Source organism: Pituophis catenifer, unplaced genomic scaffold (assembly GCF_029215685.1).
Source record: "Pituophis catenifer annectens isolate HBS135680 unplaced genomic scaffold, rPitCat1.0.hap2 SCAF_1, whole genome shotgun sequence".
NCBI lineage: Eukaryota > Metazoa > Chordata > Lepidosauria > Squamata > Colubridae > Pituophis > Pituophis catenifer.
The window spans coordinates 80,710,544-80,854,722 of NW_027256881.1; the positions used below are offsets into that span (position 1 = coordinate 80,710,544).

Genomic DNA, 144,179 nt, shown 5'->3' on the forward strand with positions numbered 1-144,179 from the left:
AAAATGCTTTTAAAAGCCTCTGACGATCCCAGCTGAGCCGCGCGAACATCAGAGGCTTTTTTTTTTTACTTTTTAAAAGCATTTTTTCGGCCGAAGAAGTTGTAGAAAAAATGCTTTTAAAAGTAAAATAAAAACCTCTGATGGTTGTGTGGCTCAGCTGGGTGGTGGTGGGGGGGGGCAGGGATTTTTGCTACCGGTTCTCCGAACCACCCGCCTCCATCGCTACCGGATCGGGCGATCTGGTCCAAACCGGGAGCATTTCACCCCTGATCTTATCAGATGTAAATTTTAAAAATAAGAAGTTGGCTCTGAATAACTTATAGAAAGTCTTCCCATTTGATTCAACAGGGAGGCATCAGAAGTCAGTGTGGATATTTTTTTTTTTAACCCCATAGATATTGCTGTTATACTGTGCTTTTTACATTTTCCATGCTTCTGATAATTTTTATACTGTGTGTTACTCTTGAGCACATTTCTCATATAAACACACAAAACTGGCACTGACTGGAACATTTGCATTTGCAGTCAGTGCCAACTATACATTTGCAATTCTGAAATGTATAGTGAATTCTCTTTCTTTTGCATTTGCTAAATTTTGCTCTATGATTCAATGGCCTAATTTCCTGTGCCAAGTTTCAGTGCAATTTCTCTCTTTACATTTGTTTGCTAGCTCTTACAAACTCATCTGATTTTCTTTTATGGGAGAATTCACAAAACCATGTGGAGAATCCACTCTGAAAAGTCTGGATTCTCCATCCTTGTTACTGAGCAACTTCCATCAGTAACCACCTTACGTCTCCTTTTTTTACTAATCGCATGAGTAACACTTGGCAAGTTGAGAATTTAAAACTGGAGAGTACAGAGTACAGTATATTTTTCACATGCAAAGTAATTGTTTCTTATTCATATCAGATTGCATGTTATTATAACAGCTTCAATCCTTTGGAAGATTATTTGTTTTTCACTTGCAATTATGATCTGCCCTTTGTAAGTGGAATTAAGTTTAAGAGAGGAATATTTACTTTTACATATTAGAGCTGTTGTCCAATTGTCCAAATACTGTAGTATGAACGTAGGTTGCCCTCTTTGGTACTCTCCCAATACAACATCTTTCCGATATTTCCTTCTCTTTCCCAGAATGCATTATTTTCTCCTTTTTAGATTTAGTTCCATTTCTTCTTTAGCCTTGTCCTACTTTATTTTCTCATGGTTCTTTTCTCATCAGTCTGGATATGGTCTGGAGAACCCTTCAAGTTGAAAAATGGCCTTTTATGCCGAAATCCTGTTCAGGCTTCTGGCCAACCAGGAAGCCTTGTCATAACTCTTGCAGTATCCTATCCCATTTTTCTCCTTCAGTTCTGTGGCTGCAAAACATGTTCAGTCTTCCTTGGGTGGGTCGCTTGTATTTTTATAACCTTAGCTTTTGCTTTTTAAAGGTAGCTTTTCTACTTCAGCCACTGTTGGAAGTTCCTCTTTTTTCTTTTTCAGCGTCTAGCATTTCATTTATAAATTTACTAGTGTTGGTCTCCTAAAGCAGCGGTCACCAACTGATGGTCCGTGGACCACTGGTGGTCCAAGAGAAATTTTTGGTGGTCCCCAGAAAAATTATTTGCATTTTTTATATTGCACTAAATCAGGAGTCCTCAAACTATGGCCCCTGTGCTGGATACGTGCAATGAACATTTGTGTTGCTGCAGAGTCTCCCCCTTCGGGGTCTTTTTGTGTGGGTCGGAGGGGGGCAGAAATTCCGACTTGGGGTCTGCTTCAGCCTCCTGGTGTGGGGCTTTGGGCTGGAGGGAAGCGCTGCTGATGGTGAAGAGCCAGAGGGCCTTGTTCCAGTGGGACTGCATCATGGCCTGGAGCTGGCTGATCATCTGAGCCCGCTGAGCCTCCAGGCACCCGTATCTGGCCTTGCACTTCCGCAGGTCTTCCCTCTGCTTGGAAAGCCTATGCGCGTAGTCCTCAGTGAGGTGCTTCTGCTGAGCCTCCTTCTCGGCCAGATCCCATTTGAACTGAGCTGTTTTGCCAACTCTTTCTCATGGTGGCTGCTTAGCTCCAGCAACTGCTTCCTGTTGGGGCCCTAAGGAGCCCGGGTGGGCAGGCGAGGAGTAGTGAGTAGAGGCTGGCAAGGTGCCCCTCAACGTGAGTGACATTGAGTTGGCCACGCCCACCCAGTCACATGACCACCTTGCCACGCCCACCCATCTGGTCATTAGGCAGATTATATTAGTGGTCTGTGGGATTGAAAATTATGGATTTAGTGGTCCCTGAGGACTGAAAGGTTGGTGACCCTGTCCTAAAGTATTTAACGAGAAAACCATTTAACCAAGAATGAGCCTTCCTTCCCATTAACAGAGAGTTTTGAAGACTAGTTTTGTTTTTGTGGTTAGCTGTTCACTTTTTATTTTAAGTGAATAGGTGGACTACTGATTTCCTCTTTGTTAATTTTTTTTTTTTTTTGTAACAAAGTAAACATAGTTTTTTAGTAAACATAGATGGGAAAATAATAATAGTTGTAGACCTGTTATTGCAAGGGGAGAGGGAATGTATCCGATATTTGAGATCTATTTTCCAGCATTCAATCAGGGTGGACATTTTATATTGATGGTTAATGTTCATGGTATATTTGTTATTTATTATTGTTTTTTTATTTCATTGGTGTTTTCTTTCTACTTGATGTCTTCTTTTTTCTTTTTATTGCAGGATCCAATTTGGATCAGTCACTGGAACTAGAAGTTTACTCTTTCAAACTTTTGGACTCATGCTCAGGGAATTTGTGTCTACAGAAATGTGTTCATTAGGCTATTCTATGCATCGTATTTATGTAGTGCCTGGTTAGGTGTGGCTTCCTATTGATTGATTGGTGGCCCACTAGTGGCTGTTATTTTCTTCTGCTACCAAATCCTCAAGGCCTAAGTACCTGATAAATCGATGTAAATCAACACTCCTATTGATTGACAAGGGGCTTCAATAATTTCTCTGCTATCTTTGCACCTGCTCAACCAACAATCTTAGTAGCTGCAAAAATGAATGTATGTCCTTGTTTACTGCAATGTGAGGGTATAATTTTTTAAAAAAAAAGATTGATCCAACTTTCCTCAAATCTTCAATGCTTATTCTCCTTGCAAATCCCCATAATGTTATTTCAGTCTTCTCTGAGGTGGCATTTACTTTTTACATTTTTCCCAGATTCATCCATATTTCTCTTCCCCCTACTTGCATCTTGCTTTTCTATTCATTTGCAGCAATCATTGTGGTTTATAAAGGTTTCTTTGTGAGGTAAAATTCATACATAACTTTTTAACATTCAGAATATTTCAATTGAATGAAATTTAAAAAAAGATGATAACTGGCCCAGTGGTGGGTTGCTCCCAGTTCGGTCCGGTTCTATAGAACTGGTAGTAAAACAGGTGGGAGGCTCTGCCCACCCGCCACGATGTCATCATGGGTGATCTGTGCATGCACGCTCCCATTGCGAACTGGTAGTAAAGGTAAGTAGAACCCACCCATGAACTGGCCTACTTGGCCTATTGGCTCTACCAACTTTAATTAATGTAAAAGAATTTTAAAATAGTTTGTAATGCTACCTATAAAAAGCAGATCTCTGGATGGGTCTCATAAATTTTTGATTGTCTTCTCCAGCCCAAGTCCTTATTTATATGACCTGTACTTGATTATATATTTCAGGGGCCATCCAAGCACAATGACTCCGAGTAGCTTAAAAATATAAGAAATAAAACAGAATAGCTTCTGACAACATAAAGAATCTCCATATACATAAGATCATTTCAGTAATAATGATCTCTTGTGTTCCCCCAACAGCATGGAATAGAAATAAGGGGGTTCAGAAAGTATAGCAAAATAATAAATATCCAGCACCCCAAATTTCATTGCTACTGAATCATCTCCCCATCAAATTATTCTTGAGGGATTGTGGCCCTTGATAAATAAATAGTTGCATAGCCATGATTTATTTCTGTGTATTCCTTTGATGAATATAAATATTTGTGAAGAAAGAAGATAATTCCTCTTTTGAGCTAAGTGTCTGAAAATGGACAGGCCCTTGAGAATATCAAAATTCTCAGCATGGTAGAACCCCAAAGCCATAAATCATGAGTTCACTGTAGGTTTCTATCAACATGGTGGGTTGAAATGTTTTTTTCAGATTGGATGCAATCCAACTGAGAGCTAAATAATCTTCCTGCCTCTTCTTATACATAACTTTTCTCCGTGTATCAGTAGATGAGCTCACTGCTTGCATCTTCCCCTGTTGACCCCTTCTTGATTTCTACCAAGTGCAGCAAGTTTCAGTTTTGGGAACAGTATTACAAAAATCGAAATTTACAATTCCTATGTAATAACCTACAATTGGTCTCAGAATGACAAGTGAAAACATTTTCACAGAAGATAAAAGCAATATTATTTATTAGCTCATAAAATGGATGGATGTGAATGCACCAGTGAAGAATTGTCATTAAAGATCTTTTAAAATAGGCAGGTGGGAAAATAGATTTGGTTTTATATAGGTTTTTAACCTATTCTTTAAGCAAGTTCACAAACACAAGGAAGAATTGGAACAATAACTTTCCAGACATGGCTGATCTCAAGAACTAACTGAAGACTATGGGTTAAACTGGGGATTTAACTAAAACTCTTTTGGTTACACATAGATTTTTAACTTTACTAGATAGGGATGCTGAATCCAAATTTGTACCATGTATCTGAATCTATCACTTAATATTCCAAATACACAATTAAGATATTAGGAACTTTTGTACATTAAGTTGTCCCTCTCATTCATTCCCACCACCACCAAGGCTACTGTCCATTTGACAGCTGCCCACCAAGATCTCTTGTCCAGTCCTGCTACTTCATCCCTTTTACAGAGAATTGTAATAGATTTAAACTGGGAAAGTCTGTGTTCTACCAACAAGAATATTTTGCCTGTAATGTAAAGTGACATCTAATCTAGTCATAAGCATGATTAACACCTAACTTCTGTTGGGCATAATTTGCAGTGCAACATTTGTTTAAGTGGTCTATCCAACATGTAAATTTTTGGAGCGTACAAGTAGTGCCTTGAGTCTTAACAGTCTTAACAGACAAATGGAGGCTATAATTCATAGTGATTGTTCACCACCAATGCATAATGCTACAAAGTTTGCATAAGAAAGACTATATACCATTGCTTTCCCTGGAGCTCTACATTAGTTGGTCAAATATTATGGTCTCATGGCTACTTAAACACAATCAGCCCATCAGACTTCTGAAAAACATCTCATAGGATTAAAAGGTCAATGTGTCACAATGTGTTCCAGTAGAAAACTATGGTGCAGGTTTGAACTGTGGGGTCCTTGGTGCTTACTGAGTTTTGTTGTTTTTTTGCAGACATTTCATTATCCAGTAGGTAAGATTATCAGTGCTAAGGTCCTAGCAGTGATGTTATTACACTGATGATGTTACATAGATGGGTAATGAAATGTCTGATACAGGTTACTGGAACTCCTTCAGTTCATCCCAATTATATTGTATACTCAAGGAGGCATCAGATAAGCAACCATTTCTTCACCTACTCTCTGCAATATATCTGCAAATCCAGCTGCATCACCAGTCTGGCACTGCATTATCATCCTTTCTTGCCTGCCAGATTCAATGAAAGAAGATGAATAGCTTAATTTACTATTATGAAGTGCATTTTTTGGAATGCAATTTCTACTATAAATCATTTTCTTGATAGATCAGATCCTGATATTGCATGGTAAGTTTTGTTAGATACGTTGCCCAACTCGAACAAAATTTTGGACAAAAAGTATACTTGCTTATGACGATTTGAATTTGGTGTTTGTTAATTCATAGCTGTTAGGGACGCAGTGACTCAGTGGCTAAGACGCTCAGCTTGTCGATCGAAAGGTCGGCAGTTCAGCAGTTCGAATCCCTAGTGCCGCGTAATGGGATGAGCTCCCGTTACTTGTCCCAACTTCTGCCAACCTAGCAGTTCAAAAGCACATAAAAAATGCAAGTAGAAAAATAGGGACCACCTTTGGTGGGAAGGTAACAGCATTCCATGCGCCTTTGGCATTTAGTCATGCCAGCCACATGATCACGGAGATGTCTTTGGACTGCGCTGGCTCTTTGGCTTTGAAACGGAGATGAGCACTGTCCCCTAGAGTCAGGAACGACTAGCACATATGTGCAAGGGGAACCTTTACCTTTACCTTAATTCATAGCTGCATTATTTGTCAATGTCTTGCATAATGTTACACTCTTCTTTTTATTTAGTTAGATGGGGTCTTGTATTTTTGTTTTTTATTGTAGTTGCCATGACATTCTGGCTAAGACAATAAAAAATATATTCTGATAACTGAATCACAATCTGTTGAATCTGTGCTTTGGTGTGAGACAGGAAACATAGTTTTATTATTTGTAGACTGACGCTTCAAAAATTAAAATGGATTTTCTATTGGAAATACTGCTTTGGGATTTTCAGACCAAAACTTGTGTAATTAACTGTCTGCCACCCTATCTCCTGACAGATTGTAGCTTTCTTTTAAATTGGTTGGGATTTCTTTCTCCAACAATCCAAGGGAGATTTAATAAACAAGTAGGAGACGTGTAAAGATGACTACACATTCTTCTGTTTTCCTGCTTTTTGCATAATCCTTTGAAAATGCAGATTTTTTTGTGCTTTTCCCTACAGATGGTATGACCAGTACTACACAAGTACTCTTAGAGAACTTCCATTATCTTTACAAATTTGAACTGAATCATTTCTTAGCAAAATAAGGATTAGTCTCTCTTCAGGAGATCCCACCTCTGTAGAACCAACTAGAGGTAAATGAGGGTTACTCTGTTCTTTATAGTGAAATTGGAGGGAATTTTCCAAGCCTCGAGAGAGAAGGAGATAGTTCCCATAATTCTGTATTTTTTTCACACAAGGGCCCAAAACAATATGTAGGTAGTCCTCAACCTACGTCCATTGGTTTAGCAATTATTCAAAGTTATGACAAAAGTGACTTACAACCAGTCTTTGCACTTACAACCATTGAAGCTTCCCCATGGCCAAGTGAATAAAATTCAGGCTCTTGGAAACCGGCATGTATTTACGAGAGTTGCTGCACCCCAAGATCACACGATCACCCTTTGCCAGGGGGCTTCCCATAAGCAAAGTCAATGGGGGAAACCAGACTGGCTTAACTATTGCATGACTTGCTTAATGACCATGATGATTTCCTTAACAACTGTGGCAAAAACGACTGTAAAATTGAGAATGGCTTATTCACACCAAATTTGTGAGGCATTCCAAAGTATGGGGAACAATTTTACAATAATTATTTCTAGCAATAGTCATTGAAGAATAACAAATACAAAAAGCCATGAATAGCCAATTAAGAGCAATAAATACCTTGAGATGCAAAGGTGGGATTCTTGAATTTAGATGCATTTAAGTTCATGTTTCCAGGCCCTTTCTAGAAGGTTAAGGTATTCATACTCTCTAGAGAAGTGAGGACAGAGGAATGGAAAAGAAAGAGTCCAAGTAATCTGCAAGGCAATCCTTGATTCACAACCACAATTGGGACTGGAACTTGATAATGTGGTTGTTAAGTGAGTCATTTTTTGTATGATAATATATTGAGTAAGCTGGATACTTACTTTTCTACACACAGGGCATACAACTTTTGATTTTGGTATTATTATCTGAATTTACATCATAATGCAAAAACATTTTAAAATTTATTACCACAAAAAAGGCAATTCCCTTCTGAACTTCTCTTTGTCATGGGAAATCCACAAAGAACTGTGCTTTCAATTAATTTCTTTTTGTTTTTATTTCTTAATAGAGTTGGGTAAAATTTGGAAGCCAATCTAAGAGAAGAAAGCAGAGGATCTTCTGAAATGTAAATATGCAGCTGGGTAATAGCCTCCTTTAAATGTGGATGAAATAATTAACTTTTATAAATTTGAGACAGACTGATTTGCATGTTTGCTCTTTTTTATGGCTATTCTGTCTGTGTAAGGGAACTTTTTATGGTTTGGAGATGAATAAATCTATTTATCTGAAAACAGCCAACACTGCAGATGTGTCTTATGATTGAAAAATGTGCCAAATAACAGAAAGAAATGCAGAAGTTTTTTTGCCAGCTTCCAGTGAACTTGGTTTGGGCTGAGAGGGATGGCACAAAAAAATTAACTTCTCCCACTCTCGAACTGAAGTGATATGAGCTGCTAGTTAACTGCAGCTAGCAAGCTGTTTCATAGACTGTCATAGCAAGAAAAAATATCTGGAATTTGAACTGGAAAGCTATTACAAAGGAAAAGTCCCAAGAAGGGTTGTCCACAAACATCAGTTTCATTTATGTCCATGGTTTTAAGTTTGGTGAGAGCCAAGAGAGAATACCAAACCTTGTGTCAAGCACAAAAAAAGAGACACTTAACTGAATATGGACTTTTTCATGAGAAATGGAGATAAAGGAAGACTGGCAAACATAAACAACCTGATGCAAACTTTAAACTTCTTCAGGTTGGAACTTTCCAAGCATAATTTCCCTCATACCCAACCAAATGTTCAGAACCCAATAAGGGAGCACCATTGAGTATGAGGGTTCTATACCCTCAACTAAGCAAACTAGACATCTATTTTTCAAAATGCTAATCAGGACTGTCCAGCAAAGGAATTAATTCACAAATCCAGAGTTAATCTCCTCACCCGTTATAGGCCCAGCAATAAACTTTCATGGGCAAGACCACTTTCCCAGTTAATAAATTTTGAAGATTGGGAGATGGTTTGATGACATTGTCAAGGTTCCAACTAACACCCCCAATGAAAAAAGACTCCGAGGCTTGAATTTCCTCAAAGTTCCATTTTATTAGAGATGTCATATTGGCACATCTGGGAAAACCCGAATCTGAAAGTTTCCAGGTTTTCTCCACCCAAAAGAAAGTTCAAGTCCCTGCCTAGCACCCACATGTCCATCACATGGTCCAATCAGGCACCACCCAAAACTGGAGATGCCTCCTAGCCACCTCATTGCAGCTGCAGGGCAAGGTGGCCTTGACTCTCTGAGAAAAGAATGTTATTTTGACTATGTATCACCCATGCTATATGCAATCCCCCCCCCTCTCATTTTCCCACAGTAGAAAATGTGGCAGACCTGAAGGCCCAAATGTAAAAGATGGCTTCCAGGTCTGACAGACATCTAAACCAAATTGTGTGGTCTAGAAAAAAGGTTAAAATTACAAGACATCTGTTTCAAATGTTACCCTTTGCAAGAGGGAGCAGGGGAACACTCTGTTCATGATGTCACGTAAATGCTGTGACTTACATCTTTGTACAAGAACTCAGAATGCTAATAATAATAGTGAAATCTGTATGAAGACACGATTGCATGCATCATTCAGTCAGTCAGTCAGTGCTGTGGACCCTGCTGACTGGAGTGAGATTACTTGCTCTGAGCAGATGCAAAACAATCCAAATAAGAACATATAAACATGAAAAAACATAGCATCAGCATATAACAAGGATGGCACTCATTCTGTTTCCAGGTTTATCCTGGGATTCAGCAGGAGTTGAGATTTACTTTCAAGAACACCAGCTGGTCCACCAGGTCCTAGGGAGATGGATTCAAATCACACATTCTGCTGCATAACTTTTCACCTGCAATACTGGCTGATGGACATGTGTCAACAGTGATTAGTAAAGCATCTGTGATAAGATTTAAATAACAAATTCTTGCAAGTCTGAAAGTACCTCTTACGTTTATTCTCCCAAAAATGAAGGAGAGTCCCTTCTGAGATATTTTCTCCACTCTTACCCAGGGGTGAAATCTACTTACCTTCCCTACTGGTTCAGAAATGCGCACTCTGTGCGCGCTCTACTCATGTGCGCATGTCACATGTGATTTTGGACCCTCTGCACATGTTAAAACCAGGAAGTAACAACGTCCGGGCGGGTGGGCAGCGCTTTGTGCTGCCGCCGCTACCAGTTCGCTGAACCACACATTGCTGCCACCAGTTCGCATGAACCGGTGCAAACCGGTAGCATTTCACCCCAGTTCCTATCCCTCTTTCAGGCTCAGGTTTTGTTTATCAGAACATTGCCCAGGTGACTCTTTCTCCTGTCCTTCAGTGTCATTCCCTCCTACCATTACAACATGATAGGTGTTTCTGGACAGTTCCTTCAGCAGATTCAGTACTTTAAGGGAGTTCCCCAGAGACTTTTATGCTTCTTCTCATAAGTAGGTGGCATGAGATATCTCAGCATTATTAACTATCCTTGGTTGCCTACACTAAACCCCCACCAAGGATTACAACCCCTTCTACTTTCAGTGAGGACTCTGGGAAAGGAGGTTGTCAGCTGCTACTACTAAAGAACTCTGCAGCCTTTGGCTACTACTAGAAATTGCTACTAGGAATCTGCTGAGGACTTGCTATTAGGGCCCTTCTACTCTTGTGTGCTGCCAACTCTGTATATTCTAAGCTGATCTGATCAATTTATCCTTCCATTGTCTTGGCATACTGTTGCCATACAAGCTCCTTATATACATGGCATTAATTTATCCTGTCATATTGCATTACTGTCTGGTTTGGAAGCATTACTGCTTCAGCCAGGAAGGTGGTGAAGAGTAGTGGTGAAATCCTCCCTGGTTTGCCACCGGGTTGCTGCCCGCACATGTGTGGTGCACGCCAAATGTGTGCTGTGTACATTCAAGTTTCAAGTTTATTAGATTTCTATACCGCCCTTCTCCCGAAGGACTCAGGGCAGTGTACAGCCATATTAAAACACATAGATTTATAAAATTTAAAACCAATTAAAATTGAATATAAAATTTGGCCAGTGAATTAAAACACAGATACACCCATTTTAAAATTCGTACTAGGCCAGTTCAGCTTGCTGGAACAGAAGGGTCTTAAGGGCATGGCGAAAAGTACGCAGATCGGGGCTAAGACGAAGCTCTAGGGGCAGCTAATTCCAGAGGGCTGGTGCCCCCACAGAGAAGGCTCTCCCCCTGGGTGTCGCCAGTCAGCATTGTTTGGCCGACGGCACCCTGAGGAGCCCCTTTCTGTGGGAGCGTATTGGCTGGTGGGAGGTTGTTGATGGCAGAAGGCGGTCTCGTATATACCCCAATCCTAAGCCATGGAACGCTTTAAAGGTGGTGACCAACACCTTGAATCGCACCCGGAAGACCACCGGGAGCCAGTGCAGCTCGCGCAGGAGGGGTGTTTTGTGGGTGCGCCGAGTCGCACCTATAACCACCCACGTGGCCGCATTCTGGACCAGTTGGAGCCTTCGAGCGCTCTTCAAGGGGAGCCCCATGTAAAGAGCGTTGCAGTAGTCCAGACGGGACGTGACAAGGGCATGAGTGACCATGCACAAGGCATCCTGGTCCAGAAAGGGACGCAACTGGTGCATCAGGCGAACCCGATAGAAAGCTCCCCTGGCCACGGCCGTCATGTGATCTTCCAAAGACAGCCATGCATCCAGGAGAACACCCAAATTGCGAGCCCTCTCTGAGGGGGCCAAGGACTCGCCCCCAATAGTCAGCAATGGAAGCAGCTGACTATACCGGGACACCGGGAGCCACAGCCACTCGGTCTTGGAGGGGTTGAGTTTGAGCTTGTTTCTCCCCATCCAGATCCGCACAGCCTCCAGGCACTGGGACATCACGTCAAGGGCATCATTGGGGTGGTCCGGGGTGGAGATGTACAGCTGAGTATCGTCAGCATACTGGTGGAACCTCACCCCGAAACCATGGATGATCTCGCCCAGCGGCTTCACATAAATGTTGAACAGAAGGGGCGAGAGGACTGACCCTTGCAGCACCCCACATACAAGGCACCTCGAGGTTGACCTCTGCCCTCCTGCCAACACAAACTGTGTTGCCAAACAGTGCATGCCAAACGCACGCTGTGCGCATATGCATAATACAAACCGAACATGCACTTCACACAGAAAAAGGAGGCTTGGGAAGGTAAGTAGAACAACGAGGGAGGGGCTGTGCAATTTAGATTCGCTATAAAGCAGGATTTCTTGCTTTTTTAGCTAATTTAAATTGTGCAGCACAGCTGATCATCAGAAATACCGGTTCAGATGAACCGGTAGCTTTTTCTACTACCAGTTCGCCCAAATCGGTAGCTTTTATCACTATCGGTTCGCCCGAACTGGTGTGAACCAGTAGCATTTCACCATTGGTGCAGACCGTGGTAAGGACTGCAGAAAAGATTGTTTTGTTTTGTTTTGTTCCATATAGCATCAACCTTGTGAACTCTCAAGTTTCCTCTTTCGCTACATATTCAAAATGGACAGTGATTTAGTGTCTCTGTGTGTGCGTGCACAAACATACGTACACATGTATGTATATGTATGTATGTATTGTGCAGGTATATATTTATGTATGTATATAGCATGTGTATATGTATGTGTTTGGGTATTTATACACTTTCTCTAGAGAGCAGGCAACATTAAGAATTTTATTTTTAATGTGGGCCAGTGTGCTCGCAGTAAAAAAGACAATAAAGTTGTCTGTCTGTCTATCTGTTTGTCCGTCCATCCGTCCATCCATCCATCCATCCATCCATCCATCCATCCATCCATCTATCTATCTATCTATCTATCTATCTATCTATCTATCTATCTATCTATCCATATGGTAGTCAAACCTTAAATCCCTTCTCAGATACAGTCATTCAATAGAGATAGTTACTGTATACAGTAGACAAAAGGACTTTTGCTGGGGTGGAGTGCGAAGAACTAAAGGAAAGATGAAAGACCAAGATGAAGGAACTGAAAGAATTGTGATTAGAGAGACATAAGCAAAACCTGGGGATTAGGTCAGAGTGAGATGGGATTTTAATAAGATGTAGATTTGTAAAAAGATACAATCACACATAAGACAAACCAAGAAAGTAAAAGCTACAGAGGATTATAGTTCTTTTTTTTATTGAAAAAGTTTTCAAATACAAATTTTCCCCCCCTTTTTTTCCCCCCCTCCCCCCTCCCTAACCCCCCCTCCCCACCCATCCCCCCCTGTGACTTCTTCGTAACAAAAAAACCCTAATTCATAACAGATTACTTACTCCCTCCTCAAAATACTGACCTTTACTTACTAAAAATATTATAAATATTATAACCTCCCCCTTTATCCATACATTTCAGAAAAGAAGAAAAAAAAACCATTATACTATAACTATTATAAAATAACTTCTAATTTAGCATAATAGTGTTTTATATCTATATATTATTACAACAATTCAAAACCACCTTCCACTTTAAAACTATACGATAAGTCCTACTTTAATATTTAATCTTCTATATATATTACTATAACATTTCAAAGCGGCCTCCCCATAAAATCTAATTTAACATTTATTCCACTCTATCCATTTCCTCCACTCCCCTAAATGTATCACTTAAAAATCCCTTTTCTTAAACTAATCAGTCTGTAGCTAGCTTATTCACCCACTGTCCTGCAAATTTACCATACACAACAATTCTTAATATCTTTAATTCACTGCCCACACTACTTAAATATATATATATATATATTCCATTATATCTAAATAAAAAAAAAGAAAAGACAATGACTTTAAATTTATAGTCCATATAATATCTTCTTTGAGGTCTTTCCACTGGATTGTTAAAACCAACATCCATAATAGGGTAACATAGCTTGCTGATGCAACAGTTTATTCAAGATCTTCAATCATATCTGCCCCCATCAGTAGTAAATATCTTCTTATATGTATAAAAGTAAAAACAACCACCCGAGTGACATTATAATTATATTCCATATAATAATAATTGTGGGTTTCATCAGGATTATTAATTTCCATCATCGTAGTGGGTAACAACCGGATCTTCTGCATGCCCCAGCATGATTCTCTTGCCTTATGATTCAAGATAATTATAATATATTTATCAACACAAAAAGAAATTTCAAAGTGGATAATTCAAATCCATCAGTTTGAGGCTCTTTCCACGTCCCAAAATTACGGCAATGCAGAGATCTGCCACTATCCTCAGGATGATATTAACCAATATGTCGCCTCCTCTATGTTTTCACATAATCATTCATATTTTAAAGTCACTGGCTTCACTGTTGCTTGAGTTAGAAATTTCTATTTTTATACAACCTATTTCTTTTTTTTTTTTGTTTTCTTTTTGTGGGTTTGACTTCCATCCTGGTTTCCTTTCTACAGATTGTGTGTCAACTGGTCGGTTTTCATTCTGCTTTGTAGATTGGTCTTGTTGATTTTGTTTTTGTGTCTTGCCTTGATAAGTCATCACATTAAAATCAGATGGCACTTCTCTCAAATTTGTAGATAATCCAGCTGGGGTGTCCGATAAATCCAAAGGCAATTTATCTGGTACAGTCTCTGTAATTCGATATTTTCCCTTTATTTCCAGCTCCTTCTGCTTATCCTGTATTATACCTGAAGATGTTAAATTCATGTTCAACCTATTTTGATAAAATTCTTCCGCTCTTTCAATAGTATTTAACTGATATCTTTCTCCTTGATGTCTCAGTATAATACCAACTGGGGCGTTCCACCTATATGGGATATTTCTCTTTTTAAACTCAGACACCAGAAAACCAAATTTCTTCCTTTCTGTTAATATCTTAGGTGGGAGTTCCTTGTAGATCCATATCTTTCTTCCATACAATTGCAAATTAGAATTGAAGGAATTTTGCACAATATTATTCCTAATTTCCTTGTCCGTAAAATAAATCACCACATCTCTAGGCAGTTGCCTTTGCTTAGCAATCCAGGAATTTATTCTGAAAACTCTGTCAATCCTACAAAACACTTCCTCAGGTTGAACCTTTAAAATCCCAGCTAGAATTTCAGAAGATATTTTCCTTAAATCATCTCTATTATTTTCCTGCAAACCTCTCAGTCTTATCGCATATTCTGTAAAATTATATTGTACCATTAGAACCTCTTTTTCAATCCTCTGTTGCAGATTTTCTACATTACCAGACTTTTGGTCAGCATCCATTTTAGGTTTTTCTTCTGAGCTATTATCCTGAGTGTTTATCAAATCATTTTCAATTTTTTGAATTCTATTGTCCAATTTATCTTGAATTTCATCCATTTTAGACTCTAGTAAATTAGTATTTGTATCCAACTGTATCATAAATTCTGAAAAACCATTAACCACTTTTAAAATTTTTCGCTCCAAAAAATCAAACTTAGATTTTACCAATTCTTTAATTTCCTGCTTAAATTTTTCAAGATGCTGATTCACAATCTCATCCCTTCTTTCAATCTCCTCTAAGAGAAATTCTATTATATTAAAATCAGGTTTCTGAGACTGAAGAGTTAAAACTTGTTCCTTTAAATTGTTGGTGGGGGAATCCCCCCCCCTACTTGTTTATCTGACTTTGTAAGTCTCAGTGCCATGTTTCCGCCCAGGCAGGCTTTGTTAAAAAGAAAAAAAAAAAAACAAGAAGAAAGACTTCTTTCCAATCAACAACAATATCAAGTCTCCAGGAAAAAAAAGAAAGAAAAACACAGGAGCGAAGTTTTGTCTACAAATGTAGCCAGTGGTATTTATTCCGCTACATTGTAATAATAGAAAACGGAAGGACTTTTCCTTTCTGCCTCTTCTCCAGCTGCTGCAAGCGCCATTTTAAAAGGCTTTTTCCCCCCCTTTCCTTTCCTCTTTTCTCTTAAGTAATTTTTTTAAAAGATAAGTAAAATACTTGCGGTTCAGTATTACAGATCCAGCTCACATTTTCTTTGAGTAATCTGTTAGATTCACAGGCTTGCTCTTGACGCCTGGCTCTGCATTAGCAGAGGTCTCCCAAAGCCCGGAGCAGCGGCTGGGGATATGGGGCATCTCATCCGCTCCGTCCCAAAAGAAAAAGAAAAACTTTTGGGACTCTGCAGAGAGTTCTACCCACCCCTGCCGGCTCTATCTCCGTTTCCTCATGGAAACTGAGTTTTTTCGAGCCGCCGTTCCGTTGTGAAGGCGGCTCTGACAGGCAGTGGAAGCTGACGATCCCAAAGGAACGTCTGGCGGCGGCCAGCAGCAAACAGGAAGTCCGATTATAGTTCTTCTCTGTTCCCTTCCCCCCCACTCCAGGCTGAATAAAATGCAGAGAAAGGAAATCCTAGTAGGTAGAATGAAAAAAGATAAGGGAGAAGAGAGACAAACCAAGGGGGGAAAATTCTGATAGGCAGGAACTCAATAAAGTGATAAACCTTATTGGCCAGCTACTCAAGAGAATGATGGAATGCATATTACACCACTCAGCTTGCTCCTAGCCTTCTCTATCTGGGTATCAGAGCTGCAATACAGTATCTTGTCTAGCAAAATCTAGCAAGAAGCAACATAATGGCACTGAATCCCCAAAGCACTTCTGAGCCACCTGATTTAATGTGTTGCTTTGAAGCAGCACCTGCTTTAATTGAGAAATCTAGTTTGAAAGGATCAATTCATTTAAGCTTTATTGACCTAGATTAGCCATATAAAGTTAGCATAGTCCATGTAGGCAGGAAGGGCCATGAAAAGAAGATATGGACTATCTTCGTGACTATTTCAATATTAAAGAGGTGAATTGGATAATTCATAATCTTGTTCACTTACCATATTCTTTCCAAAGGCAACATCTTTGTTTATGGTTGAAAGCCAAAGTCATACAAATACATATAACAAAGAATACGATTAAAACTGAGTGTTTTACACTGTTACAGCACTGATAAAAAAAATACTAATTCTGGCACTAGATCCAGATCTTCCTTATGATAGTTACCACCAAGCAAAACTTGGCAACCTTCTGAGATATTTCAAGAGAGTCATGTGCTTACAAGAAACAAACTTCTTCCTTATTCTGCTAACTAACCCAATCAGCCAGCCAAGGGCTTCCACATCAGTGTAGAGCAGGGCTGTCTGTTGTGGTCCACCAGCAGCCTGCAGAGCTGGCAGCGGAGTCGGACAACGATGAGGCTGAGGAAGAACAAGGGCCAGTCCTGGAGGCTGGGGAAGGCCCGGATGAGGGCTACTGAACTGTTTAGACAAGGATGCTTCCTTACTCAGATGCAGCTTCATTTTGTTTTGACCATATGAAGGACCAGAGTTACAGTGGGGTATCCTAAAGTTCACTTTGCAGTGAAAGGATGAGCCTACAGAGTAACAGGCTGGAGGCTACAAACCTCCTCTCGCCGAGTTTGCCTTGATCTAAGCATCCTGATCTGCTTCCCAATTTGGTTTCATTGTTGGTAATTACTGCTGCCACCAACTACCTTTCAAATGGTCCTTCATTTAACAGAGATAGGGCTCCCATACCTTGTCCTATCCTTTGGACAAATGAAAGAAGTTATATAAAAGGAGTTAAATGAATGGAGAAAAACAAAATTAAACTTTGAAAACAAAAACAACAACCTTAAAATATAAGATATATGAAATTTGATATGCAAAGGTAAATGCACAAGTTTTGGCAGACCATAATATAATGCTGGCCCTCTATAATTAATGAGCTAGGCAGGATCTCTGCTTCCAAATTAAATTCCAGAGGACAAGAATTTAATAAAAAACACAATAAAATATATTTGCCATGTCCAAACATTACTCAGAATATTCTTACCTGTGCAGAGAAAAAAAACAAAACCAAGGTACAGTAAGATATAACTAGCACCTGTACACAAAGAAAGATTAAAATGTCCTGGCTAGTCATAATTACTTCCTAAACAGGACCCTTTCATAGCAAATGATTTCTTCTTGTTCTTCTGATAGATAGATGTAGGCTTTATTGATTAGCCTATGGGCCATATCAAAGCACAAAGTTCAAACTAAAATCCTATACAAATAATTTAAAATAAGAGTAGAGTAAAATACAATAGTTATAGGATAAGATACAATATAATTTAATACATAAATATATAAAATAGAATAAAATGACGTAAAATTATATTTTGGTATCACCCTTACAATCTACCCCAGTGTTTCCCAAACTTTTGACATATGTGTACCCCTTCTATAATTTTCGTAACGCTGAGTACCCCTCATAAAAAACATATGGTACCCCTGGGGGTACGCGTACCACACTTTGGGAAACACTTAGATAACACTGCAATTCTCCGGCGTTTAAACAGCTCCGCGGCTCAACATCAACTGTTAATGTTCCCACAGTTTAAAAATGGCCGAACCCAAGCTGCGCGAAGGATGCACAGAAGTTCCCGCCATAATGAGTTGCGATACGATGTACGATGGCCCCAGTTCCCGTGTAAAAACTGTGATACGCGCCTATTTCTTTCCTTGTTCTGTGGGCGCAGCTAAGCACGGTGCAGTGGATATTCCCACGTGATCCCCACCAAACTCCGGTGCAACGCGTACCCCCACCAAACTCTTCCCGTATCCCTGGGGGTACGCGTACCACACTTTAGGAAACACTGATCTACCCCAATCAGTCCCACGTATGCAGATCTCAACCGAACCATTTTGTTTAAGTACTGTGCTGTGTTAAATGTTATTTTCAGGTTCTGGCCACACATAAAGTAAGTTGTTTTGATATGAGGATCCCAATGGGTCATTCGTTTGGTATATGGACCAAGTTACCTGTCTCTCACCCCCTTATACAAACAACAATCAAATAGGATGTGAGCCAGTTCTTCTACCTCTGCCGCTCCGCAAATGCAGAGATGCTTATTGTAGGGTATAGAATGGAATCTCCCATATCTGACCATTCTTGTTCTTCTGGATCTTCTTACGCTTCTTGAGGAAACTCCAGCCATTAGTCAGAGCTATGAGGGCATGGTAGACCCCACTCACTTTCCCATTTCAGGCACAGCAATGTGTTGCTCTATTTCTCTTCAAGTTCTTAAAAGAATACTTCTTTTTAAAATCCAGGAGAGGGAGTTAGGATGATATCTAACTAGGCCTACATGCCAGTTCTCCTGCCTAAGGGACAAAGGACAAATTTCCTTCTTAAATGTGTATTGCAGTTCAAATGCTGGCTGCTGGCCAGCCAACTCATCAATAAAAGTAGGGTTGCAGCATGTACATATGTAATATGTGTGTTACATATAGATATTGAACCCACACATAGGTGACAAATTGGTGTTTCTCAATCATGGTCACTTTAAGATGTCTGCACTCATTCCCAAAGAGTTGAACACCACACATCTCAGAGAGGCCAAGTTTAAGAAATACTAATTTAAAGAAAGGTGTTTCATTTATCGCCATCTAAGCCTTTCAAATTCAACAAAAATAGTTCTTATATTTACATCGTGTCCTTTCCTTTGGAGCTCTAGGGTGGCATACGTGATCTCTGCTAATTTTATCCATATTGTTCTCTGAGGGAGTTTAGATGGAAAGAAAGTGTCTTGAGCAAAGTCATCCAGTGATGAAGGTGAACTTAGATTTCTTATGTCAAGGTCCAAAGCTACAACCACTACTTGATGCCGGTGGTGTATATTACAGATATCTTTCCAAATATATTTAAAAGATATGTGAACAGTGATGAATGATGCTCTTGTATGCAATTAGTTTTCTGCAGCAAGGGCCTTTGGGGAAAAAAAAAAGACTGACCTTCAGGGAAGAAATGGAAAGCTGAATAAAGCTCTACTAGAAGCAATGCAGCAGTTTCCAATGGATTTAGAGTAATGGGGAGACATCAATCTTGCTCAAACCATAGCTGGCACCTTTGAAAGGCCACTGGGTTCATATACTTCCTTTTCGAATCTCTTGTGATTAGAAATGTTGGTCCAGAAAGTTTAGCAGTGGACTTTGGGTCCATATAAATTTGAAATAGGATTTTGGAATTAACTATAAAGAATCCTCCCCATGGGAAAATGCTTTTGTTTTGAATTCTTAATAAGAATTTAAAAATTGAACACTAGAGGGAACTAGAAGGACTTCAGGGTTACAATTAAAGAAGAAAAACATTCAATCTTAACTTACAAATACAGAATTTAATTAAATTTAATTAATTAAATTTATATGCCGCCCCTCTCCAAAGACTCAGAATGAAGAAAAATATTTCAAGCATGTTGAAGAATATGTTTAAACAATGGGCCCAGAAGTTAATTTTAAGAGTGTCTGCCTCTATAGGTCACCCTGTATTTAAAAGATATTAAGGAAAAGGAACAAGTTTTACCTGACAAGATTTAGACTGATTTGAAAGTGGATTTAAAAGTATCAGGCTAGAAGAATGACCTGGAAAAAGATGTTATACTGGACATACAAAGGAAATTGACTGATATTTTAATAATAAAAAAGGATATAAATAAATAACAAAAGAAAAATATAACCTGGATAATTTTCCTATATTGGATTTACCAAAGCTTACTTATTTAAAGCTTTGAAGAATTTTCCCTAAACTCCACTGAAGATGTTACCTAGCCTGATAATGAAACGTTTGGAAACCAACCCACAAGCTTGGAGAATGAACCTTTCCACCTAAGAAATCCAATTCTAGAAAATTATTTGAGATAATATGAGATAAAATCAAGATTAGAAGAAGTAAAATGAAAGAATACAAAGTTGGCTTATTTGATCAAGGGTAAAACAGATCTGTTGTTATCGTTAGTAATCAATGGACTTTTGCTGACATCAGGACTAATGATGAGGCTTTAAGGATTTGTTTATAAATAAGAGTTGGGACATGGGAAAAAGAAGACCATTTGTTGAATTTTAAGACAAGATATAACTTACTAAAACTGTTTGTTTGTTATGATGAACAAGGCGGAAGTCATTTCTTTATATATTTCTTTTTTTCTTTACTATATTTTTAGTTTTTCTTTCTTTTCTATTGTTTTCCTTTTTATCTTTTCTGCACTTTTTATTTTTTGTTTGTATTACTTTTAATAATATTATTATAAAAACAACTCACCAACATGTGTCTAGGAGGAAATTTCCATTTCAGATTATTAACATTACTTTTTATTCCATCCTTCCTATGCAGATCTCATAGTAATATCTTTACTCTGCACAACAACACTTGAATGGTTGAACTAAGGTTTGAACTCAAGAGGAACTAAATTTCTTTTCATGTTGACATTAATAGTTATACTACAGGACTCAGAATTAGTAATATAAAATTATTCTACATGAAAAACATTGTAACAAAGTGTTTTTCTCATTTTAAAAAAAATATTGAGTCTCAGATGCATTTTAAGGCACATTAGTCTATTGATCTTTGCTCCATTTGAAATTCTGTAAGTATGATGAAGCTGATGGAGAGTTAAATACTAGAGGGAAAAAGGAAAGCTGGAGAAGCAACTTCAGAAAACAGGACAGTAGAATCCAATTACCTTCACTGTTTTGTCCTTTCACTCTGAGAAGCAACGATTTGTTTACAGCCATCTTTGATTGCTAAGATCCAATATCTTTCCAAATGATGTTGTTATTTATAACTCAGAAAATAAGTGGGTACGCCTGGAAGATTGAATGCTCATTTTCCCACTCAGTAGACTCACTGTTTGGTTCTGAAACAACAGTAAACATTCGTTATTCCTTCTTGCTGGATTTAAATCTTTGTACCACAAATACAACAGCAGATAAGCACATGACTGATATATGCGGATGACCAGAAATCTTGGAGTTGATCATGATTCTGTGGGATATTTATTTATCTTCTTGTTTACTTACTTATCGTGTTTCAAGACCGCCCATTTCCCTCAAAAAGAGAGCTCTTCATTTCCATAAGAATCCACTTCTTCTTAGTGGAAGGGACTACATTTGAACCAGTCATAACAATAGTGCAGGCTAATATTACAAGAGATATTGTCTTTGGGGGAAAAAACCTGAATGATGTTCCTTCATAGAATACAGCAACACTACCCAGCCTAGCATTTTCCCGATAAACCACACTATCATCCCCCCTTTTATCCAATTACCCCACCTCACAGGCAATTAGCAATCTTCATTCATAGAAAACTTCAATCTAGGCTTTCAACCTGTCCTTATGTCATGGCTGTATAATGGACATCAGTTGTCCATGCTATGGCCATAGCAGCCTCAGGACTTTGCCTAGGGCAGTGATGGCTAATCTTTTTCGGACCGAGTACCCAAAACGTGCAAGTGTGTGCGCGAATGTGAACACGTGCACCCAAACCCCAAAATACAATGTGCGCATGGGCCCCGTGCACGCACCTTGCCTGTGCATGCACTTGCCCCCCCTGCATGTGCCCCGCACATGCGTGTGCCCCCATATGCCCCCCATGCATGCACACCTTCCCACATGCGCCCCCCATGCATGCATGGCAGAGACCCAACAACCAGTTGTCCAGTGGGAGGCGCACATTCATGCGCGGCAGAGCTGAACTGGGGCGAGGGCTTGCGTGCCCACAGAGAGGGCACTGTGTGCCACCTGTAGCAAACGTGCCAGAGGTTCACCATCATGGGCCTAGGGCAAGAGGAATTAATGTTTGCTTCTTTTCTCTTTATACAAGTTAGATTAAGAGATCTGTCCCAAACACTAGGCAGAATGGATCCAGTAGGGAGGTGAGGGGGAGAATGGAATGTGTTCCTTCTTGATGAATGAGACTGCAGCAGTCTAGGATGGAGTTAAAATATTATGTTAAACCATTTTAGTTTGGGGCTAGTGAACACTATAGAAGCACTATGGTTTATAAACCATGGCTCTTGGCTTAACAATAAACCAGCAATAATCAAACCATGTGTCAATCTTGTCTAGGAAAGAGTAAAAGCGCAAACACAAGGCAGAGCTTCAAAACAAAAACTACTGAATTCTTGAAGGCATTCTAAAGCCTGCCTTAGTCATTTTACTTAGCCTGCACACAATCATTTTAAGTATTAAATGAAATGTGATTGTGAAAATGTTATGGTTAGAGTTACAGGCACATATAACTAGTTGCTTGACTGTATCCCTTTGTGCTTGCAAATAAAGCATCAGAGGGTGTGTTAAATTCATCTTCACACTCAGGTATTTTCTAATTTTAAAGTCAATTCACATGTGAGAACAGTAAATGATTTGTAATTTCATTTGGTTTCCTGTGCTCCTGATAACTTGGGTCAAATGGACAATAAACTAATTACCTTGGAAATGAAAAATTAAGTTAGTTCTTGGAGAAGTATTCTTAATCTTAATGTGAAATTTAATTCTTTTAGAATGTAAGGCCACACTACTATCGGTATTAAAATTACATGATTATTGCCTTCAGAAGTTGTAGGTGCTTCATCAGGAGGTTTTTAAGAAAAGACTGGACAGCCACCGGTTTGAAATGGTACAGGGCCGTGATGGTGAACCTATGGCACGCGTGCCCAAAGTGGCACACGGATCCATGTCACCTGGCACGCACGGTGTTGCTCGTTCCTCTTCCGGGTTTCTGGTTGCACATGCGCACACAATAATCAGCTGGCCTTTGTGCATGTGGCAGTGCTGGAAACCAGAAGAGCTGGTCTTCCGTTTTCTGGGGTAAGCATGCGTGCCGGCTAGCTGATCAGCGCATGTGCATGCGTGGCAGTAACTGGAAGACTTGCTTACCAGCACACGCATGACCCCTGGGCAGCTCCTCTTCCTGGTTGCGGCCCTGAGTTAAAAAACTCAGCTTGGATCGTCAGAGGCATTTAAAAGAAAAAAACCCAAATGCCTCTGACAATCCCAGCTGAGTTGCCTGATGGGCAGAGGCTTTTTTAAAAAGCCTCTGCCGATCAGGCAACTCAGCTGGGATCGTCAGAACCTTTTGAAAGCATTTTTTTACAACCTCTTCAGAGGTTGTAGAAAAAATGCTTTTAAAAGTAAAAAAAAAAAAATTAGCCACGCCCACCGTCACATTACCCCCCCTCCATCAAGCCACGCCCACAGAACCGGTAGTAACGAATTTTAGATTTCACCACTGCTCCAAGGTCCCTTCCAGCTCAATTCTGATTGTTTGATTGATTGGTATTTTATGTGATGATGTATATATGGTTATTTACCATATAAGATTTAATTTATAAGATTTAAAAATGATCATGCAGGTTGTCAGGTATAACATTCTCAACTTTATGTATAGTACAGTTCTTATGGTTCACTTCTGAATAAAGCATGTCAGATCAAGACTCTTTTTATCTTAAAAAAAAGTCTTAGAATGTGAGTCTTAGAATCACATTTAATCCTTGATTAAGAAGTTTTTAAATCAAAGTTGTATTGATTTTGCATTTAAAATTTACACACGACAAGCACTTTTTTTAATGTTTTAATTAAAATTTATTTTATGTACATTTCCCAAACCTAAGTCAGGGACGAAAACTCACAGCATTGAACTTGACATATTCACCAATCCTTTTGTGCAATAAGCTTAATGTTGCATTCATAACATTATAAAAAGAAAGGAGCAGAGTTAGCTGTCACATCAAACAAAAATACAGAGGATACAATGTGTGGGGGAAATGTGATTAACCACATTATATTTCTGGCTTCCAAGAAGCTGCCTTCATCTATCGATATCCATATGTTCAATACGTGATCTGCATTTTATTTAATTAATTACCGTATTTTTCGGAGTATAAGATGCTCTGGACTATAAGACGCACCTACCTTTTTTGGTGAGGAAAACAAGAAAAAGAAATCTGCCTCTGCCTCCCAGCAATTTTGCCTCATTGCAGCAACTAGCAAACAACCTGCTTTACTTTCATTTTCGTTTTCAGCATAGCTTGATTAGCACAAGAAAAAAAAATCTGCTCCCCACAATTTACCTCCCTGCAGCAAGCAGCAGAGGCCTGCGCAAAACAGCTGAGAGCAAAACAGCTGAGTCAGGAGGCCGATCTAATCAACTTGTGCTAATTAGGCTGTGCTGAAGCTGAAACGAGCTCTTTCTTCTTGCTGCTTGCTGCTGGGAAGCAAAGGCCAAAGGGTGGGGGCCAGTGGATGGGCGGGGCTACATTCGGTGTATTTTATTTATTTATTTATTTATTTATTTATTTATTTATTTATTTATTTATTAAATTTATATAAATACTTATATTTATATATTATATTTATATATAATATACACCTAAATTTTCACCCCCCTTTTAGGTGGGAAAAAGGTGTGTCTTATACTCCAAAAAGTATGGTAGTTGCCCATCTCGGTATACATTCTTAAAAGTTGCACACTCTTTGAGGATCAACCAGGAAAGAGGTAAGCAGTAAGAACTTGCTTACACAGGTTGAAAAATATCTTACTTACTATTCTGGAGAGCTGTACCAGGGAGAACATCTCTGATTTGTCCCCAGGATTTTTTTTCCTTCCTGGTCAGATTGTTTCAAGTCTCTTCTCTACCGAAAAATAACCCTTTCTCCCTGAACAGAACAGCAATCTGACAATGAAGGAAAATCTCTTCCTTCTTTTTTTGTGGGATGTGGACTACAATCTGGATATCAATCAATCTTATTATCAATCTTGATAATAAGAGGAAATTGATACTAATAACCCTAGACCCGTGATGGCGAACCTATGGCACGCGTGCCACAGGTGGCACACGTAGCCATATCGGTGGGCACGCGAGCTCAGCTCCGGTGCACATGCGCGCCCCAGCCACTTGATTTTCTGGACTTTTGTGCCCACCGGAAGTTGGCAAACAGGCCATTTCCAGCCTCCAGAGGGCCTGTGGGGGGTGGGGAAGGCCATTTTCACCCTCCCCAGGCTCTTAGAAAGACTCTGGAGGCTGGGGAGAGCAAAAAACAGGCCTTCTGGTCCCACTGGAAGCTGGCAAATGGGCCATTTCCAGACTCTGGAGGGCCTCTGGGGGAGTGGGAAAGGCTGTTTTCGCCCTCCCCAAGCTCCTAGAAAGGCTCTGGAGCCTGGGGAGAAAGAAAAACGGGCCTACCGGGCCATCACGTGCCTGGAGTGGGGGGGAGGAGGACGAATGCGCAGTGCGGGGTGCATAGAATTATAGGTGTAGGCATGTATGCACGCGACTCCCCCTTCTTCCCGCACTCCTGGCACGCGATGGCAAAAAGGTTAGCCATCACTGGCCTAGGCCAGTGATCTGATTCAGTAAAGGCAATGTTGAACACAGAACCAAGGACTTCATGGACCCCACAACCTAGCAGTCATATACTGTTCCTTTCCGGATGCTTGTTCAACTTTCCAGTTGAGCCTGAACTTAGACTTAAAATAACTTTATGGTTGCTTTGAATGTACACTAATCGGCATACATTAAAATGAAATTTCATTGCATACAGCTCCTCAAAGGGCATCCACCTCTAATATACACTACATAAACATGACAAAATAAACACAAAATTATGCATATATTATATGCACATATGTTATATGACATGGAGAAACAACACAGTCTAGTTCAGATGTACACATGTACATGGTGAGAGAAACAAATCTTGTAAATTTACCAGACGGATGGCATAGGGAACAAAGCTGTTACAGAATCCTGCTAGAAATACTTCCGAAATCTCCTCCCAGAGGGTTGGAAGACTGGATTATATCCCTGCAGAGCACTAACCGGGCCTGATCCTGCTTAGCTTCTCAGCACAGAGAAAACACCCCTGAGCAAGCCACCTATCTCAACTTCCACCTTCCCCATCCCTTCTCTTTCCCGGGATAAAAGGGCATTCAGCTTTCTCTGGAGTCAAAACAAGCTTGTGGTGGCTCTGTTCTATGGGGCTGTGCTAGTTTCTCTTCAAATCTCCCTGGGTGGACACATCCCATTCTAAAAACCTGTAGTACAGTGGACTAAGCACTGTTATTAACAACTGCTGCTTGCAATTACTGCAGGGTTCGAATCTCGCCAAGGCTCAAGGTTGACTCAGCCTTCCATCCTTTCTAAGGTAGGTGAAATGAGGACCCAGATTGTGGGGACAATAAACTGACTTTGTATAAAATATACAAAAGAATGAAGGCTATTGCTTAACGCATTGTAAGCCGCCCTGAGTCTCCGGAGAAGGGCGGCATATAAATTAAAGCAAAAAAACAAAAAAAACAAAAACAAACTCAAGTCTGTTGCAAGCATTGATTAGATCGCGCTCCATTAGTTTTAAACATTTTTTTTAAAGGCCCTCTGTTAGCGTGGGCGGCATCACGCTCAGATTCCCTGCCTCTCCGCTGTCCAACCTAAAGTACCGTGGAAACCCTGTTGGCCTCTATGGCAGCGTTGGGTTCCCTTCCGCAGCATCTGCCTGCCGCTTGTCACCCGCCGCTCACCTGTACGCGAGAGCCCGCATCCCACTAAAAACACGTGGCCAGGCGCCCCGCCACGCAGAGGCTTGCTAGAGAGAGCCGGAGATCTGCCAGCTCCTTCCCCCACGTCTCCTCCCCGCGGATCCTGAGGGCCGGCTGCCCTCCTTCGCCGAATTTTGCCTAGATCGCTCCCGCTTGCCTTCGCCCCCCACTTCCTCCGTGGAATCTCCGGGGGCAAGGAAGAAGCCGAGGGAAATTGGGGAGGGGGACGCGGAATGAGTCACGCTTGAGCGAAGCAGGGAAACTCCAGCTCCTCCGCCGAGGCCAACGCTATTAAAGAGCGCATGCGCGCCCGGAGCCTCTGCTCTGCTCTGCTCCCCACCCTCTCTTCCTCGCTTTCCCCTCTCCCTCCTTTCCTTCCTCCCTCCCTCCTTCCTTCCCTCCCTCCCTCCCTCTCTCTCTCTCTCTCTCTCTTTTTCTCTCGCTCTCTCTGTCTTTCCCTGCCGGCTGGGTGCTGAAGTTGGGCGGATGGCAGCAAACCAGCTCCGCTAGGGACCAGCTGCACCAGCCTTTTCCCCGGGATCGTTCAGTGCCAAGCACACACCACCAGGCGGGGGTGGGTAAGATGGACCGCTCTTTTTTTTTTTTTCCTCCTTCTCTCTCTCTCTCTTTCTCTCTCTCCTTTCAACCCTCCGCCTTGGACAAATCGCTGGCACCAAAATGTCTGCTTTATAGACCGGTGCTTGGAGATAGACCTCGATCTCGACCAGGCGAACCGCGAGGGAGGCGAGGGGCAGGGAGGGAGGGAGGGGCTGCCTGCCTGCCTGCCTGCCTATCTGCGTGGAGTGCGAAAGCCAGAAACTGGTGGGGCTGAGGGCGGCCAGAGGTGCACGCCTGGGTTTCTTGGGTGCCCTCAGTGGGTGCGTGTGTGAGTGAGTGTGTAAGTGAGTGAGTGCGCGCGCGCGCGCGCGCGCTAGTGTGTTCGGGGTGTGTGTGTGTGTGTGGTGGGGGAAATGTTGTTTCTCTCCGGCGATGCAGAAAGGGGTGGGAGGGAGGGGAGAGGCTCGGCGTGGTGGCTTCCCTGGACCTGCCCTCCTCACGCTCAGGGCTGCCGGCGGGAAGATGCTGAAGGGCTGGAGCGAAGGATTTGAACCTGACCGAGGCAGAATGGCAGAAGAGATTGGAAGCGTTAAAAGAGGACCTTAGGAAAGGAAAAACTGAGGGGGGGGGAGAGAAAGGTGGGGAAGTAGGAGAGCAGGGGAAGCTCCGTAGAAGTACAAACGTCCTTTTGCAGATGTAAAAAGAGACATTTCCCCCCTTCTTACCAAGAAATAATACAATGTTTGGAACTTGCTTTGCCTTCCCCAATCTCTTTGGCGGCTATGAAATCATCTTCTCTTCTCTTTTCTCCTCTCCTTACTTCCTTTCCAAATTTTATCTCCTCCACCACTCTCCTTTCCACCACTCTCTGTAAGGAATTGGCATTCTTTCCTTAAAACAACCCTCTTAAAAGCATCATAGAATTGGTCAGAAGGAGAAGGGAAAGAAATGAATCCTAAAGTAGCAGTTTTGATGTGAAGAGGATACCCGCACCACACACACACACACACACACACACACACACACACACACACACGTTTATAACTGAGGAGGTGGGGGTGCAGAGCTTTTCCTTGTCATTCCTAAGGTCAGCCAAGAAAACATTTCCTGCCCTTGCCAGTCCATTGGAGTTTCTTCTGCTTGGCTGAGATCTATCTAGCTCCTTCTCCCTGACTGCTCTTCTGAGAATGCATGAAGTTGGAGGAAAGGCTTGGATCCACTTAGGAACCCAGAGATGTCAAATGTGGGGGGACAGTGGCTGCTGTAGAGACAGACAACCAACCTGATGGTTGTTTCTGATTAGGCAAGAGCGACAGGAAGGGTCTAGCGAGGTGGAGTCAAAACCTGCCACCACCCTTACCACTCATTGGAAGTGGCAACGGAAATTTTGGCTGCTTCATAGCTTGTCTTAGCAGGATTTCTGACCACCCTGCTGGTATCAAAATGCAAAGGAAGGAAGAAAGGGCCTGGTCTTTGATCGATAGCTTTTTTCCTTTCAGAATCTCCATTTTCCCCTTCAGGATATAGCAGAGTCTGATGAATCAACACGCTTTATTTGCAACTATCAACTCTGCTTCTGTTATTCCTTTTGTATTTTCAGATTGCTGTAATCTCCAGCAGGTTTAGACAGAGGTGGCTCAAAATCTTTTCTTTCAAACTAACTTTTAAAAGACGGGATCAAAAGCTACTACTTTTACGTATAGTTTCCTTATAATCTGTTGTGTTACAGATCACTCCAGAATTGCTGATACAGTACTGTTTTAAATGCATACATCAGGGATCATGTTCAGACTTAATATGGGCCAGTGGGTGTGTTTCCCCCCCCCCAAAAAAAAAGCCTATTAAGCATTCAGTTACAATATATTTTGTAAATGTCCGTCACAGAATTGTACTTTCTAATAACGATTCTTGTTATTCTAGTGTTCATAGAGGCACGTATACTCAGGGTAGCCCCTAGCAAGTCTCCAACCTGTTCTGAATTTGTTCATTTATTTTAATAGATGTTCCTATAAACAGAAAGCACTTGAGCCTTGATTCATCATGGTTTGGTTATCGTTTGATTTGGTTAATTTAATCTTATCTGTGGTTTTCATTAATTTGTGGACTTTTGCCAGGATGTTCTTTTTTCTCTTATGTATCTTTTCTTATTCTTGCGGTAGTTTTGGCATTTAACATCAAGCCCTCCTGCACTGGATGCTTCAGCCCCATCATCAAGGATGGGTCAACGTTGATACCCTGGTTTCAGTGTGGTTTTGGTTTCTACTTGCTGTTTCTATAGCAGTCAGGTTTTTATAGGGTAGGGTTGCTAACCCTATGCCTAACTCTCTTCCTTTATCCAGACTTGGGACCAGCAACAACAGCTGCTGAACTACTCAATCCATCCAGTGCCCACCGCAGGTGGAGTTATCTTCTCTTATAGAGAGTCCTTAGGGATTCAGGAGTCTATAAATGTAAATCGTCATCATCATAATATTCTATCATGTGTTTTGGTAGATAATTTACTCAGAAATGGTAACATGGCATTTATTGGGCAGTTAATATCAGTGTGGTTATTTCATTTCATTTTGTGTTATCTGAAATTTGCCTTCTGCTTCCTTTCTCCCTTCTCTTGCATATTTATTCAAATGAGCCACGCTGAGTTCAGTGAGGGTTATTTCCAGATGGATGTTCATAGGACTGCAATTTTAGATTGAAATTAGAAAAGTAGATTCCTTTATGATCCCTTTAGACAAAACAGATTAGCTAAGATGAAGCATCCATGGAAGAGTTCTCCAACGAATTGTGTTTTATATGAGTGAAAAGTATGAATAAATTTCAGTGGGTAATAGAATTCTATTGGTGTATGATCAGAAATGTTCTGTTCATGAGGGTTGGGATAGCAAAGCTTCATACAACTGTTCCTCAATTTGGCAGCCGCTTCAGCATGACTCATTGTTAAGATCTTCCTAGGTTCCACATTTTGTGTTTCTCATGCCTGTGTGACAACGTGTCACTTTTAACTACTTTGGAAATTTTGTTGAAAGGTAGTAGGTAAAATATTTATAAAAATAATAAAAAATATTTTTGAAGCTATGTGAGATATGTGGAAGTTCTCACGTTGTCCCTGCATAAATCAGATCTATTTATGATACGTATAGATGTCATCAGTGTCAAAAAGGCAAATTTTACTTTTGAGACACCAACAAAGTTAGATTTTGCCTAATTGATACTTTATCCCATTCCACTTTTTGCTAAAAGTCGGAGATTCACTTGAGTTATAATTTCACTAGGTTTACTATAGAAGTTTCATTTTTATTTTCCCCATAATTCCCATATCAAAAATGCAGAATATAGTTACAGAACATAATGCTTCTTCTAAACATAGGCAATGCCACAAAGGAAAACATTAGATATAAAAACATCAGCCTTGCCTGTCTTGCTCAATACATTTGCTCTTAGTTGGAAAAATCCAATACTTCCATTTAATTCCCAATCAGGCCGTTGACTGGGATTCTTAAATTTAAGAGATTATAAGCAAGTTGCTATTGACCCTTTGTACTAATATTCTTCTAGGTTATATTCTACTTTGAGTTTAATCAATAAAGAGAGCTTTTCTCTAAGCGCTGCTACTTACAAAGGAGCCAAATGGACTTATAGACAACTCTTGGTACTGTTCTAGGAATATGAGTGTGAATTTGAACAAACAGGATAGAAAGGTGATGCTAGACAACAATAGCAATAGCATTTAGACTTATATACCACTTCACAGTGCTCTATAGCACTCTCTAAGCAGTTTACAGAGTCAGCATATTGCCCCCAGCAATCTGGGTCCCCATCTTACTGACCTCAGAAGGATGGAAGGATGAGCCAACCTTGAGCCAGTGAGGATTGAACCCCCGGCAGTCAGCAGAATTAGTCTGCAATTCTAACCCCTGCATGACCATGGCTCCTAGGATAGTATCTCTAGAAAGGATGCAGGAATTGTATCTCCCATACAACAGGAAAAAAGCATTGATATTCTGCTTATTATTTTCATTGTCTGCATTTTTGATTGGAGTATTTTAAAGCAATAACTTCCAACCTCTATTGTCGAAACTAGAGGCAATTCATGAAAATATTGCAAGTGGCCCCTGGAAGGATACACAATAAAATTTTATGAAAAAATTAAATGGCCAAAATGTCAGAAAATTACCAAATCTTTTGAGAGGTTGAAGCATTTTGCAAAATTTCACATAGGAAACCTATTTTGAGATTTGGCAATCTCATGATATTTCAGCCTTAAAAAAATAATATGGGGCTATGGACACTGCTGAGATGGATCCTTGTGCTATGGTGCCTATAGGCATTATACTGCAATTTCTTTGGGTTATGCAATTGTCTTCAAATAATAATGGAAGGAATGGAAACATTTAGAAATTATTGTTATGGAGTCCATAACTTTTAAAGACAGTGCAGACCTCTTTCCACTTTCTTTTTTTTTCTATTATCTGAATGTGATTACATTATTTCAAAAGTTTCTTTGGAACTCTGCTATTTGACATATTTATCTGAGCCACTGGACTGTTTATCTAAACTTCTCAAAACATTTCTCAGGTTTTCTGATATCTGGTATCTCTGGGTACTACTACATTTCTTAGGGATGTCTCCCACAAGTTTAGCACAGCCGTAGCACTCCTTCCTCCATTTTTGCCACGTAACAACAACGTGAGTTAAGTTACGCTGAGAGAGGATGACTGTTGAAACTCACCAAGTGAATTTGTGTAGCTGAGGTGAACTAAGCCACAGTCCTAATCCTTACCCACGATGCTACAATGGTTCTCTTTAGCTGCTTCTGTAGAAGGAATTTCTGCTGCATAATTATGCTATATAATTACATAATTATGCCATATAAAATTGTTCTCCCTAAAAGAGATTAGGAAGACAGGGCATTAGTGTTCTTGAAACATTATGTTTCAATGACATCAAAATAGATGAAGATGAAATATACTGTATTTATAAGTGCACAGTATAAATATATTCTCTGAAAAAGAAGTGTTCTTATTTTCTGTTGGGGCATTTTACCAGCAGATTCTCAAATCAGATACTTCTTTAAAGTGGGTGTAGGAAAAGTTTTTTTAAAAAAACTCAGCAAGCAAAAGAACCACAGGAAATTGTATTGCAGCCCATTTCTTAAAGGTGCAGTAACAAACATCACATCTGCCTTTTTTCAATTCTGAAGTGTATCTGTTTTTCTTGACTTCTACAGTGTTATCAGTGCACAGTAGGTAGTTACTAAATACTTGACTCTTGGTGAAGTTCAGTCTTTACAGTTGACTCATATTGTTGCTTTTATACTTGTTAGGTAATCATATATACTCATCTTTCCAAGGCTGTTGTTTGCCACAATGGACACATGAGGCAGTTCCTCCTGAGCCTTAGTTAAGAGTGGGAAAAATGAATCTTGCATCTGATGTTTTCTAATGATTATGCTAGACTCTCAGATGTACCCATATCTAGTAAAGGTAAAGGTTCCCCTCGCACAAATGTGCTAGTTGTTCCCGACTCTAGGGGGTGGTGCTTATCTCCATTTCAAAGCCAAAGAGCCAGCGCTGTCTGAAGACGCCTCCATGGTCATGTGGCTGGCATGACTAAATGCCAAAAATGCACAGAGTGTTGTTTCCTTCCCACCAAAGGTGGTTCCTATTTTTCTACTTGCATTTTTTAACGTGCTTTCGAACTGCTAGGTTGGCAGAAGCTGGGACAAGTAACGGGAGCTCACTCCGTTACACGGCCCTAGGGATTCAAACTGCTGAACTGCTGACCTTTCGATTGACAAGCTCAGCATCTTAGCCACTGAGTCACCGCGTACCGTGATGTACCCACAGCAGCGGCCAAATCTCTTGTTGAATACCTTGTTTTTTTTCCTAAATGAGTTCTATTTGGGATAAACCCCCCTATGAATAGGATTCACAATTCATATCTTTGGAGTTTATGATCTCTGGACACCCTGAGTGGGCTGCATCTCTTTTTGTCTTCAAATGCTGATTATTATCTTGATTATGGCCTCCACTTAGTTCCTACCCAGTTTCACATTACTTTAGCGATGATATGTCTCGCGTAACTCACTTCATTGATGATAGCAGTAGCACTTAGACTTATATATTGCTTCACAGTGCTTTACAGCACTCTCTTCTTTAATGATAAACTATATTTTGTCTTTGTTGAAATACCCATTGCCAGAGGACTTTCCATCACCTTCTTTAGAAGGTCATCATGCTCTACTTTGTAGAAGCAGCAGCTATCAGATCATCATGTGCAATTCTTCGATATTTTCAAAACATTCATGGTTCTTTCCTTAAAATATTTCACTATGTTGATTTGATGACAAAAAGATAATGTAATTAAACTATGCTGTCTCAATGGGGAGTTCAGCGTGCATAGCTATGTTCATGTTACATCTAGGGATGTTTATTAATCATAATCTTTCTCATCTGGAGATGGTGAAGATATGGTGGAATGGTTTTTATTATTGGCTCCTCTGATATTTTTTTCTGCTAGTGTGGGGAATTGTTTCCCTTTGAATGCTTTGTTGAAATCATTTGGACACACCCAAGAGTTGCATACCATTTACCCATGCTAGACACCTTGTCACTCCATGCACTTCTATGCACTTCTATGTTTTTTCCATAACCCTTTAAACTACCAACGATATCAAAAGGAATTTTCCTGTATACAAATCTGTATTACATCTGTGGTTGTAATATTTTCCTGGAAAACAACCCAGTCTTAGTACACCTGAATTAAATCCCCTTTATATTCTGGCTTTGGGGTGAATTCTGGCTATATGTATCATGTGTATGACATTTATGGCAATGTGAATCATGCTGATTAAGTAGCAGCGGCTGATAGTCAATGATTATGAGGAACCTGAGGTTGGTGTCTTTTGACTTCACATGAGATATCGCAATGGCAGATGATAGTGTTTTGATAGCCCACCCTAGTTGTCAGCAGCCCCCCTGTAGCATGGTGTTTGCCTTAGAATCAATGAAGATTTGAAGCTGATCTCCAATTTTGTCTGTGTACTATACCTCACTTCACCATAAACAGTTTTGAGAGTTTATGTTGTCATTGAGCATAACCTGAGTCTATACTCTTGGTTCAGGTTAAGAACTTAGTACTGCACACTTGGGTGAAATGATTTGAACCTTTACACTTCCAACATAAAACATTACAAGCATGTTCTAGGTTGATGCATTGGTTCACAACTACATGTGATTTGACTTGTCACTAGCAGAACATTCTATTCATTTGATGGTTGACTTAGCAGAAGGATTCACTTTATCCATGTGATAGATATCTCTTGACATGCCTTTTAGCTGAGTCCAAATTAATGGCATAGGTTCTGCAAATATCCACTGCCTGTGAATTTGGGACAATGGCATCCTCAGGTCAGAAGAGAGGGTATCAAACAGGTCAGTCTAATTAAAAAGGCATGTCTCAATTGTGATATGAGCACATCTCTTTTGTGCATAAACTGGAGAATGTTGAATGTATGTCCAAAATGGGCAGTTGATAGTGTGACACTTTTATCATTCTGACAAAAGTAGCAGGAGCTTGAGGATGTGCATGTCCAAGGACAAACATAGTGATATCAGATGCAAGAAAAACCAATTTAGACATAGGTTTGGCCAGAGAGCTGATTAGTGGAATCCCATAATAAAATTTTATAGGAAGGAGGCTCAGCCATTGTTTCTAGCTGAATTTGTATCTTTCCCATACTATCAAGCTATCTTATACCTGTTTAGCAGAATCTGGGCTTTGTTGAATGATGGCAGTGATGCATACATTAAGATTCTGGACATTTCTAATGAATCATCCAAGCATCTTGTCTGTGCCATAAGAACAGTGTGAAAGGATTGAATGCTAAGATTTGTGGTTTCTAATTTTGTTTGCACTTTGCCAAAAGTAAGTAAAGCTTCTTCAGGTTGAACACATGTCTTGGTACCTTCATGTACAATTCTGACATTCCCTAGAGCACAAGTCCCCAACTCCTGTCCGTAGACTGGCACTGGTCTCCAGCATTCCAGAAACCAGGCCATGCAAACTAGCGATATCAGATATATATTGATGGTCGTGTTCATTTGGTTCTATGAGGAAGTTATTTGGTCAATACAGCTTCAGGTTCAAAAGGTTGTTTTTATTATTTACAAATATATACATATATACGATAATGAACAGGGTGTCTTGTTACATTTTTACCCTAACTGTATGACTCAAATGTTGAGAGGAGAGAGAAGTTCACGTGTTGTCTCGCTGAGAGATAGATGAGAGAGAGAGAAAAGAAAGGGGAAGATATCCAAGTGGTTTCTAGGTAAGAGTCCAATAAGAGAGTTCATTGGCTGATATAGTCACATGTGATGTCTGTAAAGACTTAACCCCTTCTAGTCTCTGGTGCATCATATGCAGGCAATATCTGACAAGCGAGGCCCCATCCGCAGGATGCAGGCAGCACGTGAAACCACACCCCCTCCGGTCCACAGAATCAGTACCTGGTGGCCAAAAGGTTGGGGGCCACTGCCCTAGAGGTACGGTAAGCTTCTCAGCCCAGACAGAATTGGTCAGGTTCCATTACGGCAGCACAAACATTTGTGATAAATACTGAATTCAACATTTCACCTTTTTTTAAAAAAATGAGAAGAACATTTTTATCTGTTGCTACTCATTAACCTAGAGGAAATAAATCATACAAAATATCCCGAAAAAATACAAAAAGGATGCAGGTTGGAGAATTCTGCTTTTATTGAAAAAGTGCCAAAGTTTGTTTTTTATATAATACTATGGAAATCGTAAAAGAAAAATATGGTTTTACATGCAATTGTCTGCATCGATGGACCTATCATGGCCCAAACAAGCAGCAGCAGCATGAAATCGCAGTTGTACCTTCTGTGGAGTGCATTAGTCTCCTTTTTCCACTTTTCTCAATTCCCAGGAGAAAAATGGTCCACACTTATCTGCCTTTTCTTGTTATGTTTGACTTAAAGCAGGCCTTTCCAGGTTATGACCTGCCAAGCTAAGGATATTGCACTTAGACTTGGTTTACTTCTTCTTTTTCCTACCTATTTGAGCTAAATGGTAAAAGCAGGAGGTTATCAAGAACGAAAAGCTAGTAACAAGGATATTTTTTTTGCCCTGACCTTGAAAACCATTAATATTTTCTAGGAAGTGAAACAGAAGCATGCTTCCAAGCCTATGAGACAATTAGTAGCTCCCACTCAAGATACATACCCTTTCTCAGAATCAATGTCAGTGGCTGAAGGACTTAATGAGAAGGATGCTACTGCAGTCATGTCCTGCTTGTAGATTTCCCTCTGTCACTGGTTGGCCTTTATGGGAAAGAAAATAATGGAATAAATATGCCTTGCCTGGCCTTTTTATGTTTTTACCGCTAATTAAATGGAAAATGTTATTGTTTCTTTTCTTTTTCAATCGTTATGCATTGTGCTACAAAGACATTTAGATGTCCTGAACCACAGTTTAGAAATGGTCCTCTAACAGTTTTTCGAGGACACATTCTCGTGATGCAGCCTTTGTCTCATCTCAGGCCATTCTTAATTCTTAGCTGTATCCAGTTTTAAAACACTGTTTTCTGTCTTTCCCAGTACAATTCTGGGTGTGTCTACAATCTTCAAAATCTTGGCCACCTATCAATTTCTGTGGGTAGGTGAGTATGAGTGAGTGTGGACGTGCCTCTTCCATTCTGTCTACTAGCCCCAACATCCATGATCTTTTTGCTTTGGATTGCAGGATATAACATCACCTACTCATTAAAGTTCTGTTCAGGTATTATGCGGGCTTCATCTATACAGGTAGTCCTTGACTTACAACAGTTCATTTAGTGACCATTCAAAGCTACAACGGCGGTGAAAGAAGTGACCTTATGACTATTTTTCACAGTTACAATCTTTACAGCATCCCCATGATCATGCGATCGAAATTCAGATGCTTGGCAACTGGTTCATATTTATGACCGCTGCTGTGTCACAGGCTCATGTGATCACCTTTTGGGACCTTCTGATAAGCAAAGTCAATGGGGAAATCAGATTTACTTAACAACTGTGTTTCTAAGTTAACAAGGGCAGCAATTCACTTAACTGGAAAGAAAGGTTGTAAAATGGAGCAAAACAAATGTCTAATTTAACAAAGAGAAATTTTGGGCTCCATTGTGGTCATAAATTAAGGACTACCTGTACTTACTGTATATGTTCTGGAAAACTGTCAGCATTGGTATTGAGGACATATTCTGTGGTTAAAAAAAGATTGTTTTAAAAGATCAAGCCATTTACACTAAGAAATGGATACATTCCTGGCCCCACCCTATTTGCATTTCATTCTGCCAAGAAGTTTTGCATAGCAATGCTTTCTGTTATTATTTTGGGAAAGGAGCAGTGTCATTTTGCCGACTCTACCATCATTTGAAATACATTATCTTTGTGAGATACATCCGGTTTTGTCAAATGCTGTTGTCAAATGCAGCCACTCATTGCTAATTCTGACATTCACTTGTAGCGTTCTTGCCAGTTTATTTATTTAGGAGCTGGGATGAAATTGTTGTGGTTTGGGGCCAGTTTCCTCTTCTAGCCCAGATGACAGAAAGTCAGTAAACCTGTCTACCTGGGATGCTGGCAAGCCTCAGACCAAGATTAGCCCAATTAGCCGGTCTGTAATGGAAGATGAATTGGGACAAAATGAAAGAAATCTTACCTTACTGATCTTCCAGAACACTGGCACAGCACACATCAATTGAGTGTTGACACTCATCAATTCTGACCCATGTTCAGCCTAAGTCATGGGCCTCCAACCTTTTGGGCACCAGGGACAGTTCTTTGGAGAAAGGTTTTTCTGCGGACTGGAGGGGCCGTGATTTCATGCGCTGCCTTCATCTCACGGATGGGGCTTTCCTTGTTTGCATGGCCCGGTTTCTGGCATGCCATGGACCGGTGCCACTCCATGGACCGGGGGTTGGGCACCCTCTGGCCTAAGTGACAGTTTACTGTTGTAGTGCATTTCTATGCTGGCAATCTGTCATAACATGAATGGTGGCTAAAGCTTGAATCCCAGGGATCTGTCCACATTCACCAAACCTCACCCACCACACTTTAGAGAAAGCAACCAACAGTTATTTTCCACAATAGCTGGGAATGCTGGGTGGGAGAGGAAACATAGCCTGAGGAATCTGCTCTGAAATTGTGGCACAGCAAAGTTGCAAAAACAGCACCCTTGAGTAGCCTCACTAGTAAAACAGAGCAGATCACATCTGTCAGCTCCCTGCAAATTGTGTTGGTGAATTTTTCGTGGACTGAAGGAACACACTTGAATTTCCTGTGAGGAAGAGCCTTTAGATTGTATCCTTTTAATTCTTGTTCTAAGGAGATGCCCCTAAGGAAGAAATTTCCAAATGTTTCTTCTAGGTTTTTTTTTGGGGGGGGGGGGATACTTACAAAGTATTCATTTTGTAAAATTTAATAGTAATTAAGTTATGAATTGATAAAGGATAAGACAAATTTAGCAGCTGGAAATTACCGTATGTTCTTCTAGAGAAATCTAGAATTTCAAAACACTTTCTAGAGAAAGTAAGTTTTTCAGATATTCTAAAATCAAAAGAATGTTAGTTTCCTTTTTATTTTTCATTCTTAATATTTATTTTCAAAGAAAAATATTTCTTCCTGAGTCAGGCTTTCAAACAATTTCAAAGTGAAAATCTGAATTTATTTGATTTTAGCTTTAAGTCCCACTAAGCATTTTCATATTTTTTCCTTACCAAACATTTTAGTTGAATTATTTATTCAGTTGAAAGTTATTTAAAATAATTTTCTAAGCATTTGCTTAGAATGCAAAATTGAATACACTTTACTAAGTTTAATTCAAATAAACTAAAGAAATTAGAAGATGTCCAGCTATACACCAGCAGATGTTTAAATTATTTTTTAAAATGCTATTGTTTTTAGTGATTCTTCTTTAATTGCTCTTTTTTGCTGTATCTTTTCTTGGAATTATATAATAATGGGCTGGAAATTCAGCTGAGAAATCTGCCACTTAGAAGTTCTTAATATTGTTCACCAGAGTGTCATATCTTTCAAGGTCTTTATGCAATTTTTTGGATGTACAGTATATGTATTAATGCTCAGATCCCTATCACAAAGCAGAATATACAACCATCTCATGCAGGGGAGCATATGTCATAGCCCTTCTACTGTTCCCCTTAGCTAAATAAATTTCATAACTAAGCTGGACTACTTAGTTCTAGTAAGTATTCAGCTGCCAATCCAATTGCTTTTATATGTAAGCACACAGTAGATAAAGGCAGAATCTTGCTGAGGCAGAAAAATGATGACCTGGTTTAACTCAGAAATTACAAACCCAAGTTATGATGCTATCTTTAAAACAATCTTCTATACCTTTCAATGGGAAATCCAAAACATCAGCCATAAAGTAACAGAATGATAGAGTTGGAAGGGACCTTGGAGAGGTCTGGAGGGGCCGTGATTTCATGCGCTGCCTTCATCTCACGGATGGGGCTTTCCTTGTTTGCATGGCCCGGTTTCTGGCATGCCATGGACCGGTGCCACTCCATGGACCGGGGGTTGGGCACCCTCTGGCCTAAGTGACAGTTTACTGTTGTAGTGCATTTCTATGCTGGCAATCTGTCATAACATGAATGGTGGCTAAAGCTTGAATCCCAGGGATCTGTCCACATTCACCAAACCTCACCCACCACACTTTAGAGAAAGCAACCAACAGTTATTTTCCACAATAGCTGGGAATGCTGGGTGGGAGAGGAAACATAGCCTGAGGAATCTGCTCTGAAATTGTGGCACAGCAAAGTTGCAAAAACAGCACCCTTGAGTAGCCTCACTAGTAAAACAGAGCAGATCACATCTGTCAGCTCCCTGCAAATTGTGTTGGTGAATTTTTCGTGGACTGAAGGAACACACTTGAATTTCCTGTGAGGAAGAGCCTTTAGATTGTATCCTTTTAATTCTTGTTCTAAGGAGATGCCCCTAAGGAAGAAATTTCCAAATGTTTCTTCTAGGTTTTTTTTTGGGGGGGGGGGATACTTACAAAGTATTCATTTTGTAAAATTTAATAGTAATTAAGTTATGAATTGATAAAGGATAAGACAAATTTAGCAGCTGGAAATTACCGTATGTTCTTCTAGAGAAATCTAGAATTTCAAAACACTTTCTAGAGAAAGTAAGTTTTTCAGATATTCTAAAATCAAAAGAATGTTAGTTTCCTTTTTATTTTTCATTCTTAATATTTATTTTCAAAGAAAAATATTTCTTCCTGAGTCAGGCTTTCAAACAATTTCAAAGTGAAAATCTGAATTTATTTGATTTTAGCTTTAAGTCCCACTAAGCATTTTCATATTTTTTCCTTACCAAACATTTTAGTTGAATTATTTATTCAGTTGAAAGTTATTTAAAATAATTTTCTAAGCATTTGCTTAGAATGCAAAATTGAATACACTTTACTAAGTTTAATTCAAATAAACTAAAGAAATTAGAAGATGTCCAGCTATACACCAGCAGATGTTTAAATTATTTTTTAAAATGCTATTGTTTTTAGTGATTCTTCTTTAATTGCTCTTTTTTGCTGTATCTTTTCTTGGAATTATATAATAATGGGCTGGAAATTCAGCTGAGAAATCTGCCACTTAGAAGTTCTTAATATTGTTCACCAGAGTGTCATATCTTTCAAGGTCTTTATGCAATTTTTTGGATGTACAGTATATGTATTAATGCTCAGATCCCTATCACAAAGCAGAATATACAACCATCTCATGCAGGGGAGCATATGTCATAGCCCTTCTACTGTTCCCCTTAGCTAAATAAATTTCATAACTAAGCTGGACTACTTAGTTCTAGTAAGTATTCAGCTGCCAATCCAATTGCTTTTATATGTAAGCACACAGTAGATAAAGGCAGAATCTTGCTGAGGCAGAAAAATGATGACCTGGTTTAACTCAGAAATTACAAACCCAAGTTATGATGCTATCTTTAAAACAATCTTCTATACCTTTCAATGGGAAATCCAAAACATCAGCCATAAAGTAACAGAATGATAGAGTTGGAAGGGACCTTGGAGATCTTCTAGTCCAACCCCCTGCTTAAGCAGGAAATACATTTCCAGATAAATGGTTGACCAATCTCTTCTTAAAAATCTCCAGTGTTGGAATACCTACAATCCTGGAGGCAAGTCATTCCACTGATTAATTGTTCTAACTGTTAGGAAATTTCTCCTTAGTTTTAAGTTAGTTCTCTCCTTGATTAATTTCCCTCCATTGCTTCTATGTTGGAACAGATTTTCCTTAGCATCTGCCTAAGATTTAGACTGCAGGGCTCTTGAACATGCATTGATACAATCAGGATGAGATTGACAGTTCAGAGTGAATGAAAAATTCAGGGTTGAGAGGCTTTTACAGTAAAAATGCCTTTTGAACTCGGAGCTGTTCATCTACTGCAGATTTTTCTTTGTCTAAAGATTATAAAGGCTTCACACTGCAGACATTGGACTGATGCTGACCTCTTTCGTTCACTGCCTAGTACTGTTCTCCACTAATTACCATCTGCAAGGTGGTATATTTAGTTCCATTCATTTAGTTCTCATGTTATATAGTCCCTTGGGGGGGGGGGAGAAATCAGTTGTTTCGTTTCATCAATTCAATAACAGGATAATTTCAGGCAGAAATAATAGAATTCTGTATGAGCTGAGAATTGCTTGCAGGGAAAGAACACACATTATTTTAAAGCTTCTGTTTAACATGATTTTGATTATCCATTTTGTAAGTGGTTTCAAATCCTTGTGATCATACTTAGTATTATATATAACTGTAGAATGTTCAGAGCAGTTCATATACACAGTATTTGGTAGATATTCAGTATCAACATAAATAGCAGTTTTATACAAGAAAATACTTCTTTGGGTCATAGGGGACATCACTATATGCTCAATTGAACCCACCACACATATAATAAGGGAGAGGAAGTGATCAAAAAGCAAAGCTCCCTGCAAAGAGACAAAAGGTTTAAAAATTAAAGCTACTATTTTTATTGTGAAAGTTTGGAACTGATGTAACTGAAAATTCCTTCCTTCCTTCCTTCCTTCCTTCCTTCCTTCCTTCCTTCCTTCCTTCCTTCCTTCCTTCCTCCCTCCCTCCCTCCCTCCCCTCCGTCCCTCCCTTTTGTGGGATAATTATGAACTCAATTCTAATATCAGAAATATAGGCAACCTTTCATATTTATTGGGTGTATTAATTTGATGAGCACATCTCTTTAGCCCTGAGTTCAAATCATCAATGAAAATGATGAGCAGACCCAAACTGGGACAGTTACTTCTTGGACCTTATTGACAATAATTACTTGATAAGTACTCCATTGATAACTACACTTTCAAAACAGCTTGTCATCACTTATATACATAAGTGATAATGGCTTCCTTCTGCCATAATACTTTCTTTTGAATTATAAAGCTGCCATATAGGAATTGATGGTGGGTATCTTAGGCTACCTTACTGCACATCATCAAGATACAACACTCCAACATAATTAAATACTTCATCTTTTCCAATCTGGTATGTCAGCTTTCAATTTACATAAATATTAGCCAGTACTTTCAACATGTCTGGATAGATGATTTGCAGATGGCTTTCTTTTTCCATTGCTCCTTCTTTTTTGAATCCCACCCTCTCTCTTTTTCCTTCCTTTCATTGCCTTCAGACAGCTTCCTTCCTCTTTCCTTTAGCTCAGTCTTTTCTTTTTTTGGAATCTCAAGCCTATGTAATTTTTTTTTCTCTTCCACCTTTCTCTCAATTTGGGATCCCCCGACCTTCATAAATTAGGCTGAAGACCACATGCCTAGATTGCCCTGGTTGTCTCGGGATTGAAGTGCAGATCGATGAGAACATAAGATGTGTTTGATCACGTTGTCAGCAACCTTGACCCCTTCTGTATTCAGTGATGTCATAACTCTTTTCAATAAATGTACTTAACTTCGGTGCCAGGAAAATAAATTTGGACACCATCCCTACATCCACTGATGCGGCTTAATTCAGTGGCACTTATTACTGAATAGATGTTATTCATACTTTTATAATGATGGTTTTCTCTTTAATTGCATATTTAGCCCACCTATCCCATTTCTTTTCATTGTCTTGTCTCTGTCTCACAAAACTCTTTTGTAATGCATTTCCTGAATGTAAGTGCTTCCACTCCCAAAATTTCAATCTTAGCTGTTATATTTTGGCTACATGTTTAAAAATGCTTCATTTTCATAACTGTATCTATGTGTAATCAACAACTGCTGAGGGGGATATGTGTTTAAGACAAGGATAGTTAGCAGTAGTGGTATTCACTTACCTTCGCTACTGGTTTGGAAATGTGAGCGCATGCGCTTTGCTCGCTCACACCACCTCTGCACATGTGTAGAGCCTTTGCGCGTGTGCAGAGATCCGTGATGACGGGCAGGTGGGTGGAGCCTCCCACCGTCGCCGCTACCAGTTTGCCCAAACCAGGTAGAACCGGTAGAATCCCACCACTGATAGTGAGTATTACAAAGTATCCAAGTTTAGTTTCTTTTACAATAAAGAATTACCTTGCCTAAATAATATTAAAAATAAAATCTAGTATTAAAAACAGATCCAGTGAACAAGTCATATCTTGCTATATTTGAATGTTTCCCACAACCTGCATAGAAACTTGCTGACTGACAATATTTGTTTCCTTTTTTATCTTAATCCACAGACCGGAAGGATATACTAGCATACTTCCTGAGCCTCGGGGGTGGGGGTGGGGGGCTTGAGCTTCCTTCTGAAATTTTATCATTTTGTGATATTTCAGTTATTACCATTCTTTGATGTGTAATTTGTTCCCACATTTATCAGTAGGATTGGACAATTGGCAACATACTTGATAAGCCTTGAAAGCTGTTTTGTCATGTCCTTGATCCTTGGTCTTGTGGACAATTCATCTTCTGAACTGATGAGTGCAGCTGATATATGTTTGCTTCAATTCCTCATGGTAATGAATCCCCAATTACCATGATTCCTTTTTAATTTTCTTATGGTGTACAGCAGTGTTACTCAATTTCAGCATCTTGAAGATAGGTGGACTTCAACTCAAGGTTGAAGCCCACCCATCTTAAAGTTGGCAAAGTTGAGAAACATGGGGTACAGCACAGGGGGCAGGTTTCAAAACCCATCACTACCAGTTTGCTCATGGGCACATGCTCGTGCACGCATCCGGGCAGGTTGGCGGAGCCTCCCGCCGCCGCTACCGGTTCGTCCGATCCGGAGCAAACCGATAGCAACCCACCACTGGTACAGCATCATTCTCTCTGGGATGCCCTAGAGCTCTGCCACCAGTCTTTCTATTCTGCGGTGCCTATTCTCTGAACGCTCAAAGACAGTTCAATCTGCAAAGCCTGTCTCTGAGTTCTAACAATGCAGAATAACTTCTATACCTCCTATGTCTGGTGATTATTTATTTATTTAGAAGTTTATGCAGCACTCACTCACTTTCAGTGGCTTTAGGTGGCTTTCAAACAATAAAAAATTACAATATAAAAAGAGTAAAAACAATAACAATGATGACAACAAGCAGTCAAACAAGCCACTTGATGGGCTCCATCCCACTCTGGGTTCCCCTGGCCTCAGCCTTGTGAAAAGATGTCAAAGTGGGGTCTGGTCTAATCTCTGCAGGAATGCTTTCCAAAGGGAGGGAGCCACTACAGGGAAGGCCCTTCTTCTGGGTCCCACCTGGTCCCTCCTTAGGGGAGGGGATGCACAACATTCCCCACCTCCCTGCTGTGTTGGTTTGGGTGGAGGTAATTGGGAAGACTGTCTTTCAGATAACACTGTTTGGCTGAGCCTCTATTTATCTTGCTTCCTTATGGAGGACCGCTTCCATTTCTCTGGTTGAAACTCCTTTTGTTGAATATGTTACCCTTTCTGATCAACTGATGTGTGGTCCTCTCACTGTTCCAGTCATTTTATATTTACCTGAAGGGCTGCAATGGCAAACCTATTTCGAGCATTTGCAGGACACAGTTTTCGATGTCTATCCCTTCGGAGGTTTTTTCTTCTTAAGAAACTACCAACAGGGAAAAAAAAATATTCTTCTTATTGTACTTTCTCAGGATCTTGTGTTAGTCAGCTATTTGACCCCAGGCAAACTGCTGTTAGCTCTCCTTGTTTGCTGGTTCAGTGAACCCACGTCCTACCGCCAGACCTGCTTATATTCCACTTCCCATCTGTGGGCTCATCTTTTAATCCTGTTTACATTAATACAGAGGCACGTCAGTAACTGATTTAAGCGACATATCCTCCATCTCCTCTTCAAATCACCATAGAAGCAGACTAAAGCTTTTTAAACTTTAAAGTTTTTTTTTTCCTTTTCTCCTGATTGAAACCTTGCAATTTGACAGTTTATGATGCTTCACTGATGATAGGATCGGTGACAAAGTTTATTTTATTTTATTTTTTTTTTTGCTTTAATTTATATGCCGCCCTTCTCCGGAGACTCAGGGCGGCTTACAATGCGTTAAGCAATAGCCTTCATACTTTTGTATATTTATACAAAGTCAGCTATTTGCCCCCACAATCTGGGTCCTCATTTCACCTACCTTTGAAAGGATGGAAGGCTGAGTCAACCTTGAGCCTGGTGAGATTTGAACTTGCAGTAATTGCAAGCAGCAGATGTTAATAATAGTGTTTAGTCCACTGTACTACAGGCTCTTTTGCCTGGGATCTGCTCCACAAACCATTAGATGCTTTAGTCTGCTGTCTTTTTAATCACTGAGCATTGCTTTTTGTGTCCATTTTGTTTTGGGGTGCAAAAAAAGACCAGAATCCTGGGTTAGTAGACCTGCTAGCAAGGATGGATGGGTAGGTGGGTGGGTGGATGGATGGATACATATAGAGGTGGACATGACAAAGATTATTGATCTCCTAGGAAATTAAAAAAAGTTAATTTGATTGGTGAGGTGTAAGAGAAACACAGGATAAAGCAGAAGACTGGCACAACAACTCGTATCTTAACTGAGTAGTCTTTCCAATACAAAACTATTTGCATGGTAGAGATATGAAGCAGAGAATTAAGGAAAAAAACAGAGGGGCAACAGAGCTGGGGAGGAGCATAAAACATTTACCTAAAGAGAAAAGATTCTGTCAAGTTAAAGATGTGGTCCCAAAGTTGCAATATTTGGTGTCAATCCTTTGCAAGGCTATAAACTCTGTGAGACTTGCATCCAAGATGTTGCTAAATTTTTCTTTTAATAAAATTTGTTACTGAAAAGGTGATAACCAAATCCCTGCTGATTATCAGTGAACTATTTACTTTCTGACATAAAGAATTAGAATTGATTTCTGATTATTAAGGAAGAGGGGGCATTTTGTTTGGGTTGGATTTTATTCTCAGGAGATTGGTAGTCCTATGAGAAGGGAAGGGAAGGGACCCATCTGCCTGATCAGTAAGGCATGCAATGTGCCAAAAAATACCCAGAGTTCCCCAATATTAATCTATCATAAATTCTAGAAAATGATTGATACTTGTTTTTATTATCTAGGTATTTGAGAATGGGGGAGGGGAGAAATGGGGAAATCCCTGTCCTCGGGCAGTCTCACATTAAAACTGCCTGCCTCCATTCCAACATTCCCTGTCTGCTTGGGTTTTAGTTGTGATTTAATTTTTCTTAAGTTCTAATTGTTTTCTATTATTCTTTTTATTATGCTGTAAGTCATCCAGAGTCTCTGTGATAGTAAGATGGATGGCATATAAATTTAATTAAATAAATAAATAAAAACTTAAAGAATCTCATCCTTGATAGGCCTCATTGGTGAGGCATGATAAGGTTCAGCCATGAGGTCAGTGTAATATGTGTTGGCATACCTTTTTGTTGACTCGAGGACTAACCTGTTCATAGGAAGTATCTAGATCAGTGATGGCTCATTTTTTCGGCACCGAGTGCCCAAAGCGTGTGCACACGTGTGAATGCGAACGCATGCGTGCAACCCCCCAAAATGCAATGTGTGCACGTCCCCTCGCATGCACCCCATGTATGCATGCACATCCCCGCACAGGCGCCCCACTCATGAGCCGCCACTCAAAGCATCCCCCGCATGCACCCTGCCCCCTGCGATTGCGCAGCAGGGACCCAAAGACCAGCTGGCCAGCAGGAGGCGTGCATGCATGCACGGCAGAGCTGAGCTGGGGTGAAGGCTCACATGCGCGCAGTGAGGGCTCTGCGTGCCACTTCTGGCACGTGTGCCATAGGTTCACCATCACAGATCTAGATTATTCAGCAAGAAGTATTCATCTAACTAAACACAGTGCACAAACAGAAAGTATCCCTTGTGTGGTCCTTGGTGCTCTCTGAGCTTGTTTGTTTTAATGCAGACATTCCATTACCCGAACTAGGTAACATTATCATGATATTACCTAGTTTGGGTAATGAAACATCTGCATTAAAACAAGCAAGCTCAGAGAGCACCAAGAACCCCTCATGTCAATCCTGAGCTACAAATATTCTCCTTGATTAGTATCGGGTGAAATGCTCCCAGTTCGGACCGGCTCAGGCGAGTAGGTAGCGATGGCGGCGGACAGTTTGGAGAACCGGTAGCAAAAATCCCTGCTCCCGCCCCCCATGCCCAGCTGAGCCGCGTGATCATCAGAGGCTTTTTTTCTTTTAAAAACCCTCTGACAATCAGGCAACTCAGCCGGGATCGTCAGAGCCTTTTGAAAGCATTTTTTTACATGGTTTTACATGTAAAAAATGGTTTTAAAAGTAAAAAAAGAAAAATTGGCCATGCCCACCCAGTCACATTACCCCCCCCAAGCCATGCCCACAGAACCGGTAGTAACAAATTTTAGATTTCACCACTGATTAGTATCCCTTGTAGACATAGTCCTTGACTTTCGACCACAATTGAGCCCAACATTTATGTTGTTGAGCGAGAATCATTAAGTGAATTTTGCCCCCTTTTGTGACCTTTCTTGACACAATTGTTAAGTGAACCTCAGCAGTTGATAAATTAGTAATCTGGTTGTTAACTGAATTAGGTTTCCCCATTGACTTTGCTTGTCAGAAGATTGCAAAAAGTGATCCCATTTCATTTCATTTTTTTTTTCATTTTATTAGATTTCTATATCGCCCTACTCCCGAGGGACTCAGGGCGGTGCACAGCCAAACAATAAAAACACATACAATACAAAATTTAAAAATAGAATAAAATCAAATTAAATAATTTTGGCCCTGACAAATTTAAAACCCCAAACTTTTAAAACCAATTTAAAATTGAATATATAAATACTAAAAGATATTTAAAATTTTAAAAATCTTTTATATGACCCTGGAATGCTGCAAGGATCATAAATATGAACCAACTGCCAAGCATCTGAATTTTGATCACATGATCATGGAGATGCTGCAAAGGTTGTAACTGTGTAAAGCGGTCATAAGTCACTATTTTCGGTGCTGTTGTAACTTTGAACGGTCACTAAATGCCAGAATGCCAGAAGTCGAGGACTACCTGTATTGAGCAGCCATTCAAGAAGATTAACTTTTCACCTTTCCCAACTCCGTGAAATGGCAGAATTCTCAAAATACAGAACTTTTCCTGTATGTTTTTCTCTTTCCATTCTGCTAAGTTTATTGTTCACAACAATGGGGGAGCCAATTGGACATCAGCTCAGATAGTTGAAGACTAGAATCTAAGCTCACCACTTTTTTTCTCTTCTGGCCATGTGACCCAGAGCAAAGCAACTGCAGCCCACTCACTCTGTGCTTCCCAGTTCACTCAAAAACATTCACACCACACAAGGGGAAAACAATAACAGACCCATCACATTCCTTTGTTCCAAGAAGATCCTTGCTTGGCCATTGCTGATAAAGCAACCTGGGAAGGATTCCAGCCTCTATATTGTGCATGCTTTCCTCACGTTGTTTATTCTTTCCAAGCCAACAGAATGTAGGAATGAAACTATGTAAAGAGGTGGGGGGGGGATCAGATCTCTGTCACCACAAAAATACTCTGAAAGCTTAACAAATGTTGCATAAGGAGGAATGGTGGGGAAAGAACAATTGAATTCAAAAATGGGGGTAACAGAGGAAAAACAAATCCGGAAATACCCCCCATGCCTTCCAGTGGGAAAGGCACTTCGGCAGCACAATGAAACAATGCTGATTCCTCCATTCGAAGCCCCTTCTGTCTTCCCCATCAAATGACCTAGAACCAAGCTATTATTAAAGGACTGGAAAGAAGTCCAGAAGCCGTGATATGCACGTGTTCCCTGACTTATTATTAACTTCCTCTGTTTCTATTCAGTAAGGCTGGGAAAAGATGCTGCACAAAGCGTGACATTGCAAATAATGCCCCTCTTTTAGAAGGGAGAGAGTAGTTAGTTGCATGCTTGCTTCGAAAGCCATTTCGTGGGGTTGCACACAAGCGCTTTGTTTTGCCAGCAGTCCAGTGGAAATAGTGTCTCTGCATGCACCCCCATGTTCAGGCACTGCAGACAAGCTTTCAAAGCAGCTGGTGAGCTTTGCAAAGGACATGCCTGCTTTAATGCTTCAACAAGAGGTGCTTTTTCACCCTGAAGTGCCTTACAAACCATCTCTTTTATATTCTGCGCAGAGCCCAACCATTCAGTCCATTTGAGAACGTTCTCAATTAAGTCTGAATATGGAATAATGGCAAGATAGGATTGCAGTAAATGCTATAATTCATAGCACTGACTAAAACCTATTTACATCTGATTTGAAAGGTACTGTGGCAAAAAGACACTTTATACTTTAAAAATGAATCCCCTATGCTATTATGCAATATAATTATTCCATTTAATTTCACAGTTTTTACACCTAATAGTCTGCCATCTTTTTCCCTATGTTTTGCTAAGTCTTCTTGGCCATATTCTGTTGCATATTGTCCACTCTTGCAGTGGGACTGACTAGTCTTGTTAGGTACCACTACAGAGTTGTGTAGGAGATCAAAATAGGAAAAGCATTCTGCTCATATCATCATGAATCAACTCTATTGCAATGACATTTTCTTTTTATAATAGTTGACAGATAGTTGGTTGATAGGTACTGTAGAGATGATAGATAGATAGATAGATAGATAGATAGATAGATAGATAGACAGACAGACAGACAGACAGACAGACAGACAGACAGACAGACAGACAGACAGCAATGGTGGGTTTTCCCCGGTTCAGACCAGTTCTATAGAACCGGTAGTAAAACCGGCAGGAGACTCCACCCACTGACCCTGACATCATCAGGACACTTCTGCGCGCGCACGGCCCCGTTGCGAACCGGTAGTAAAGGTAAGTAGAACCCACCTAGATAGATAGATAGATAGATAGATAGATAGATAGATAGATAGATAGATGATAGGTAGGTAGGTAGGTAGGTAGGTAGGTAGGTAGGTAGGTAGATAGATAGATAGATAGATAGATAGATAGATAGATAGATAGACAGAGACAGAGACAGAAAGAAAGACAGACAGACATTGATTGATAATGCAGTACACTGAAAGCCTATCTTTCATTTATCCTTTGAACGTTTTCTAAAGACTACATTTGTACTGGGCATTGAATTTCACTGAACTGGATTTCAGTTCATATAGAAAAAATGCTGGGAAAGCTATTAATAATCAAGTTTGTATATTATTAGATATCCCCTGGGATTTGGTATTATGTTACAAGTTGTCTGTTGCTTAGGGAGTGTAAGTCCCAAGAATATTTAAAGTAACCTAAATTCCAGTAAGATACAACAGTCCAATGTTTTTAGTAGCCCAAAGAATGACTTGTATAATCTATGTTTGCGTTTTCAGTCTGACCTTTCCTGGGGGAGGTGTTTTGAAAATGATAGGCTGGTTTTTCTAGGCAAAATAAATATAGATTCTACATAGAATATGAAGATATGCTAGTGCAGGTCTCTGAATTTCACTTTCTAATAAACCTCCTGATATGTCTAGAGATAATGGAAAAATACTTGTTGTGAGCATTTACCCCTAGCATATCAATATATCCTGACTTTTGAAGAGAGAGAGAAAAATTAATATCTATATTGAAATCCACAGATAGAAAAGTAAATTTCCAATGTAACTGTACTTTCAATGGAAGCTAAGATCAAACCATAGTAACAAAATCAAAATAGGAATTTGGAAATCTCTATTCTGGAAAGAACTTTCCTTCCTTCCTTCCTTCCTTCCTTCCTTCCTTCCTTCCTTCCTTCCTTCCTTCCTTCCTGTTTTTCCTTGAAAATATATAATGTTTACTTAATTATTTGCCTTAATTCCATAAAGTAAAAATGATAATTCTACAGCTTTAGTCTCCTATAGCCAAGAAATAAAGCTCAGTTTATTCCTTATACGGTATATCTGAGTTTACCTTTTAAGTATTTTAAGAATGCTTGGAAAATGCAAATATTTTTAGCATTTGCTAGTGTGTTTCTAGAAGGATTACTTCTAACATGCTAGATTAATTTTATGTTTAAACATAATCCAAATTGGAATATAAATCCTTTCACTGAGAATTTCATTGCATTCTTCAATATTAATAGAATGAACTGCGCTACCTTACAAAGAGAAAGCAATATATGCTTGAAAAAGTATCTTGAAACATATTATTCAAAACCAGACACTGTTTGAAGTAGGGGGAAAAATTCACCAACTACATTCCTTCATGTCAGTAGAGTGTACACAAGCATATAGATGTGGTCAAAAAATGCCAGTTCTTCATTGTTGTTTTCTTTTCTGTCTTATGCATCGGATCATTTTCCATTTCTTTAGACTCAACGGCACTTTCTGGTGTTTGTGGACAAGAAGAAAGTTGCAGCACATGATTTATATTACCTGGGGAACAGGTTCTAGTTCTAATCTTCTACAAAGTTAGCATCACCCTAATCCACAGCGGACCTTCTTCTTCTTCTTCTTCTTCTTCTTCTTCTTCTTCTTCTTCTTCTTCTTCTTCTTCTTCTTCTTCTTCTTCTTCTTCTTCTTCTTCTTCTTCTTCTTCTTCTTCTTCTTCTTCTTCTTCTTCTCCTCCTTCTCCTTCTCCTTCTCCTTCTCCTTCTCCTCCTCCTCCTGCTCCTGCTCCTCCTCCTCCTGATTATCAACTTTCTGCAGATGATAATTAAGTCATGAAGAGCTGGGGAAATAATGTTTTCAGATTCCTAAACTATGGCTAGGCAAAGAAGGGAGGAACAATGTCTTCCCCCACCCCAAACATATTTACCTCCCCACAAACTCCCTTCCACTCTCCTTTCTTCATGGATTTCCCTTCTCCCCCCCCCCCCCCAATTTGTTTGGAAAAACCTGTGAAAACTATTTGCCCAGGGATGAACTTCAGAGAGGAGAGGGAGTGCATCTCTGAGGTCCTTAGTATTAGAATGTTGAATCGAGGCAGGATTCCACTTGGAATGCACATGCCACTGAAAAGAATGTGGCGCAGATAGAGAAATGAGAGCCCCATACTGGAGTGTGGATCATGTTTCACAACAGAAAGCAGTTATTACTCATCCACAGCACATAACTTTCATTAAGTATGTGAGCAGATATGCACCCAACTTGACATTCTTGTCTGCCTGGCATGCAGATGATCATGAAGCTTGATTTTAGACAAAAGCAAAATGCATTATTTTGGAACCATTGAACAGTGAACACAGTAGATCAGTGTTTCTCAACCTTTTAAGATGTGTGGACTTCAACTCCCAGAATTCCCTGGCTAGCCTTGCTGGCTGGGGAATTCTGGGAGTTGAAGTCCACACATTTTAAAGTTGCCATTTAGTGAATGTCCAATCAGCTAACTCTCATTCCTTGTCTTGTCCATTTCTCTAATGCAGTGTTTCTCAACCTTGGCAACATTAAAATGTGTGGACTTCAACTCCCAGAATTCCCAGGCCAGCAAGGCCAGCTGGGGAATTCTGGGAGTTGAAGTCCACACATCTTAAAAGCTGCTAAAGTTGAGAAAACACTACATTAGAGAAATGGACAAGACAAGGAATAACAACTGATTGGGCCCAGTTATCTTCCCCATTTTGTTTCATCAAAATGAGGACAACTGTCCCATGAAGTTGTTACCAAGCTAAATTGTGTTCATTACATGATCTCAGTTTGCATCGCATCCAAAAAAAGATTGAAAAAAAAAAAAGAAATTGCATAAACAGGTGTATTTGTATATCACTGTTCTTTCAATGTGGATATCAAAATCAGAAAAATTTAGCACTAACTATTTCCAAATAGTTAAATTTGGCAGTGAAATATCAACTGTTTTTTTAAAGTATCAGTTATATCAAACTTGGAAATATTACATTTCTGTGATGAATGTTAAAATTGGCTTAGCCTATATAAAACAGTAGCAAATTAAACAGGAAAAAACTGTACACATAATCTATCACACCATTACCTTTTGGGAATAAGCAATATATTTTTTGCAAAGTGCAAAAAAGAGAAGTGGTAGTCAAAAGGTAAGGGGTGAAAAAAGAAGAAAGGAAATTAACCGGGTCCAGTTTACAATCAAGTCACTTTTTCATCACCGCTGAAATTGTAAACAGTCACTAAATGAGTTGCTTAAAGAAAGACTATTTATACTTCTTTTGGACTATTATTCCATCCTCATTCATTTATCTCCTAGCCATTCCTGATTGTATCAATTTTTGTTTTAGCACATATATTTTCTACGCAAATTGTCATCACTGCATTTTTTGAGTTTTCATATACTGGAGTCACCCTAGATGAGCCTGGAGTCACCCTAGATGAGCGCATATGCAGAAGGTAAAAAAATTACTTCCTGGTTTTAACCAGGAAGTAATGACACCCGGGCAGCAATCACTACTGGATCGCTGAACCACAGGGAAAAATCACTACCGGATCGGGCGATCTGGTCCGATCCAGGAGCATTTCACCCCTGGCCTATACTTTTATTAACTTTTATTGCTCATCATGAGCAAAGTGTTTTTCAGTAAGATGGAGAAAGAAGAAATAAACTAACTTCCTACCTTAGCCACAGCAATACCATATGCAGCATTTCTGTCAAGCGCAGGGAAAATCAGCAGATTACTTTATACTCAAATGAGTATAAAGATTTATTGCAAGCTTAAGGTCTCTACAAGAATCTGACCAACTAGTGGTCAGGGGAAATTAGTGGGAGATAAGGCAGAGATTCAAGATGGGCTAGACTTAGATCTCTTGTGGTCACGCAGGGACTCATGTCTTATGATGCATTTGGCCCCTCCCTCGGGTTCAGCCTGTTCATCTCCTACAATTTCCTGCTGTTGATAGCTGGTAGCTTTTGGCAAAAGGTAGCCAGTAAATCATAAGCACAACCACAGCTTATTTGACTCCAAGCATGCTCACATCATTCTACACAAGCTAGGATTTCTAATTTAGAGGTTATTTTTCCATCATCATTCAGTCATTTGCATTAGCCAACCAGGAAACATAGAGTATCTTGACAAATACTTGGAACTGTAGGATAAATCTATGAAATCAGAAGCTTTCCATTAAACTCACTTAAAAGAAAAAAAAAGATACCATAATCATTAGCTATAAGCATACAGATCTACAAGCAGTTTTTTCTCCCTTCTTCTTGACTTAGTTTGATACCTCTTGTGCCTACTCTTCTCTGGCCATAATCCAAATTCATGCTAGCTGTTTAAATCTCAATCCACACACTAATGCTCCTCAATCTTTTCTCCAACTGACATTCCAAAAGGATACTTTTTGTTGGTGGAACTTGCTTGACAGTCTACCTTCCTTGAACCCAAACTACGAGCAGATCCACAAAGAGGGCACACAGTGGAAGGCAGAACACACCGTACGTTTTATCTCTTACAAGTAACATGTCAATACAGAATGCTTTATCTCCTATCTTCCTTTTTATCTTCTTAAGCTGTCCGATTTATGAGTAATCTTTCTCTCACTGTAAAGCTTTGCCCCTTTTCTCTTGAGTAATCTTCCTGTGTTTTATTTTTAAGAAAAACAGAGTCTTCTTTGTTAAATTAGCTACTTCCTTTTCTTTTCCCAACCAGTCTTCCTGGCTTGATCAGGTATGGTTAGATCAGACCCCTTGGTCTATGTGCTTTCCATGTACCTAGGTCTGCATGCATGCTTTTGCACCTACAACTCCATATCTTTTGTATCTTTTGTATCTTTTTTTAAACTCTGAATTTCAACTTTGCTCCTTCCTCAGTTTCCTTCAGTCTCCTGGAATACTGGCCATCCACTTCCTTAATAATGTGAAGAGGGCTCCACAGTCCTCCTTTCAAAGGTGGGTTTCAGCAGGTTCTGATCGGTTCTGGAGAACCGGTAGCAGAAATTTTGAGTAGTTCGGAGAACCGGTAGTAAAAATTCTGACTGGCCCCGGCCCCATCTATTCTATGCCTCCCAAGTCCCAGCTGATCGGGAGGAAATGGGGATTTTGCAGTAACCTTCCCCCAGGAGTGGGGGTGGGAATGGAGATTTTGCAATATCATTCCCCTGGAGTGGGGGTGGGAATGGAGATTTTGCAGTATCCTTCCCCTGCCATGCCCACCAAGCCATGCCTGCCAAGCCATGCCATGCCACGCCCACAGAACCGGTAGTAAAAAAATTTGACACCCACCACTGTCTCCTTTGTTTAAGTTTTAACAGATCTAGACCAGGGGTGGCATTCACTTATCTTTGCTACCTGTTTGTAAATGTGAGCACGCACGCACGGCCTTCCGCGCATACGTAGAGCATCAAAAACAGGACGTGATGATGTCCGGGTGTGTGGGCGGAGCCTCCCGCAGCCGCCGCTACTGGTTTGCCCGAACCGGATAGAACCGGCTGAATACCACCACTGATCTAGACCTGATCTCCTGTTACCTTGCTCTTCTCCCTCCCCTAGTCTTTACTGTAGGACAGACATTGGTAGAAAAAGAAAACTAACCTGGAAAGCAGATTGGAAAATTTGGCCCAATCCTAAAGATAGCATTTCCAAACCAGAAATTAACTCATTTTTTTTTTTTTAATCAGTTTGGAAATGTCAAGTGTGTAGTTATTCCCAATAACCCTTTTATGAAACAAAATGCTTTATAAGAAAAGCAGGTGCACCATTATTCAAAAAGATCTTGCACTTCAAAAAGACAGGTTGTTTTTGTGGAATGTACGTCAAACAACTAATCAAAGGGTTGGCAACCATGGACCCTGGGAAAAAAATGGCCAGAGCTTTGATTGAAGAAAATTATAGATAGCTCTGCCTCTTGTCACAATGAAAGGTATCGCCTGATTATTAGTAAGACAAATAAATTATCAGTCAACTTCCCTCTGTAATTGCAGCAAATTCTTCATTTCTTTTAGAGTGCTAGAGTGATGTTTTCCCCTGTCTTTCTAGCCATTTGCTTCCCTGATCTAATGGTACTTATATTGCCCCTGCTATCAGGGTTGGTTGGAGCTTCATTTATAGCTCAGCTAGATTTTCTAGGACTTTAAGTGTAGGTTAAAAACAAAAGTTTCTCTTCCTCATTGTATTTATGCCCAGCCTAGTTTCTCACAAAGGTGCAACACAGTCAGGTCAGTTCAGTTCAGTAAGTATTAATTTAGCTAGCTCAGTTTGATCTGCCACTTATTACTCAATATTTTATTACTTGATGCTTTATAAGTCGAAACGCCAGGGACTGAACCTGAGGCCTTTTCACTGAATTATACTCTCTTTCTAAGCAATGGATTTACACTACGTTTCTTACAATTGGATGTGGCTGCATTTTGGTTGTTGTTGTTACGATCGATCAAGTCAGTTCTGACTCCTGGCGACCATAGAGACAAGTTCCTGCCGTTTTCTTAGTAAATAGTTTACCAGTATCTTTTTAGGACATAGAGAGAGACTGGCACATAGTCACCAAGCGGGCTTTTATGCCAAAGGCAGAACTAAAATTCACAGTCTCCCAGGTTCTAATCCATCACTTTTAACCAGTAGATCAAACTGGCTTCCTCTGACTCTATAGTTATTCTTTATGTTAATCTTCAGCAGGCTTCTACGTAGGTCTGCAAAAATACCCGAAAGTTTTAGGAAATTCCAGTACACTCTTCAGAGATGGACAGTGTTGAAGCATCCTCAAGCATTTGCCAAAAATTGGAAATAATTATAAAAGACATACTGTAATTTCTAGAATCATCAGAGTGTCCAGATGTGAAAGGGAGATGGAAGCTGAGCACTGAGCTCTAGTGAGGACACAATCCTAGCAATCATACACCAAGTTGATGGCATTTGAAACAAACCTGGGACTGCTTGCTTCTACTTGCTTCAGTAGTGGATTTCAAAAATTTTTACTATCAGTTCTGTGGGTGTGGCTTGGTGGGCGTGGCAGGGGAAGGATACTTTAAAATCTCCATTCTCACTCCACTCCAGGGGAAGGTTACTGCAAAATCCCAATTTCCTCCCGATCAGCTGGGACTCGGGAAGCAGAGAATAGATGGGCGCGGGGCCAGTCAGAGGTGTTATTTACTGGTTCTCCAAACTACTCAAAATTTCCGCTACCGGTTCTCCAGAACTGGTCAGAACCTGCTGAAGCCCACCTCTGACTTGCTTCTACTGTATAACTTTGACTCACTATGCCCTTTGGGGCTATTTACTATCTTACTATGTTTTCTTGACTTGAAAAACCTTTCTGCCATGTGTCTTTTGATGAATATAAATCACTGAGCCTAAAGATTGATGTTAAGATGCTGAATTCTGATAGCCCTAGCTGCTTTTGGAGCTAATTTCCTCATTTCAGATTTGAAGCCTGCCTTTGGTTCAGCTGCAAACAGCTCAAATATGTTGATTTCCCATTGAGACTGATTTATTGGAAAATCTCTGAGATAATTGGTATCCTTGTCATACTGTAGTTTATTCAGCAGTCAATGAAGGAAAGCATTCTAAAAGTATCTTGATCTTCTTTCTCCAAGTTGAATGGATTCACTGTTTCTAACAGTATTTATAATTGGAGGAAGTTCTTAATAGTTTACATAGTAATAATGCAGCTAGGGAGTTATAAATTTGTGCTAATATTCAGTATAATATCAGAGAACTGGGGATCTGACAAAATATAATATTTATGTGGTAGAATCTGAATGCATTAATAGGATTTAAAGCATGAAGCTGGGTATATATATACAACTAACTTCAACCGATTTCTAATTTTGCACCATTTCAAGAAAAAAAATCAAGCATTACATAAATTATATAAAAAATTCTTTCTTAATATGAAATTACTCACCAGTGGTACAATAATTAGAAATAGGTTAGAGTTAGTCTTTGAATTAAATCACTGGAAAACAACTTCAAGGTCCATCATTTTCTTAAATGTTTTTAGCAAAGGTAGTCTTGCATATTTTAAAACTGATTTATAAAGAAATTTGAAAGAATTCTACTGTCTGTAGTAAATTTCTGGAACAGTAAACTGGTGGATACTGATTTTTCCTGGGCTACAAAGGATTTTACTAATTTCAGCATTGAATTCATAAAATAATTAAGGAAATAAAGTATTTTCTTCGGAGTTAACCCCAATGAATTCACAAAAATGTTGATGTAGATGTGGGTATGATTAGGGCTGGCTTTAGCCAAAGAGTGCGTAGGCACTAGCCTGGAGTGCCAAAGTTGATAGGCTACCCATTCTTCAGAAATACTAAAAATTCAGATTTTTAGACCCACAGGTGTTCCATCAATGTGGCTAGGTATACCCTTATTTTACTGTGAAGCATATCACTAAATTATATACATACACAGAGTATATATATATATAATTAGGTGTGTGTGTACATATGTGTGTGTGTGTGTGTGTGTGTGTGTGTGTTCTGAGGTTTTCATGGGTGTTTGTATGTAGGTCTTTGGTTATTCGGGTTTTCTCCTGCGTAAAATTAGAAGTGTCTTGGCGACGTTTCGACAAAGTCTCATTCGTCATCTTCAGGCTGGTGTTTTCGGCTTCGTGCTTCTAGGAGCAAGCACGAAGCCAAAAATACCAGCCTGAAGATGACGAATGAGACTTCGTCGAAACGTCGCCAAGACACTTCTAATTTTATGCGGGAGAAAACCCGAATAACCAAAGACCTACGTGTGTGTGTGTGTGTGTGTGTGTGTGTGTGTATACACACATACATACACACTGTAGGTAAATGGTAAATTGTTATTTTGAAATAAGTATCAATGTGTGTAAAGGAGTTCATACTCTTCAATTTCAAAAATGGATTCATTTTTGAAGTGGGGAATATAAGGAGAGCAGATATCATCAGGTGTCATGGCTGTCAAGGTAGCTCTTATTTCCTAACATAAGAAAACCTGTTTGCTGTAGTTATTCCAGTTTGGTACAGTATAACATCTGGGTAGCATTTTTTTTTTTTTTGATAGTGTTAAAAGTAAGCTGAGATCACTCACAGTGACAAGCATGTAACTTGATCAGAGCCATCTGCGATGCTTTCTTTTGATATGTTGTTTTCTGAAAACTTTGTGCTGAAAAGATCATAGAACTTTAGTCTGTGAACAATTATACAAATCTATTCTCCTTCACATACATTAGTTCAAAGGATGAGGAAATCAGAGTCCCTTCTTGTTTGCAGCATTCATCTCAATGTTTAAATTATTTTCCAAATGAGAAAAAGCAGCAAATAAATGTACACTTGAATATGTCAACTAATTTAAGTTAAAGAGTGTCCATAACTAATGAGAATGATGTGCCATTTTTATTCTAATATGCACTTGACCATGAATGTAGGTAAAAGATAGAGTGAAAGATGCCCATTAATCAAAGGCACTGAATAGTATAACAGTCAAATTTTGGATGAATTTAGAAAATTCAGTAAATTAAAGTGAAGCTCAGGAAATAAATAGTTGAAACATTATATATGAGGGTTTCTCAAACATACATGCAGTTTTACATAGATATTTCAATAAAGGATGACTATATTTCATTGCAATGTCTATATATAATCAACATTTATAAACCACTCATTCAAATGTCATAAATGTCATCAGCTCTTCAGTCCATTAACTAACTGGGCTATGCATTTGTCTGTCCAACATTGAAAGATTAGTCTCTTAACAATAAGAAGAGACCAAGAATCCATTTCCATTGTCCGGCTGTCAGTAGGAATGTCATTCAAAAAGAATGTAAGCATCTAAATATTAAACTTTGCCTCAAAGTCAAGATATACAATTACTTCATCCCAGAGCATACAGTAATTACAATTGCATACAGATATTACAAAAACATATTTTAATGAAGTTATTCAAATAAGCCATAATTTCAGAACTGTTGAGATTTTTGGTACTGAGGGTAACAGGTTTTTTTTACAGGAACTAGGCATGGCTAGTCTAGAGAAGAGAAGGACCAGGGGAGACATGATAGCAGTGTTCCAATATTTGAGGGGCTGCCACAGAAAGGAGGGTGGTCAAGCTATTTTCCAAGGCACCCGAAGGCCAGACAAGGAATAATGGATGGAAACTGATCAAGGAGAGATTCAACCTAGAAATAAGGAGAACAATCAACCAATGGAACAGCTTGCCTTCGGAGGGTGTGGGAGCTTCATCACTGGAGGCTTTCAAGAAAAAATTGGACTGCTATTTGTCATAAATGGTGTAGGGTGTCCTGCTTGGACTAGATGACCTATAAGGTCCCTTCCAACTCTGTTAATCTGTAAAAATAAGTTTTCATGTATTAGTTAAAATAGAGATCTCCTATTCCTATTTGCATATCAAATTGATTTAACAGATATTTATAGAGATTAATCAGGGGCTTTTTTCTTGTAGTATTTAGTGATCCTTTCTAACAACTATCCTAATGTTAGGCTGGCACAGATGACAGTATTGTTTCTCTTCTTATCCTTTAGGGCTCCAAATGATTGACACTGGAGTATATCTTCCTCTTCCATGGAATATCATCCCAAGGCTTAAGAAGCCCAAGACCTCTTAAGGATACCAAGATATTTTTTTTAAAAAAAAAATAAATCTATATCCTTGATTTAATAAAAGTGTTATTGGCACTTCTGTAGAGAAATGCAAATGTTGAGAGGAGGATTAATTCAAGGAGGAGTGAAAAGAATCACACATGGTATAGAAAAAAAATCAATAAATATCTTTCCTCTCTTATTCTACTATCCGGATTATCCACAAAAACATATATGAGGCTCTTTAGAGTTTTTCTGTTTAAATCCATTTCTAGTTTCTGTGCCCACTTGCTTTCCTTGTATTTTTCTTTATAACAAGTCCATTCTTTCTTGAGTATTTTTCCCCCATAGCACTTTTTCTCTCCACTACAGTAGTATTGATTTTGGGAAAGGATATGGCAATTTTAGTCAAAAACACATACATTGTTCTTTCTATTACTAAGAGGTGGTCTTGTCACTCTAGGAATGTTGTACTGGGTTTTGTTCTTCAAAAGAGGAGAATACAAAAGTAGAAAAGAAGAATATTTGCTTCAATACTTGACTACTACCAGACAACTTTCATGATGATATTTGAACTGTTCACTTTGTAGAAAGTTAGGGTCAAAGTGGGATTCAAGGGGACAAAAAAATATTCCAGGTATAATATTGAATTAAAAGTGTTATTAAATGAACAGTGGAGAGAAATATAAAAACTGAGGGAAGCAGAAGCAAAAACAGAAAACCCAACAGATTTTTAAAGGCTATTTTCTGTCAAGGAAAAGTTTTGTGTGTATATAACTTCAAAAACTTCAAACTTCAAAAAAGAAGTCTTCTTGTTTGCCAGATGGTGCATATTTAATATTGACAAGCTTTGCTAATGGTTCTTTAGAATCTAATTGACAAAAGAGGAGAGAACTTGATTTAAAATGGTCAGAGAACAATGGCTACCCTACTGAAGTTAAATAAGTTGAGTAGGAATACTACATTTGATTGTAATCCTGGACACATTCATTAGAATTGGACTGAAGCAACTGGGATTAATCTGGAGTTAAAATAATATTACACTACCAGTCTTTGACTTCTTTGGAAAATGAATGTAATAAGGGTTGAATAGAAGATAAATGCTAAGGCTATATTCTAATGTAGATTGGTTTAGATATATTCAAGTCAAAGGTCCAATCAAATCTTCAAATCAAACCAGCTTTCTGAATTGAATTGGATAGTTGATCTGAATCATCAAATAAGATTCTATAGAATCAATTCAGATAATTTTGTATATGCAACAACAATGGCTTTTTCTAGATTAGTTTGGAAATCTTAACTAAATCAATCTAAGCTGATGGTTTGGAATGAACATCTGAATCAAATCAGTATTCACGTTGAATTTTCTCTGGTTTTTTTGCCTTTATTCGTGATTTTTTTTTCTGTTTGCATGCAGTAATTGATGCTGTTTCTGGTAAAATGATGCTATAATCAAAATACAGGTCAGGTTATATCACAGTTTTCTACAAAAGGAATTATGGGCACTGGCTGTAGAAAATAGAAGTGCATAGATCAGGATGTTTTAGATGCCACTTGCATAGTTCCTGACTATTGGAATTTATAAGAGTTGTAATTGAAATCACCTGAAGTAGGTTATCTATCCTGATGCAGAAAATCATAGAACCATAGAATTTATGAAGGTGTGGTGCAGTGCAAGAGCCATGGTGGTGGCACAGTTGTTAGAATGCAGTATTGCAAGCTAACTCACTGTTCACTGTCAGAATTTGATTCTAACTGTCTCAAGGTTGTGTCAGCCTTCCATCTTTCCGAGGTCAGTAAAATGAGGACCCAGATTGTTGGGGGCAATATGCTGACTCTGTAAACTGCTTAGAGGAGGCTGTAAAGTGTTGTGAAGCGATATATAAGCCTACTGATATTTAGTCCAATACCTGCTCAATGGAGGAACCCACTAAATAAATTTTAAAATCTTCAGAGGAATGATCCACAACTCTTCTTATCTGCTCTGTTGGGAAATATATCCTAATATCCATCCTAAATTGCCTTGCTTTCAATTTTAACCTGTTGGCCATTGTCCTGTTTTCAGTTTTAATAAAAAATTAAATCAATGATGCATCGGAACCAGATTTTTCAGCCGAAATCATGATCATCTCAAGACATTTTGCTGCTTCAGACAGAGAAATCAGCAGGATTGTGGTCTAATCCTAACTCATCTTTAGCAATAAAAAGCATCTTCCCTTGCCCCCAGAGGCAATAACTTATTTGTGTAATGAAATGGACAAGAGGGACTTTCTGGCATGCACAATTTCTCACCCTTTCGGTGAGAAAGGGTTTATGCAGTAGTGGGATTCAAGTAATTTAACAACCAGTTCTCTGCCCTAATAATTTCTTCCAACAACCCATTCACCAAACTGCTCAGAAAGTTAACAACCGGTTCTCCCAAAGTGGTGCGAACTGGCTGAATCCCACCACTGGGTTTATGGCTTCTCAGCAACTGTTATCTGAAACAATTGCTACACTCTGTCTAATTGTAGAACTGGCCCTGGCTACGGTCTTTACGCTTTACGCTTAGTCATAGAATTGTGAGTGTTAATGAGGAGGGTGGAGCATGCGTGAATATATAGGTTAACAGTGCTGGTGGCAGTCCTATAACTGTCAAGATTCCATTTCATGACATTGTTTCAAGGCCACAGGGATCGTTCCATGCTAATTACTTTTACAGGCAGAATGCAGTATGTGGAAATTAATTATTCCTAAATATGGCAGCAGGCGTCTGTGCAGCTTCTATGCAGTTTACAGTGAACTATGCTTCGTAGGGCAGCTTGCTGTTTAATTATAAAGGACCACAAAACAATCTTGGTCTATAAATGAAATTAATAATAACGTTTTCTCTAACTTGCTTCTGCTTAATGGTGTCCATCAGTGGTTCAGCTGATTGATTGCTCCTCTAAATAGAAATGACAATACCAATATTAGTGTCAACTAATAGAGGATGTTGCTGGAATAAATGATATGTGCAGTTGTGCTCTGAGAAATAGAAATTCTTGGTTGTTTCACTATCAATATGTTGCCCATAAACACTCGATCTATTCTTTGGACCCTATGCATCTAAAGTAGAAGTCATATAAAGATTTAGACTGCTGAAATAAGTAGGGTATAATTTGGGGCATAAGTACACATGGATACAAACTATAGGAAATTGTTTTATCTATTCATCCATCTATCCTTGATGGGTTTTTTAAATCATTCATAAATTTGCATAGGCTCCAGACAGCAAGTAATATATTGGATCTTCTAAATATGGTCTTCCTGTTTCCTTAAATGTTGAAGACATATATTGGACCAGACAGAAAGGAACATATGATAACGTGATATACTGAATATGGTTATTGACAAATTTCTACTGAAACCAATTAAGAGAACACTTAATTGGTTTTAACCTAGTTTAACTATTATGGATATCTCTAAAGGATATCCCAAAAAATGCAGATTTTTTTCTTTCAGACAGGAGAATCCTGCTTCATAATTTGGCGATGAGGGAGGCAGCAGGGATACTCAGCATTAAACAATGTTACCTTCATTATACAGACCTATGCATCATTCATCTGATTCATGTATAGACCACCAGAATCTGAACAAAGATCATATTCTGCCTGTAGTAATAGTAACAATGACATAGCCAAGGATTTGGCAGAACAGAGTTCCTAGATCAGGGCTGTCAAACTCTTGGCCCATGGTCCGGATGCATCACGTGCTGGCCATGCCCACACCCGGTTTAGCAAAGGAGGGGGGGGAAAGTCCTGATACATCACATGATGCTGCCGTGATGACATGAATTTGACACCCCTGTCCTAGATGGTAGAATACATCTCATTTCACATGTTATAAAGGTGAATTGTACAATGCCATAATCTCCTATATTACCTAGATATTAGATATACTCTTCTGTTGCTCATTGTCACGTTTCATGTAAACAATGCCTACATCTGGGTATCTCCAGTACAATTCTTTTTCTGAACAGAAAATGCAAAATGCTACAACAGTTTTATCACTTTGTCTTAAATATTACCTAGTGTTACATAAACTGTGAGATGCACTTCAGAAATTATGAATAAGAAAAAGAGCTCCTGAAGCTAAATGAATATTGAATAATAAGAAAGAACCTGTGAAGGATTTTAGTTAAATTCTGCAGTCTGAATCTCAAAACCTAATAATCTCACTGTCTCTGGGCCAACAATAGGCATTTGGCTCTTTTTGTTCTCACAATTGATTGCCATTGGGTGGGCTGATTAGAGTTGAAGTCCAAGATCTCTGTGGAGGACCACCTTGCCTATCCCAGCCCTGCTCTTCAAAAACATCTGGGCAGGCAAGGAAGTTTGCCATGTCACCCTTTTGCTTCTCCACCCAATCCCAATATCCACACAAAGTAATTATTTTGGGGAAGGAAGGAACCATCTTCCAAGCATCTCATGGATGGATAGAATGTCCTTAAACCTGAATTCTTGCTCTCTCGGTCTGAAGGGCAAAACTTGAATTAGGAGAAAGGTAAAACTGTCCAGTGGGTAGATAAATGCTGCCAAGTCTTATTCCCCACAGACATGAAAGTATTTGAAGAGAAAGGAAAATCTTTTGATTCCTGGAACATTTCCTTCAAGGATAGAGGTCCTTTATGATTACTACGCTGCAATTTTCCCTCCTTTTTTCTGCCAAAGGAAATCCTGCTTTATTAATTAGGGACAGCAAAACTACAGAGATTAAATTTGGCCTCTGTTAAATCTCTTAAACCCTGCTGTGGTTGATGGCATCTGTAGTTTTGAGCTTGAAGGTGGGTCTGAGCTATTGGGATGTGTTTAGCTGCATTCCCTTGATTTTCTCTTATGTCTACATTCTTGTAGCCACAGGGGTGCTGAAGTAGCTGAGATGAGAAAAAGGCAACAGTCCCAAAATGAAGGAACATCGGCTGTGTCTCAAGCTCCTGGAAACCAAAGGGCCAACAACACGTGTTGCTTCTGCTGGTGCTGTTGTTGCAGCTGTTCATGGTATGTCATGCCATCTCTTTTGTACCCTTTCCATAGGTTATATGGCAGCTCCAAACCATCAGTTGTCTGATGCAGAAACTAGTTGGGGGGAGGGGGGAGGGATGTTCTGCATATAAAAGACATTGCACAACAAGTGCTCATTTGGTGCTGATTTGTTGTGAAAAACCCCCGTATTTTCCTTAACTTTTTGTTCGTTGTGACCTTTGTGTGACTTCAAAAATGTGATTAGTTGGCAGTCCAGATACAGTAAGAGCATTGCTACCTCCAAGAATACATACATATCTGAGAAAGGAGGCTTCATTTGATGTTTTCACACTTTGTATATAACTTGGTTTTATTAATTGTTATTGTGTTAAAAATTAGATCACTTGTAAGGTGCCTTAAAACCTGAGGAATTTAATCAGTCTTCCTTCTATGATCTTCTTAATATTGCTTAATTATTTTATGTTGTCATAAAATAATTATCTGATAACTCCCACTGAGTTCTCACAAAGAAGGGGAGAAAGTTTGGGTCTATCTTAGCAAACATATGCTAAGTTTTCTGACTTTTGAAGGGATTCCAATTGTTGGAGTGCAGGTGGGGTTATGTGAGGGAATGAGGAGGAACAGAGGGAAAGCCAGTGCGTGTTGAATGAAAGGCAAATATGAGAAGGATCATCCTGTTTATTACTATTTGATAATTTGATGAATAACCTACAGAATATATTTATAGTCTGGAAACATTCAAATTCCACCGAGATTCTTCAACTGGCAAAAAGCCATCATTTTAATGGGGACGGGGCCAGGAAAATTGTTGCTACTCAGCTCTTCCTAAAAGAATCACCAGCTCAGGAAATCTGAGGCTGAAAGCAGTGTTTATTTTCTGTTTTTAAAATAACCTCAGATAATCATGTGATATTTCCAGTATGTCCAGGGTGCCTGTCACTAAAGCATATAAAACTTTAATGTAACAAGATTTATATGCGTGTGAAACAGTCTAACAACATCAACAAGGCTGCATGAATTTATACAGCTACTTCACTTGCTGAGGGGTTCCATACAGCTGACATAACCTTCTCTCTCTTTCTGTGAAATTCCATTTCCAAAATTTCTTTGCACTGGGGCTGGTAAACTGCAGCTTCTAGCATAATTTTATACAGCTCTCAGCCCAGTTTTGAAAGACCTCTGCCAAAAATCAGCTCAGAGCCCTGGCAGGAGCAATTTGTTCCTTCTCCAGCAGTTTTCTTGGTTGGGGAGGGAGGGAGCGAAGGGATTGTCAGAGAAGGGAAAAGGGAGTAAAAACTGAAGTTGGAAAATGAGAGAAAGAGAGTCAGTATGGAGTAATGGTTAAGGCACCAGGCTGGAAATTGTGTGAATTTTAGTCTCTCCTTAGGCATGAAGCTAACTGGATGACCTTTAGCCAGTCATTCTCTCTCAGTTCCAGGAAGGAGGCAATGGCAAACCACTACTGAAAAATCTTGCAAGGACAGTCACCAAAAAGTCACCAGGCATCAACACTCACTTGAGAAAAGAGAAAGAGAGGGAGAGGTGGGGGAGGGGGGGAAAATCCCAATAGTTTCTAGTTCTTCCATCTTTGCTATAAAAGAAACAAAGCACTAGATATGTGCCTAGATGAAAGAGCAAGACTGTGTAAATAGGTTTCATTCTCCATGTCTGAGGACATCAGGTCCAAAAGTATCCCAAAATATAAGTGAGTTCAACCTTCTATTTTCTCCTGACTAAATGGGAATGGAATATTTTCCTCATGGGAAACTATGGCAGTCTTCCCCAATCTGGTGCCCTCTAGATCAGGGGTGGGTTCTCTCTTTACCTTTACTACTGACTCGCATCGTGCCCGCGCATGCGCAAATCACTTCTGATGACATCCGGGTCAGTGGGCAGAGCCTCCCGCCGGTTTTACTACCAGTTCTTGCGAACCAGTCCGAACAGGAGGCAACTCACCACTGATGAGGATCCCAGAACCTCCCCAATTGTGTGCCCTCCAGCTCCCAGAACCTCCGTGAAAGAGACTTGAGACAGGAGTAGCCCAAAGCACATTCTTTTCTTTTCTACTATCTGTGAGAGTTCTGCTTCCCATCAATAAGAAACCTTTTGGAATATACATCTACTGTATATACTCGCTGTTAGAACACATTATGGGCTCCCCTTCTATAATCTTTGCTGCTCAAAATACCAGTTACGTAAAAAAAAAGAAGAATCTACTATGAGTGAAAGTTTACTTTCACATCGGTAATATTCCGTTGTTTCGTCCCTCTTCCTTGCTTGTTCTTCATGTGAAAGATGCAAATTAAGACACAGAGATGGGGTGAGGTGGGAATGGTAATTTAAGTTGCACAGTTTTTTTCCCCCTTTGGATTCAGAGGATATCAAATCCACTCTCCACATCCACATTCAGAGAATAGTGACAGTAGGTACGACCTATGGAGATTAGGCTGTCACTCTTCCGCTTAATGAAATCCCAGGTGTGAGCTGAAACACAAGATTTTGCAACGAGAGCCGAACTTTGGTGCGGCAGCTGTACTCTGTGATTGCCTAGACATGACCAGTTTATCAGCATAGGCTGTTCACGGACCATCCCACTTCTGATCAGCATTCCCCAAAGCTTTTCAAAATATGACTCCCTCCCATAAGTCTTTGGATGCAGCGGGCAGATTTCTTGTAGATGATAAATGGGGATGTAGTGCCTGATAATTGTTATGCACATGTTTTACAAGGTTTCTTCCCAGAGTTGCTTTTTCAACAATGGACTGCCTTTCTGGAAAACTGGACTTCCTATCTGACTGCATTTCAGAAGCTTCTCTAAATATGTGAATTAAGACGTAATCTGTTTCACCACAAAGCCAAACCTGATCTGGGTACCATCTCCAATACATCAACACATTGTATATCACTTATCCAAGATCGTATCAATTGTTTCTCGGAAAGGGAGTCGGGGCATAGATCATCACCTTTAAATGACAGCGAGTGATTTTTTTTTTTTAAATGCAAGATAAGTTGGGAACAAGTCCTTGACTTATGACTACAATTGAGTCCAAAATGTATGTTGGTAAGTGAGACATTTGTTAAGTGAGTTTTGCCCGATTGTGTGACCTTTCTTGCCACAGTGAATCATTGCAATTGTTAAATTAATAACACAATAGTTGAGTGAATCTGGCTTCCCCATTGACTTTGCTTGTCAGAAGGTTACAAATGATACTGGAACACTGCAACCGTCATAAATGTGAATCAGCTGCCAAGCATCTGAATTTTGATTATGTGACTGTGCGGATGCTGCAATGGTCGTAAGTCACTTTTTTCAGTGCCTTTGTAACTATGAAGAGTCACTAAACAAACAGTTGTAACTGGAGCATACCTGTGTATTCTCTTTATACTATATGATATAAGAACTGCCAAGGATTAATGGCTTAATTAAATTATATTTCCACTACTCTTTAAAAGCAGACTTAATTTATTTATGTTAATAATTCTTGACTGGGACTTTTGAAGCATGGAGTTCTTAAAGAGCTATATTGGCAAGGTTCCAAAATACCACATGTCTGTCTATATACAAACTTGCAAATATTCAGAGCTCACATACCATCATTCTTTACTTTCCTAATGCTCCAGTGTGTGTGTTTTTTGTCAACACTAATACTGTGTACATTTATACAAAATTCTTTTCAGGATTCGGACAAATCTCCGAGTGAAATTCCATGCTCTAGAAAATCAGTAGGGTAGATTCAAGGTTGTGATAGAAATACCACTGCTGACAATTCTTGGAACCAAATTGGACAAAACAGTAAAAAAAAAAAAAAAATTAAGGACAAATACCTTGGAAAACCTAAAACAAGTAGTCCTCGACTTACAACAATTTGCTTAGTGACCATTCAAAGTTACGACGACACTGAAAAAAGTGACTTATGACCATTTTCCACACTTATTGCCATTGCAGCATCCTCATGGTCATGCGATTTACATTCAGATAGTTGACAATTGACACATTTATGATGGGTACAGTGTCCCAGAGTCACGTGATTCTCTTTTGCGACCTTCCGACAAGCAAAGTCAATGGGGAAACCAGATTCATTTAACAACGGTGTTACTACTTTAACAACCGCAGTGATTCATTTAACAAACGTAGCAAGGAATGACACAAAATGGGACAAGACTCACTTAACAAATTTTTCACTTAGCAACATACATTTTGGGCTCAATTGTGGTCGTATGTCGAGGACTACCTGTAATGTTATCTTTCATCCCTAATGTTTGAGATGCAATATTTTTTTTTAGCTAAGGGATATGGTAGATTGAGAATGATACAACACAGACCTGCGAACTAAGTCCAAACATGAAAACTCAGTCTAGTTCTAAAGGCTGCTATATTTATTATGACATATACATGGCAAATTGGAAGAATAATGTATCTATAGAAACGTACAAATCTAACCCAGTTGACATTTACCAGATTGGGGAAGGCTAGTCTGATCTGTTTTAACTCTCCAACTCTGGGCTGTCCAGCTCCAGCAAAAAGGCAGCTGCTCGGGTTATTTCTGATTCGTGCAGGTGCCTACAGACCTAGCAGAAAGAATGCAGAGTTTCTGTAGCACATACAATGCTCTTGATGTACTAGAAAGACAAGGATGCCTGCAGAGTTTTGTAAAAAAAAAAAAAGTTTTAACATGGATTAAAAATCAGATGATCACACCCTCCTAGCCACTACGTTTGCTTTTGGGACCCCACCCCACGGACACCTGTGTAGAGATTGTCCCAAATATGCTTTTTCAAGAGGCAACTTGAAAAACCTGAAAGAGAAAATTTTCTGTTTTTTCTTTGAAGATGTTTCACTTCTCATCCAAGAAGCTTCTTCAGCACTGACTGGGTGGTGGGGATGACACAGAGAAACCTCCAGGTAACCTCAATGACTCTATAAAAGAATGGAAATGACCAGCTGTCTGCAAAGAGTATAAATCCTTCCATTCCCCACCATCCAGTCAGAGCTGAAGAAACTTCTTGCATGAGAAGCAAAACGTCTTCAAAGAAAAAATGGAAAGTCCAGTTGCCTCTCGAAAAAGCACCTTTGGGACAACCATGACCTGGATGACTGAGAATCTCCATAGATTGTGTAGAGATTGTATTGCACAAATAAAGGTTAGTCACTGATATCAGTCCTAATACCTTGTCGTTGGAATCTGTAGACTCCTAGCATGATTAGATCTAAAGCTGGTTTCTTGATCTGTTGTTTTGTTGTTTTAAAACCAGATGTGCCTATACTTTTTATTTTTAATTCATGTTGTTTCAGCTAAGAATATAATGATGCCAATTGAACACCATGCTTGAGTAGTCAGTCCTTCTATTGCCATCCAATGGGCATCCAGATATTTATATCAGGGGTGAAATCCAGCAGGTTCTGACAGGTTCTGGTGAACTGGTAGCAGAAATTTTGAGTAGTTCGGAGAACCGGCAAATACCAGGGGAGGGAATGGAGTTTTTGAAGTATCCTTCCTCTGGAGGGGGGTGGAAATGGAGATTTTGCAGTATCCTTTCCCTGCCATGCCCACCAAGCCATGCCCACCAAGCCACACCACGCCCACCAAGCCACGCCCACAGAACCGGTAGTAAAAAAAATTGAATTTCACCACTGATTTTATATCCTCATCAGGGTGTGTGAAATTAAGCATCAGATCTGTCCTGCCATTGGGAGGGCTTACCTGTGTATCCAAAAGCAAGCCAATCTGGATGGTTTAAGGATGTTCATGGAAGATAGTTCTGATGGGTTAAGACACATAGATTCAATGACCAAAAAAGCAAGAAAAGATAAAAGCAACTTCTTGTTGGAGCAGAATTCAAATCACCTTTCTCTATCTGGATACCCCATAAACCCCACAATTGACACAATAACTTTGAATACATCTAGAAAGTGCCATCTTGAAGAAGTTATTTCTTTGGAGTACTTCCTCTTGTCTTAATCAGTGGCAGTGGGAATTTGCAAGTTCATGTTTATTAAGGAATTGGAAAATATATTGCTAATCAGAAGACAGACTTTAATAGCTACATTTCTAGGGAACAGAGCAATACAAATGAGCCAAGGGTATGCTGAATGCTTGAGCGATCTAATTGATTCAACCTAATGCTGTATCTCTGCAGTAAACTTTTGATTGAGAGTTGGATTGGCAGAATAGAAAGAATAGTTTCACTCCAGCCACAGTTTCAGTCATAATGAGATTGAACTGTTCTATCTTTATAGTTAAATAATTCACACCTTCTTTAGTGGATGGTACCTTCATGCCATGAATGGAAATACTAGGTATGTGTGGACAGAGTTTTGCCATTTAAGGAAGCCTCTGTTTTATTCTATCTTTTAAATTGTTTTAATATTAGGAAACTATTAGACTATTTATGCAGTAAGGTACACTGAATCATGGAAGCTAAGAACAAAGCAAAAAGATGGTTTCATTTTTTAAAAAAGGCAAATAATCCTTCTTATTCATCTTCTACTGGCTGGAAAAAGTTCATTATTGAATCAAGGTTCTTCAGCATTTTTGTGGATTTAACCAACTAAGGAAGTATTACGTCTTTTGTATTTGTATTCTGTCTATATATTACCTGCACCCTCCCAACTACCAATTCACTTGGTACAATTATCTTAGAGATTTGAGGTTGAAAGTGAGAGAATGTTATGATTGACCACTTCTATACTTGTTTAACATTTCCTGACTCTGGAAAGGCAGTATATGTAGAATGAACAATGGTTCTTTTATTTCCTGTGCTGATTTGCATGTTTGACATTGTTCAATTATTCAGTCACTAAACTGGATGATGAAGTTATATCTTCATTTCCTTACCAGCTATCAGAGTATACTTTTCATACGGAGGGGTCTATCCCTAAAAATGAGGCAGAAATAATAAAAATATAAGACTTTAGTAATACAGAAATGGTGAGGAGGTGGAGACAGTGGGTAGTTTTAAATTTCTGGGCATTTATATCTCAGAGGACCTCTCATGGACTATGAATGCTAACATGCTTGTGAAGAAGGCACAGAAAAGGCTGTACTTCCTGAGAATGCTCAGGAAGATAAATCTATCTCAGCATCTACTTCTGTCCTACTATTGCAGCACCATTGAGAGTGTCCTGACATACGGCATTCTTGAAAGGTATGGGAGCAGCTCTGTAGCGGACAAAAAAGCTCTACAGAGAATCATTAAAACTGCCCAGAATGTCATCGACTCCAGCTACTAGCCCTGGACGACATCTTCGAATCTCGCTGTTTGAGAAAGTTGCATAACATTCTCAGAGACTCTTCCCATCCTGCTTACAATCTTTTTGGACTGTTGTCTTCTGGCAGAAGATAAGAACAATTAAAACTCGGACCACACATTTTCTGAATAGTTTTTATCCCAGAGCTATAATTGCACTCAACAATGAACTAAAGGGCCACCATCAGTGAGCTGTTGGACAGTATTACTTAGTCTGTTGTGTGGATGTTTGGGTGGTTTAGGGGTGGGGAATTGTGGTGGGTGGGAGTGTGTTTGGGGATTATTATGTGTATTGGACCTGGTCTTTGGGTGGTAAGTGAATTTTGTTGTATGGGTATACTGTGTATACACGTACAATGACAATAAAGTTATTTATTTTCACTGGCAGAGACTTGCAGGAGACCATGGCAGCCGAAAATGGAGCTTAGGAACCCATTTTCACTGGCAGAGTTCTCGGGCCACCACAGGCACCCCCAACACAAGTGATGTTGAGCTGTCTACACCCACCATGGCCACACTCACCCCTGCTCACTGAGGTCAAACACAACCCTAATGCAGCCCTCAATGGAATCGAGTTTGACACCCCTGAGTTAGGATGACAGCTTTAGTAGCAATTTTTTCCTCAAGGGAAGCAAGAACCTCTAAAGCAACCGCTAAAGTTGTAGCCACTCAATCAGCAACAGTATGTGGGAATGGCCTTGGGAGACAGGAGGAAAATCTACAGCTTAGACAAGTCTGATAAACAAAATCTGAAATGGAAAGAGGGATGGGGTCAGAGAAAATGTCTCAGAAGGAACCCTCCCTGGTTTTGGGAGAGTAAACTCAAGAGAGGGGGAGGGGTATTTTCCCCTCTGTTCTGATTACTGTTACTATAACCTTATAGGAAAGGTAGTTTCACCAGCTCATGCTTGGTGCTTCTTGTCTGGAGTACCTCAAAGGACTGACAGTTTTGCAAGTCTGAAGGTACCCCACCCCTCCCTTGTCTTTGTTCTCCCCTAAACTATGGAGGGTCCCTTCTGAGATGATTTCTCCAACACATTCATCCTTTGGACTCAGATTTTGTTTATCACACCATTATCTAGGCTTCCTCCTGGTCATTCCCATATACAATTACATAACATGTCATTCTGTCTGGTAACACTGCACTCATTCCTAGCTGGGGTGATGCTTAAAATCAAGAGGGAGCAAGTGAGGATGTGTTTGTCTTCCGCTTTCTTCCTGACATCGCACTAAAAAGTACAGAACAAAATGGTTCAGCCCGTATTCTACAGGTAGCCACAGGCATTAGTTGTATCATAGCTATTCCCCAACAATAACTAACTTTGGCTTAAACAACTAGATGGACAGGCCCAGGGGTGAAATCCAGCAGGTTCTGACAGGTTCTGGAGAACCGGTAGCGGAAATTTTGAGCAGTTCGGAGAACCATCAAATACCACCTCTGGCTGGCCCCAGAGTGGGGTGGGAATGGAGATTATGCAGTATCCTTCCCCCAGGAGTGGGGAGGGAATGGGGATTTTGCCGTATCCTTCCCCTGCCACACCCACCAAGCAACACCACACCCACAGAACTGGTAGTAAAAAAAATTGGATTTCACCACTGGACAGGCCATCTTCATTTCATCTTGATTAGAGAGACTCAGCTTCTTATTCCTACTGTGTGAAAAGATGTACAGCACTCCCTATTTCTCTAATGGCAAGCAGCCAACCAACGAGAAAAAGAAAGAAAAAGAAAGGCTCAAGGTTGACTCAGCCTTCCATCCTTTCTAAAGTAGATAAAATGAGGACCCAGATTATGGGGGCAATAAACTGACTTTGTATAAATATACAAAAGTATGAAGGCTATTGCTTAACGCATTGTAAGCCACCCTGAGTCTCCAGAGAAGGGCGGCATATAAATCAAATTTAAAAAAAAAAAAGGGGGGGGGAGTCCAAGATGGAAAATGTCTTCTTGTATTTTTGGCCTATGGCTGGGCCTCCTTCCTCAGCTGATGCCTTTCCTTCGCTATTCATATTGCGTTGGCCTTCCTGAACCCATGCCAACATCTAATAACCATTTTGCCTGCTCCAGGAAGAAATGACTGTGTTTCTTTGAATGAAGAGAGGAACCACTCTCAGGTAGCAAATAAGAGTTTTTGCATAAAGGTTTTGCATAAATTTTTCTCACATAATGTTTGTAGAGCTTTGCTATGATCAAAACAAAGTATTATTCAAAATCCTGAAAGGAAAAGAACTGAAAGAAGGAGAGAGGTTGACATTTAGCTGTACAATGTGAAATTGCAGTTTTTCTAAATTGGTTGAGGATCCCTAGCTTTCCAAATGACTTTTTTTTTTTAGCCAGCTTCCGGAATGGATGTTTTTGGGCCTATAACGGTAGCATACCAGTGTTGGAACTCGGGATCACAACAGCTTCCAGCAGTGAACTAAGAATTTGGAATCAGCAGCTGCCATAAAACCCAAAAATAAAAATTGATTTCTTTCCCTCACATCACTTTGGTAATCTGAAAGCACTTCTTCCTGACCTCGTTACACAAATATAAGTATTTTATTAAAAGGACTAATTTCCCTTCTATGGTTTTAACCGCAAATAAAATTACACAAAGGTACATGAGCCGTGCTTTTGTCATTATTTTTACAGCAATTTTGGGACATGTTTGACAATTATACCCAATTTTTTAAAGTTTCAGGATTTTTTTTAACAAAAGAAAAGAAAAGAATAGAGGGAGGGAGGGAGGGAGGGAGGGAGGAAGGAAGGAAGGAAGGAAGGAAGGAAGGAAGGAAGGAAACTGTGACTTCTTCACTATTTTCTTGTATTGAAATTTCACTATCTATATTAATTTTCAGGCTCCAGTATTTTATTATACTGCATGTATATGTTACATATAACTGCTGAAACCTTTGAGTTCCTTCCATATAGGTTTCATTATGATATTTTTTAAATCAAGTGAACAGGCTTTTCCAAAGCAACATCATTCAGTTGGTGCTGGTTTCCCTCAGAAACTCAAGTGTTTGTACTTCCTTGATAATGTGTATTTGCACAGATAGCCTTTATTATACAATTGCCCCAATTCAGGCATCACATTTTATTTGGGTTGAGACGTATACAGAGGTGTCACTGATATATCTATACATACAGGTTACAACACTGATGATGTCATGATGCATGTGATGTCACTTACTTCCTCAGTTTTCCATTTGGAACCCTCCCATACTTTCTCACAGCTTCTTTTAATCCGATCTGTCTCAAGGCATCCAGGGATTTAGGCCTCTTCCTCTGGCAAGAGCATGCAGTTGTGCGAATCATAAAGCAGCAGCCTGACTGGCAATTTGATAGAGAAGATGAGAAAATGCTGCTGTGATGTTGGCTGACATTTATGACTGGACATGGTGAACTGACTGCTTAGTTCTTTGATATAGTGTCCTTGGATTTCATTCAGCAAAGTTGTTCAGTGTTACCAGTTGCAAAATGAGGATGTGAATCAGGATTTGCAGCATATGTATTTACTATTCTGTAGAAACGCCTGAGGTGCAAACACATTGTACATCCCCCTACCTTTCTCTCTCTCTCTCTCTCGCTCTCTCTCTCTCTCTCTCTCACACACACACACACACACAGAGGCCAGGTTTGCTACACCCATTAAAACTAAGAACCCAACCTATTGAGCACAAACCTACTTTGAGTGAAGCAAGATTTTAGAAGAACTGAAGGAGCAATGCTTATGAATCCATTGTCAGGTGTTCACTGAACAATCATTTCCAAGGAATTTTTTCTGGTTGTAGGAGAATGACATTGTTGGTCTCACTTTTTAAAAAAACAGGTCAAGAAGCTATAAGATATGGCAGGGAACACGTTCCCTGCCTATAAAAAACAAAACCCAAACAGAGCTCCTTAAGAATTCTTTTGGTATGTTGCCATCTACAGCTTCTTTAAAGATAAGATATATTTCCAGAAACAATTGCTACTTTTCAATTATTTTCATTCGTGTGGCATTCCTAGAATCAATCAACTTAATGTGACCAAAATATTTATTTATGATTTCCTAATAAATTGAACCCATCAAACATACTGGTGGTGTTTTCTTAGGCATGAATCAGAATGATTACATTCAGAGCCAAATTTGATCTTTCTACTGAGAAACTCTCCGCAACTTGGGTGCGGTGTCCAAGGTTGATAGCCTATAAGTCATCCAACCTGTCAAATATTTACTCGGCAAATATACAATAAGTCCTGATGGAGGAACTGTTTTCTGGAAGGCATTTTTAAAATGGAGAAATCGGGCTTGGCGATAATGATTAAAATGTTAATTTATTTTGTCTGATGTGAATGATTAGTTTTTAATTTTTTGTCTTTCATGGGCACCTTTCACAATAAGACTGAAGAAATTGCATGCTGTGGTTTAAGTTCGGCAGATATCTCTGAGACATTTTTGTAAGACCAGCTATTCCAGGGGTGTCAAACTCTCATCGCCACGGCGTTGTCACATGACATATCACGACTTTCCCCCCCCTTTGCTAAACTGGGGGTGGGCGTGGCCAACATGTGATGCATCTGGCCCATGGGCCGTGAGTATGACACCCCTGAGCTATTCAAAAACATTTTGTTAGGAATCCGCAAGCAGACAGCTGTATTTGTGCTTTCTAAGCACTATCTGCATCAATTCGGAGGCCCAATCCAAAAATCCATTAGGTGCCAATTTTGCTGAAGAACCATGATTCTTGATTATCACAGTGATGGGTGGTTGTGTGGGAATTCTGTGTGTAATTGCTTAAATTCTGCAGGAATATGGAAAGTCGTAACACTTGATTACTTAAATGTTATGTCTTTTTTTGGATAGTATTATGGGATCATTTTTGCAGATCATTTATTTACTTTATTTCTATTTCATTTATATTGTTTCCAATGCCCAGAACATCTAGAAGCTTTGTCTAGAATCATAGGGCTGGAAGGCATCTCAGAGATCTTCTAGTCCAACCCCCTGATCAAGGCAAGAGCTTTATGCCATCCTGGTCAAATAGTTGTCCAGTCTATTTTTGAAAACTTCCAGTGATAGAGCACCCACAACCAGGAATCAAGCTAGTCCATTGATTAATTGCTCTCACTGTCAGAAAATTTTCTCTTTACTTCTAGGTTTAGTTTTTAATTTTTTTAAAAACAAAATTAAGTTTTTAGATTTAGTATTTTAAAACTAATTAAGATATAGTAATATAATACTCCCAACATTAAAAATCTAATGTAAACATTTTTAAATGAGAAACAGAGGGATGTACTCACAACACATGTGTGAATAGCATAATACAGCCCTAATTCTTAGGATTTTAGATGCTAATAGCAAAGCCTTAGATTCTGGTTTGTAGTTTCAGAAAGACAGCCAGTGCTCAACTTACAACCATTCGTTTAGTGACTGTTTGAAGTTACAAAGGTACTGAAAAAAGTGACTTACAACCGTTTTTCACACTTACAATTTTCAATTTAAATTTTCACACAAATTGAAATGCTTGATGAATGGCGTGTGTTTATGATGGCTGCAATATCCCAGGATCATATGATCACCTTTTGCAACCTTCTGATCAGCAAATTCAATGGGGAAGACAGATTCACTTAAAACTGTGTTACTAATTTAATAACTGCAGTGATTCACTTAACAACTATGGTAAGAAAGGTCATAAAATGGGGCAAAACTCTCTTTACCACCATCTTGCTTAGCAATGGACATTTTGGGCTCAGTTGTGGCCATAAATCAAGGACTATCTGTAATAATCTAGCATAGGGATCTGCAACCTTAAATACTCAAAGACCGGTTTCCCACAGAAAAGAAAACACCAGGAGTCACAAAACCTGGGTGGGCGTGGCCAACTCAATGTCACTCACTTCCACCAGTCACATGACCCCCCCTCAGCCACGCCTACCTAGCAGGTCATTAGGACAGAGAACCCATTGTTAAAAAACACCGGGAACCACAAAATCTTTTGACATCTCTCTCTCTCCCCTCCCTTCCTCCCTCCCTCTCTCTCTGTATCTCTCTATGTCTCTCTCTCTCCTCCTCTCTCTGTAACTTCCTGCCCTGGCTGCTTCTCCATCCCCCACCGTTGCCCTTACCTTCTCAGGCCAGGCGAGGAGTGACTAGGAGGAGAGGGCGAGGGGTGGGGCCAGCCAGTGGCGGGATCACCTGACAGGGAGCCACAGCAGAGGGCCCAAAGAGCCACATGTGGCTCTGGAGCCGCAGGTTGCTGACCCCTGACCTAACAATTTAATTCAGAAACCTGACCATGGTATTCTGTTTCTGATTACCATCTGCTTTTAAACATTTAGAGTTAAATCAGACCAGATTATCTGGTTAATATTTATTCACTGGTTTGGAGTTCTACTTATGACACTGTTTCTAAGAATTGCTTATAAAGCAGTATAAATAACAGTTCAATATTTTTAAACACTTGGAACTAGGGCACTAAATATCTGGGAGCAGGGAAGCTAGAAATCACTACTTAATAAAATAAAAGTCTTGAGTTTCATAGGGACGCACATCTGGTTTTATTGAATGGCTGAGCAGAATTTAGTGCTTAGTGCGTTATGACCAGATAAAGAAAAATTACCATCCAACCCCCTGCAGTGTAAGATGAAATATGAAACTTTTGACTAATTTATTATCTCACAGCCCAATTTCCTACTTGCAGAAGGTTTATTGTCTAACCACATATCATTCTGAATCAGCTTAATATGTCAGTTACAGCAGAAATAACAGTCTTGAATTTTGGAACTAAAGTACTATTTTGGGAAACAGTAGAATTAGGCAAGTCTTTCATGACTGCCTCTTTTCTTATACTCCAAGAAACTTATGAAATCTCTCCATTAAAAAAAAGCAATGCTGTCAGATTTTGCCCTTCTTAGAAATCTGGTAGAATAAAAATAACTCCTTTAAGGCACAGACTCAACCAGTCTGCTTAAAGAAACTTTGTCTCATATAATGTATGTTTATTTTCATTTAAGCTCCTCAGTGGCCCAGGGTTTTTTTTCTTTTTCTTTTTCTTTTTCTTTTTTTCCTTCACAGTTGCATTTGTTTCATTCATTCATTCAGTTGAATGAGTATTGGAAAGAAATTGTGTAAGAGCGTCTGTCAGTAGGAGACAATTGCAACCAGCCCCCCAAAAACATGTATTTCAACCTGTACTTACATCCCTACAATAAACACATGTCTCAGATTCGCTGCCCCGTTGCTGGGTGGGCGTGGCCATGGTGGGTATGGCCTAGTCAGATGCGTGCACCATGGGGGAGGGCATTTTTTACCCTCCCCAGGCTCCAGAGGTTTTTTTCGAGCCTCCGGGAGGGCGAAAACTGCTTCCGCCGGGGTCTGGAGGCCAGAAACAGGCCCATTTCTGGACTTCCAGAAGGCTTGTTTTTCACCCTCCCCAGGCTCCGGAGGCTTTTCTCAAGCCTCTAGGAGGGTGAAAACAGCTTCCCCCAAGGTCCAGAGGCCCTCTGGTGGCCCTGGTTTTTTTCTTCCCAGAACCTCTGTGCAGCCCCTGCACTTACCTGGAATGATGAACGGGCCGCGTGGGGACTCCTGGGAGGGGCATGGTGGGGTGGGCAGGATGGGGCAGGGCAGGGTGGGCATGGCCAGCCAGGGATGGCATTTGGGGGTTCGCTGAACCCCAGCGATCCTTGGCTAGAGGATTGCCTGAACCCTGCCAAACCCCCAGGAGCCCACCCCTATGGATACGGAAGGACAATGGGACTCCTCGTTACCTTTCTTACTGCTCAAGTACTTTCCTCATGGCCAACCTGCCAGGTTTCACAGCAGTTCCATCCCTTTCCCTTCAGGCTATGCTCCTGCTCCAAGCTTTCAACCCTGATAAAATTAATCAATTAAGGCAATCTCTTTAATTTCACAACACATGGACAGACTTTGACATAGTTTCATCTGGGGAACTGTGACCATTCTAGACTAAGCCAAGTCCAAAAATGGTACAGAAGCCTGGTACACTGACAAATTGGCCATCAATGGGCACATAGACATAAACTTTATCTACACATCATTCAAAAAAGACAATCAACAAGCCAAAAAAGGGGGAGAGGAGATCAAAACAACCTCCCATCAGTAATCAACACCCAGATAAGCAGAGATTAATGCCATGTTTAACATCAGACCAATAAATGGGAAATAAATAATATCCCAATCAAAGAACTATCGAATAAGCTAACAGTAAACAGACCAATAAAAAAAAACCCCAAGACCGTCCTCCTAATAGGGCAATAGGACCGATAGGGCAAGCCACTAAAATATAAAACAAGAGCAGACTCCACTCTCTTCCAGCACTGATGATGTTATCTAGTTTGGGTAATGAAAAGAAAACAATCTAGGCATCGTCTTTAAGGCTCAGTGGTTGGAACTGAAACTCGGGAGACTGGCAAGCCAAAATTGATCACAATTCTTGTTTCCTTTAAGCAGACCATGACTTTTCTACTACACTCTGGAAATATGTCTATTTGCCAGTCTCCTGGGAGAAGTTCAGCTAGGCCCTATCCTGTCTGGTTGTCAAAGAACAGCTTAAGATCCTGTTCAACTAGGCAGGATAACAACCGCTCCCAAACCCACCTGCCTTTTAATTGAATTTTGTTTTAAATATTTAAACAGCTAAACAGCATACTTTTTTTTTTTAACTGTAGATTATTTTATTGAATTGTTTCCGGTTTTTGCTTTTGTATACTGTTCTGGGACGTTCCCCGTTCTTCATGGGAGAAAGAGCCATAGAGTAATAAAATAAACAAAAGTATTTACCTAAGATATTACCTTCTGACAAGAAAAAGCATGGAAACACACACACACACACATTCACAAAGTGTTAACATTTAGTGTACCTGTACATTAGTGCTCAATATCTTAATCCCCCAGAAGGCAATTTTCTCAGGGAATGCCAATAGTCACAAGGTACAAGCTTCACCCAGGAAGCAGTTTCTTTACATACATTTTAACATCCATCTGCTTATAAAACAAGCATATTCATCCCTTTTTCTAAGTCAGGGGTGTCAAATTGGCAGTCCGCAGGCTGGATGCGTCATGCACAGGCCACACCCACCTCAGCTTTGCAAATGGGAAAAACATCGTGAAACGTCCCATGTCGGCAACGTGACGCCACGAGTTTCTAAGTACTTTATTTTTTCTACCTATCCCCTGTTGTTCTCAATCACTACTGCTACTTTTCACATCAATGCATCCACATCCACTTATATTTTTAAAAAATCAGCCGCAATGATAGTAGTAATCCAGACCAAGAAACATGACCAGATCAACAAACCTCAGAAGGTTGCAAACAGTGCTGAATATATTGCTATTAAATATTTTGACATATGATGCCAATTATCTGAGTTGCTTATTATAGTCCACAAATTTGGATTTTTATTCTTTCTCTTGTAATACACAGGGTGTATTATATTATCATATTATATAATATAATTGTACTTACATTATGATATAATTGTATATTATTGTATTTAGAAGTTTTCAAAGAATTCAAAGGAAAAAGCAAGTGCTTAGAAGAAAACGATAACCAATTTGAGCACTTCATGTAGTGTTTATAACACACAGTCTATAGGGTCTGATTTTTTTATACTCCTTGTACATATGAAGGTATCAGCATTCAATAAGCACTTTTCATACCATATTTCTTTATGATTAACTTATGATTTGGGCCCCAATATGTTGCCATGCTAACTATTTATTGAAGTTACAATTCTAAAAACAGATTTTTAATTTGTTTGTTCAACAACAAAATCACTCTAAATCAGGGGTCAGCAACCTGCAGCTCCGGAGCCGCATGTGGTTCTTTGGGCCCTCTGCTGTGGCTCTCTGTCAGGTGATCCCACCACTGGCTGGCCCCACCCCTTGCCCTCCCCTCCCAGTCACTCCTCACCTGGGCTGAGAAGGTAAGGGGATGGAGAAGCGGCCAGGGCAGAGACAGAGAGATACAGAGAGAGAGGAGGGAGTGGGGGGGGAGAGAGGGAGTGGAGAGAGAGATATGTCAAAAGGATTTTGTGGTTCCTGGTGTTTTTTAACAACTGGTTCTCTGCCCTAATGACCGGCTGGGTAGGCGTGGCTAGTGGGGGGTCATGTGACTGGTGGAAGTGAGTGACATCAAGTTGGCCACACCCACCCAGGTTTTGTGGCTCCCGGTGTTTTCTTTTCTGTGGGAAATGGCTCTTTGAGTATTTAAGGTTGCAGACCCCTGCTCTAAATGAATGAAACCAATTGTAATGTGTGCATTTCCCCACAGTCAAATGCATATTACCTAACATGAATGGTTGATTTCTTGAATTTGCACTATTAATCACATTATTAAAATTCTAGACCTGGAAGAAAGGGATCCATTGTGATCATCAATTCTAAACCTCTAACCAGCATAAGAATACAACTTAAAGCATTCCTATTGGGGAAGCTGTCCAACCTGCCTGAAGACATCTAATAATGTTTTCATCTCACAGTTCAAGCATCCAGTATCTATGCTCTGAATCAGTAGTGGGTTCCTCTTACCTTTGCTACCGGTTCGGATCTGGGAGCATGCGCAGCGCTTCTGCGCATGCGCCGAGCGTCCATGATGATGTCTGGGCGGGTGGGCGGAGCCTCCTGCCGCGGCCACTACCAGTTCACTCAAACCGGTAGAAACCCACTACTGCTGTGAATTATTTTTAACTTGAAATTACCACTATTTCTCCATTTTAGCTACTGCCAAGCTACACTGGTTCTCTGAGGCTGTCATGAAACCACCTTCTTTACCACATATCCCCAAAAAGGAAAGGTTAGATTACTGGATGAAAATTGTCTAATAGGGATGGCTTCTTAAGAAGGGGTGAATCAAAGCCTCCTTTAGAGATGAAGGAAAAAATCCCTCATTCAAAGAATTGATTACACTAGAACCCACTCAGGCGACACACACACACACACACACACACACACACACACACACATACGCCGCTTTAACAAGCCAGGAGGGGCATGGATCTAGAGAACCAGTGGCTGAGCTCACAGTCCTACGTTTATTGGTGAATTACTGCCAAATCTCCATTACTGCCAAAGGCCATGGCATTATGGTGTACCAACATTATGGTGCCTGGAAGGACGGAACGTGTTCAGAAAATTCATGGAACAGTAGATTCTAGCACACACAGTTCAATCACAGCATAGCACGGGTTAAAGAAAAGTTAAGAATCTTGGAATTACAGTTTACTGCGTGCACTAGACCATGATTATAATCCTCTCCAATGCATAATCTCCTCATTAGAAAATAATTCGCTATCAGGCCAAGATATTCTAAGGAGTAACAAATCCTCCATATACCCTTCACTCAAGTGCAAAATGACACAGGTGGCAGCTAAATAAAGAAATAGCTAAAGACCCCTCAAAAAAAAGAGTCATTTTCTGCCTCCTCATGATTGTCCACATAAACTAGTAGTTTTCTCGATGTTTTTTCCTCACTCTTAAAAAGTGTTGTTCATTTTCAGTTACTCTAAAGGTATTAACATGCCATCCATACATCCTGTTTGACTGTGATTTTATCTATTTGTGGAGGGCAACGTTTCCTTTGAGTTGAACTCAACTCTTTGTAACACAAAAAATGTTTCACGAGAGCTATGTTGACTCTCGGTTTTTATTAGAAATCACTTATAACAAAGAATTAGGCTTTTGGACAAAGACATTATCTTGTGAATAATATGCCCTCATATAGATATGGACCACACCACTTCCATGTTTAGCTTCTGAGAAATAAATATCTTGCTCTGGTAGACAACATTGAGGACATGTTAAGTTTTGGATCGGTTCCTTTTGGATGGTAACATTATGTTTTGTTGCTTTCATGCTTATTTTTGCTCAAATCTGTTTGGAGTGAAGTAATATAGAAATATCAATAATAAAAATATGAATATATTCAAATTATCAAGATCTAATAATGGGAAGTAGTTTATTATTAAAATAAACAAATGTGTATTGGCAAAGTTTCTGAATCAAAATGTATTCATCATTTTCATAGTATATATTGAGTACATTCTGCCAAGGAATCCTCTCATCTTAATATATACAGTATATATATCTATCTAAAAATAATTGCAGGCACCTAGAGGCATATGTTTTATTCATTTAAAATGATATATAACTTGATTAATTCTCAGGACAATGTCATTAATCATTCTCTGACAAGCTCCTCATACTGCTGAGGAAATGCTATTGTACTTTTTCCCCTTGTTTTTACTTTTTTGGAGAATAATTTAACTCCTTACAGATATACATTGAACACAATTTTAGCATTTGACACAGAGGGGATAAGTTTAGACTGGGAATGGTTTTTCTTGTCCTCAAGTCTTAACAGCTGAACCTCAACACATGTTTACATTATGTGTGGCTGGCTATTCTGTGATCTCAATTGGTTTGTTCTTCACTTTATCCTTCTGCAACATGAGTTTTCTGCTCTGGTCTTGACCTATTATGGGGATGCCACACATGGCATTTGTGTCAGTAGGGAATCTCTTCAGCAAATTTTCAACACGGAAACACTTTAACTTTCAGTTCCACCGTAGCATTAATTAAAACACTGAAGATAATTTTTCAAAATTAACACTACATCTTGAGGCAGCTGTTTCCCATCCTGCCTCCAGGATCCTCATCTCTCCCCTCTTCTCTGGATTATGGGGTTTCCAGAACGTATAAGACAGAGGTGTCAAACCCAAGGCCCACAGGCCGAATCTGGCATGCAGGGTGCTTAGATTTGCCCAGTGGGCCCGCCCTAGAAACAGCAAAGGACCGGCCCATGGTGCCTCTGCCAGCGAAAATGGAGCTCAGGAGGGCCATATGCAGGCCTCCTGGGCTCCGTTTCCGGCCATGACAGCCTCCTGCAGCCCTCTGCCAATGAAAACAGAGCTTGGGAAGGCCACATGCAGTCCTCCCAGGCTCAGTTTTCACTGGCAGAGAGCTGCAGGAAGCCGTTGTGGTCGGAAACGGAGCCTCAATGAGTGACGTCGAGCTGGCCACACCCACCCTGGCCATGCCCACCCAGTCCCCTGAGGTCAGACATAACCCTGATGCAGCCCTCAATGAAATTGTGTTTGACACGCCTGGTATAAGATAACTAATGGTACAGCACAGGGACAGTGACTCGTGTCTTAAATTGTGTTTGTCACTTCCTTATGTTATACATGCATGTCATATAAAAATACAAATTAGGCAATGTATTGTGCATAAAGGATTGGAGTTATTCAGAGGCTCGGAGCAGCTCTGAATAAAAAAAAAAAAAATCCAAGCCCCTTTCATAAAAAAAGGAAGGAAAATGTTATGACTTCAAATTTTGGAAATTATAGACCAGGGGCACTGCAACGGAAGTGCTATGAACTGACTAATAGCCTGCAAAATTAGAGCTATTAAAATATGCAAAAGATAAATAAATGCCTCAGTTAGAATTTATGGAATGGTTTTTAATTCTTCTACTCAGTCTAGAATTAAAGCATATTAAAACACCTATACCTTTTCCTTCTCAGCATGTTTCTATGCATGTGATTTTACTTAAGGCAGATAGAAAGATGTATTGGAGAGATTTAATTACCCTATTGAATGAAATGTTATGGAAATTGTACATATTTTTTTTTTATTTTAAAAACGGCATATTCTCCTTCTCTTGATCTTATGACAGTTGAGGAAATACTCTAAGTGGGAGCCTTCCAAGACCAGAGAACCTTCATATGGGGGAGTCAACCACTAGTTTGCACTTGGTCACAGAAAAGTCTCACCTTAATTCTGCCATTTCTCTTAAAGCTCTGGCTTGTCTTATATGTTTTACATTCATTACTTTACATTAATTTTCTCTAGACAAAATAAAGTGTTGTACTACATTGCAGCCTCACTGTTAGGAATGAAGACAGAGGGGACAGCACAGGAAGACCGACACACACAAGCAAACTGGAGAGCATCCAGGTCATCGAAGAGTGGTGAGTTTTTCATTTGTATTGTCTGGGGCAGGGGTCAGCAACCTGCGGCTCTGGAGCCGCATGTGGCTCTTTCACCCCTCTACTGCGGCTCCCTGTCGCTCAAAATATGCGTCACAACCGCCAATGTGCGACACCCGCCTGCATGCGATTTATTAAGCTTTTCAACCCCCGGCAGGCCAACCATGGATAAATCCAAGAAAAGAAAAGTTTCGGAAGAAAACAGAACGTTTAATTCAACTACATATGCTAGTTTTGTGGCTGTGCAAGAAATAGTCAGGCACGGGAAGGATTTTGTGGCTCTCAGTGTTTTCTTTTCTGTGGGAAACGGGTCCAAATGGCTCTTTGAGTGTTTAAGGTTGCAGACCTCTGGTCTGGGGAAAGTGCTGAGGTTCATTCTTACTTACTCTCTCCTTGTTTAGCAACTATATTCCAATTCAGTTTTTAAGTAAAATGGTCATAAGTGAACATATGACAGAGAGAGAGAGAGAGAGAGCTGGGGAGAAAGAGGATGAAGAGAGGAAGAGGAAGGGAGTGGGGGAGAGAGAAAGAGAGAGATGCTGGGGAGATCCCAGGTTGCTATTGTCTCATTCAGATAAAGTTCTCTCAACTTCTTTTTTTATTTATTTATTTATTTATTTATTTATTTATTTATTTATTTATTTATTTATTCAATTTGTATGCCGCCCCTCTCCGAAGACTCAGGGCGGCTCACAATGCATTTAAAATCATTATAAAAAAACATTTAAAAATTAAAAACATGAAAAACATTAAAACTCATTCACACCATTCATGGGCGGATCTCGCCTGATTGCAAGAGCGAGATCAATGGCCCCAGGCCTGCCGGAAAAGCCAGGTCTCCACCGCTTTTCGGAAGGCCAATTGGGTGGGGATGGTCCGGACCCTAGGAGGTAACTGGTTCCAGAGAGCTGGGGCAGCCACAGAGGAGGCCCTCCCCCGTGGGCCCGCCAGCCAGCATTGTTTAGCTGATGGGCCCGCAGGGGAAGGCCTTTATCTAAAGGAGACAAAAGCAACTTGGGATCATATCCTGTGGCTGACCTGTTTATTCACCATTTCTGTCCCCTCAAAAGGGGGAGAGCTTGCTTATATCAACTGCAGTGTCTCTTCCTGAGCTACTTTTCTCCATGGCAAAGTGCTTTCTTAAGAAATGCTAATGGGAAGTTAACAAGTTGAGCTCTGTGACCTTAATTAGTCGATTAGAACATTCCTGCCTCCCACTACTGTCTGAAACTGATCAGGCCTTAATCAGTTTCACACTGAAGGCTCTTGTCATTAATGGGCGCACTGGTTAGAAAATGATTTTTTTATTACTGTTTGCAAATAGCCACTACCTAAAGTAGTTGTAAATGAGGAGTGGCTCTATGCCTTACCTGATCTTAAATCCACAGAGATTTTACTATGCATGTGCATACATAAGAAAAAGTCATAAAATTGCCTTATGTAACTGAAATGTCCCAAACCAGAATGAGCTTTTCTTTCATAACAATAAAAGAGCAATTAAGGCATAGAAGAGGACATAGGTACTGTACCAGGAGTGAAATCCAGCAGGTTCTGACAGGTTCTGGAGAACCGGTAGCAAAAATTTTGAGCAGTTCGGAGAACCGGCAAATACCACCTCTGGCTGGTCCCAGAGTTGGGTGGGAATGGAGATTTTGCAATATCCTTCCCCCCCGGGGTGGGTTCTAAATTTTTTTTATTACCGGTTCTGTGGGCATGGCTTATTTTGTGGGCGTGGCTTGATGGTCATGTGACAATTCTTTAGGATTTAGCAGAGGTACTACCAGGCTTTTAACTGCTTGCAGAGCTGTTATGTCTACTCATTTATTTTTGCAGGCACCGGTCTACTCATTTGTTTTCTTCTAACACTGATCAGCTGTAGGGTGGCCCTTTGAAGCCCTGTGGCAAGAGTTTAAACAGTTTTTTTCCCTCTAGACGATCAGCTGGGACTCAGGAGGCAGCAATAGATTGGGGGCGGGGCCAAATAAAAGGTAAGAATAATGCAGGGGGGCAAGGGAACAGAACCGCTTCGGTGATGTCATATCGTCACCGCTACTGGCTCGGCGGAACCGGGCAGAACCAGGAGGAACCCACCACTGCTTCCCCCAGGAGTGGAGAGGGAATGGGGATTTTGCAGTATCCTTCCCCTGGAGTGGGGTGGGAATTGAGATTTTGCAGTAACCTTCCCCTGCCACGCCCACCAAGCCACACCACGCCCACCAAGCCATGCCCACAGAACCAGTAGTAAAAGAATTTAGATTTCACCACTGTACTGTACATACATACAACCACATACAATGGTTTGTTAAATAGCTTACTTTAAAATATGCCCATAAGAATGGAGGAAGTATCTACAATTCACAGAGATTTTATTTAAACGATGTTATAAGTTTTTCAGGTGAGATTTTGGGAAGGCAGGAAGCATTTATATCACTCTTGTAGCATAAAAAGTCTCAACATTTCTTCCTCAGACAGAGAATTGCTCATCATTCACTCCATTAAATTATAACAATTCTCATTTTGGTGCATTCATTTCTAATTTGTGTTTATGGGCATAATTCTGCAATATTCAGCAATATTAATATCCCTGTGATACATTTTCCAATTGTAGCTGCTTTTTTAAAGCCACTTGTCTTAAAGTGAAATTGTTGTGTGTTTACAATTTTCATTCCTAGTTTTCTCTGGCTTTGCACTCTATCACAGTGCCATCTTGTGGTCAAAGAATGTTTCTGTAATACTGTGTCTAATTTCAAAGAAGTTCCCTATTATCTACTGATTCATTTTTTTGATCCTTTATTGGATAATGTATTTCTCCACACAAATAGATGATATACATTTTCAAATGCATTCATACATATAACAGAAGTCCTGATGTAAGTGTGTGTGTGCGCGCGTGCACACGCGCATGTGTAAAGCCTCAAATCAAGCTTGACTGTAAAGACACATCCTTGCTATTTTCTTGACAGCAATAAGAAACTGATTCTCCCATGCCTCTTTTCAGGTTATTCTAACTTCTCAGTTTAAGTTACATGCCTGGAATTCCATTGTAACCTCTCATCCAAGTATGAACGAGAGTCAACTGTGTTTAGTTTCTAAATCCAAACAAATGTTAGGCAATTATTGCCACCTACTACTGTGAGACATTTTTTATAGACTGCATACTACAGCATAAATTACTAACTAAAGGAGAAGGGGATGTCAGAGGAAGAGACAGTTATATAATATCATCAACACAATGAACATGAATTTAGGCAAATTCTGGGAGACAGTGGAGGACACAGGGAGGGGGACTGGCATGCTATGGTCCATGGTATCTCAAAGAGTTGGACACGACTTAGCAACTGAACAACAGTTCTGTCTTCTTTGTTGCCAGTTTATCAGGAGAGCATTTGAGCTTCAGGTTTTTTTCTTAGAATGTTTTAAATGTTAAAATAAAAAGATTTGGATCTTCTTATATAAAAATTTTGCACTGTTTTCCTAATGTATATAAATATCCATTTCTGAAGAATTTTTTATTAAAAAAAACACAAAATGTCTCGCTTGTCCTTTGACACTTCAATTCCGCAAATAAAGACTTTAAAAATATAAATGCCCTCCAATTTAAACTATTTATAAAAGGTATATCTGCAGCTGTTTGCACACAGCCTTCATTATCATACTTTTGAAAAGATTTTTTGAACTGATTTTTGATCTGGGAACCATAAACAACAGCAAAGTCTGATGTATAAAAGCATCCAAATTCAGAAACTCATCACACTATAAATAATAGTGTGCTTTGATGTCAGTATGCCATTATAAAGTCTGATAGGAACAAAGCATACAAATTTGCTCCCAATTGAATAAATAATTATTGTTTTATGTATCTTTAAGTTCTCCTGTCCCTATCAATTGATCTGTGATATTTTTTTTCCCCAATAATTCCACTGCTAACCAACGCTAGCAATAATTGGCCAGTAGGTGCCAATAAACAGAACAAACAAAGATCAATGTGCCAAAGAAACCATAAATTATTTATTTAAAGATTTGCAATCCATATTTGGATTATAAAATTGATTTTAAAAACACGAACAACTGTAAGTATATAAAAATATATGATGAATGTTATCAAACATACATAAAGTAAATATATTGCACTTCATCAATCTTTCCACTTCTTTTAATTATAAAATATATATTTTCTCCCTAAATAAAAGGAAGATGTTTTATTTTTCATTAAAAGCCAAGATAAACAGATCAAAGCAGAGGGACACATTAAAAGATATTTGTTACAAAAACAATGTCTGAAGCATTTAGCATTAAGGAATTTCTCATCATTCCATCATGAATTCAATTGGGAATTAATCCAGGACTTTCTTGTATATCTAGTATATCTCTCTCAGGACAAATGGTAGCCGGAAAGGATCAGTGAGTCTATAAACTACACAATATGAACTAAGCCATAAGTTGCATAGATATGATTTACAGACTGGGTACAATTTTTCAAGTCGTCTTGAAGCATGCATTGGTTGGTTCTCACTGTTTCCATTATGGGTGTTAAAGCTAATCTGAATAGGGTTCCAGGTGCCTGTGCACAATAATGTTTTAAATTAGTATTCCAAGCATAGCCCAAGATGAAGGAAGGGTGCTTAATTTGAGGATGAAGTGGTGGCTCTCTAAATAAAGAGAACCATGGGGATATTGGGTCAATATAAAAAAGAAACAGCTGCATGTTAAATATTCATTATCTAACAAGTGTTTTTGGTAGCTTACTGGGATTTCTCTTTCCATTGTTATCTTTCTTTTTCTTTCTTTCTTTCTTTCTTTCTTTCTTTCTTTCTTTCTTTCTTTCTTTCTATCTCCTTCCTTCCTTCCTTCCTTCCTTCCTTCCTTCCTTCCTTCCTTCCTTCCTTCCTTCCTCTGCTGTTTCTACCACGTATTCTTGCTGAAAAGAAGTAAAAGGCAACCCATGAGGCCAAAAAGTTCTCCATTCCAAACAGCCCGTATAATGTTTCATTGGTGCATTCTTGAAAGAGAATTTGTGATTAGACTTGAACTTTGAGGCTGATGCAGGAGCAATTTCACTGATTTGATGCAAATGTATTTTGGTGGGCTTTGACTCATAATTCACAGTGCTTGGAGCATGTTTCCTGCACAGTCTATTATTTTTTAATCCAGTTGGAAGAAAGAGAAATCACTTTCAGAGCCTCTTCAAAGGAAAGTTAGAAGGTGGTTCAGGTACGAGTTCATGTCCTGCATTTCGCTGTAAAGTCTTCCAGTGCTGTTTTTTGACTTCCCATGCCCATTAAATCCCAAAGAAATATATTAGCAGGCAGCCCTTCTAATGTCTTGTGTTTTTGGCAGTCAGGCAAGTGGCGAAGTAGTGGAAAATTAGCTAATAAGAAGTAAAAAAAAAACCACTACCAACATACTCTACTGCCTCACAACAATAAAGTAAACTCAAAAATACAACTAAAAGAAATTGAAGGATAGTGAGGGATAGTGGTGAAGAATTGGACTGACAACAGGGAAATCTAGAGTCTAGTGCAGGAGAATGATGGCCCTTTTATGACTTGTGGTCTCCAACTCCCAGAATTCCTGAGCCAGCAACACAAGTCATGAAGCAACACAAGTCATGAAGCAACACAAGTCATGAAGTCCACAAGTCATAAAAAGGCCATCATTCTCCACCTCTGGTCTAGTGCATCCTCAGCCACAGAAATTCTCTGAATGACTTTGGGCCAGCCACCATCTCACTTAGCCCAATCTACCTCTCACAGGGTGATTCTTGTGGGGGAAAAATAGGAAGGAGGAGTGCTTGGAAGGCCCTGAGTTCCTGAACAAGAGGCAGAGGGATGTTTCACAAATAAATGTTTGGTAGGGAAAAATACTTTGGAGAAATTTGAAGACATTTCAATCTAGTATTATTATTATTAAACAAAATCAAATGGAAAATAAACAGCATTCAGTGAAGTTGTAGACTACACAGGGTGGCCCAGAAGATATGAATTCTAGAGAAACAAGTGAGTTGTAACTGGCTTAAACAATATGGCTACTTCAGGTCTCAGGTTTCAACGCTATGTCTACTTCATTGGGATAAATCCCATTAAACAATATAAGACCAGCTGCAAATCAAACCACTGTGTAACAATATTTGTATTGGTCTGACACTTTGGGTATTGTCTTTGTGATTGCTATTTTTTGCAGCCAAAATCCCACCCCTGATGAAATTCTATCTTGGGCTCAGAATTTTGACAAGATGATGAAAACAGCAGCCGGTAGGAATATTTTCAGAGAATTTCTTCGAACAGAGTATAGCGAAGAGAACCTCCTATTCTGGTTAGCATGTGAAGACCTGAAAAAAGAACAGAACAAGGATGCTATTGAAGAAAAATCCAGACTTATATACGAAGACTACATCTCTATACTATCGCCAAAAGAGGTAGTCTTTTAAAACCCACCAAAGAATATTGGATGTGCATAATGCTCTGTTTGCATGTACAGTGTGATACGTTTAGAATATTTCTTGCCACCAGAAATCTCTGTCAGAAAACGTTACCATAGGATGGATAGTAGGATTGGGATAATGGTTGGGATAATCCTAGATGTTAAGCTAAATTCTAAACTATCTTCAGCCATGGAAACATGTGTGTGTGTGTGTGTGTGTGTGTGTGTGTGTGTGTGTGTGTGTATTTAATATGTGTATAGTAGGATCTTTGCAATGGATCCAGAATTTCCATGAGCAAAACTCTGAAGTAAGGATAAACAATTTCAGCTAATCCTTCCTCCATCTGCCTTTAAGATAAAGGTAAAGGTTCCCCTCACACTTATGTGCTAGTCGTTCCCAACTCTAGGGGGCGGTGTTCCCAAAAACCTCTTTTATTGCAATAGCTGTGAATTACTTTCATTCACAGCTGAGTCCCAATTAGTTGCAAAAAGTCCTTCAGGAGAAGACCTTCGGGATAATCACCCACCTTTATCTCCCTTGACACGCTGCCAAAGACCTACTTGGCAAAGCCACACAGAGTCCAGAATCAAACAGAGATGCCGACTGGGAACAGAATTAACAACATTGCTTTCCTGCAAAGGGCCCACGTGCCTTTGCTCCTCTTTTAAGCCTTATGGGAGGGGCCAATCATCTCCAGGCCTTACTCCCGAATCGTCCCTTTTGTTTTAACTGTTCTTGCCTTCTGGCAGCTCTGCGCATGCACGCACTCTGCGCAGGCTCCTCCTGTTCCTCTGCCTTTCTGATGTCTGACTCGGGAGGCTCCGGAGTCTGCGCATAACTCCCAGATGGCCCGGGCCCCATCTCTGCCTCCAATGCAGAGCCCTCGTCCGAGCCTTCCCCAAACTCCAGGACTGGCCCATGTTCCTCCCCAGCCTCCTCACTGTCTAACTCCTCTGCCAGCTCCACAGGCTGCTGGCGGACCACAACAGAATCCTTGTCTTCAAATGAATATTAGTGTCTTGTTTCAGTTATGATTTCACTGAAATTTTTAAAACCTAAAGTATGGTATTTGGTACCAATGCAAATATAAACATTTTCCAATTAAAGATTCAATGGTAATTTGATTTTTGTGCCAATATAGTTTCTACACGTGTCCTGGACCTAAAGAATATTATATTTAACATCAGTGTTGTAATGACATTACACTAAGGCAAATATCTCTCTAGTCCAGACAAATTAAATTTATAGACTTAATTTTGGTTTCACTGATTTGAAGACGCCCTGGAGAATACATATGGCATACCAGTTGTAATTGGGTTTATGAAGATAATTCTTTATAGGTAAAGTCCCATTAAGTCCAGTTGTACTTAATCTAAAAATATACTGATTGATCTGCATAAGTTCTTCAAGGTGAACATTTCATTGTCTTTTCCTCTCTTCCTTAGGTTAGCTTAGATTCACGGGTGCGAGAAGTGATCAACAGAAATTTGTTGGACCCCAACTCTCATATGTATGAAGATGCTCAACTTCAAATCTACACATTAATGCACAGAGACTCTTTCCCTAGGTTTTTGAACTCTCAGATCTATAAATCTCTTCTCGAAAGTACAAGGAGCTCTACTTCTGAGACTTAAAAATAATTTGGGGGTTTGAAATCTTGATTTAGCTTTTGGGGAATGGGTGGGGTAAGGACTATTAGGATGAAGACAGACGTAAAATTTTTAAAGCAACAGGGCTGCTCTGGAAGCACCTTCACTGCATTTAGTCCAAAATGTACCCTTCCCCTCCAGAGTCAAGCTCTGGAAAAACCGGTCCTGCCCCTTGAAGCAGAATCCGGCTGTGCATGGTGCTGATTTGTGAAGCCCCACCCCCATGATGTCACCAAGAAACCTCCCCTGCAATAGCTGGAACCATTTTGCACTTTAAGAAGAGTTTCCTTTTTAAATGAAGAAGGCAGGAAATGGACAGATAAATAGTCTAATGTTCATCCGTCCTTTTGTTTTGGGTGGACAGGGGTAGGGAAAGAGACAAGACTGGAAAGCGAGCCAGTTTTTCAATTCATTGTTCTTCATGGCTGCCATTTCAGCTGCCAATTCTGATGGGAAGATGGGCTCAACCAGAGCTGAGGGATGAACCAAAAGCTCACTTTTTATATTACATCTGTCTTCACCTTAGTAGTTCAATAACACCTGGAACTGAGTTCCTGGAGAACTACAGTTTGGCACGACTCTGGCTACTGTGAAGCAAACAAATACACACAAAGGTATTTGTCTACATTTATCAATGTCTATCATTCTTGATTTTGGAAGGGAGGGAAAGTAGATTTGCCAAATCACACTTATTCAAATACTTTTACACCTGCAGTTAAGACTACAATGATGTTCTTGTCGTTTTAATGAAGACTTTCCTTGTGTATCCTCACACTGCATGTGCAAAGCAAAACTGCTTCACTTTATCACTTAGTTGTTGCAATATTTAATCCAACAACATAAATTATATCTATATTTAAGAACATTGTGTGCAATATGATCTTATGGTACACACATAGGGATTATTGGAGTGAACCAGAAAACAATCTTACTTGGGTTTAGCAATGTTATTCCCCTTGTTCTGTGGAGAAAAATCCATTGCTATATAAGACAGACAACATTTCTATGTAAGAAAACGAGCAAGAAGTGAATGTTATTTATCATCATTTATTTAAAATTCAAAACAGAGGATTCCTCTGGTTATTGACTGCCAGAATTGTGGTACTTTCATTACAGAAATGTCAAAACTAACAACAAACATCAAAGCACAAGCTACATGAAAGAAATCAAATGGAGAGACACAGTCTATAAGCTGACATTGTTTATAATTGTTACAAAAACAGATAATCAATGTACATTTCAGATGTCAGATACTGTAATGGATTTATTAAAGACTGGCTATCCAGTTATCTAAAATTGTTGTGTAATGTTATGTAATTCACAAAAGGAAAGAAGCAAAACAAAACAAAAATCTTCCATTCATAGAATCAAGTCTAGAAAAATTTATGGTTTTAATTTAAAAGATAATTTTTGAAAAATGCATAAATGTAGCATTTTGGTCAGCATTGGAGACTAGCATTTGTCTATACATTTGCTTTTCTTAAAAGTTCTGTCCTCTGAAAAAGAAAATGTCCATTTTTAAAGGAAAAGCTAAGGAAGAATGTCTTCTGGCGTTCCTAATTTGAAAGGGTTCATTTATGGGCCAGTATTGTGGAGATTTAATAAATATTAAATTCAAACTTACTGGCCCAAAAATAGTGGCAACAGTTGTTCTTTTTTTCTTTTTAAAATAAACATCTTTCTAAGCACTAGTAAAAATGAAGACAGTACGGAGTCCTCTGTTTACCTTGAGTTGAATTTGCCAAGGTCAATCTTTTGCACAAGCCATCCTATAATGAATGCGGATTTAGCCAAGAGATGTTTTTCTCTTGTGAAATTCCCATTTGCTTCAAATGTGCAATTGAAAAGTCCCTTGGAGATCCTTTCCTTTGCTGCTAGTTCAGTTTTGTAAGTAGCTACCTGAATTTTTTTCTAAAAAAATAAAATAAATAAATCCTAATTTCCCTAAGTGCTTGCTTGCATCTTTAAAAAGAAATAGCAAATTTCTAAAACAACCAAAAAAAAACAACAACCCTTGTCTTAGAACCTGTTCATTTTAATATTCAGTCTTGAGATTTTCTTTGAAGAATTGTTTAAGGTGCCACAAAACAGATACATATTGAAGGTATTATTATGAACTCTAGATTTGATGATTGGGGACATTCTATAAACCGATTCTTCTCCCTGAAGTTACCGTAACTTCTTGTGCTGTCCATGATGAAGATATGGGGTTAAACAAATAGAATCAAGTTATTTAATGTTAGCTGTTTGCCTGCAAGTTATTCCCGAGTTCATCTACATCTTAATGTGGATGCATTTGCTAAGCATGCCGAGTCTCATTCATTAAAGGGGAATTTTTGCTGGAGCAAAGTTGTAAATTTTGCCCTTTGAGGTTGCAGTGGCCAAAAGAACATAATGTATAGATAACATTAAGCACTGGATTGTTCATTCTAGTCCTAAACATCTGTGCCCCCCCCCATGCTTGCATAATACTGGAATCTCTTGATCATCTAGTGTCCTTGAGAGCTATATTTCCCCAGTGTAAGTCCTCTGTTGCTAGTAATTATGCCATTCATTTATTTTGGAAGGGACTCAATTCTTTTTCTCTTTCACTACCTCTTCACATTTAATTTATTGAACATGTGTCAAAGGGCAGAAGTATGTGCGGTTGGGAATATACCTATTACTTTACTTACAATACTTGAAATCTGTAAGCTTAAGAGGTGTGATAGGGAGACGTGGACAATTTAGCTAACCATTTCTTAAGATCTTTTGGTTTTGTAATTTATACAGAATTCAGGAGACAAGACTTTTGTAAAAATAAAATTTTTTAAAAAGGGCTATTCTTTATTCCCTATGCAACTCTTTTAACTGTTGTAGTGTTTGACAAAATGGGATTTTAAAAAAAAGGCAAAAAAAGCAAGAGAAAATTCTGCAAAGCAGAAAAAAAATAAAAGGTCTGTTTACACTGGCGTTTGCTGACTATCCTACCATACTCAGCACTTTTAAATATTGTTGTGTATGAAAATGTAGTTTAAAATGCAAGACAAATTATTTATAAAGGACATTCTTTTAATAAATACCTGTTTTATCTGAAAAGTGTTATTGTGTTATAATATACTTTATTCATGTTGGTTATTAATTTACCATTATGAATAAATTTTAAAGATATATTGATAGAATCATATCTTCGAAGATGTTTACAGCAACAACCTTTTTTTCTAAAGGAGAAGGTAGCAAGAAAATAAAAAAGCAAACAACTGCCTCCTCCTACTGTGAATTTCTCATAATGAAATAATTTAAGGCTCATTATCTGAAATAACTGTGGAATTACATATTTATAACACCGCAGTAAAAGTTTCATTTCCTATGGTACTCTGCATATATATACATATATATATCTGTCTGTACATATTTATATGACGTGGATTCTGGTTTGTTATGGTGTTTGAGATACAAGTATCTCTGGTGCACACAACTAGGTCTATGTAATTAGAAAATATTGCATGTATTCAATAATGAGACTTCATATTTTCAATGTTACTATTTGATGGTGACCTGTTAACCAGAAGCTATCTTTATAAGATACTTTTACTATAGTAAGGGAGATGTCAGTTTGAAAGGCACCTTTCCTGAGGAACCTTAACCAAATAAAAATTGTGAGGGTCTACCAATAGCCCCTAGAATTATGGTACTAGACTTCCTTTTATGAGTATTTTGGTCATGATATGGGAGGGGAAATAAAATGTCACATTTGAACTGTTTCCAAAATTACTAAGTTTGTTGTTGCAGTGAGACTATGTTACCATAAGAGCCTAAATCCTGAATTTTACTGGATTTATAGGTTGGCCTATTGAGCACTCTGTATTTTATATATACTTCCTAGGAATGAATGTATATTTTAAATCCATCTGGCAAATAGAGGTAGACACCCACACCATGTAACCCTTGTGTCATTTAAAGAGATACAAAAAACAAAGGTGGTTGTTGATGTCAACTTTCTGCAACTAAGAGGAATAGCCAAATTTATCTCATTCTACTTTTGCATACCTCAGTTTTCAGTTCTCTGAAAGGAATATTGACAGTGTTTTAAATGACAACATAATCTCATTGCTCTCAGTCAATTTGCAACATATGAGCAGTCAATGATTACACTTCTAAAATGATTATTGTGCATGTACTATACAATACTTTTAATATAAATGAATTGCTTAATTATACTTACCACAGGCAGAAATAGACTGAAGATGTATTTACTTCTTGTTTTGGGATTTTAACGAGATCACAAATATATAAAATAAATATAATGCTTTTGATTAACAGATCATTGTGACTAAGTTGTATGTACAAGTGGTCATGAAAATATCATTCAGGTCTCTCATTCATCCAAGTCCAGTTGGTGTGTCTACAAGCTATAACCCCATTGTCTTTTCCCATGTCTTCCTGGTGGGCCCTCAACCCACAAACAAGGATTTTCATGGACATCCCTTAATGGAGAAGGGAGAATTATGGTCAGTAAAATTGGGGTCTAAGTTGTAATTACTCCCTCCCTCCATACTGACGCCGCTTCATATCATATTTCTTCTCTTCCTAAATAATCATTCTGTTGTTACTAGATAAATAAAAGTCCCATCAACTTTTCTATGGATGTGGAGCAGGAATTGTTTAATTGAAGGTTTCCAATTGTTTAATTGAAGGTTTCCAATCTACCCCAATTATAAAAGAAGGGGGGGGGGGGAAATGCCCAGTGTTAGTATCTGAATGATTCCAACATAAATATAGTTGCTGTATGACAAAAAGGCAGCAACAAACCTATTTGTTTCTTATCCAACAGTTAAAGTATAGATTGTGAACCCTTTCATGAATTCATGCTTTCAGGAAAGTTTTCAGTTTAGGGGGGGGGGAATTTAAATCTTTGCAAGATTTAAAGGAGGGTATGGTTTAATAGGAACTGGAATGATGTGTGACTGAGTAATTGTTAAGTAAATAGGTTCTATATTGTTGTCATGAAAAGTCCAGGGTATGTCCAGGAAGTTACCAGGAATCATATTCTATCTGGGTTCTGAAAATGAATGAACTCCTTTTAGAATGCATTCTTCCTTTGAACTACAATATCTATAGCAGCGATGCAGTATTGCAAGATAAGAGGTTACACTTTTTCTGGAATATTTTCTGGAGAGTTGGGGGTGGGTGACTTTTTTTTTTTTTTTTTTTTAGTTTTGTGTGTCATCTGCATTCTCATAGAAGAGCTACCATTGGGGAGGGCTGCCCAATTACAAGGCCAGTCACAAAAGTCTTTAAAATAAGAGGGTCCACCCTTGGAAACTTTTAAGACCTGTGGACTTCAACTCATGCTTCATGCTGGCTAGGGATTTCTGGAAATTGAAGTCTACAGGTCTTAAAGTTGCCAAGGTTGAACACCCCTGCTGTAGAAGGCAAACTAATGAAGCTGCTCTCTGCCACCTCTTCTTGTATAGCTTTACTTTTTTTTTCTGGACAAACATATACTTCCAAAAGAATGCACTGGGCTGTAGCCACAAAACATTTTTATCTTTTAAGATCTCACAGGCCTCCCATATGCCAGGTGCTTTGCTGTGCCCATCCCAGATTTCTGATCCTTCATTGATTTTTTTTTTTCAATTAAAAGAATCTTATAACAATGAAATCAAGTGGATGAGGGAATCTGAGGAATGTCAAGACAAGTCTCTGCTGGCAATTTAATTTAATGGAACAGAAGCGGGAAAATTCTGAATGCATGGTCAAGTACCTTTTGAGACAAGCTCAATTCCTTGTTACTTCACAGTCAGACCAAGATCGTTTTCTTGGCAGTTTTCTTCTGTCCCATTCAAATAAATTGAAGTACCAACATTTCGTCTTGTTAGGAAGGAATACAAAAGGAGTTTCCCCTCTTTTCTTTCTGGGACAATTCTCACTGCCCATATTGCAATGAAATTTCATTTTAATGCATGCCAATTATTGTACATTCAAAGTGACAATAAAGTTATTCTAAGTGTATTGTCTCACACTAAAACTCCTAAGAGGTCTCTCATCCAAGTACTAACTGGAATCCACCCTGTTTAGTTTCCAAGAACAAACTAAATCAGTATCTATCTATCTATCTATCTATCTATCTATCTATCTATCTATCTATCTATCTATCTATCTATCTATCATCTATCTTCTATTTATTATCTAGCTATCTATCATCTATTTATATCTATCTATCATCTATCTATCTATCTATCTATCTATCTATCTATCTATCTATCTATCTATCTATCTATCTATTTTCTATTTATTTGCTGCCCATCTCATAGTTGGAGGTGACTCTTTAAATCCAACTTAGTTGTTATTTATTGAATATATATCCTGCCTTTTGTACATGAGCTTATGATGGCATAGGTAGTGCCCTCTCCTCCTGTTTGTGCCCACAGCAATAATCCTAGGAGATGGGTTGGCTTGAGAGAGATGACTGGCCTAACCTCATCTACTGATCTTCTGTGGCTGAGGGTATGAATCCTGTCCATTTAGGCAGCAGTCCTTCTGGCATCCAAGAGACCTAAGGACCACAAACCCAAACAGATTTCTTTGTGGTTGGAGACACATCTCCAGTCTTGAGTATCAGAAACTATCCCTATCTACAGCCCCCTAAATGATAATGGGGGGATGAAAAGATTAAGAAGCTTAAAACAGTTGCCTGGCATGTTGCAGTGATTCCTTCCTTCCTTTTGAAAGAATCTTTTCAAGTTCATTCCTGGTTTCTTTTACCTGGGCTTCTCCATTCAAGGAAAATTCTAAACAAGTAGTGAAAGGGCATAAATTATTTCCAATGATTCTATTTCTTGCAATTATCACTTGGGGGGGGGGGGAATGACTTCCCAAGGGGGAATAAGAAATACCTCTCCACTTTCACCTGCTGGTCTATAAAGAGCAGAGCACTTGTTTCCTCGGGAGCTCTGATACTGAGCCTTTCTTGAAATTTCTCTGTAAATGTTTACTGACCGAATTAGAAATCCAAATTACTTTATACACATCATGTAATCTGCTCCCATGGGGATTAAACAAGCTCAGAGTTCCCTATAGTGCATCAGAAAAAAATGGTTATTAAACTAGTCTTCTCTAAATTTCTCTAAACCAATCTAAATTCATACATGAAGTTTGTTTAAATTGTTCATATAAAAGGGAATGGTATAATCGGATTTAATTGTTCCAACTGATTATAGTTTAAGATTGCCTAGCACAGATTTACAGATGACAACACTCAAAGTATAAACAAGTTTTAATCTTCACATTTAGGTTAAATACACCGCATTCTTATCGCACTTTCTCCAAAGTAAATATGTCCTGAACTGCACAATTTGCTTAAGTCCATCAGACTTCCAGATGTTTTTGCAAAGAAAAAACAGAGGCAAAGAAAAAGCCTTGCATTTGGAAGAACTACTCAGAAAAAAACCTTGTACCCTAGGTTCTGCAAACATCTGTTTCATACTAAACAGGATAAACAATGCAAGTCTCTTGTGTTATCCCTGAGCTCAGCAGCAGAGTACCAGACAATCGCTGTTTGATTTCCCTCAGATTTTCAGCAGGAAATGAAAGAAAAGTGTCACGTTGAAGTTTTAAGGCTCTTCCTCATATCCTGGTAGGGTATCCTGCTCCTATCCTTGAGACAGGAGGAAAGAAGAAAATTGTTCTTTTACTGGACCGGGAAGAAATGCTCAGCAAACTTGCTTCCCTCACATGAAGGCTGTTGGTTTCTTCAGCAGCTGTTGGGAAAATGGGTAGAAAAGGGGAGAGTCAAATCTAGCAATCGTAATGCTGGCCTTGTGAAGTATGAGGTCAATAGTCATAAAAAAGGAAAGAAAATATTGGCTGCTGGACAAGGCTGTCTTCTCTGATAGATGAGAAAGAAATGCTCACAGACCTTCATGGTTGGATGAGAGGAGGCAGTCCTGTGGCAGGCCCAGTAGAACCACGCGGTTGCTCAACCTGCATTATATTCTCTTCCACGCAAATCGGGAAGTTTGCAGAAAGGAAAGCTTGTTCCATTCAGTTGGAAAACACTAGTTCTAAATTGCTGATAAAGCAGAATAACAATTCAATATTTTGAAACATTTTGAACTATGCAGTGGTGGGTTGCCCCCGGTTCAGACCGGTTCGCAAGAACCGGTAGTAAAACTGGCGGAAGGCTCCATCCACTGACCCGGAAGTCATCATAGGTGATCTGCGCATGCACAGAAGCTTCTGCGCATGCGCGATGCGAACCGGTAGTAAAGGTAAGTAGAACCCACCCCTGGAATTAGGGCACTAAATGTCTCAGAGCAGGAAAGCTAGAAATCACTATATAATAACATACAAGTTTCATAGGGAGATGCATCTTTTTTTTTATTGAATGATGGAACCGAATTTAGTGATTAGCACATTATAACTAGATAAAGAAAAATTATCAGCCAGCCCCCTGCAGTGAAACATGAAATAAGAAGATTACGTTAGGGAATAGAATAGAATAACAGAGTTGGAAGGGACCTTGTAGGTCATCTCGTCCAACCCGCTGATCAAGCAGAAGATACTATTTCTGACAGATAGCAGTCCAGTCTCTTCTTGAAGCTTCCAGTGATGAAATTCCCACGACGTCCAAAGACAAGCTGTTCCACTGGTTGATTGTTCTGTCAGAAAATTTATTCTTATTTCTAGGTTGAATCTCTCCTTTATGTGGGGACTGAATCAACATTAATTTGATAGCACATAAACAGTCAAGGTTTAGTGGACTTGAAAAGTATTAAGTCCAGCAGCACTTTATATTCTCTTCCATGCAAATCAGGATGTTTGAAGAAAGGAAGCTTGTTCCATTCAGATGGAAAGCACTGGTTCCCTAACAGATTGGCCTGATCCAGCTTCAGCCTTCCTAATCAGAAGAATGGCCCAAGTGGAAGCTCCAATGTGTGAGAACAGGTCCTCAATAACAGGTAAGCTGACCACTTTGGAACCCTGCAGGCGAGTCCTTACTTTATACAAACACTTTTCAGAGCGCCAGTATATTTTATCAGACACACAGAATAGATAACTGAGAAATAAACTATCATTGAGAGGGGTGGAGAAGAGCAAGATCTGCCCTTGAAGATCATTAGGAAACTTCAACTTCAGATTCGGGCTGTGCAAATAGTGTGGTGGTAAGATGCGTAGTGGCACAGTGGTTAGAATGCAGTACTGCAGGCTACTTCTGCTGACTGCCGGCTGCCAGAAGTTCGACAGTTCAATTCTCACCAGGCTCAAGGTTGACTCAGCCTTCCATCCTTCCGAAGTCGGTAAAGTGAGGACCCAGATTGTTGGGGGCAATATGCTGACTCTGTAAACTACTTAGAGAGGGCTGTAAAGCACTGTGAAGCGGTATATAAGTCTAAGTCCTATTGCTATTGCTAGAAACTGGTGCTAGATATACGGCACATATAACACCACTCCTGCATGAGTTACACTGGTGACCAGTGGGTTTCTGGGTGCAATTCAAGTGTTGGTGGTCACCTACAAAGCCCTATATGACTTGGGATCAGGGTATCTGAAGAATCGCCTTTTTTCCAGAGTTTCTACCCTCCAGCTAGATCAAACAGGATGAGCATGCTGCAGATCCTATCAGCCACAGAATGTCAGCTGAGGGGGACATTAGAAGACAAAGTTTTTCTACAGCAGTTCCTGCTCTGTGGAACATCCTCCCTTCGGAAATTAGAATAGCCCTGAGTCGACCCTCTTAGCCTTCTGTAAAGCTTTAAAGGGCTGGCTATGTTCCTGAGGCAAGGGTGATACACGGCCTCCTGGCTATAAAGTTAACAGGCCAAATGTCTTATTTGTATGTACTTGAATTAGACATTTTAATGTTTTTTTTTATTGTTTTCATGGTTTTTTCCTGTTTTAAGATGTTAAGATTTTAATTGTAATATATGATTTTGAATTGTGAGCTGCCCAGATTCCTTGGCTGAGATGGGCAGCTATAGAAATCAAATAAATAGATCTCCAACGAGGATTAAGAACATAAGAGCACATGAAGTTTTCCTTCCCTCCAGTATTAATGCCTTCTGACAGACAGGACATATTCCCTTTAAATTTATTCCTCTTAATTGTGTCACAGTTTGTTTGATTTAGAAAAAGGGGTGTATTTTTTTTAAGGACAGCTGCAACATTTCTCTGTGGTTGTACTTGGGAGAGATTTAAAGATATCTCCATGTGACTTTGACCTCTTGAGGTCCCTGAGTAATTTAATTAGTCAGTTCATTGTACCCAGCTGTTTTCCAATTCTCCCTCTTTTTCTATTATTTGTTATGGATGGAAATGATGATCATAAATGTACTAATTAAACATATTTCTTTTTTAAAAAAATAATTTTTATTAAACATTTTTTAAAAACAAAAAAGAATCTGTAACCATTTTTTCTTTCCAACAATTTCGCATGGGTAAAACATTTCTTACTTATCCATTTTTTCTCCCTTATTTCAATGTATTCTTTATACATATAATTCTAATATTAATTAATTTACATATATACAATAAATGTACACAATTTCATTTCTACAATCTTCATTTTTTCTGTTTCCTCTTATTTATTATTACATTTCTACTCCTATACCTTCCTTATTTAATCTTTCCTTGCCTTTTATCTCTCTTCTAACCACTCATACCATTTCTCCCACACTATATAATATTCTGTTTCCTCTTTTTCTTGTATCTCCTTTGTAAGTTTGTCCATTTCTGCACATTCCAAAACTTTTCTAATCAAATTATCATCAGTTGGTATATTATTGTTTTTCCAGTTCTGTGCGTGTATTATTAATTAAACATATTTCTATGCCTCTGCCTTCTATACAGACTTTCCCTGGCTTAAATAGCATCAACACAAGTTGAAACATCCACAGTAAAATTAACACAACTGCAACAATATGAAAACGAAAACCATGCCATATAAACCCAGATAAGATCTATGAAAGTAGAGTTGGCAGCAGCAGTCCCATTCAGGGAAAGTTTCTCTGAAATAGTTTGGTCTTTGTGAGTTTGTGTGACTTTCTGAAAGACCAGCAAACAGGGATGCCCAGACGCAGTTGTGGAAAAGTCTAAATCAAGCTGTAGTCCAATAGACCCCATGCCAGTAACTTCGACATTCATCCCGCTCCGGTCTCTTCCGATCCATCCAAGCCTAGTTAAAGCCAGCGCCTTTCCGATCATTGCCGAGCTAACCGTAGGTGGGTAGTCAAGCTTTGGGACTACCTTCGGCAATTTTCGGCATTTGTCGCAGTTCTTCGAGCCGGGATTACGAGCGTTAGGGAGGACCATTTTTTTTCCCCCTGGATTTTTAAATGAACTGGAATAACAAAGAGAGATGGTGATGGCACTCAAACATTATACTTCATGTTCACAAGCGAAGGGGGGGAAAAAACCCACTTTAAGAAGATTTGGGGTCTGGCTAATCTAAAGAAAAGAAGACATGATAGCAATATTTCAGTATTTGAGGGGCTGCCACAAAGAAGAGGGGAGGGGGTCCAATTATTCTCCAAAGCACCAGAGGGCAGGACAAGAAATAATAGTTGGAAACTGATCAAAGACAGAAGCAACCTGGAATTAAGGAGAAACTTCCTAACAGTGAGAACAATTAACCAGTGGGACAGCTTTGCCTTCAGAAATCGTGGACGCTCCATCACTGTATGTTTGTAAGAAGAGACTGGACAGTCACAGGTCTCAGATTGCATAGGTTCTCCTGCATGAATAGGGGGCTGGACTAGAAGACCTCCAAGGTCCCTTCCAGCTCTATTCTATTCTAAGGGGCAAATGCTACCTCTTTTGTGATATGACAGTGCCCCGCATAGAAACGCGAACTACAACCCGAACTAACTATCGTCCTCATTTGTTTCGCATTTCTTGGTATCTATCAGAGAGAGCGGAGGAAAGAGCGGCGACTTCCGACAGTCATTGCTCTAGTCTAGTCTACTCTAAGCGACGGGGACGGGAAGCGGAATCTTGGCGCTGAGTTGACCCCGGCATGTGGTGGTGCTTCGGCCGGAGTCGAGCGGCCTGGCGGAAGTTCGCCGTTTCTTTTCCCTCCGTGCCTGCTGCCCGTTCGCGATGCGGGGGGCAAACCGTGCCGCGACGTTGGCTCAGCAGCCAGCCGGATTTGCGCGAGTTGTTCGCCAGACCGGCGCTTCGGCGCTACCTGGATCAGCATTCCCGGCCAGAAGAGCAGCCCGGCGGCTTCCGTTCGGCGTTGGCAGCGCGGATTCGCCTCTTGAGAGACAAGGAAGAGGAGCTGCGTGAGACGGAGCGCTTGGCGCGAGAAGGTGAGACGTCTCCACCTGACGGACCGCCGCCTGATGGGCTGAATTGGAAGAGGGCGGTGCTCGCTGGGTGACAGCAACCGGTCCCGTCTGGCAGGGTCCCTGAACTGATCCCCAAGTACTGGCAGCCCGATTCTGACGCTGAAGTTCCCGAACGGTCTTCAAGGGCCGATCTTGCTCTTCTTCACCCCTCCCAAGGATCGTTCATTTCTTCAGTGGTCTATTCTGATAAAATATACTATATTTTATATTTATTTCTCAGTCTATTCTGATAAAACGTACTATATTTTATATCTATTTCTCGGTGGTCTATTCTGATAAAACGTACTATATTTTATATCTCTTTCTCAGTGGTCTATTCTGATAAAATAAACTATATTTTATATCTCTTTCTCGGTGGTCTATTCTGATAAAATAAACTATATTTTATATCTCTTTCTCGGTGGTCTATTCCGATAAAATAAACTATATTTTATATCTCTTTCTCGGTGGTCTATTCCGATAAAATATACTATATTTTATATCTATTTCTCAGTGGTCTATTCTGATAAAATAAACTATATTTTATATCTCTTTCTCGGTGGTCTATTCCGATAAAATATACTATATTTTATATCTCTTTCTCGGTGGTCTATTCCGATAAAATATACTATATTTTATATCTATTTCTCAGTGGTCTATTCTGATAAAATATACTATATTTTATATCTCTTTCTCGGTGGTCTATTCTGATAAAATAAACTATATTTTATATCTCTTTCTCAGTGGTCTATTCTGATAAAATAAACTATATTTTATATCTCTTTCTCGGTGGTCTATTCTGATAAAATAAACTATATTTTATATCTCTTTCTCGGTGGTCTATTCTGATAAAATAAACTATATTTTATATCTCTTTCTCGGTGGTCTATTCTGATAAAATATACTATCTTTTCTATCTCTTTCTCGGTGGTCTATTCCGATAAAATATACTATATTTTATATCTCTTTCTCGGTAGTCTATTCCGATAAAATATACTATACTTTATCTCTTTCTCGGTGGTCTATTCTGATAAAATAAACTATATTTTATATCTCTTTCTCGGTGGTCTATTCTGATAAAATATACTATATTTTATATCTCTTTCTTGGTGGTCTATTCCGATAAAATATACTATATTTTATATCTATTTCTCAGTGGCCTATTCTGATAAAATATGCTATATTTTATATCTCTCAGTGGTCTGTCTGATAAAATATACTATATTTTATATCTATTTCTCAATGGTCTATATAAAATATACTGGCGCTCCCAAAAGTGTTTGTATAAAGTAAGGACTCGCCTGCAGGGTTCCAAAGTGGTCAGCTTACCTGTTATTGAGGACCTGTTCTCACACATTGGAGCTTCCACTTGGGCCATTCTTCTGGTTAGGAAGGCTGAAGCTGGATCAGGCCAATCTGTTAGGGAACTAGTGCTTTCCAATTGAATGGAACAAGCCTTCATCCCAGTTTGCATGGAAGAGAATATAAACTGCTGCTGGGCTTTTATTACTTTTCAAGTCCACTCAGGGTTGACTGTTTTATGTGCTGTCAAGTTCGTGATGACTCAGTCCCCACATAAAGGAGAGATTCAACCTAGAAATAAGGAGAAATTTCCTGACAGTGAGAACAAGTCGCAAAAGATGATTGCATGACCTTGGTAACTGCAACTGTAATAAAATACTGCCAGTTGTCAAGCCTCTAAGTTTTGATCACATGATCATGGGGATGCCGCAACGGTTGTAAGCATGAAAAATGGTCATAAGTCACTTTTTTTTCAATGCTGTTGTAACTTTGAACTGTTACTAAATGAATAGTTGTAAGTGGAAGACTAGCTGTATACCTCCATACTTGTGGTTGATATCTGAATAGGAAAAGAGTTAAAAATACTAAATAGCCAAGAGAGAGGAAAGGAATTGTGAACCAGAGAAAAAAGATTAATAGTATTATGTTAATAGTGTGCAATCCTATTCTAGATGAAAATGAAGACTTGCGGAAGCTTGCAGAAAAGGAAGTTATTTCCTGTGAGGAAGAGGTAGAAGAATTGAGACATCAGGTAAATCACTTATTGAAGCATGACATTTAAATTCAAGACTAACTTCTCTTTTGATAAGGGACTATCAAATGCTATTATTTGGCAGTCTTCCTCTGCTGCCCCACTTCATTTCATATTTATTTTTTTTCTACATACTGCTGAATTTCTGTTCTTTTCAGGATTTAATTTCAGGGAAGAATCCCATGTATCTGGATTTGTATTTGTTATGAATAGAAGAGAGTATGTATGGTCTGGGAGTGAACTGTTGAGTTATTGATGCTTTCTGAGCTTAGTTGGGTTTTGAAGATGTTTCATCACCAGGGTACAGTTTCAATGAGTTGGTAGCGATTTGATGTTGAATCTTATGTATACTTAACTCATCTAAACCAATTCATCAACTAACACTAACCAACTGTATAGTAGGTGTATCCATTGGATTTAGGGAAAAACATTGCACAATTGTAATACATTACATAATGCTTAAAATATATGTACTGGTATTTTTTAAAAATTTCAGCACATTCTGGGCAGCATTCCTTGCTGAGGGAAATTTTATTTAAATAAAAAAGGGCTTTTTATTTATTTCAGATAGTATCCCTTTTGATTCCTTCAGAGGAAACTGACAAAAATGATCTCATCATAGAAGTGACTGCTGGAGTTGGAGGGCTGGAAGCAATGTTGTTCACTGCTGAGATGTTTGATATGTATCAACAGTACGCAGCATATAAAAATTGGACTTTTGATACTTTGACATATACTTCCAGTGTTATAGGTAAGTAACCTTTTGAAATTCTGGCAAGTACATCCAGTACTATCAGCAAGTTGTCTTGAGATAACAAATAAATTCCCAAATTCTATAGTATGTAACAGAGAACGAAGATGGAGAATCATATTATTTCAGTGCAGTTGTTTTAGAGAGCTTAAGAGTGTTAAGAATGCTAGACGTACCTCATGTAATGGCATATTTTTATGTTTATTTTACTTTGACGTTGCCTTTCTCCAGGTAGTTCACAATATAAGAACAACACAAACACAGCACAATAAATAAAAATACAATAAGGGAAATAAACAAAATACTATCAAGAACCATGTAAGGGCATTGTATATGTCAGAAGTCAGGCAAATGGGAGACACGCAAATGGGAGACATAAAGCTACATGGAAGAACAAGTATTCTTTCTTCATGAATGCCTACATCTGCATGCCCTGCCCACCTGTTAAGATGTAGACCTTCAATAAACTGCAACTAGGTGGACACTCATGAACACACATGATAGGTAGACAGACAGGCACTCTTTTTTGAATAACCTTTTTTCTGGAGACTTACACTTTGTGATTGCTTTTACTGTTTTTAAAAAATTAAGGTGGTTTAAGACATGCATCTGCCAGTATAAAAGGCCTTGAAGCATATGGACAATTTAAGTTTGAAGGAGGAGTACATCGTGTTCAGCGTGTGCCAAAGACGGAGAAGCAAGGCCGCATTCATACCAGCACAATGACTGTAGCAATACTACCACAGCCAAGTGAGGTATGTGGTTACTCTTAAGTATTTGGTTCAACATTCTGCATTCAGATAAAAGAATTCCATTCTGTTACACTTTTTTCCCTACCTATTTAGAACATGAAGACTAATTAGCATTAATAAAATCACCAAATCTTACAGTATAATTTATAGTTTGTTGCAATTAGTCTGTTGTTAGAGTGTAAGCAAAGTATTTCTTCCTGTTCCAGATAAATCTGACAATTAATCCTAAAGATTTATGTATTGAAACTAAAAGATCCAGTGGAGCTGGTGGCCAGCATGTGAATACTACTGATAGTGCCGTACGGATAGTCCATATTCCCTCAGGTATTGCAACATGACTTTCAAATGAGTGAATTTTTTAAAAAATATGCTCTCATATTTTATATGATGATGCTCAGTAACAAGATACATGCTTTATAGAAAATCTTAGCTATCAGTGTTGTCTACAATTTGGACTGAGGATGTTATTGGATATAGAACATTTCAGCATTGTAGCATAAAATCAGGAATCTAACCAAGATAAGCTGTAGTGAACTCTCATTCTGAAAATGTGTAAGGACCTGACCCAGAGACTGTTTTTTCAGTGTTGCAGTTAAGACTGGGGAACACTGGACAAAAAAAATATATATGAAAAATGTTCTTGCTTTGGAAAGGGTGATGTAATGTATAAATTAGAAAATGCTAATTTTGCATACATACTATACATATATTATGTAAAATGAGATTGTACATTGCTAACAATGCAGTCCAGTACATCTTTATGCAGAAATGTGTGTGTGTATTCTCTCTCTCTCTCTCTCTCTCTCTGTGTGTGTGTGTGTGTGTAAGACAGACAGGATTTTATTTGAGGCCTTCCCTCAACAATCTTTCAAACTTTCTTTTTTTTTAGTTGTACCTATACTACTATATTCATTTTCTTAGAACTAACAATGTAGTAGATTATATATTTCATTACATACAGATTTCTTACAAAAAAAGCCAAAGATCATTGGCTTCTGGTAGAATATATAGCACATATATAAAAATATGTAACAAAATTTGTCATTCTAATCAAGGCCTGTTCTGATTCTGCTACAGCTTCAACAGCATATTTGTTTCCAAATCCTGGCATCTTATTATTAAGTTCAAAAATATAGCAGTTGTATTGTTGAACTAAAAATGCAAAGTAATCTTCTGTACTTATTTATATCTTAACATACAAAATACATTTTTGTGCTTTACATACTTCTGATTTCTTTCTCTCTTTTTTTTTGGCCTAACTTCTACATTTCCTCTGTTGTAGGTATAGTATCCGAATGTCAACAAGAAAGATCTCAAATTAAAAATAAAGAAAAAGCTATGGAGCTTCTTCATGCTAAACTATATAGCATCAAACTTGAAGAACAAACAGCGAAGATACATACTGCCAGAAAGATTCAGGTAAAATGCGCTGCATTGTTCTTCAGATCTAAGGATGTTCTGCTGTAATAACTATGGCTGAATTTGCAGCTGAGGTGGGGGATGGAGTTAAAAGACTGGCTAGCTTGGAGTCTTTGCAGAAGAGAAAGCAATGGAAACTTGACTCCTCCATCCGCCCCCCCCCAAAAAAAAACCTTGAAGTGGTTATCTGGTTGTTCTCAAGAGAGTGCAGTTAGTCTAGTGAGATTCTTGTAAATGAGTGAGTTGCAATAAAGAAATATCTCAGATCAGCTCATGGTGTCATTCTGGTTCCTTGTACCTGACACTAAAAGATTTTCTGAAGGCAAATCAGCAGTGCACCGATACACACTGCTTCACTCAAGCCTCAGTTACAAAGAAAAACCAGAACCGGTGAGAAAAACTGTTTCTGCTAACATCATAACAAAATAAAAATAATTGACAATACCATCCATGATTTATTTGCTGTACCTGGTCAGAGAACATCAGTGAGCATGATCTAAATAGCAGACACCAGCAGACTGCTTTATTAATAAGCGATATCTTGGCCTAAACCAGCTCATGTTGAAAAGACATGGATTATAACTTGGATACATGTGGTTGAAACACAAGCGATGCAGTGTGAACCCTGAAATGTTACTGAGCGTTGGTAGAAGGAAAGATGTAGTTGTGTAGAACAACGTTCTGCCAAATTGGTGCCCTTCGTGTGTTGGTCTTTCAAAATTTCCAGCCAACAAGCTGGGTAATCGTGAAAATTGTGGCCCAAGACATTTTGAGGGAACTTGGGGCTGGTTAATTGTTTAAACTGCTTTGTCTCTATTTCTTTACTTCTTTCTCTTCTCCTATCCACTTTATTTAAAATTTCTCTGACTGAGAAAAAGCATGTTTAGATGGTTATGTAAAAGAGGTATTATGCATGTGTATCATGCTTACAAGAATTGCCTTTTATGAGTAAATGTAACAAAAGTTCACTAACCCTCCTCCAAATTTCTTGTCCCTTTCTTGAGCAGTTTAGACTGGCAGCTCTTCAGAACAGTGTATTTATGTTCTGTGTGGTTTTTGCTTATATTGACTTTGTAAATGACTGTATATATTGATGCTTTACTTTTTTCATGGTTACACACATGTACACATTTTGTTGAATTGGGAACGTTTCCTAAATAGTCAACTATTAGGATGTGTAAAAACTGATTAAATTTTTTCCCTTGTTTAGATTGGAACCAAAGGAAGATCAGAGAAAATCAGAACTTACAATTTTTCCCAGGATCGGGTTACTGACCATAGAATAGGCAAGTCAATATATCACATTGAAAAATTCATGCTGGGAGAAGAACTGCTAGATGAAATGATAGAGTCACTAAGAAAATACAGTGAATATGAGGTGTTAATGGAAGTTATTTCAGAAAATGATGCAAGCAGACCAAATTGACCTTCATCAAATCCCAGGCCATAGGTAGGAAAGTGCTTTTCAAACTAGTTTGCTGCATATGTTTGCTTGCACAGAATTGATTTACAATCCCATACATACTGTATATCAATTTATTCTGGTACTGCTTAACACCCAAACAAATATTCATTACCTGTAACAAGGGGGTTAAATGCACCCTACCCCATGGCCGGGGTGAATAGCCAGGTATTTAAGGCCTTCCTAAATGCCATCATGATATGAGCTGTCCATAGTTTAGGGGGAACCTTATTCCACAGAACAGGTGCCACAACCTGCTTCCCAGGTCCTGAAAAATGACACTGATCAAAGGGACCTGGAGCATGCCCACTCTGTTGGCTTTTACTGACTGGGCAGAAACCACAAGAAATAGGCTGTCTCTCAAATAACCAGGCCCCATGCCATGTAGGATTTTATCAGTTAGGTGATAACTAGCACCTTGAATTGCATCCAGAAGCATACTTGCACCCTAGCGCAACACAAGAAAGTCAAGTGGGCCAGGCTAAAAGCATGCTGAGACTAAATGGCTAAGATGGTGTATTTTCTAATTCGTTTCTGAAGGATTTTTATGTGTATATTAAATTTATATGCTGCCTAATTCCCAGGGACAGGGTGGCATGAAAGCCTACCTCTGTTGTGAAAAAGCATCAATGCTCCATGTAGGAACTGTTAAATACATGTATTTATTTAATTTATACAGCTGCCCATCTCAATGAGTAACTTTGGCGACTCTAATTCTGGTGAACAGAATTAAAATAGAACAAAAACAAACATTATAAAAATTAAAAATTCAGGTAGCCAAGAAACAATAACCCAAATCACTAATACAACCAAGAAGCTAAATTCTAAAAACTGAGTTATTAGACAATGGTGAGAAATTGGAAAACTGAGAATATGCCAGATTTCAAGTACTTACTCAACAGTCAACTGAAGTTGAAGTGTTTATTTGTTTTATTTCTAGGCAGTCCATTGGCTCTAGGCAAGTAGCAGTAAGAAACACTAGTAAGCTTCCAAATAGTAAACTAAATATAGTACCAACATTGTACAAAAAATGAACACAGACCTTGTCTGCCAAATTCTACATTTTCAAACCCAGCATACCCTCCTGTGCTTGATGGAAATAACCAGATCTTAACCAGGTCTTGACATAATTGTGTCGTTGCAATGTTACATGAGTACATAAATGACAGTGGTGGAAATTGATGGATATAAGTGAATTATCCAGCCTACTTGGCTATATCAGGCATAATTCGAACATTATTTTTTTGGAGATGTCCACGTTCAAATATAATGTTACATTTGAAGTCTTTTAAATAGGATAAATAAACACTTCTCAATATAAGAAAATGTAATGTAATGTAATTTCTCTGTAAATGCTAAGATGAATATTTTTATTATATTTTCAGTTTTGCAAGTTGTTTGGGACTTCCCAAATAAAGCTAGCATCTCTTGATGTTCTAAAACTACACTCAGTCAGCCTGATAATATATTTTTGTCAAGATTGCATCAAAGATGTGAGAATCTAGGATTTTACTGATCTAGTGGCTTTTTAAAAAAAACTTTTAAAAGTCTGCTCCTGACTTGCAGCAACGCTTTTTCCAAATTCTTGAGGAAAAAAAGAATTCCCCAATTCCTTTTCCATTTGAGGGGAAACTCTTTGAGGTGCTTTCTGAGCTTGATTGGTTTCTTGCAAACCTTTCATTACCCAAACTAGGTAACATCATCAGGGCTAGTAATGGAGTTTGGTCTCAGATTTCCTTTTCCATTTAGGTAATCATGTAAGGCAAGTCAAAGCAATCATCTATGTTAAGAAAAGAAAAGTCTCTGTGTAAATGATAAGGAATTTATTTATATTTTGTAAAAACTTTTACTTGAAATAAATTACATTGAGAATTATCTTTAAGAATTGGATTTTTCTGTATACTAACACTGTACTGAATACTAGTATACTAAACACTAAAACAGAAAAATTTCCTTGACTACGCAGCCTTCATTCAGAGGCAGATTCAGGTTCTCACCCATGCTTCTATTTGTTATCTTATTTTGTCTCCTGGTTTTGCACAAAAAATAAATAAGGCAGTGTAGTTATAAATGATGGAAACAGCATAGTTGTAAAAGATCAAACTCATCCCAACAACTCTCTCCCATTGGACATTTAACTGTAGAACTACCCTACCAGAAATAAAGGGGATCCCTTTGTATCCCTTTACATATGCATTAGCTTTCAGTTTAAAATTTGAAATAGCATGAATATGAAAAGTAGCTGCACCGCAGGACTGAAAAGGGCCCCAAACATCTTACATAAGATAAATAGGGAATGTATGATTTTATTCTAAACAGTCTAAAAATATGTAGCAGAAAGCAAATGATGTGGAAAGAAAAGCTCAGATTTAATTCCTAATATTTGATGAGAATGGGTTCCCAAGGAAAGAAAATCTGATTACTATATCTACATACAGACTTAGAGATATCCCAGTTCACTGTCTCCAAAACTTATCCTGGACAGAATAGAACTACTCTTTTAGTTCCAGCTTACAAATTTAGTGCAGAATACCATATTTCAATATAAGAAAATGTAATGTAATTTCTATGTAAATGCTAAAATGAGTATTTTTCTTTATTCTATTGTTTTCAAATTTGCAAGGTGTTTGGGATTTTTCAAATAAAGCTAACATCTCTTGATGTTTTAAAGCTGTATTCAGTCAGCCTGATTGAAATGATTTCCTTTAATTAAGGATTTACTGTGGCAAGTAAAACTAGCAAAATTCCTGACCCTGTACATGTAGCCTCTACTTATGACCACAATTGAGCCCAAAATTTCTGTTGTTAAGCGAAACATTTGCTCCATTTTACAACCTTTCTTGCTTAGGTTGTTAAGTGAATCCCTGTAGCTGATAAATTAGTAATCTGGTTGTTAAGTGAATTTGGCTTTGCCACTGACTTTGCTTGTCAGGTCGCAAAAGGGAATCACATGACCTTGGGACACAGCAACACCATAAATATGAATCAGTTGCCAAGCATATAAATTTTAATCACATGATCATGGGGATGCTACAAAGGTTGTAACTCTGAAAAATGGTCAGTCACTCTTTTCAGTGATGTTCATTTAACGGTCATTAAATGAACTGTTATAAGTCAAAGACTACCTATATTCTGCTACAGTTGATGGTTTCACAGATTGCTTAAAGAATTCCAAACTTCGTCCCTATTCCAGAGTCAATAACTGAAGCCATTTGAATTTGCAGAGCACCTATCCTTAGGCCATGCTTCCTGTGTACTACTTTTAATAGTAGTGTATCTTTATAGATAGAAGAATGGAACAGATGTATTTATTTAGGTTTTTAAAAACATAAAAGAATACTTTCTTGTATGTACACCTGGAGAATATTCACTTTGATGAAAATAAGTTTGATTAGAAGCCCCTTTTCTTTCCACTTAAACCTCTTCATTTTATATTTGTTTTATTGAGAAATTGTATGCTATGTTGACATCTGAAATATATGGCTTTAATTCATCTGATTTTAGTGTTGACATTTCTTAATGATAATATTGCCAGGTCATCACCAAAGAGATTTTAATGAAAAATTGAACCATAAGTATTTCTAGTTCAGGGTTATCTGTTTAACTTTACTAAATGTGATGGGATTTCTTCATAGCTTAAATGAGATACTCTGTATGGGCTTTTCAATAAATAGCCTTGGATTTTAAAATATGTGATGTGAAAACAAAGGGAAGAAATCCTATCTACCTCCTAGAAGCTTTTTGTGTGTCTGCTTGTCACATGTGGAAGGGCAAGCTAGTCTTTCCATTTCTGATCAATGCCTTTACTTTGAAGGATATAAATAATTGTGGGAAATAAGTGCATCATTCCAAAGTCACCTATAGAGCCTGCATAATTTAATGAGAAAGCATGGTTCTCAAATAACACCGGCAAGGCTCAAAACAGTAAGAATTCCCCCAGGATCACTGGGGGAAAGTCGAGAAACTTTCTATCGGTCCAATGTTTTGGATGGCCATAGCTTGCCTACTTACCGGTATGCCCCGAAATAATAATAATAAAAAAATCATTATTAATTTTTTTGGAAGTTTAGGGCAAGATATATAGAACGGGAGTCCTCGAATATGACAGGAATACTTTCCAAATTAGGCGCCATTCGGAATGGACGGTAGCTCCAATTTACCAATTTTTTTTTTTTTTTAAAAAAAGCACTAACTTCCATCCAAGTTGAGTTACTTGAGAAAACGTGCTAAGAATCCCGGCGGCCCGAATTTAAACGGCCAGTAAACTTTGCAGTAAAAGGAGCAGGACCGAAACGAGATGGGATCGGGCGCTTTATAATCCGGCCACAGGGTCTTCACTCTCTTTCCCCCTTCGCGCCCTGTAGCCACATCCTGTCCCCGCGCTGGGGGGGGGGGATGGACGGACGGACGCCCAAAGGGCCACGTCCAATAGAACGTCCCCGAACGAGAGAGAGAGCGCGCGAGCCTTGTCGCACTCCTGGGCAGGCGCCGCAGCATCTCCCGCGCTCTGGCGTGCCTTAAAAATCAACCCCCCTTCAAGCCCGCAAGAGAGGGCAGGAGCACGCGCTAGCCGGCCTCTTTTTTCCCCCGCGCGCGCGCTCAGTCTTTTTAAATCCCTTGGTTGGAGCTGAAGGCTGGCGGGCAGAATGGGAGGGGGGGAGGGAAGAGTCCCTTTCAACGGCGAGGCACACCTCGCGAACCGGCATTGGCCGCCGCCACTGGCTTCTCGTTGATTGGCTGCCGGCTGGCTAGAGCTCCTCCTGATTGGCTCTTGGGGTTTTGGATACCAGATTTAAACCTTTTAAAAGTGCCCGGAAAAGGGATTCCACCCAGAGCAGAAGGACGGTAGTCAGTCAACACTGACTTTGAAAAAAAAAAAAGAAAGCGCGAAAGGAAGCACCGCTTTTGCCCGCTAGAAAACCAGCCACTTCAGGTACCGGGGCTCGTTAGCGGAGATTTACTTTGCAGGAGAACCGGGGCTCTGTTCAATAAGGGGATTGCTGGTAAAACGAGGCTCCGATCCCCACGACTCGAATGAATGGGCTGACTCGTAAGGGGTACTCAGTTCTCGAGTGGGGTGGGGGGGGGAGAAGGAATACGGGCTGCAATGCTGCAAAGCCCCCTCTCTCTCCCTCCCAATCGCCACGGATTGAGAAACTGACGCGGGCAGAAAGTCCCGCCAGCGGAACAAGCCCATCGGCTTCTTCCCGCCTCTTGGCCGGGGGTGCCTGCAGGAAAACCTGCATCCCTCCCCAGCATGTCCTTGATCTACTGTACGGGTAGAAATATTCTGGGGGGGTGGGGGGGCCGATCATTTCCCCAACCCCAATCCCCACAATTGGCTCCATTTTTTTTCAAAATGCAACCTGGGGAGGAGGGGGGGAAGCGTGCCCCTTTGCGATGGGAGGGGGTACATCTTGGATCGCGTTGGGGGGACGTTTTCCTCTCTGTCTCCCCCATCTCTTTTTCTTGGAGGCCGCCTCGCAGTTAGCGCGCCCGGCGGACTCCATTTCCAAAGAGCGCGGGGCGGGTTTGAGGGCTCCCTCGCTTTTTGCTGCAGCGCGCCAGTAAACCAGATTGGATGGCAAGGGCAGTTGGCGTGGCTTCTGCGGCCCCTGAGCTCCCCACACCCCGACCTTGATTTAGCACTTTCCTAAAAAGAAACGAAATTTTTAAAAAGCTGCATTTTTGAAAGGCCCCGAGAAAGAAAATCTAGGCAGGGGCAGAACTCCCGCCCTCCCGTTTCGTCCTCTGCCTTTAAAGGGGATCCTTTCTGTCAAACTGGCAGGTTTAAAATTTTGGGAGGGAAAAAAAATGAGCTGGACTAATCCCACCAGGCGAGGCAAAAAGAGGGGGTTGGTGTGTGGCCTCTGACAGGCCTCCATATATATAAAGAGAAAAAGGGATCATAAATGGGCAGAAATTTTTATCCTCTGTGATGGTTTACTTTGGAATGGGCCATATTCTGGCCTTTGTCTTTAACCTGAACCCTGAGTCTCATGAGGGGGCTAAATACACCAAAACCTAAGCACTGGATTTGGTTATATGTACAGATTACAGAATTGTCTGTAATCAGTTCTGAAATGTGCTGTCTTTCCTGGTTCCCTTACCAATATCTCTTAAATAATAAAATAAAGCTTTGAAACTACCTTTATGGCTCCCCAGTTTTCTTTTAACTCCTTGATCTTATAGAAATCTGGGTGTTCTTCTCATCCACGCTGATTAATAAGGTATGGTACCTTTTTCACCCAAAGCACATGTCTTTAAATAGCTCTTGCCATGCAGCAGTTGTGCAATTCAGGCGGTTTCAAAAATGGTTCTGAAACTGACAGCCGTCATTGTCTCACAAATAGGAAGGTGCTATAGCTAGGTTAGAACCAAATAGCATATCCTGGGTGGTAGCTGCATTATACTATCCATAAATAATACCTGCAATTGATCCTTTTTCAAATTCACTGAATGATATCCTAAATGTGTAGAACCTATTAAATGCCTCTGGAATGGCTTCCATTAGCAGATTGGGGTAAGGTCATTTTTCTTCCCTATATCCACCCCTTGTGTAACTTCCACATCTACACAACCCTGGGAACAGAAGGGAGAGAAAATTATGTGAATGGAAGTTATTCGTGCTTAGTTGGACTCTGCCAAATCCGGCTACATAGAAAAGGATATATAAATTGCATTGCTAGCTTCCTTGAGAAGAGTTCTTGTATTTTGGGGTAAAAGAAAATAGTCTAGTAGCCTTTACTGAAGCAGAGTTTTTAGTCCAAGAACAGTTGGAAAAGGTTAAACAAAGCTAGTGCCATGTGTTCTGATTAGAAAAGTAGATCAAAGACTATTCAATCTTGCCCATACAGGAAAACCACTGTTACAGAGTCTGAAAAATGGCTGACCAAATTCAGAGTCCAAAGGAGATGAGATTTGCTAACACCTTACCAATGCAGGAAAATCACTGCTACAGAATGGGCAGGAAAACTCACAATCCTTAAGTAGATATGATTTATTAACTACTTAATAGGTTATTGTAAACCAAGAATGCATGTCTTAGGTTCCTAACATACCATATTTATTGCCATCTTTAATTTGAGCTCTGTTGAATTGGTCTGTATAGAAATCTTACTGAGTTTGTCTGAAGTCAAATGCCTTGCCACTTGTATTTTGTGATTGTATTAACCCTTTCTATAGAATGCCACATTTCCACAGTCCTTTTAGAACTATTTACAATTCTCAAAATAATCAAGAATTATCAAAATGAAGGCAACAATTCGTTGATTTTGTTTAAAAAAATCTCTCCTTTACTTTCAACCATTCTCTAGTTTAAAATAATGATTCGGACTAATATATATATGTATATATTTCTTAATTTCAGGGAACATTTGAAAAGCTACCCTAACCACTGAAAATGAAACGTGATTTTAATTATACCCATGTTTACTGTGGAACTTCACCATTAAAACTAACTGGAACAGAAGCAACACCAGAAGAGCCTTGCTCCGAGAGTTACAATGAAAAATGCAAAGGCTGTACCAAAGAAAAGCTGTTCTATGGTGACCTGCATCATGGAAGTCCCAAGAGTTTTAACCTCAAAAGTGGAGAAAAGCTTATGCATAATAAAGAAAACCAAAAAGTATCATGGGGGCATATTGAGAGTGCCAATGAAATTGACAATGAAAACGAAGACAGTGGATATTCATCTTTGTTGGGTATTCAGCAAAAACCCAATGATAATGATGACAGTGTGCTATTAGCAGGGAATATCGACAATTTACCAAATCATAGTTTCAGTCCAAGAAAGAATTTACTACCAGTCCTCCATTTTGAAGAACTTGTCTGCTCAACTTTGAAAAAAGCTAGCAAGCAGAATCCAAAGTCATGGGCCTTTGTCTTAGAAAAAATGGCTTCAGGGAAAATGGAATTTGTGAATCTGATTGGCAAAAAAATAGGATTAGATAAACTAGATATTCTTGGAGAATTATTTCATGGAAAATTCAGACATTTGATAGCAAACATCTTAATACATCTTAACCATACAGACTTGATAAAGTAAGTTCACAATGTTGTGTTTTCCCTTGGCAAAATAAATATAGGTTAAGTTAAACTATTAAATTTAAATATTTTCTTAAAGCCCACGATATGTTTTCCTGGGCAAAATGCTATAGTATGTGAAAATATTTCACAAGGAGACAAGCTATATTCAAAAATGTATTTCATAAATGGAACAAGATTTGCATATACCTTACAGCATAGGCTTTATGCTCATGTAAAATAACTATTGAAGCAAATTTTTTTCTAGTTATAGCATTAGGGATAAAAAAGTACTGAAGAGAATTTAGACCTTTGCAAATGGACTAGGATAAGCTTTAGAAGTAACTCAAAGTCATTGTTGGGGCAAAAGAAAATGTATTCCTAAAGGTTAAGCAATGAAATTTTTTATAATTTTTCTTTTCCACATTTTTTAAATGAAATGGTGACCCTTTCAGAAAAGGATTGGGGGTTTTCCAGTGTCTACATTGCTTTAGTTGATACTTTTCTATATCTTTAAGGAGGCAAATCCACTAAAAGCAATAAGCAGGACAGTTTTGGTTTTTTTTTAAAAAAAAAAACACTTATATTTGTGTTATATGTGTATTGAAAGTTTCTAGGATTCTGTTAAGTAATAATTTGAATGCTGTCTGATTTTAACCATGGGTTTTCTTTCCACAACAGCATGGCTAAAGTTAGCATTACATGGAAGAAAATTCTTCTTAGTGACAAGTGGGCTTTCCAGATGTATAACAAAGCACTAAAACTCAGTTTGGTAAGTTTACTGCTTCTCTATCTTTATCACAGAGACAAAACCGAATCCCTCTAAACCATACAGCAGGATGTAGGAGTTTAATCATGCAATTTCTGTTTGTAAACAGTAGAAGAGATTCAAATAATATAAAGAACAAAAATTTAATTTTTATATGTAAATATTTTTAAAAACTTAAAAATAATGTGCAAGAAAATAAATTTGCCAAAAGAACCATCAGGAAGATCTTCCTGGAGAATTGCTTTCTCCAAACATTACTATCTACACAATCCCTTTCTCTGAAGGTGTAAAGTGCAGACAATATCATGTAACAGGTGGTCCCAAACTGACTGGTTAGAGGTCGAGTGACTGGCTTTGGGTAAAAAGGCGAAAATAAGAAACCACTTTAAATTCTATAACATAAGTTAGTTTTATGACAAACAGAAAACAGACTTTTCTCCAGAGGGAATCAAGTTGGGGATTGTAAGGGGAAAAAGTATTAGTTAAATGTTCAATTCCCCAGTAATTTCTGAAAGGCTTATTTACTGTACAGTATATGGAGAGATGAAAATGTGTTATGTGCTAGTAATGAATTATTGTATTTTCAGACAGAAGCAAATAATTGTTTAATGGTTTATTAAAATTTCTTTTCTCCACAGAATAGCAACACAGTAGCTGCAAAACAATCTGATACAAGGGCATATGCTCTGCATCGTGAACCATTAACATATATTCAGAAAGTAGCATCTTCTAAAAAAACATCCCGAATGAAAGCAAACACTCAGAATAATCAGGCCTCTTCTTTCAGCCGGCATTCACAATTTTCTGAGGTAATCTACAAATATTTTAATCTTGATTTAATATACTGAAAGTACAGGAACCAGTTATTAAGATTGTCAAACTTAGCTACAGAACCTTTTGGAGCATAAGCAAACTCAAAGGCAAGAGAAAAAATAGACTATGCTTCTAGGCAAGCTCATAGAAGGGAGTTTTAGTATGACAAAGTATGCAAACCTTTGATATCCACTGATTAACGTGTAATAATGAAAAGTTATGAACTTAGTTTGAATGAGTCAATCAAATCATTAGCAATATGGGCAAGAAGTTGCACCAATTTTTAATTTTAATGTTTTAAATAATTTGTAAATTGCTCAGAATCCCTGGGAGTTGAGCAGCCATTAAATAATTACATTTTACAACGGTAAATTATTGGTACAATTAGGGACTACCATAGCTAGTGACCATTTGCAAATAAGATAGTAATTTAAAAAATCATTTCCCTAGCAATAGCATTTAGACTTATATACCGCCCTATAGCACTTTACAGCATTCTCTGCGCGGTTTACAATGAAGAAGCATTATTTGCATATTGCTCCCAACAATCTGGGTCCTCATTTTACCGACCTTGGAAGGATGGAAGGCTGAGTCAATCTTGACTTCTGTCAGGATTGAAGTCAGAATGTGGGCAGAGTTTTGCCTGCAATAATGCATTTTAACTACTGTACTTCCAGGGCTCAATGGGGTATTTACCATTGCAGTATTTACAGCCAAATTTCATGTGCCCGACAACAAAAGTTTTCAGTGTGATTATTGTGCTCTGGTCAGTTTGAAGCTGCAGTGCCAGCTGGCTAGAGATTTCTAATCAACTAATTTAAGCTCACAGAACTGAGCTTATTAGCTTGAAGTTAGGGCTTTTTAAGAAAGTGCTATGTTACGGACAAAAGCAACTCAGGAAGCTATAGCCTGTTTATGCAATCTCTGTCTCATGATGTGGGAAAAATAAATCAGGCACAAAGCATTGTACAAGAGAACCTCACCTGGATGATGTGGCAACAACCAGTGATCTTTACAGCATCTCTTTTTCTCAACCACATGTTGGTTAGGAGTCATTTTACCTATTGAGAAAATCACAAATAGATTTGTCATTAAGCAAGGACAGAGAATATTGTGAACCTATCTTTTCTAAACATGTTCCATGTGGTTATTCCAGGAAAATGGTAAAAAAACAACTTCAAAACTACATCCTGGATTATGTTGTTTTTGTTTCATTTTTTTTTTAGGTTGCAAAGACTTTGAAAAATACTGAAAGTCTGAAAGTTTGCCGTCGGTGTGGTTCTCCTGCAAAATATGATTCCTATGTGCAAAGAGCAATGTGTGTCCGAGAAAGCTGTGGTTTTGACTTTTGCACAAAGTGCTTGGGCAGCTTTCATGGTTCCAAGGATTGCATCATTGGAAAGCCTGGAAAAACATCTTTCAGACTAGAACCTCTTCCTTGTAGCAAAAAAAGCAAACAGAATTTACGGAGGCTATAATTTTCCTGACATAAATTCTAGCTAGAGTATCGTATTTTGCTTGTAGGTTCAGAAGAGGAATGAATGTGAAAGTTGTGGTTGTCTAATTTAAAAAATGCTGTGATTTTTAAAAAAATCAATTTTAAAGATTTTTTTCAGATGTCTTCCTCTCCCCTTTTTAGAAGAATGTTCAAAAATTTTAAACTACTTCTAGGTTTACATGGGAATTGTACATGGCAACCTTGACTTAAATAGACTGACTGGATTTTTATTAAGTTGGGGGTAGTAACATTTATTTTTAAAAGTTGCTTGTTATATGGCCTCGAACTTCGTGCCTTTATAAAAAGCCTTTCAGGGTTTTTACAGTACAATGTATAATAAGCAAATGATTTGCAATGCCAAGTTTTAATTAACTGAATTTCATCTGATTAAAACATTAAATATATAAGTAGGAGAAGTTTTTATAACCACACTTGTCCTGATAGCTGCTGAAACTATTAGTGTTGTCCTGTCCCATTTCATCTTCATTACTAGGTAAAGATGCCTAGAAATGTATATAGTTGTAAATACTTAAATATTTGTCTGTCAACATGAAAAATAAAAATTATCTTTATAAATAAAACCATCTCTGCTATTTGAATGTTATAGCTTTTAAAGATTAATGATACCTCCCTGTTAGCCCACTAATCACTTCAATTCAATGCTTATTAGGTTGCCCATTGACATACCTACATTGTACATGACTATGCATTTGGAAGCTGGGTGCTTGGCATGAGCACAAACTTGCTCATGCGGGTGTACACAGGTCTTTTCTAATTACTAAGCTATGCTATATGAATAGGAAGGAATAAATGGAATCTCCCTGATAGGTCCTTTGCAGAGAATTATGTTCATAAAAGGGTAGAGATGTTAACGCTATAATTCTCCAGAGGTTGAGGAATAAAGCTGCCAACATACTTTACCATTGACAACCATCTGAGGCTGTTGTGAGTTATAATTTGGTGATGCCTTAGCTTTTCACTCCTGTTAAAAGAGAACAAATCTTTTCCCCATTATATTTAGGGCAGAACAATGCATTGTTCCCCTCTGCCCCGAGATCTGGTATATTCCATTTTGCTGGCCTTTATTTCACAGAACAAAACAAAACATTTCACAGCTACAGAAAGCAACCAGAAATCAAGGCATTTTCCCTCTTTTATTTTTTATCCCAAAGCTTAAAAAATACATGGATGGTAGTTCATACTGACAAACTGCTACTTTGCCACCCAATATATAGATTAAAAACTGGCCAAGGGGAAGATTTTTAAACATTTCTCAGCCTAACTCAACATCACAGGATTGTTGTGGAGAAAATAGGAAGATGGAGTATTAGATAATGTTTGCTGCCTTGAGTTATTTATAGCAGCGGCCCCCAATCTTTTGGACACCAGGGACCGGTTCCATGGAGAGGGGGTTTTCTGTGGACCGGTGGGGGTGTGGTTTCATGTGCTGCCCAGTTTCTGGGCCAGGGGTTGGGGACCCCTGATTTATAGAATAAAGGTGGGATTTTAAAAAATTCCTTCCAAACAATATGACAGCAACCAACTCTGTAGATCTTTTTTTTCACTTAAAAACTTCTGAAGCTCAGTCAAGCACTTAGGTCACATTTCAAATACAACACTTTGTTGAACTTCATCTACTGTTTTGTGTAAAGCAACACCTACTTGGATTTGGCTCTAGCAGGATGGAGGTTCCATTAGTCACTACAGGAGCAGTTTAACAATTACAGCATGACTCAGCTTTACAATGATTCAGCAGTAAAGCCTTAAAGCCACACAATACATATTCATATTAAAGTCAGTACACATATATTGCCTGGACAACTTGTTAGGCTCAAACCATATCCTAACACCTACAGTTTTATTGACAAGGTTTTGGAAATAGTTTTTCCTTACTTGCTTTCTAGATCTAAGAGAGAGGGATTGGGCCAAGGTCATCCAAGGTGAAATGGAATTAGATCTCATGATTTCTAAACTAAAGGTGTACAAAATGCTTGGAGCTTGAGGTGATCATCCTGAGTGTTTCCAATTGAAAACAACATAGTTTAGTCAGACTTCCATTTGTGACACACCCCAAAAGATCCTGGTTTTATCCTCTATTCAGAACAAACAATTTCAGTGTTGTTTCAAGTGTTACAGCCACCTCAAGTGCTGTGATTGGCATGTTCTTTTGCATCATGTGATGGACTTACTGCTCCTTCCCTGGTGAATATTTGGGTACCTGCTTTAGGTAACTCCTCCAAATTCCAGATTGTTTGCTTAATTAGCTAAATTTTAGTTTAAAATCTACTGTTAGGCTTTCGTACAGCTTACCGCAAAAAGGCTCTAAGTATTCTAGTTCCTTCTCTGGAGCTTTCACAGGAAGCCAAGGACAAGTATAATAAAATTTATTGCAGATACAATCAGCTGCAATAATAACAAAGATAAAAGAAGGCTTACATAATCTTAAGGATCTCACTCACTTTGGTGTAGTTGTTAAGGCAACAGGCTAGAAACTGGTAGACCCTGAGCTTTACTCCCGCCTTGGACAGTCAGTTAGGTGACCTTGGACCAATCAATTTCTCTCAGCCGTAGGAAGGAGGCAATGGCAAACCACTTCTGAAAAACTTTGTGAAGAAAACTTCAGGGACTTGTCCGAGAGAAGCAGATACAATTGAAGGGAGGGAGGGGGAGAGAATCTCATTTTCTTTATGTGTGCATCCTGAAGCTTTAAGTCCCATTTTTCCTTCCCTTCACCTGTGCCATATCAGACTGGTTCTTTTATTATGGAACTTGCAAATTGTTTCAAAACAGCCTTGTTTTCAGACATTGTAGCTCATTAGCTTACAGTTAACAACATATTTCTCCTCTGCCTCCAAGTTCTCTGCTAGGTTATTGAGAGAATGAATTCTTTCAATCAGATATTGTCTATATACTGATGGCAATCTCTTAAGAAGCTCCAGTGTTGGTGTACCTACAATTTCTGAAGGCAAGCCGTTCCACTGATTAATTGTTCTCACTGTCAGGAAATTTCTTCTTAATTCTAGATTGGATTTCTCTTTGGTAAATTTCCATCCATTACTTCTTCTCTTGCTATCAGGTGCTTTAGAGAATAGGTTGTCTCCTGTTCTCTGAGACAGTCCCTCAAACATTGGAAGGTAACTATCATGTCATCCCTAGTCCTTCATTAGACTAGAGCAGGTGTGTCAAACTAGTGGCTCACGGGCCAGATGTGTCATGTGCAGGCCACACCCACCCCAGCTCCACGAATGGGGAAAACATCAGAAATGTTATGTGATGGCAATGTGACGCAGCGAGTTTGACACCCGGTGCACTAGACATACTTGTTTCATCATATGTTTTAGCCTCAAATCCAAAATTTTGGTGACCAAAATTGGATACAGTATTCCAAGAGTGGTCTTAGTAAAGCAATATAAAGCAGTACTAACATTCCATGTGATCTTGATACTATCCCTCTGTTGATGCAGGATTATGTTGGCTATTATTGCAGCTGCTGCAGCAATGCTGGTTCATACTTAAGCAGTTATCCACTAGGTCTCGTAGATCTCTCTCACAGTTATTGTTGAGCCAGGTGCCACCTATTCTATACTGGTACATTTGTTTTTTTTCTTTTCTTTTCTGATCCCTGCCCAGTGCCCACCACTGCTGCAGTGCAAACTGGGGTGGGGGAAAACATGTTTGGTTGAAAAAACTGGCGACAGGGATCATCCAGAGTTTTTCCTTTGAATCTAAAATGTTTTACAGTTATATTGGGAAATCACAGAAATTGCATAAGGATCCAAGATTTGGGGTAACCCCTCCCCCTTGACTTTCATTCCAAAAACCAATACAGGAAGTCCTCAATTTACAAACATTGGTTTACTGACTGTTAAAATTTGCAACTGCACTGAAAAAAAATGGCTTAGGAACGGTTTTCACACTTATAACCAGAGGTGGGTTTCAGCAGGTTCTGACCAGTTCTGGAGAACCGGTAGCAGAAATTTTGAGTAGTTTGGAGAACCGGTAAATACCACCTCTGACTGGCCCCGCCCCCATCTATTATCTGCCTCTCGAGTCCCAGCTGATCGGGAAAAAATGGGGATTTTGCAGTAACCTTCCCCTGGATTGGGGAGGGAATAGAGATTTTATAGTATCCTTCCCCTGGTGTGGGGTGGGAATGGAGATTTTACAGTATCCTTCCCCTGCCACGCCTACCAAGCCATGCCCACCATGCCAAGCCACACCCACCAAGCCACACCCACAGAACCGGTAGTAAAAAAATTTGAAACCCACCACTGCTTACAACCTTGTAGCAGCCCCACAGTTACAGGATCAAAATTCAGACGCTTGGCAACTAGCATTTATTTACGAAGGCTGCACTGTCCCAGGGTCACCTGATTTATAAGCTTTCCAGCTGGCTTCCGACAAGCAAAGTCAATAGAAAAAGATAGATTAATGACCACTTGATTCATTTAACAATTGTGGCAAAAAGGTTGTAAAATGGGGCAATACTCACTTAGCAACTGCCTTGCTTAGCAATGGAAATTTTGGCTCAATTGTGGTCGTAAGTCGAGGACTACCTGTAGTCATTATAACAAGTCAGCGTATTCCCAATATCTCCACATTTTGAACATGCGTATTTATAACTAAGGGACGCGGTGGCTCAGTGGCTAAGATACTGAGCTTGTCGATTGAAAGGTCGGCAGTTCAGCGGTTCGAATCCCTAGTGCCGCATAACGGGATGAGCTCCCGTTATGTGTCCCAGCTTCTGCCAACCTAGCAGTTTGAAAGCACATAAAAAATGCAAGTAGAAAAATAGGGACCACTTTTGGTGGGAAGGTAATAGCGTTCTGTGCGTCTTTGGTGTTCAGTCATGCCGGCCACATGACCACAGAGACGTCTTCGGACAGTGCTGGCTCTTTGGCTTTGAAACGGAGATGAGCACCGCCCCGTAGAGTCAGGAACAACTAGCACATATGTGCAAGGGCAACCTTTATATTTACCTATTTATAACTAGATGTATTGCAACCTTTTCAACTTGCTTATTTTTAACTAGATGTATTGCAATTTTTTTTTAATTTTTTTTTTATTGCAAAAGTTTTACAATTACATTTTCACCCTTTTTCCCCCCCCACCCCCCCCCAAACTTCCCAACCTCCCTAACCCTCCCTAACCCTCCCCTCCCCCCAGACTTCCCTATACTCATAGCTGGTAAAGAAAAATAAAAAAAAAAAACCACACAAAAAAACCCTTAATATAACACTTATGTAAAAACTTGAACCCCTCCCTCCCCTGTATAGTTTTTCTTTTTACCCTCATTACCTTAAAATATTTCTAATACATTATTTTCAAATAAAAGCTATTTGATACTTTCTAGTTTGATATTTGTTCTGAACATATTCTATCCACCTTTTCCATTCCCATTCATAAGTCTCTTGTGAGCAATCTTTTAAGTATGCTGAAATCTTCGCCATCTCTGCAAAACTGGCCATCTTCAAAGTCCATTCCTCAATAGTGGGCAAAGCTTCATTTTTCCAATATTTACCTATCAACAATCTTGCTGCTGTTATCATATACAATATCAGTTTTGTTTCACCCGATGTAAAACCCTTAACTATACCCAATAAAAACAATTGTGGAGAGAACTGAATTTTTTTCTTCAAAACATTCTGCATGATATTGCAATTTTTTTAAAAAAAAAAATTATCTGGGCCATTGAGTTTCATTGTGTTTCTTGAACTGGAAGAATTGCGTATTCTTAAGCAATGTTACATTTTCTCGAAGTTTTACATTCTTAGCTATCCCATAGTCTGAAAAGAAAAGAACCACAGGATGGTGCTGTTGCATATTTTATGACCAAAGAAAAGCAAAGGTGACTTGAGGGAAGCAATTTCCTTAATCTCAGGTGAATATTATGGAATCAGAAAAGGCCTTATTCATTGTTTTCTTTATGGTGCTATTATGTGCTAGGGTAGAGCCATCACCACCCCAACAAAGTTATAGAAGGCCAGAAAGGAAAGGAAGTGTAGGGAAATTTGAAATTCAGAATTTGTAAGATTCTGAAACTTCACGATCTTCTAACCTATGGTGTTATTAACATTCTATTGATCTACACATACATATTGTTGGAAGAAATGTCCATTTGGGTTCAGTTCAAAGTGGGGGAAAATCACTGGATTCATGGAAGTTGCTTGGAAAGAAGGTTTATTGATGAACAGTATCACATGGCTTGAGATCCTGGGCAAAAAGGGCAGAGATGCTGAGAATCCCTCGGTTTTATACCTTCTCTGGCTTTGAACTTCCTGGGGCACAGGAAGAGTATCCTGATTGGTTGCTGTCAGAGGTCATAGCTACCTTTTTAAGTTGTCTGTGTGTTAAGTTTGGTTGAATCTTACTGGGTGATGCAATGAAGGGCAATTAAATGGCTCTGCCTGAAGGAGGTAGATCTTTGTTATGTAGAATAGACCAGGCCTTAATGGCTCATTAACAAAGGGTGGGGGGGGGGCTGAGTTTCTGCCTCCCTTTTAGGGGAAATTTTCTGCCCTTTTAATATTTCCTAAAATATTTCATTTTTCTAGGAGAGGGGTGGGTGCTAACTTCCTTCAATATATAACTCCCACATTTAAAAAATACTACTACCATCACCAACCCAAAAATGTAGAAAGGAAGGGAAGTGTTGTAGGGAAAGAGGAATATATTTTGAAAAAGTGAATGGGAATTTGTGGATTAGTACTGGAATGCTTTGATTCTTGATTCTGTTCACATCATTTGAATGTTCAGAATGAATCTTGTGTGATTATATTACTGTGATAGTGAAGAAATGTTTCGGGTGTGTGAATGTGGCAATTTCTGAGAGGGGGCTAGGGCTAGGCTATAGTCGCATCATATTACATATCTTACCAAAAATTCTTTCACGCAGTAGCTAAAAACACAAAACAATTGAAATGGTACTTCGGTCATTTTTAATGTTGTTTGGAAAGTTGCGAGAGCATAACGCCTCAACCACATGAAGGGTGTATTTTTTTGGACAGGCGTCAAAGGGTTACTGTGGCATAAGCAGTCATAAAAGTATTACAGTTTTCTATTTCCCTTCTCTTTTGAAATCTAGCATAGTAGGATGGTTAAATATAAGATATAGAAGCTCACAATTCAGTTTTTTTTTCTGCACATCAATTGATTATCCGAAGTTTAAAAATACTTGCTTTTTTAAAAACAGGATTAAATATAAAAACTCTTGTTCTAGACATTCTGTCATTTATTCTGTTTCCATCCCTAGTTAGTGTGATGTTTTTAGAAGGTCTCAGAATATAAATACAAAGTAGTCCTCACCTAAAAACCACAATTGGGACCAGCATCTCTGTTGCAAAATGATGCAGTAATTAAATGAAACATCATGTGAACGCACCTGAGGTATGCCATCAGTTCAGCTGGTAGTCGTTAAGCAGATCTCCCGCAATTGTTAAGCATAACATCATGTGACCATGACTTGCAACTTCGTGCCAACTTCTCTTTGTCTTTGATGATCACAAATAGCAACAGGACTCTGCAATAGTTGTGTGTTCCAGTTGACAATCACCTGAATTACAGTCACATGGCTGCAACAGCTGTAAGGCTGAGGACTGCTAAAAAATGTATTTTTTCAGCACCATCATAAGTTTGAATGGTTTCTGAACAAGGCAGTCATTAACTAAGGACTACCTATATAGAAGAGCTTATTCACTGATGTTTAGCATTATACTTCCTCTGACTATTCTGATTATCATAAGCATTAGTCAAATTATTATGGTAAAATAATATATTCAGAATCAGAATAGAGCTGGAAGGGACCTTGGAGGTCTTCTAATCCAGCCTCCTGCTCAAGCAGGAGATTCTATACCATTTCAGACAAGTGACTGTCCAATCTCTTCTTGAAAACCTCCAGTGATGAAGCAGCCACAACATCCGAAGGCAAGCTGTTCCATTGGTTAATTGTCCTCACCAGGGGTGAAATCTAAAATTTTTTGCTACCGGTGGGCGTGGCTTAATTAGTGGGCATGGCTTGGTGGTCAGGCGACTGGGTGGGTGTGGCTTGTTGGTCAGCTGGGCGTGGCCAAGTCGACGTCACTTCTTTGCCCTTTTTTAACCTACCTTTAACCTTTTTTAACACAACACAACTGGCTCACCCACAATGTAAAAGCAGCTGTGCTAGACCCAAAATGGCCCCTGCAACAAGCAGGAACCTCACACAGCCACAAAAAGTCCAAAAAACCAACTTTCACACTTTACACACACAAAATTCCACATACAGCTTTGTGAGATTTTGTGTGTTTGTGTAGTTAGAGTGAAACAATACAGAAACACACAAAATCTCAGAAAGCTGCACAAATTTTATTTTATTTTATTTTTATTTTTATATAAAAGCAGCTAAATTTAAAACTTCCTAAACTTTAAATGGCTAGGTCTAAAAAAAGAACAACTAAAAAAAACCCCAATTAACTATTTTTTTTAAAGCTCCCAAAGGGGAAAAAAAACTTACCCAATTGAAGGAACAAGGCAGGCAGGCAGATAGAGCTGCTCACCGATGAGCTTGATTGCAGGCAGGGAGATTCAGTTGCTTGCTGATGCAATAGATTGCAGGGATTACAGCAAGCGAAACAAGGCAGGCGTGCGAAGGTAAGCAAGCTGGAGGCTGGGGGGGGAAAGGATTTTTGCTATTGGTTCTCCGAACTGCCCGCCACCATCGCTACCTACTCGCCCGAGCTGGTCCGAATGGGGAGCATTTCACCCCTGGTCCTCACTGTTACGAAGTTTCTCCTCAATTCCAGGTTGCTTCTCTCCTTGATTAGTTTCCATCCATTGTTTTTTTGTCCTGCACTCTGGTGCTTTGGAAAATAAATTGACCTCCTCTTCTTTGTGGCAGCCTCTCAAATACTGGAATACTGCTATCATGTCCCCCCAGTCCTTCTTTTCTCTAGACTAGCCAAACCCAAATCCTCCAACCATTTTTCATATGTTTTAGCTTCCAGGCCTCTTCTTTGCACATTCAAAACATGTGAGTGAGAATAAGTGAGAACTGAATTTCACAGGTTGTAAAGTGGCCATAGTTGTCCACTCCTGATCTAGCTGATTACATCCTACCCAGAATAGTTTCAACGATTCAAATGTGAGTCCAGGAAGGAAATGACCCCTGGTTAACCATCTCTTAGACAAAAAAAACAGGCAGAGAGAAAAAGAAGCAACAGGAATCAGGTCTTTGCCCTATATCTACAGCCTCCTGGTGAGTAGGTCATAAGGTGCAGAAGCGTCACTGGATTCACATTTCCAGTTGATGACACATGTATCAGTGTGTGTGTGTGTGTGTGTGTGTGTGTGTGTGTGTGTGTGTGTGTGTGTTCCATTCTCTTCTCTGTGGTTCTGCTTCCAGCATGTTTGCTTCTCTAATTTTGAACGTTTGATGAGTGTGTGTGCTCAACTTCTGAGCAATATCTTCTGATTTCTACTTCCTCTTTCAATCAATAATGAAAGCAATTGTCCCTGATCCCAGGGTCAGTCTAATTCTGTCTCAGCCTTTCTTCCAAATCGGCTTGCCTTCTCAAGCTTTTTCCTGCATGGCCTGTCATATTTTACCCAGATCATTTGCAAACACTGAAAAGTTTGCTCCTTTGGCTTCTATGTTCACCCTATTCATAGGGCCACCCTATGGTCTAAATTTACATCATTTACCATTTAATTTCCCCCCCCTGCCCATTTTTCAAAAGCATCTACATCAGTAGTTGGGTGATACTTCGAGACCGCCTTCTACCGCATAGCTCCCATCGACCGGTAAGATCCCACAGAGTTGGTCTCCTCCGGGTCCTGTCAGCTAAACAATGTTGGTTAGCGGGCCCGCGGGGGAGGGCCTTCTCTGTGGCTGCCCTGGGTCTCTGGAACCAATTACCTCCTGAGGTCTGGACCGCCCCCACCCTATTGGCCTTCCGGAAAGCGGTGAAGACCTGGCTTTTCTGGCAGACCTGGGGCCGTTGATCTCGCTACAACGATCTTGTGAGACCCGGCCATGGAATGGAGTGTATGGGTTTTTAATGTTCTTTTAAAAATTTTTTACGGGATATTGTTCGCATTATTTTATTTATTTATTTCTTTATTTATTTTTGCTGTAAGCCGCCCAGAGTCCCTAGGGAGTTGGGCAGCATAGAAACTTGACTAATAAAATAAATAAATACTTACATAATAAATAAATACAATAATACTTACATGCTGAAGCAAAAAGAGATGGGGAAAAATGAAGTGTGAATGATACAAATGTTCCTGTTGCTTTCAGATGAAAGATTGGAAGGAAGACATTTCTATACCAAAACCAGATTGATTGTATGTTTCCCCAGGAAGGAGTTAGCAACCTTAATAGCACTAATTTCCATAATCAGTCTTGAGAGGAGTTTAAGAAGTTTTCAGTAAGCAATTTGCAGCATTGGTATATTGATGAAAATAAAAGAAATGAATGCTTTGTCTGAAAAAAACTGGATAGTATACATTAATAGTGTTAAGTTGGGTGAATGAGGACGCAGCAAGCCAGGCAGTGAGTGACAACAGCTCTGTTTATTAGGGTGAGAACCCAGCAACTGACCTAGGGAAACAGCTCCCTTTATATACCTTGCAGCTGTGATGGTCAGCCAATCAGCTGAGGGTCAGTTAATTCAAACTGCCCGCCAAACAAACCTATTTGCATAACATTAACAGAGTTGGAAGGGACCTTGTAGGTCATCTAATCCAACCCCCTGCCCATGCAGGACACCCTATACCCTTCTGACTGATGGCAGTCCAATCTCTTCTTGAAAGCTTCCAGTGATGAAGCTCCTATCACTTCCGAAGGCAAGCTGTTCCATTGGTTGATTGTTCTCACTGTCAGAAAGTTCCTCCTCATTTCTAGGTTGAATCTCTCCTTGGTCAGTTTCCATCCATTATTCCTTGTCTGACCTTCAGGTGCTTTGGAAAACAGCTTGACCCCCTCCTCTCTGTGGCAGCCCCTCAAGTATTGGAAGACGGCTATCATGTCTCCCCTGGTCCTTCTCTTCTCTTCACCAGACCAACCATGCCCAGTTCATGTAACCGTTCTTCATATGTTTTAGTCTCCAGTCCCCTAATCATCCTGGTTGCTCTCCTCTGCACTTTTTCTAGAGTCTCAACATCTTTTTTTGTAGTGTGGTGACCAAAACTGGATGCAGTACTCTAGGTGTGGTCTTACTAGGGCTCTATAGAGTGGTATTAGTACTGAACCTATATAATGAGATCAGACACATCCAAAGCGCCTTCTGACTTGTCCTTGTATGGCCTGGAAAAAATTAATGGAAGAGGTTTCTCAAAGTACAATATTTATTTTCAGAACACATAGACGTACAAATGCCATTCTTTGTTGTGAACAAGAGGTGCACAGTATTTCTCCCAGGGCTCCCTATTTTACCAATGAAAAAGAACTCTCATGGACCTCCCCCCCCCTTTAAATTTTCTGTTGTTACCATCTTTTCCTGAGTTTGTGTGCAGTATTGGTTGATTGCAAAATGGAAGCAATAAAGCCTTCTTCAGGTATGCATTTGAACTTGAGGAGAACTTCATACTGAATCAAGTTCTGAACCCATAAGAGTTTTAATAAATGCCCCTGGTTTACCTGTTGCTTTCTCTGACCGCCTTGGTTTTAGTTGGGTGATCTGAAGGAGATGTACCTGCATTTGCTTGAATGAAAGCATCTTTCTTTGTGGCATTATACTCCATTAGATATTCAAATCACATAGAATTCAGGGGTGGGAAAATATGCCCCCTTTATGACCTGTGGACTTCAACTCCCAGAATTCCTGAGCCAGTTTGGCTGTCTCAGGAATTCTGGGAGTTGAAGTCCACAGGTTGTAAAAGGGCCACAGTTGCCCACCCCTGACATAGATAGATGTTTTTATGTTCAAGCAAGCATCTGTCATTCAGACCTCCAAGCTGAACACATGAAATATGAAAGAAACTAGAGTAGGGCCACTTCTGTGATTGAGTCCTTGATTTATTCATACCTGAGAAGGGCAAACTCACCTTCACATCTAAACTGCTTTGCCCATGATTGAGAAACAGCAATTATGTGTGTTGTTGTTAGAGTGTGGCTATCAAATCACAAGCTTTCTTCTTTTGTGAGTGTAACCTGATCTTGCAAAATGACAATGTTCCTTGTGAATGTTAGAGTCCTTTATGCATTATACCTATAAAATGGGAACCTTTTATTGTCCAGTGAGCTGAATGGTATCCTCAAGGAGAATGTTAAATTTGTGTGTGTGGGGGGGGTGTTGATCGTAAAGAGTAATTTAAAATTACAGTTGATATTATTCCACATGTAACTTCTAATTTTCATAAGCAGTTTGTGGGAAGGCATTTTTCCTTACTATAATTCAGCCCAAATACTGACAGAAATCTCTCTTTATGTGTATAGTCAAGTTAGGAAAGCTGAAGCATAAATTCTTTATTTCATAACAATTTGTAAAACAATTGTCTATTGGTATATGTTTAAAACATTTTAGAATCTGTATGTCATGAGTGCTGTGGAAATGATGCAATTTAAATAAATTTCTGACCCTTCATCTGTGTTATAAGTTGATTATTTGTGCTACATTATATTTGAAAAGAATTCATTTTGGGAAAGGGAAGAGTACTGCATTTTGTTAGCTCCCCAAACACTTACAGTTCTTTTCCTAGCACTGCACTGTCACTAAATCTCTGATGTCTTGCCCTGTGGTATTTTTTTTAGAAAACAGGCAAGTAATTTCCTTAGTGATAATTATTGTAATATTCTACCTTGTGGTGTCATTTGCAATATATTTCTTTGAAAGCTCTTGATTTGCTATCTTTTTTGGTAAGAAGCTACCAAAGGATAGAAAGACTTCTGACTCGATCTGTATTCAAATCCTTTTCTGTTCCTAAATTTCTGTGCTTATTTTGTTTATTTTGGCTTACTCCATTTCCAAAACAGAAGAAAAGTGACTTACCTACAGGACCGCATTCTGCCACCGATTGCCTCCCACCGACCAATACGCTCCCACAGAGAGGGCCTCCTCAGGGTGCCGTCAGCCAAACAGTGTAGGCTGGCGACCCCCAGGGGGAGAGCCTTCTCTGTGGGGGCCCCAGCCCTATGGAATGAACTGCCCCTGGACATACGAAGGATCCCCGACCTCCGTGCCTTCCGTCGCGCTCTGAAGACCCCATTATTCCAGCAAGCTGGTCTGACAGGATAAAGGTTTTTTAAATTGGGTTTTGATAGGGGTTTTAAAATGATTTTAGTTGGATGTTTTAAATTTGGCCGAATGATTGAATTATTTTAATAAGCTTTTAATTTTTGTTGTACATTGTTTTTACCATGGCTGTTCACCACCCTGAGTCCCTCGGGAGAAGGGCGGTATACAAATATAATAAACTAACTAACTAACTAACTAACTAACTAACTAACTAACTAACTAACTAACTAACTAACTTCCCCAATGGTACTTTCCCACTGTGCTTAAAAATCATGGCACTTTCCCACTGTGCCTAAAACCAGTGATGCTTTCTCACTGTGCTTAAATCACAGGACACAAAATTAGGTTTCTCTGGTATATTTATTCTTGGCAAGCATAACTTACAATTTTATCTCAATTTTATGACCGTTTCAACCTAGTTCTGAAGATCCACTTTCTTTTCCTTTCAGTTAAAGTTTTCTATGTTCAAGCTTTGTCAATGCTTAAGAAGTGAGGGTGGAGAGAAATGGTTTCAATCATATACAGTGGTACCTGTATATGATCCTCATTAATTAGTTCTGGGAGGCATGATGAGTATCAAAACCGATGAGTACCAAACAATTTTTTTCCCATCTGGAATAATGTAGTCACAAAGCAGCTGACACTGACATGTTCTGACATTTTCACGTCAAAATGCACTGAGTACCAAATTTGATGAGTTTCAAAGCAGTTAAGTGCCAAGGTACCACTCAGAGGTGGTATTCAGCCGGTTCGGACTGGTTGTCCCGAACCGGTAGTAACGATTATGCAGTTTGGCGAACCGGCAAATCGCACCACTGACTGGCCCCACCCCTCCCTGCCTCTCCCACTCACTCCTTTTCACGCCTCGCCTGCCTTCGTGCTCATCCTCATGGATGTGGCCTAACTGCTCTTCACTAGTTTGCCTGCCTTCATGCTTGTCCTCACACCTGCAGCTCAGCTGTTCTTCACCCGTTTGTTTCCATTGCCCTGTCTGCATGCCTCCCCGTTTGCCTTCACTGCCTCCATTTGCCTCCCTCGCCCTTGTTTTCCTCCCTCCCTGTTTGCCTCTATGGCCTCCATTTGGACGGCCCTTGTTTGCCTCCCTCCCCATTTGCCTTCACTGCCTCATTTGCCATATCGTCCTCATTTGCCTCCCTCCCCGTTTGCCTCCATTGCCTCCATTTGGATGGCCCTTGTTTGCCTCCCTCCCTGTTTGCCTCCACCGCCTCCATTTGCCACATTGCCCTTGTTTGCCTCCCTGTTTGCCTCCACTGCCTCCATTTGCCACGTCGTCCTCCTTTGCCTCCCTCCCTGTTTGCCTCCACTGCCTCCATTTACATTGCCCTTGTTTGCCTCCATGTTTGCCTCCACTGCTTCCATTTGCCACATTGCCCTTGTTTGCCTCCCTCCCCATTTGCCTCCACTGCCTCCATTTGCCACGTCGTCCTCCTTTGCCTCCCTCCGTTTGCCTCCACAGCCTCCATTTGCCACGTTGCCCTTGTTTGCCTCCCTCCCTGTTTGCCTCCACTGCCTCATTTGCCACATCATCTTCATGTGCCTCCCTCCCCATTTCCCTCCACTGCCTCCATTTGCCACGTTGTCCTCATTTGCCTCCCTCCCTGTTTCCCTCCACTGCCTCCATTTGCCACATTGCCCTTGTTTGCCTCCCTCCCCATTTGCCTCCACTGCCTCCATTTGCCACGTCGTCCTCCTTTGCCTCCCTCCGTTTGCCTCCACAGCCTCCATTTGCCACGTTGCCCTTGTTTGCCTCCCTCCCTGTTTGCCTCCACTGCCTCATTTGCCACATCATCTTCATGTGCCTCCCTCCCCATTTCCCTCCACTGCCTCCATTTGCCACGTTGTCCTCATTTGCCTCCCTCCCTGTTTCCCTCCACTGCCTCCATTTGCCACATTGCCCTTGTTTGCCTCCCTCCCCATTTGCCTCCACTGCCTCCATTTGCCACGTCGTCCTCCTTTGCCTCCCTCCGTTTGCCTCCACAGCCTCCATTTGCCACGTTGCCCTTGTTTGCCTCCCTCCCTGTTTGCCTCCACTGCCTCATTTGCCACATCATCTTCATGTGCCTCCCTCCCCATTTCCCTCCACTGCCTCCATTTGCCACGTTGTCCTCATTTGCCTCCCTCCCTGTTTCCCTCCACTGCCTCCATTTGCCATGTCGTCCTCATTTGCCTCCCTCCCTGTTTCCCTCCACTGCCTCCATTTGCCACGTTGCCCTTGTTTGCCTCCCTCCCTGTTTGCCTCCACTGCCTATATTTGCCCCCGTCATCCTTGTTTGCCTCCATCGCCTGTTTGCCTCCCTCCCTGTTTGCCTCCATTGCCTGTCTTGGCTGCTCGCCTAACTTTTGGTAAGTTGCTCTGTCTCTCATGTACAGGGACTGTTTGACCCCGTCTCCTATCCCCGTTGCATTGCCCATGGGAAAACCTGCTCCAAGGTTGAATAAATCCAGATTGAAATCTAGCGAGCTTTCACAGGGCATAAAAGACAAGACTGAAGTGCTTCGTTCACATTTTCTGACCGTGAGAGCAATCAACCCCTGAAACAGCTTGCCTTCAGAAGTTGTGGAAGCTTCATCACTGGAAGTTTTCAAGAAAAGACTGGACATCTGTTAGAAATGGTGTAGGCAGTGGTGGGATTCTTCAGCCAGTTAACTTTTTGTTCAGTTTGGGGAATTGGCTGAAGCCTCACCCCTCTCCATCCGTCACAGCCACAGCCACTTCTCGACTTGTTGGGAGGGAGCATCCCGTCCCAGTCTCAGCTGAGAGGAAGCTTAGCAAAAAGCTGCAAGAAGGCTGCAAGAAGCTCAGCTGTTCCCATCTCTTGTTCTTTCCCTCCCCAATGACACAGCCTGGCTGGATGTCTTCTCCCTCACCACCCCTCTTGCAGCCTTTTGCGGGGATTTATTTTTCTTTTTTCGGTCTCTTTTATTTTGTTTTTGAATAAACCCTCCATGTCAAGATTCAGCTGCTGCCAAACTCCCCTTACAGGCTGGCAGGGAAATGGGGCAAATCGCACTGAACTGCTTTAAGGCAGCTTAAATAAGTTTTTACATCCACTGCAAACATCTCAGCTTTTGTTGCTGCGACTTCCTTCCTGGCTGCCACATGCCTGCCGGGCCCTCCTCCACTGTTCTGCGTTTGGTTGGAAGCAAAGACCGTGTGTGTGTGTGTGTGTGTCTTGGGTTGAATAAGCCGGATATAATGGCCGGTTTCATCCAAAGGAGTTTTTGTTTCAGGTGGATCTCCTAGCTTTAGAAGGAGAGAAGGAAGGAGGAAGGCAAGGGATAGAAAGAGAGAGATGGAAAAAGAAAGAAAGAAAGAAAGAAAGAAAGAAAGAAAGAAAGAAAGAAAGAAAGAAAGAAAGAAGAGAGAGAGAGAGAGAAAGGGAGAGAGAGAGAAAGAGAGAGAGAAGGGAGAGACAAGAAAGGAAAGAAAGAAAGAAAGAAAGAAAGAAAGAAAGAAAGAAAGAAAGAAAGAAAGAAAAAGAAAGAAAGAAAAGGGAAAGAAAGAAAAAGGGAGAGAGAGAGAAAGAGAAAGGAAGAAAAGGGATAGACAAGAAAGAGGGATGGAAGGAAGGGAAAGAAGAAAGAAAGAAAGAAAGAAAGAAAGAAAGAAAGAGAGGGAGGGAGGGAGGGAGGGAGGGAGGGAGGGAGGGAGGAGAAAGTGAATGAGATAGTTGGATGGATGGATAGATAGATAAGATATATGGAGGGTGGGAGAGAGAGAGAGAAAAAAAAGGAGAGGAAGGAAGGACCACAAACCCTGGCTTCAGAAAGCTCTTTGAAACAGCACAGCAATCTAGGGCTGGAAGGGATCTTAGAGGTCATCTAGTCCAACCCCCTGCTCCAGCAGGAGATCCTTACAGAATCATAGAAGAGCAGGGTTAGAAGGAAACTTAGAGGCCATTTCCAACCCCCTGCTCCAGCAGGAGACCTTATATCATCTGGATTATTTTGGTGCCTCTAACAGAGAGGAAAACTGCCAGAAGAGGGAAGGAGTTTATTAGGACAAGGCTGCCATGCAGAGGAAGGTAGAGATAGTCCTTCACTTATGACCACAATTGAGCCCAAAATTTTGGTTGCTAAGCAAGAGCGTTGTTAAGTGAGTTTTGCCACATTTTACTCAGTCCATGACATCTCTTGGGTCTAAGGGTCATATGCAGGCTAGGGAAGTAAATCTGAAGAAGTGTGTAATGTTCTAATGTACAGAAGTTATAGTTAAATGTGTGGCAGCAAGTGGACTCTGGGTGTGTTTCTGAGGTGGTATTCAGCTGGTTCGGACTGGTTTTCCTGAACCGGTAGTAACCATTATGCACAGTTCAGCGAACTGGCAAATCACACCACTGACTGGCCCCACCCCTCCCCACCTCTCCCACTCACTCCTTTGCCTGGCTTGCCTCACTCCTTTGCCTGGCTTTGTGCTCTTTACTATTAAAAGTTTTTTTGTGTTAAATGCTTCCACGTGAAAAAGTGGGCTGTAGTTCTTTAAATATTTGCATAAAACACTCCTAGGTAGAAAATCTATTGTGTATATGATGTAGAAAAACACACACAGTGAATTGGAGCATAGATCAGTTGTATTAACTAAAGTTATTGCAGAAGTCAATAGACCAATCTTTTGGCATGCTAATTAATGGTAGCCTTGCAAAAGACTTAGATTTTCAGGTAGTCCTCAATTTATGACCACAATTGAGCCCAAAATTTCCATTGCTAATGAGACAGTTGTTAAGTTTAAGTTTATTAAAATTTATAGGCCGCCCTTCTCCTGAAGGACTCGGGGCGGCTCACTACAATAAAATCCCAATAAAAACAACAATAATAAATACGATTAAAATTAACAATTAAAATTTAGTTTAAAACCCACAATTAATTAAAACTCCCAAAACAGACTCAGCCAATTTGCTTAAAGAGCCATGTCTTCAGATCCTTGCGGAAGGAACGGAGATCAGGGGCCGTCTGGAGCTCAGTGGGTAACTCGTTCCAGAGGGTCGGTGCAGTCACAGAGAACGCCCTCATCCTGGGCACCATCAGCCGACATTGTCTGACTGAGGGCACCCGGAGGAGGGCAGCTGTATGTGAGCGCATTAGGCAGTGGGAGGCCGGTAGGAGGTGGTCCTGCAAATATCCCGGGCTCATGCCATGAAGGGCTTTATAGGTCAAAACCAAAACCTTGAAGCGGATCCGAAGGACCACCGGCAACCAGTGCAGCTCGCGCAGGAGAGGTGTGAGTTAAGTGAGTTTTGCCCC

At 39.6% G+C, this 144,179-nt stretch overlaps 3 protein-coding genes across 4 annotated transcripts; all 3 read left to right on the forward strand.

Annotated features, from left to right (window-relative positions):
- Positions 1-27,615: 27,615 nt before the first annotated feature.
- Positions 27,616-95,841, forward strand: RGS17 (regulator of G protein signaling 17). The gene is made up of 5 exons (XM_070951732.1): positions 27,616-27,679; positions 66,433-66,576; positions 87,679-87,768; positions 93,967-94,201; positions 95,653-95,841. The coding sequence occupies exons 2-5, from the start codon at positions 66,458-66,460 to the stop codon at positions 95,839-95,841; spliced, it is 633 nt and encodes a 210-aa protein (XP_070807833.1). The 5' UTR covers positions 27,616-27,679; positions 66,433-66,457.
- A 12,010-nt stretch (positions 95,842-107,851) lies between these two features.
- Positions 107,852-117,118, forward strand: MTRF1L (mitochondrial translation release factor 1 like). 2 transcript variants are annotated; one of them, XM_070951744.1, is made up of 7 exons: positions 107,852-108,146; positions 110,138-110,217; positions 110,785-110,968; positions 111,560-111,723; positions 111,927-112,044; positions 113,003-113,139; positions 114,350-117,118. In XM_070951744.1, exons 1-7 carry the CDS (start codon positions 107,852-107,854, stop codon positions 114,563-114,565), a joined length of 1,194 nt encoding a protein of 397 aa, XP_070807845.1. In that variant the 3' UTR covers positions 114,566-117,118. The 2 variants fall into 2 exon arrangements, with proteins under 2 accessions (XP_070807845.1, XP_070807853.1); XM_070951752.1 differs by lacking the exon at positions 107,852-108,146 and having other exon boundaries at positions 110,140-110,217; positions 110,789-110,968.
- A 4,860-nt stretch (positions 117,119-121,978) lies between these two features.
- FBXO5 (F-box protein 5) lies at positions 121,979-126,173 on the forward strand. The gene is made up of 4 exons (XM_070951764.1): positions 121,979-122,644; positions 123,308-123,398; positions 124,034-124,204; positions 125,435-126,173. Exons 1-4 carry the CDS (start codon positions 122,004-122,006, stop codon positions 125,684-125,686), a joined length of 1,155 nt encoding a protein of 384 aa, XP_070807865.1. The 5' UTR covers positions 121,979-122,003; the 3' UTR covers positions 125,687-126,173.
- The last annotated feature ends 18,006 nt before the right edge of the window (positions 126,174-144,179 follow it).

Excerpts from the sequence above, each read along its gene's own strand:
- FBXO5 (XM_070951764.1), top strand. The coding sequence starts at position 122,004 with ATGAAACGTGATTTTAATTATACCCATGTTTACTGTGGAACTTCACCA. Across the intron at positions 123,399-124,033 it reads AAGCACTAAAACTCAGTTTG|AATAGCAACACAGTAGCTGC; the intron begins GTAAGTTTACTG and ends TTTTCTCCACAG. Across the intron at positions 124,205-125,434 it reads GGCATTCACAATTTTCTGAG|GTTGCAAAGACTTTGAAAAA; the intron begins GTAATCTACAAA and ends TTTTTTTTTTAG.
- RGS17 (XM_070951732.1), top strand. The coding sequence starts at position 66,458 with ATGAGAAAAAGGCAACAGTCCCAAAATGAAGGAACATCGGCTGTGTCT. Across the intron at positions 87,769-93,966 it reads ATCCAGGTCATCGAAGAGTG|CCAAAATCCCACCCCTGATG; the intron begins GTGAGTTTTTCA and ends TATTTTTTGCAG. Across the intron at positions 94,202-95,652 it reads CTATACTATCGCCAAAAGAG|GTTAGCTTAGATTCACGGGT; the intron begins GTAGTCTTTTAA and ends TCTCTTCCTTAG.
- MTRF1L (XM_070951744.1), top strand. The coding sequence starts at position 107,852 with ATGTGGTGGTGCTTCGGCCGGAGTCGAGCGGCCTGGCGGAAGTTCGCC. Across the intron at positions 110,969-111,559 it reads ATATACTTCCAGTGTTATAG|GTGGTTTAAGACATGCATCT; the intron begins GTAAGTAACCTT and ends TAAAAAATTAAG. Across the intron at positions 112,045-113,002 it reads GATAGTCCATATTCCCTCAG|GTATAGTATCCGAATGTCAA; the intron begins GTATTGCAACAT and ends CCTCTGTTGTAG.